General features: G+C 44.1%; 1 protein-coding gene and 1 long non-coding RNA gene across 8 annotated transcripts in view; both read right to left on the bottom strand.

Annotated features, from left to right (window-relative positions):
- The window catches only part of LOC136308672 (uncharacterized), an 18,592-nt gene extending 7,217 nt beyond the window's left edge, over positions 1-11,375 (bottom strand). Inside the window, exons 1-3 of one of the 2 annotated variants that reach the window (XR_010726145.1) lie at positions 11,161-11,375; positions 5,210-5,781; positions 2,728-3,196 (exon numbers count right to left, since the gene is read on the bottom strand). This is a non-coding gene — a long non-coding RNA (uncharacterized lncRNA). Of the gene's footprint in view, positions 1-2,727; positions 3,197-5,209; positions 5,782-11,160 lie in introns of those variants that run through there. The other variant, XR_010726146.1, reaches the window with a different exon arrangement.
- A 34,765-nt stretch (positions 11,376-46,140) lies between these two features.
- On the bottom strand, positions 46,141-122,744 carry BCAS1 (brain enriched myelin associated protein 1). 6 transcript variants are annotated; one of them, XM_066235165.1, is made up of 14 exons: positions 122,475-122,740; positions 119,239-119,342; positions 112,479-112,555; positions 110,220-110,298; positions 95,900-96,474; positions 79,475-79,621; positions 78,495-78,539; positions 75,697-75,831; positions 71,661-71,831; positions 66,389-66,430; positions 58,949-59,122; positions 52,387-52,452; positions 49,262-49,588; positions 46,141-47,129 (listed from the first exon to the last, which is right to left on the bottom strand). In XM_066235165.1, exons 3-14 carry the CDS (start codon positions 112,548-112,550, stop codon positions 47,055-47,057), a joined length of 1,908 nt encoding a protein of 635 aa, XP_066091262.1. In that variant the 5' UTR covers positions 112,551-112,555; positions 119,239-119,342; positions 122,475-122,740; the 3' UTR covers positions 46,141-47,054. The 6 variants fall into 6 exon arrangements, with proteins under 6 accessions (XP_066091262.1, XP_066091260.1, XP_066091259.1 ...); XM_066235163.1 differs by lacking the exon at positions 119,239-119,342; XM_066235162.1 differs by lacking the exon at positions 119,239-119,342 and having other exon boundaries at positions 112,479-112,558; positions 122,479-122,739.
- Between the last annotated feature and the right edge of the window lie 21,435 nt (positions 122,745-144,179).

The following is a 144,179-nucleotide window of genomic DNA, read 5'->3' as shown; positions in this document are numbered from 1 at the left end:
ATGCATTTCCCTGCATGAGGAAGTCTAGGAGCCAGGTACTATTCTTATCCTATAGTCACAGATGATGACCCAAGGCTTGGAAAGTTGAGTAATGTGGCCCCCCATCAATCAATAACCAACAAATGGCAGACCTGGGTTTTATATCTAGGATTGGGCTGACTCAAGAGCCTGTGCTCTTAATCATCAAGCCACAAAGGTTTTCTTGACCCCAGATTTAAAAGTCTCCTCATCAATGTCCCACCTGTTGATAAAGGCGTTGAACCTAAAGTTCTAATTCTTACCATCCATCTGTAGACAGTCATGTGGGCATTTTTCTGTTGCAGAGGTAACCATCTCTGGCTAATTTGTGCTGACAAAAGTTCAATGGACTGACATGGAGTAACTCACAGATGGGGAACTGAGAATGAAGAAAGAAAGAGGGAGAGGAAGGGAGGGAAGAAAAGGGGGAGAGAGGCACAGAGGGAGAGAGGGTTTCCAACACTGACCTCAGAGTTAAATGGTTCCTCCAGTTCCAACACAGGAGCAGAGGACCTGAGCTCCGCAGTCTACTCCCCTGCGCAACCACGTCTACTCCCTCCTCTGCGAGCACACTAGCCTATTCTCCTCAAATTTACCTGCCAGACAGAGCAAGCGCTCCTCTCCTGGAGTGGAGTAGGTAAAGAGCAGAGGGAGGCCAGAAACTTTAGGAGTTGGGCTTTCTCCATATGAAGAGAAGCCCCAGGATGGAGAGAAGTTCCAGGTTAGGGAGAAGCCCCAGGTTAGGGAGAAGCCCCAGGGTGGGGAGAAGCACCAGGTTGGGGAGAAGCCCCAGGGTGGGGAGAAGCCCCAGGTTAGGGAGAAGCCCCAGGTAAGGAAGAAGCCCCAGGGTGGGGAGAAGCCCTCCCTCCCAGCTTCCTGACCAGGCGCCGTTCAGGTCTGGGGAAGGTGCATAGGGGGTGTTGACCCTGAGTTGATAATAATCTCCTCTGCAGTCCTGTTCATATTCTTTGTGGCTATCTACTGATTATGTTTTCACAGCTTGTGACTAGAAAAATTTCCATCACCCCGACACATGACATCTAAACACCTGGTTTTGAAAAGTGGAAAATTTTGTCAAAGAGCTGTGAAAATTCTCTTAAAATAGAAACATTAAGAGGCCCAGAAAGGAGGGTGTAATAATAATAACTATTATCATTACCTTGGTGACAGCCAAGGCCAGTCTGCCCAGGGCTGCGGCTGAATTGTCTGACAGGCCCTAAGCACGGGGGCTAAGCTTCTGCGTCTTGAGCTTCTGTTCTGTTTCTTATTAGATGGGTAAACTGAGGCTTGCTAATGCTTCAGCACCCCGTTTCTTTGACTACAAAATCGGGATGATAAAGCTTCCAGGCCATAGGATTTTGGGTGAAGATCTATTGAGCTAATGCATTTCAAATGCACAGACCAGTACCCAGCACATAGTAAGCTCTTAATAAATGCTGTTGTTATGATTATTGTCATTGGCAGTAATGGTTGGGGTCCTTGTGTTGCCATGAAACATAATCTATTTACTTTGTATTTTCCTCTGATTGTCTGTTTGCTAGTGTCCAGTCAAAAAAAAACTGGGAGAAAAGTCTGGGGACTCAAGTTCAAGTCCAAGTTCCGGTACTTTCTAGATGGAAGGCAATTGACAAAAATCATTGAACCTCTTTAAGTTTCATTTTTTTTTCATCAGTTATGGTGACAAGGAATACAAGAAAAACTTAAGCTGAACTTGGAATGTGGATTTTTCTTTCTTTGGAACATTCCTGATCCTTTCCATTCGTTAACAGGTGTTCTACCAGGGGTCTCAGTTCAAATGCCTCCTCTGCCAGGCAGCCCTCCGTCTCCTTCAGTGTACATATCCATTTGTTCCAGACATTTTAATGAGCAGCTGTCTTGCCTGCCAGACAATGGTCTAGAGCAGGCGTGGCCAACAGTTTTTGCCCCTGGGCCAGATGAGAAAGAAAACTTTTTTTCACAGGCCGGATGAAATATTAAAATTAAAAAATGTTAAATACAAAACCAATTCGTTTAAGTAAACAAAATTTTATTATGTAACTTGTTTATGAATAAATGTGAGTAAATTTTAATAAAAATATAATTACATACCATATAAATATCCAAACTATCACAATCAATCGAAACAATATATAATTAATAGAATGAGCTTGAAGGGGTTATATTGCAAATAAAACAATTATTTCGTTTCACAAACAGCCTGACTCGTTTTCAGTTATCAACTGCAGCTATTTTCTATGCTTCAATGCCACTTGATTCAGCACACTTGATCACAGAAGTAACAAATTGTTTGACCTTGGGTGCACACAGGCAAACTGCCTAAAGGAATGGGGGTTTCACATTGCCGCTAAATGTCAAACAGTTCATATCAAGTACAGAAGAGTACAAAAGTTGTAAATCTTTATAATGGACATTTATTTATTTATTTATTTATTTATTTATTTATTTATTTATTTATTTATTTTTTGTACTTTTCTGAAGCTGGAAACAGGGAGACAGACACCCACACGAGCCCGACCGGGATCCACCCGGCATGCCCACCAGGGGGCGATGCTCTGCCCATCTGGGGCGTCGCTCTGTCGCGACCAGAGCCACTCTAGCACCTGGGGCAGAGGCCAAGAAGCCATCCCCAGCGCCTGGGCCATCTTTGCTCCAATGGAGCCTTGGCTGCGGGAGGGGAGACAGAGAGGAAGGAGAGGGGGAGGGGTGGAGAAGCAGATGGGCACTTCTCCTGTGTGCCCTGGCCGGGAATCGAATCCCGGGACTTCTGCACGCCAGGCTGACGCTCTACCACTGAGCCAACCGGCCAGGGCCTGGAATTTTTAAAAAAAAATAAAGAAGTATCGTGAATCCATTCGACCAATTATTGGAAGTTAACACTAGATTAGTCACACGTGGAATTCTTTTCCATGTATCACTATCTTATTAAATATCTCGATTTCCAATAATCAAAGACGCTTCTGCTTCTGAGTAGCTGAGATTTTTAAAGTAGCGAAGAATATTAAAAATTTAATCACGGGTCTGATCTGTGGTGGCGCAGTGGATAAAGCGTCGACCTGGAAATGCTGAGGTCACCGGTTCGAAACCCTGGGCTTGCCTGGTCAAGGCACATATGGGAGTTGATGCTTCCAGTTCTTCTCCCCTTCTCTCTCTGTCTCGCTCTCCTCTCTCTCTCTCCCCTCTAAAAATGAATAAATAAAAAATAAATAAATAAAAAGTAAAAAAAAAAAAATTTAATCACGGGCTGCATAAACTCATTACACGGGCCAGATTTGGCCCGCGGGCCGTATGTTGGCCATGCCTGGTCTAGAGTCAGAGTTAAGAATAAGCAAAACATGGTCTTGGGCTTTCAGAATTGGGAATCCCAAATGGAAAAGTCAAGAGACTTTTCTATTATATTGTGTCCCCTGGGAGTGACCCCTTCTCTCCAGACAGGTCTGCTCCCAGCTGTGGACATGACCCAGACCTAGAAAAACACACACACACACACACACACACACACACACACACACACATACACACTCACTTCTTCCCTGGATCGGAGGCCTTATAAATCTACTTATTGGATAATTCATTAATTTTACCCAACAAAGTGCTCCCCACCTCACCTCCTCTTCACCCCAGAGTAAGATTATTCAGAAGCATTCACAAGCCTCATTCTCAGAGTTCCCTTCAAGGTACTGACTCAATCTATTAATACCAAATGGTGGGGATGACCGAGGGGCCTCACCCTAGGTGGACACGTGCAGAAAACCAAACCAAACCAACCAGAGGCGGGTAGGTCACATCCTTTGTCACTGTTCCTGTCTGGGACACCCTTGATGAGCTTTACTGGGAAGGGAGCTTGAATAGCAAGTGCCTGGGCAGCCCCTACTGTACATCACACCAGTGTGGCCTCGAGCAAGCAATTCATTCCCTTTAGGCCTCATTTGCCTCACCTGTAAAATGGGGATGATGGCATTTGCTTCCCAAGATCATCATGAACATGAATGGAGGTGAAGTATTAGAAGCATTTAGTGTCATGCTTGGGGCATAATTGCTCAATAAATATTAACTATCATGGCTATCAGGATGCGTGTCATTATTTTCATGCAGGAAGAGACCTAAGTGGTTTGGTAAAAACACGTCACTGCTGTTTATTTTCAAGGTCATTGTGGATTTATTATCCTCTGAGAGAAACTTGCCCTTTGAGGTAGCTCTTTTCCCTCTTTCTTTCATATATATAAAATCTATTTATTGATTTTAGAGAAAGAGAGCAAGCAAGACAGAAACATTGATCTGTTCCTGTATGTGCCCTGACCAGGGATTGAACCCACAACCTTTGCGTATGTGTATGATGCTCCAACCAACCAAGCCATCTGGCCAGGGCTGAGGCAGCTCTTTCCAACCTTGGCTGCCCATGGGAAGTGCCTGGGGAGCTTCTGCACCTGTGGGTGCCTGTCCCGCCCCCAGAGGTTCTGATTTAACCAAGTGCTCCCTGGATGGGGGTGATTTTTAAATATTCCCAGGAAACTCTAGTGTTGAGAATCTCTGCTTTTGAGAGAGAGTGCAGCATGGTAACTGAAAGTTCAGACCCCAGAGCCAGGCTGCTGGGGTTTGAACCTTGGTTTCTGTGATTCACTAGCTGAGTGACTTTGCAAGTTATCAAAACTGTTAGTGCCTCACTCTTCTCATCTATAAAATGGGTATCATAATAATAACAGTGTCTATTTCATGGTGTTGTAAAGAGTAAATGGATCAATATATAATAGTATGATTCTGTCAGGCTCTGTACTAAGTGTAATGTTTTGTTACAGTTCCTTTTTTATTTTTTATTTATTGTGGTAAAATGTACACAAAATCGACCAGTTAAACCACTACTAAAGATATAATTCAGTGACACTCAGTTTATTTCCAATGTTGTGCAACCATCACCACTATCAATTCCTAAAAAATTTTCATCACTCCAAACAAAAACTATACCCACTAATAACTCTTCATTCCCCCTACCTCCCAGCCCTTCTCTTTTGAACATTAGTTTCTTTGAATTTTCCTATTCTAGGTTCTTCATACAAACAGAATCACACGCTATTTATCCCTTTGTGTCTGGCTTACTTCATTTAATGTAATGCTTTCAAGTTTCATCCACATTGTAGCATGTGGCAGAATTTCATTCTTTTTCATGTCCGAATAATATTCCATTATATGTACACACCTGTTTGTTTATTCATTCATCTGTTGACAGGCATCTGGGTTGCTTCTCCTTTTCAGCTAGTGTGAACAGTGCTGCTATGAGCATCGGCGTGGACACATCTGAGTCTGGGCTTTTGTTCTTTGGGTAGGTACCTCGAAGTAGAATTGCTCAATCACATGGTAATTCTCTGTTTAACTTTTCATTGTCTTCCACAGTGGCTGCACCATCTTTACACTCCCACCAGCAGTGCACAAAGGTTCCAATTTCTCCACTTCTTCACCAACACTTGTTCTTTGCTTTGATAGAAATAATAGCCATCCTAATGGGTGTGAAGTGGTCTCTCATTGTGGTTTAGCTATAATTCCTTTTGATCTCCCCCAAAGTAGATTATCCACCGCCTATTATTCTCTCAGCCACAGAACACAGCTCTTTACTTTCCCGCTGTTATCACAGCGTGTCCTCCTGTTTGTTGAATGTTTGTCTTGCTGAGTTGCCCAGGATTTGGCAAGCTCTGGTCGGAGGCTGCCGGTCAAATCTGGCTGCTGTTTGTTTTCGTATCGCCCACAAGCTAAAAATGACTTTTACATTTATATCTGGCAAAAAAAATAAAAAAATAAATAAAAATAAATAAAAAATCAAAAGAAGAATAATATTTTCTGAAATGTAAAAATTATATGAAATTTAAATGTCACTTTCCATAAATAGTTTTGTTGGCCCATAGCCATGCCCTTGTGTTTATAGATTATCTGTGGTTGCTTTCACATTACAAAGGCAAAGTTATGTGGACCATATGCCCGGAATATTCACTATCTGGCCCTATCTGTTTATATGTAAAGAAAAAGTAGAATCCAGAAGTAGACCCTGATCTTAGGGCCAATCGTGCTCATATCTCCCAGGTACTGGCTGTGGAATTTGTTGGTTCATTCTCCTACACTAACTCCAAACACAAAAATAAACCTGAGATGGACGAGAGACCTAAATATAACAGAACAAGACATCTTCGAGAAGAAAACAATGAAGAATACCTTTGAAAACTTGGGCTAGGCAAAGATTTCTTGGGGCACACAAAGCAGGAACTGTAAAACGAATACACTGGACAACATTAAGTTTCTGCTCATCCAAAGACATGATTAAGAAATGGATGCGCCTCAGGTTGAGAGAGAATTTTTGCTACACATCTATGTGATAAGAACTTGTACCCCGAGTATACAAAGGTGTCCTAGAGATAATAATAAAAAAGGCAAACGCGCACACTTGTAAAATGGGTAGAAGACTAGGACACTTCATAAAAGAAAATGTAGGAATGGCCAACAAGCACATGAAAAGGTGCTTATCATCTTTAGTCACCAGGGAAATGCAATTTAGAACCACAATGAAATATATAATAAATTCATAGAATTGCCCAATAACTGAAACCCAAAAAACACAGTAGGGAACGTTGGTGACAGAACAAGCAATGCGAACGTTTACTATGGTTATTTAATGGCTGAAGGAAGTACATTGGCTTTGGAGAATTGTATGACTGTTTCTTATACACTCTATTTTCTCTTGGGTATAACCCAAGAGAAATGAAAACAAATAAGTCCACACAGAGACTTATAGGAGAATGTTTATAGCAGTTTCATTTGTAACAGCCACAAACTGGCAACATCTCAACCACAAAACAGACTTTTTTTTTCCCCTTTGCAACATTATTCTGTGTTGGTTTCAGGTGACAGCATAGCTGTTAGAGACAATCCTATACTTTACAAAGTGGTCTCCCAATGGTTTCAGTACCACCCGGCACCATACATGGTTGTTACAATATTGCTGACTGTCTTTCCTAGGCTGTACTTTACATCCTGTGACTATTTTTATTACCACCAATCTGTCCTTCTCAATCCCTTCACACCCATCCTGGAACCCTCACCCCTCTGGCAACGGTCAGTCTGTTCTGTCTATGAGTCTGATAAAAGACTTGTAGAAGTAGGTACGCCCACAGAATAGAATACTGTTTGGTAATAAAATGGAATGAACTAGTGATATGTGCAACAGCATGGATGAATCTCAAAATTATGCCAAGTGAAAAAATAAAATACAGACGCTGCCTTGGCTGGGTGGTTCAATAGGTAGAATGTTGTCCCTGCATGCTGAGGTTATGAGTTTGATCCTCAGTCAGGGCACAGAAGAGAAGCAACCAATGAGTGTATAACTAAGTGGAACAATGAGTTGGTGCTTCTTTCTCTCTCTCTCTAAAATCAATGGAAAGAAACACACACACACACACACAAAGGAGCACATGCCATTTATATAAGATTCTAGAAAGACTAATCTTATCTACAGCAACAGAAAGCAGATCAGTAGTTGCTCTGGCGGGGGTGGATGGTGGCGTTGATGCTGCCTAGAAAAGGGTGAGGAGAGGAGAATGTCTGGTGTAAGAAACACATTCTATAATTTGTTTTGGGGGGACATTAATTCTAGAGTTGTATATAATTGTACACTGAGAACAAAACCCCGAAGACCTGGGCATTGTATGTATGTTATACTGCCCTTTAAACGATGGGAGCGGAACAGCTGACCCAAAAAAGGCGAGGAAATACCCGTTTATAGCAGGACCAGACTCGGAGAGTCTGCCTCTTCTTCCGCCCTTGATGAGCCCCGCCAGACTCGCAAAGGAAAAGGAGAAACATTGGTGCCCTGATGTCTGTCAGCTGCAATTGGCCCGACACCTCGTTTCCTGTTTTAACCAGAGCTCTTCTCTGAAGGAAATAACAGCAATCACTCCTCTGAGCCCTGGAACTTGGAGACTAGAAAGCCACTTCCTGGCCTTGCAAAAAAACGTCAGCACCCCCAGCTCAGCTGGGAATGACTTCCACCTGCTACCTCCTGGAACCTGCTGGTGGCTGGGGCCCACCTAACGGCCATCACGCGTCTGTCTCTGGCCAGAAGCCCGCTCCTCCCAGTGGGCCGCAGAGACCCCCCTGCCCCGGAGCGAGCACATGGTCCCCACATGCAGGGGAGGCGGAGGAGCCGAAGCAGTGACTGTCTCTTAAGTTTTATGTTCAGAGGGCGAGTGCGACAAAGCTGCCTCCATGAGGCAAGTTGTCAAGACCTCTGACTTCTTTACAAATCTGAGGCCAGGGTCCAGCTCTTCGCTGGAGATACGAGTTTCCTACGGCTGGTGCAACAGATTGCCTCAAATGGATTATCTTAAAACAATAGACGCTTATTAACTTGCAGTTCTGGAGGTCAGACGTCTAACACAGGCCTCCTTGGGCTGAAATCACGGTGTTGGCAGGGCTCGCTCCTTCTGGAGCTTCTAGGGGAGCAGCCGTTGCCTGGCCTTGTCCATTTCCAGCCTCAGAGGCCGCTGGCATTCCTTAGCTTGTGGCCCCTTCCTCCAGCTTCAAAGCCAGCAACACTCTGGGTCTCTGTGCCTTTCTTCTACGGTCACATTTCCCCTGACTCTTTTGTCTTTCTTCTCCAACTTTAAGACCCCTTGTGATTGATTACATTGGGCCCACCTGGATAATCCGAGATTGTCTTTCTAGGTTACATCAGCTGCTGGGAAACCTTGATTCTATCTGCAACTGTAATTCCCCTTTGCCCTTCTAGGTTCTGGAGATTAGGCTATAGACCTCTTTGGGGAGCCATTATTCTGCCAATTCTAGTCCTTGATGTTCAAGTACAACTTCAGCTCACACCCTCCTCACTCTCTTAAAGTGGAGCTGGATTGATAGTTTGGTTCTGAGACTTATAACTTTTATGGATGATGACAGCAACAAGAAAAATGATCACACATTGAGAACATGGCGTAAAGCAGGCACAGGGGACACAGGGTCTCACCGGATCCTTCTAGGGCCTCTGTGGAGTAGATATCATCATCCCCATTACAGATGGGGAAACTGAGGCCCAGGCAGTATAAAAAACCAGCCCAAGGCTACTCAGCTTCTAAATGGCAGATCCAAGATGGGAATCCTAGTCTGTCTGACTTTAGAGTCGTTGGTCTTAACACCTAATGTCTTAATAAACCTCTAGTACATTGGCAATCACCCTTTCTCTAAACAGAGACTTTATCTGAAGATGAAAAATAATGTGTGTGCAATGCTTAGCTCACACACTAATAGAAGAACCTAAGAGCTGGAACTTATATAGGTGCCTCAAAGGTAGTCTGGCTGCCTCTTTATGCCTCTCCTGTTCCTCCTTTCTTTCCCTCCCTCCCTCCCTCCCTTCCTCCCTCCCCCCTCCTTCTCTCCCTCCCTCCCTCCCTCCCTCCCTCCCTCCCTCCCTCCCTTTCTCCCTCCCTTTCCCCTTCCTTCCTTCCTTCCTTCCTTCCTTCCTTCCTTCCTTCCTTCCTTCCTTCCTTCCTTCCTTTCTTCCTTCCTTCCATTCATCTATCCAAGATACTTTTTTAAAAGTGGATGCAATGAGTGTAATAGTTAAGACCTAGGCTTGAAGTTCGGGTTACCTGGGTTCAACTGGCACTTGGGCTTACATCATTTTTATAAGCCTCAATATCTACCTTACCAAGCCGTTGGGAGGACTAGAAACACTCAGGCATACACATAACACATGGGAAACTGGTGATTAAGCCTCTTCTGTGTGTCCGTTACTGAAGCAGGTAGTGTGAATAAGGAAAGGAAGTATAAGCTTTGTTCACAAGAATCTATATCTTACACAAACACACACACACACACACACACACACACACACACACACACATACCACACCACAGGTAATGGCATGCATGGGATATTAGGAAGGACTGAAAACTGGAGCCCAAGAGTTGACAACGTAGTTCTAACTTGTGGTTAGGAAACCCACGAAGGACGAGGTCAGCATGTTCTCAGAGAGAGGAAGGCTTCACGAAGAAGGAACGCAGGGGAATCACACAAACTGCCACCGTGTGCAGCCCTCGCAGGGGCCCCTTGACCGTCTTGCTGGGCTATTTTAATCACAAGATGTGGTCCACCACAGCGCCTCTCACACTCAGCGCTTCGCATCTGAGCTTCACGATTTCCGCTGTATCTGTCCCTGCCTTGTCTAGTATTTACTCCACATTTTTCTTTACATCAACCCACTACTTAGACTTAACAACATTTACAATAAAAAACAAACGAACAAAAAACCCACTTAACGTCACTATAGTAAATGATAGACTGCTTTGCTTGTCACAGATAGAAGCTGTGGAAATAAGTACATGACTATTAAAAGTAAGAAATAATTTTGTCCATATCACAACTGATGCCACTCCGGCCCCACCAGCGGTCGGCACAGCATACGTAGGAGGCCCCGTTCTCGTGGAAAGGACTGAGGATTCTGCACTGTTAGGACCTCGGTGCCCGACCTGTGTGCTGCTCAGTTCCTTGTCATTAGAGATGTTCATAAAAATAGCCACCATTGCTGAGAAATCACTGAGCCGAACAGTTTACAGACCACAACTCTTTCAGTTCTAACAAAGGCTCCAGAATGATGTATGACTATCGAGGTTGTATCTACGAGGAAACCGAGGCACAGAGAACTAAAGTTGTTTAGCCTCGCCACGCAGTGCATGATGGGAAGAGCAGGAAAGAGATCCCTAAAGTCTTGAGACTATTGGGCACAATAGCGGGCCATTTTATGGGGGGGCTGAGAAGAATCAAATTAGCTAACGCTTCAGAAGAAGTGCTGAGGGACAAGCGGGGAGGATGTGTAACGGGTGCTTAGCACAGGCCAAACCCTCTGCATAGCAGCCCGTGATGGAGGTCTTGTCATTATTCCCATTTTACAAACGAGAGGTTTGAGACGCAGAACCTTTAACTCACAGCTGGTAAGGGGCAAACCTGGGTTGGAAGCGAAGGAGTCTGGCTGCAGAGCCCACTCTTCCCCACCGCCGATAAAGGCACCGTGCAGATGGCGCCCCTGTGTGTGTCATCGCCGGGGACAGTTGCAGCTCTATAATCGAACACTCGTCAGTCGGCCCCAGGCCTTATCTCGCCCCTGCCAAGCCCTACCTTGCTTTATTTCCTGTTTAAGGTGGAATTCAGACGACCTTGGTCTTCTCAGAAATTAACTTCATGCCAGGGAGGGTGCACATCCATTCATTCATCTAACTGACATCGGGGATATCTACTCCATGCCAGCCGCTGTGCTGTGTCCCTGCAACAAGACAGCAGTTCCGTGTGACAGCTCAGATGGGAGACATGGCAGTCACACGGACCCGAGACCCATGCCCGGCACCAGCATGCGCAGGCCGTGCGACTCTTGGCTCGAAACTCTCTGAACACCTGTTCCCTCAGCTTTAAAGTGAGCTGACTACAACAGCCCATAAGTTCCTCCCCCACCCCCCCACACCCCGCAAATTTACTTTTTGGAGAGAATTTTTGGGTGAGTGCTTACTTACAAATACTGCCTCATTTCATTTTATTCTGTTGAGTAAAGGAGTTTCATGATGCTTGCCATATGTTTTTATTTGTTTTGCTGATTGTAACAGTAATACAGGCTCACAGTCCTTTATCCCCAAACCTAGAGGCCAGATGTATTTTGTAAGCCGGATATTTTTAGATTTTAGATGCATTTTGTTTACACTGGCTATCAAATAACACGTTAATATTTCTTCAGGAGAGATGTATAAATAGTCACACTACCTGAGATCATTAAAGCCTTCATGTAAACTCTGAGGAGCCTAGATTTGCTGTCAAATGAGGTGTGTGTGGATTTTGGAGTTGCGCGTGAAGGATTATGAACAGGACCTGCACATGGTTATGGTGGAACATTATTAAAACTACAGTAACATATTAAAAAGAAAAGAATCATACAAACAAGAGACAACTACTGACATTTCCATCTATCTTCTCTAATTCATTCAAGAATTCACCAATGTTATCCAACACCTACTATGTGTTCTCAGCCAGTGGTGCTGAACCAGGGGCGATTTTGCCCCAAGAGACATTTGGCGACATCTGGAGATATTTGGTTTTCACAGCTGAGTGGGGGGATGGGTACTCCTGACATCTAGTGAGTAGAGACCATGGATGCTACTAAACATCCTACAATGCACAGGACAGTCCCCCACCACCAAAAATTACCCAGCCCCAAATGTCAACTGAGTCATGCTTCAGAGAAACTCAGGTGGAGGTCCTGGGCAGATAGCAACGAACAAATCAATAAAACATAATCTCTTTGTTACACGCTATATATGAGTCTGGGAAACTGTTCCTTCCACTAGTGCGAGCTCCTGACATTCAAGGACCACATCTACATTAACAAGTGTCCTGGTGCCTGTTTCTTGGCATGTAGCTGTGGTTTTCTCGTAGAGTGTCTACAAGCAGAGTCGGGTTGGAGAGCTGGTTTACTCCGGAGAGGTGGCCAGGAGAAGAACCAGCAGGAGGAGCTGATCACAGTTTTTCTCCAGGGAGCCTAGCTCCAGCCTGATCTCCTGGGGCCTCTGCAGCACCAGAACCCCCTGGAGGCAGAGGGCTGGCCTTTCATACCCTGGGATGGTCAGTTATCGGGCGGCCGTGGGCTGTCTCCATTAAGGGTGAAGTTCAAACTCCCAGGTGAATTGGCTCCTGCTGGGTTGGAGGCAGCTCTAAGAACTGACAGCTGGGAGCTGTCAGCTGTCGGCATCAGTGGCACAGCAGCCCGAGAGAGTGCCCTGCCCTGAAGGCCATCTGGGGGGACACAGACGGCCTTCCCTGCAGTGCCGACTGCTGCTGGTTACATAAAAGCCTGTGTTCTGAGGTTATGCTCTAAGCCACCCATGACACACAGCTGGCTGCTAGCGAAGGGAGAAGAGCAAAGCTAGGGTGACTAAGTCATCACCTGTCACTCCAAAGATAAATTGTTTAGCTTAGGGGCTGATCCCAGGGATGGTAAGGACCTTGGTAGTGATGCTCTCATTCTCTAGGGACAGGAAGTGGCTTCTTTCCCAGTGGCCCGTGACATTTCCTTTGCCCAGAGGAGCGAGGCATATCACCCAGATGACACAATACTGTTTGGCACAGCGGCAATGAGGTCACAGTTCACACTTGCCTGGGGTTCTGACGTCTGGTGGGGGTGGAGTCAAATCCTAGCACTGTGACCCTGAGACAATTACTTAGCATTACTAAGCCTCGGTTTCCTCATCTGTAAAATGGGAGTAACAATACTTCCTAATTCACTTTTCTTTATTTTTTTTTAGTGTGCAGTGCTAGGCACTTAATTAAGGATTAATAATACATGGTAGTTTCTTTCTCTCTCTTTTTATTTTCTTTATTGAGGTAGTATTTTTGTTTTTTTTTGTCTCAAAAAAAGACAAAAAGGAAAAAAGGAGAAATGGTATCGTCTAGCACAGTTTTCTCAATTGTCATTTGCATATCGCTTTGAGTGTTTGCCGTATCTGTTACCGCATGTGCTAATATTTATTTAATATACATTAACTGATTCTAAAAAGAAGAACCTTAAACACTATAAACTTGCAAATGAGATGAGTGCACTCACAGGGCTGGCGCGTGGGTGTCTGGTACAGGGAAGTTTGCGGAACCTGAGCTCTGGTCACCGTCGGCGCTGACACTGAATGACGGTCAGGTTCGTATTCTACCTGCGCACTTGCCTTGGTCCATTTCATTCCTTCCATTTTGGATCAAGTCTCTTGCGTCCCCTCCCCGAGTGAGGTCACCTTTTTTTTTGCTCTTGCATGAGGTCATTGATGTCTTTTTGCTTGGCTAGAAATTTTATGTATAATATCAGGGGATTTTTTTTTTCTTCATTAAAGAACTCAGGCTCTGACAAACTACAAGGGAAGTGGTTAGTCAGAGTGTAGTGCTCACGACAGATGACAGGGAGCCATGGAAATTCCCCTTCCTTGCCTAAAATAGCTGGCACTGAAACATGACAATATGAGCTTTGTCCGGGCCTGAAACAATATCCTTTCCGAGTGAATTCTGTACGGAAATACTTACCAATACAGGGTGGTAGTCCTCGCTGACAGGCTAGAAAAGGGTTAGTCATTCTGAGCTCCGCCGTTGAAAGAGCCATTGTTAGTAACGATGTGTCCCAGAGGAGTGACATTTAAGCATGTGGACGTGGGAATATTGGATTCACCTGACTTCTCCCTGCCCCTTATCCCATTTGATTTCTTTCCTATCGCAAAAAAAAATCTAATTCCGGAAATAGACATGTTCCCCGTGGATTTGATTATTTTTATTGCCAATGTGTTTGTGACAACCTTCCCCTGGACACTCCTGAGCAGGTTCTGAGGAAATCAGAGAAGGAAATGCCCATATCCTTACAGTGGAGCAAAGTTCACAGGGGCTGAGTCAGGATGAATGTCTGTTGAGTCCAGATTCCACGGTAGTTTTCAATCCCGTGCCTTGAGCTGGGTCGGAAGGTCTGTAACTAGAATGAGGCAGGTATCCAGCCTGGCCTGACTCAGGATGAAAGAGCTGGGATTTGGTTTGAATGAATATCCTGATGCTGAAATGTTATTCTGACTATTGGAGACTTGAAAAAAAAATAGATGAGGCAAGATCTCGAGAAGTGCTTTACTCTGCTTAAAAAAAATTTTTTTTTTAATTTGTCATTATTTACAAAAATGTATTCAAGGCTAAGAGGAAAAAAAGAGGGGGGTGAGGCAGCCCTAAAAGTGAGAAGCCATAAACAAACTTTTTTTTAGGCTCCAAAGACTTTTGTCATTGCTGGTCAGATTAGCCAGTGTTAAGATTTTTCTTGAGACCCGCTATCTACTGCGTATGATTTATTAAGACGAAGCACCCACGTCAGGGAAGAACGTTCTTCTAACAGGAAGGAGGCAGAGGGGAAAGGTCATTTTGACTCTCTTTGCCTGGCTGAGGTCTCTCTCCCTCGCACAGATTCAGGAGGGACATGTTCAGGCAGGGTTCCGGTCCATCCAACCCAATGAGGCTCAGTGGGTCTGGCATTTGGCAAAGTGACAGGCAGGCTCCGGAGCTCACTCGAGGCTTCTCCCTGTTTTCTCCCCTCTCACCGCCTTCTCACCAATGCAGAGGAGCTGTATGGTGTCGCCCATTGAATTTACGATATTCCGGCTCCACAGGCGTGACCAGGGGTAGGAACAGGAGCGAGAGAATAAGATAATAACATGCACGACGCTGGGAACGGTGCCTGCCAGTCCTTGTGGGGGACTGAGCTGGGAGGACATTCTTGCTCACCCCTTAGGGAGGGACAGACTTCTTGCTCTTTAGGGCATAAAGATGGTTAACAAATTTGTATTGTTTTCCTGAGACCGTGGTACCTAAGGGTAAGCCAACTGCTGCATCTGATATTTCAAGAAATAGTCACCTCTGGACTCCAGAGTAACTTTCCATGAGTTCCCATGGAAACCTGTAAAAGAGTCATCGTGTGTGGGGGGGGCTGGTTTGTGATAGTAAACAACCGAAAATGCATGAAATGGCTAACAAAGAGAGAATGTATTCTGGATTGGGTATGTACACCAGGTATTGTCAGTTAGATTTTTTTTTTTTAATTTTACTTATTCATTCTTAGAGAGAGGAGAGAGAGAAAGAAAGAGAGAAGGAGGAGCAGGAAGCACCAACTTCCATATGTGCCTTGACAAGACAAGCCCAGGGTTTCAAACCGGTGACCTCAGAGTTCCAGGTTGATGCTTTATCCACTGCGCCACCACAGGTCAGGTGTCAGTTAGATTCTCATCTGGGGCTTTCATTAGAGCTATTGGGAAAAAAGTATGTGTGTGTGTGTTGTGTGTGTGTGTGTGTGTGTGTCTCCTTTGGACTCGCAATCCATGAAGATCAGCGAGGCCCGAAGCTATAGATGGTTGCTTTACCATCACACGGAGAGGGTCTACATGAAAGTAATGCCAACATCAAGAAAAAGGGAGCCCAGAAATGAAAAATGACATGCCCCTGCTAATTGTATCTGACCTCTGGATCCAGCTATGAGTGAACTCAGAAGTAAATATGGATACTTCACTTAGTTAAGATGATCAATTCCTTTTTATTTTTAAGCCAGATTGAGTGATATTGCTGTCACTTGCCACTAAAGTAGTCCTGGCTATTACATCCTCCTCCTTCTGATCTGAACTCTAAATAAATAGGTAACTACACATTTCAGTTAATGATCAAACTTTGCAAGACAGAAAATCCACTAAACCAAGGATCAAGTACTTAGGCTCCTCTGTGCCCAAGGCTGGAAGTTGATTTTAAGGATATGGCCTGTTTCAATTGCAATCAATTTATCCAAGGGGAAACAGACAGGTGCTCTAATTGCTATTGAGTAGCCATTTATGCATAAATTGTAAAAGGAAAATTTTGTAAGCCGGTTGTGTAACCCTCAGCTCCTGTTCAAGCTTGTGCCTGAGAAGACTGTCTTCTCTCTACCTTCCAAAGAGCTGTGTGCCCACAGGGAGCGAGTGTGATGGGGAGCTATCTTGACAAATGTGGACAGGTAACCGGCTCGGGACCACACAGAGGCTGGGAGAGGCCCAGGCTGTGCCCATTCCACAAGGCTTCCTGGCATCTCAAGAAATAAATATGAAGAATTGAAGCCAGCATTACCAAAAATTATGGAATATTTTTAATGTTTACATTGAACAAAGTAAGAGCATGAATATACACAAACTATTGTTGACTGTAGGGACATCGCGCTGTATATGGGGCTATAGGTTTATAAGACGTATTATGTTAAAATGAAGGACAGACCACAGATCTGCAAGCAGGAAAATGTAATGTTGTCTTATTCCTGCTTCCCCTGAGGGCCTGTGGTCTTTCTGAAGATGACCTTGAAAGTTTAATAAGAGGCCAAGGATCTCTAGACTTCTCCCTGCCAGCCCCACTCCATGACATTAAAATTCATTTGAAAAAATTAAGGTGAAAAATGATTAAGTTGTATCTCGTACCTCCTGCCTTCTTAGACCTGGAAGTGAGGGGCCATGTGAAGCAGCAGAACCATGACTTGACAGGGACCCAAAGGGATTTAAGGTTTGCTCTGTGGCTCTGCCCCTACCAGCTCTGTGACCTCGGGGAAGTCACTTAATCTCTCCGGATTTCCCCATCTATAAAAATGTAAGTGTTGTATGATCATGGCCTTGTAAGTTTCTTCTAAAACTTTATGATCACATGCGAATGGTCTGGGTACGAAGGATATACAGTGGTGGGGAAAGAAAACACAGCACAACACTCCTCACAGGTCCAGTTCCTGCCTAGACAGAGCTTACATTCTATGTGGGGGTTGAGGTATGGGAATAGAGAAGTGTGTGTGTGTGTTGACAGTCAGCAAAAATAATAGCTGTACAATGTCAGAGAAGGCAAATGCCATGAAGAACAATAGAGAAAGAGAATGGCCAGGGAAGGGCTCTCTGGAGACATGACCATTGATTCTTCCTAACTTATGTGATGCAGTTTAAATAAGATTCCAACAAAGGATGTGCCATAGAGATGGGTGGAGGACTCAGTGGGCAGAAGGGCCATTGGAGGATCTGATGGATACAGGAAATGACTCCCTGGTGAGTCAAGAATAGGAGAGGAGAAAGAAGAGAAAGGAGAGAGCAGGGATGATCAGAATGGGATTTCTTGAACACTTTTGAGTATGCATGAATTAGGCAGGTCTGGATTTGAATCCCAGCTCTAAGTACTGTACTTAACAGCTGTGCAATGTCGCTTCCCCCACCAGTCTGATCCTTAGGCTTGATTAATGCAAGAGTGGATTAAGAAACCCTGCCTTGTGAGGGCGGAATTGAAGAATGTCTCCAAAGACAAAGCACAAGGCCGGGTGCATTTAAAAAATGCCCAACCTGTAATTAGTGTAGTGCTTGCTAACACTTACTGAGCATCAGCCAAAGCTATCTTATCGGTACTCCTTCCTCTCACCCTCCCCCAGACAAGCCCAGGAGGCAGGCACTACTATGATCCCATTTTACAGAGGAGGCTGGGATGAGTGTTTGAGTCAAGGCATGAATGTTAGCCATCATCATTATTATTTGTCCTCTGGCCACACCAGAGGGAGGATGATGACCTAACAACTTAATAAGAATGTCAGCGTAGACAGGCAATAATAGCTCAGGGGCTGGCGCTTTTGCTGAGGGTGGAAAATGAAGAAACACCAACTTTGTCAGAAATGTACTTTTCCATCCAACATGTCTGGCTTTTATTGAGGTATAATTTCCATACGACACAATTCAGCAATGTTCTGTCTTATTGTGAATTCTGACAAATACATACAGCCATGTAATCCTCACTGCCCTCATTGGAATCACTGATTTGCTTTCTGTCTCTAAAGTTTTGCCTCTTCTAGAAGTTTGTATGAGTGAAGTTGTACACTCTTTCACTGACTATGTTGGGGCTGCCATAAGTAATTGAGTACAAGTTTTTGTGTAGACACATGCTTTTTCATTTCTCATGGATAATACCCTGAGGTGGGATTGCTGGGTTGTACATTACATGTATGTCTCACTTGATAAAGATACCAGCTGACCCTGTGGTGGCTGCACCATTTTGTTTCCCCACCAACAATGTATGGAAGTTTCAATTGCTCCACATCCTTGCCAACAGCTGGTATTATCAATCTTTTAAATTTTAGCTATTTCAGTGGGAGTGTGGTAATAGCTCATTGTGTTTTCATTGTTATTTTACTAATGACTGATGATATTGAACACCTATATAGGTGCTTATTTGATATTCTTGTATTTTTTTCTTGAAGGTATCTGTTTATATATTTTGTCCATTAAAAATTTATTTGTCTTCTTGTTACTGAGTTTTAAGGAGTTCTTTATATATATATTCTGGACTTTTATCTGATTCATATATGCCTCATAAATATTTTCCCCATTTGTGACTTGCTTTTTCATTTGCTTAATTAGTATCTTTAAAGATCATAGGTTTTTAACTTTAATGAAGACTAATTTATCCATTAAAAAATATGAGTGATCATAAAAAAGGAGAAGTATGGAAGCTCTTATAGCCTAAGACATCTTTACTTAGCCCAAGGCCACAAAAATTATTCTCCTATGTTTTTTTGGAGTTTTATAAATTTATCTCTCACATTTAGGTTGATTAGCTCTATGGTCCATTTTTTTTTGTTTTTGTTTTTTATTTTATATTTTTCTAAAGTGAAAAGTATATGTGTGGGGCAGGGGGAGGCAGACAAACAGACTCCTGCATGCACCTGACCGGGACCCAACCGGCATGCCCACCAGGAGGCAATGCTCTGCCCATCTGGGGCATTGCTCCATTGCAATGGGAGCCATTCTAGCGCCTGAGGCAGAGGCCATGGAGCCATCCTCGGCGCCAGGACCAACTTTGCTCCAATGGAGCCTTGGCTGTGGGAGGGGAAGAGAGAGATAGAGAGAAAGGAGAGGGGGAGGGGTAGAGAAGCAGATGGGTGCTTCTCCTGTGTGCCTTGGCCGGGAATTGAACCTGGGACTTTCATACTCCAGGCCAATGCTCTACCACTGAGCCAACTGGCCAGGGCCTCTGTGGTCCACTTTAAATTAGCATTTAATGTAGACTGTGAGGAAATGGTCAAAGTTTATCCCTCCTGCATGTGAATATTCAATTGTTTCAGCATTGTTGTGGAGAGGACTACTGTTTTCCCATTAAATTATCTTGGTACCTTTTTATGAACCAAACTGATCATATTTGTGTGGGTATATTTCTGGATGTTCCATGGAGATATATCTATCTATCTATCTATCTATCTATCTATCTATCTATATATATAAGTTATATATATATATATATATATAACTTATCCTTACACTAACAACACTGCCTTGGTTGCAGTAGATTCATAATAAGTCTTGAACTCAGGTTGTTAGAGTCTTCTAATTTTGTTCTTGTCAATGTTCATTTATGGAATGCCAACTATGTGTCCAGTCCGGCTCATTTGTTCACTGATTCATTCAAGAAATATTCTGGAGCATCAATTACATGCCAGGCTTGGCTTTTGGTGCTGGGATACAGTGATGATAAAAATATACAAGCTCCCTGCCCTCACGGAGTTCACAATCTATTGGGGATGGGGGGTGGGGAGTTGGGACGATAATCAGAAATATATGCTACATTTGTCAGATATACACCGTGTGTGTGCAGTCAGATAATAAGTGCTATGAAGAGAGGTAAAGTGACAACAGGAGGAGAATGGTGAGGGAGGGGCTTTCTGAGGAGTTGAGAGGTGGGGGTGAGCCATGCGAAGTATTATCTTCAGGGAAGAGAGAAGGAGGCACTCAGAACCCGAGCAGGGTGGGGTATGTTCAGGTGAGTGCTTGGCACTGTATTTGTATGGAGGAACCAATCCAAGTTTTAAAAAATTCCACTTAGTGGTCATTACTCTGAATAAAATACAGAAAGAGAGCTGGACAATATTTGAAGTGAGACTTAAATGAGGAGATACAACCAGTTCTGTGAAACACTGGACAAGAGCTTTCCAGGAGAGGGAAAAGCAGGTGCTAAGGCCCAGAGGTAGTAAGAAAGGTGTTCAAGAATCAAAGTGCAGGCTAGTATGAGAGAGTCTTTGTGAGGAAGTGTGGCAGATAAACGGAGACTGAATGCCCACTGGGCTCTGTGAGTCCATGTAAAAATTTGGATTTTATTCCACGGGGCAATGGACACCATTAAGAAGCTACAAGGAGGAGGAGTGACAAGATTGATTTCTGTTTTTAAAAGGCTGTGTGTGCTTCACTGTGACTTAGTGGCCTGTGTTTCAGAAACCTTTTGAGTCCTGAGAAACTGTTGGTGGTGATACCATCTGGTAGATTCCTGTAAATCCCTTAATTTGAGAGAATTTATGAAAACGTTCAGGGTTAGATGCCCTGTCACATTTCACGGCTGAATTGTCATGGGTTCAAATGGACCTCCTGGTTTTATTAGGACGAGGAAAGAGTTTTCATATATGAGGTATGTGTGTGCACGTGTGTTTGAGATTCTAAATCTTAATGAGTCATAAAGTTTATTTCTACATTTCAACTAAATGAACATTGTTATAATCTCTCTATCTCCAGCTTCTAAAAACACCTTTTATATATGAAAATGATTTCAACTTTATCAAAAAAGTTGCAAATAGAGAGATAATAGATAATGAATACCGGTGTACTCTTTATGAGATTTACTTATTAATAATTACTGCATTGGCTTGAAGGTTTGGGTTCTCTCTATCTCTCTTCACACACACACACACACACACACACACACACACACACACACACAAACACTTCCTTTTTCTGAAATAATTGTGGCTGTTATATTTAACATGGCCCTTTACTCCTAAATTCAATTCTCCAAGTGTGTATTTGCTAAAACGCAGCGAATTCTTACATAGATAGCTCCAGTAGATTAACAACTTCATTCACTATGTAGATGCAGACTTTGACCTAATTCATCATCCCTACTCTGACCTCACCAGTTAACCGTACACTGTTCCTTAGAACACTGCCCCCTCCAGTACAGGGTCCAGTCAAGGGGCAGGATTTGCATTGAATTTCTGTGTCTTTTTAATCTTCTTTAACCTGGAACATTTCCACAGCTCTTCTTTGTCCTTTGTGATATTAGCATTTTTGAAAAGTACAGTCCTCCCCCTACCCCCCCCCCCCTTATAATGAAGTGTTTCTTGTTTTATGTTTGTCTGATGTTTCCTCGTGATTAGATATAGGCTAAGCATTCTTGGCTGGAATGTGGGGCTCAGAGGACGTTGTATACTTCTCAGGATATCACCCCGAGAGGCACAGGATGCCCATCTGTCTGTCATTAGTGATGTGACACACCTACAACCTTTTGTCCAATGTTGGTGGATGACATGAGGTGGGGGAGGGAGAAGGGAGGTAAAAAAGGACTGGAAGGCATATGACTCAGCACTAGTTAAGTTCCTGAGTCATCTGTGTTGCTGATTTAACCACCCAAAGCAATGTTTCGGATAATCATAAGGGGTGGGAGAACAGTGCACACACATGTGCACACACAAGCTCACTCTTTTTTAAAGCTATCACTAAAGCCCTGTTTTTAGCACATGAGGCACAGGGAAAAGCATTTGGAGAGATTTTCAAATTCTGCATTAAGGCTTCACTTGCAGTTTTTCCTTCCTAATAATTCTTTGGCTCTTAAAGGATTTGGTGCTATGGTTAGGAGGTTTGTGGGCACCAACTGAGCGAGCACACGCACTTAGAGCTGTGGTTCTCAGCCGTGGCAGCACATTACATCATTCTGGGTGCAGCTCAGAGGCCGGGCTTCGCAGCCCCAACCCCAGATCAACCGAATCAGAACCTCTGAGGGCAGGGCTAGGGGGATGGAAGAGGTTGGAAATCTGCAAAAATTTCTAGTGCCCTGCCAAAGTAAAGAACCACCAGCTGAAGGGTATGATTCGAGAACTTCAAGGATCCCAAAGCGATCCTTTACTTTTGGTCAATAGATGAAGTATATTGAGCACCTTCTGTGTGTTGTAGACGTCATAGATTTTGTTTTCACAGCGTCCACTTTCTCTTCTCTAGGTAAAACACTCCCTGCTGTTCCTCTGGGTAATTACCCCCCCCCACCTCATACAGCTCAGCTCATGTGGTTTTTTTTTTGGGGGGGGGGGCTGACGCTGACTCCTGACTTCAGGGATGGGCATTAATTCCTAGGCTTGATAAATTAGTCAGTTTGTGAATGGTCTAACTTGTTCAGATGAGATTTGAACCAAGGCTTTTATTGGCATCATTGACAAAGAGGTGTTTTATTTCTGCTGGTAGAACTGAGAGTTACCAGGGGCTACTACTGAAAGGGGACCCATCCAGGAGTGAAGTCAACAGAGAAGAAAGCAGAAAAAGAGAATGAACTCAGTGGCTGCGGTTTCAGTGCCAGTGCCTGGATCCAGCCATGCCTGAAGCTATCAATTCCTAGATATTTTAAGGGATATGAACCACTAAATTTCTTAATTAAAACTAAATCGCTTGTGTCAGTGTGAGTTGAGATTTAAGGAGCAGGTGAGACAAATCTTACCAAAATACCTGATAGCTAAGGCGGGAAGTTATCCAAGGCAGGACAGCCCTATGGAAGGAGGAGGATTCAAACACTGGTAAACTGGCCTGTGGCCACGGGATACCATTATCGTTCAGTTTCCCTGGGCTCCAGCCTGCCATTTTTAACAGCCTGTGTAAAATTCAAGTAGACATTTGGGAAGCTGGTAGAGCAGGAGAGAAGGATGTTTCTAAAATCAAAGCCGTGCCTCCACTGGCCACGGCTGCGTCCGCTTCGTTTGGGACGCACGTGAGCAGGACGCAGCCGGAGGTCTGGGCTCTTATTCAAAAGGCCCTTTTCTGTGCTCGCTGTCCACCTACTTCTCTCCTGTCCCCCGACTCCTCTCCTGTCCCCCAACTGAGGCAGGAGCCATCATCACTCTATCACCTTTGCCTTCCCCCCAGCCCGGCCCCTCCTGGCCTGCTGTGTGGTTGTCACTTTAGGTGACATATAATCGAAGAGTGGAAGGCAGGCTGAGCAATAACAATATGCAAGGCCATCTGAGTGGCCTTCGGGTACCAGTGGGGTCTACTCCTAAGCCCCAAATGAGGTTCAAAAGAAGAAAGTATTTAAGCATAAAATAGAAAGTCTTTTTTTTTTTTTTAAATGACACACAAGATTATATGCTGCAGCTAAGTTATTTTCTTTGGAGATGGTCTTTCTTTCTTGGGGAGGGGAGCCCCTTCTTCGCTGGGGCCGCCATTGTGCTCCTAGTCGATTGCCTGTGCGAAGCCCTGCACTGACTGCGCACCGAGCACCTGCCGTTTAGCCAGCGCAACGGCCCCCGCCGGACCAGGGAACTCAGGGTCCCCGTTTGCCAGATGGAGTGGAGGGGCAGAGAAGTGAGGGGGTTTGTCCGTGGTCATGTGCCTAGTCATCCCTGGGGTGGGATTTGATGCCAAGTCTTAATCTCCCCTCTCTTTCCCCCTCCTTCTTATCTATCTATCTATCTATCTATCTATCTATCTATCTATTTACTACCATCTCTCTATGTGCCTTTGTCTCTTATCCCTGACTTTGAACTTGTCCAGGTCTGGTGTTATGTTTTCCTTAGAGTGACCTTATTTATTGTCCAATCTTTTGGGGACTGAAAGGCGGCATGGTAGGTAGTAGGCACACACTGGCGCTGCCCCAGGATGTGTGAAATGGGGGTGGCCAAGCATTTATTTCTCCCCAGTCCTGAGCCCATCACAGGGCTCCTTAAAGCTGTGTTGAGTGTTTTATCCACAGTCTCAGAAGACGTGGTCAGCAAAGCTCCTTGGCTTTATTCAGAGAGAAACTGAATCACAAAACCATGATTTACAAAATCCCAGAGAGGAAGTCACAGGTAACTTGGGGCCAGTCCTCTCCTCGGCAGGCTCAGGTAATACAGAGCTCCCTCCATAGAGCATCTGCGAGCAGAAGCTAAGCTCCAGGCCTCCTGGGGGGAGCTTGTGGTAAAGAAATAATAAAAGAGCAATATCCAGCGTTCACTGAACCCATACCATGTGCCTGCCCTAAGTCTTTTACTTGTAGTCTTATTTTTTTTCCTTAAGGAAGGTGCAATTGTTACAGAAACAAAGGTTCAGCAGACACATCTTCCTCTGCAGCACAGTGGCTGGAGCCCAGCGGACCAGACACCTGCCGTCCTGCTCCCAAAGGTGTGGTGTGGTAACACTGGGTGTTCGCCATTTAGAAGTTTTCTGGCAATCTTCAAAAAAGCAGTGAACATCCATCACCTCCCAAGTATGTTCCATGCACCAAAACAGGCAAACCAAAGAACCCACACCCTCAGCTTGCCTCAGCACCTCACCCCTTAGATACATACAGACTAATCACTAATTGTGCAGGAGAATGAATGAGCCACAGGGAGGCTGAGGGCCAGAGTCAAGTCAGCTGGGACTTCAGCGCCCCCCCCCCCGTGGGGGGAGGGGAAGACTCCTGCAGATGGTACAGCAGGGAGAATGGGCAGGGAGAGGGAGAGAGAGAGGGAGAGAGAGAGAAAGACAGAGAGAGGGAAGGAAGTGGGAGAAGGGAGAGGAGAGAGAATGAAACAGGCATTGATGGAGAAGTGTAGAGGGGGATAAGAGAGAGAAGCAGGAAGAGAAATAGAGAGGAGGGAGGGGGGAGAGAGAGTGGAGGAGAAAGAGAAACAGATTGAGAAAGAGATTGAGGAAGAGAAAGAGATTGAGAGAAAAAAAGAAAGGGTGACATAGATAGATCTATATAGGCAGATAGATGATAGAGCGAGGCAGCCAAACAGGTTGAACAAAAGTCCCCCTCTGGTCCCTGCCCACCCCTGTCCGGCCACCACCATTTTGTTGCCTGGCCCGAGTGTGAGGTGCTGGCCATTCCGGAGCCCCTCAGAGAGTGGCGCCTGTCCCTGGGGTCTAGCTGGGGGACAGCCCCCAGCGCCCCAAGCCTGACTCGCTAGGCTGCACAGACTGCATCTCACTCAGTTTAGACCTCGTTTCCTAAGAGTTCTGCAAAATGGTGTCTGCCGGTGTTTACACTGAGGCTGCTGCGTCCCGGAGCTGAGCAGGTCAGAGCCAGCGTGCGTCCCTACGAGCTGGCTGCTGCCCGAGAGGCTCTTATCTCCACCTTCTCATGCATGTCCTTCAGGTGACCTATGCTATCTGGTGTCTCCGGTTGCTACTCACATTAAACGTATCATTGGAAGAAAAAAAAATCCCTAATGATTGTGTAAATACTCTTTACCGTAAATATTAAACTCAGATGCCCTCTGCTGGGCGAGATAGGGAGGGGCATCAGCCAGCGAGGGATGGCGCTGGTGGCTGGGGCCGTGAGCGAAGGTGTCCTGGAAGAGAGGCTGTGTGTCTGGGGACTCAGAAGAAAAGCCACCGTACTGGGCAAAAGGGGCAATCGGAGCTCTTTGAAGTGAGGGGAAATAAGAAAACAAAACTGAAATCGCTTACAAGTAAGATCATTCATTTTAGGAAAACGGAAAATTCCTTCAGCTGGATTAATTTTTTCCTACTGTTACTAACATTGTTAAGTTTGGCAGGTGGGAGACAATCAGGAAAAACAACAGAGGCACTTCCAACTTTTTTATCAAGACAAAAGGTTTTGGGTCTCAGGGAAGTCTTGGCAAAGACTGGTGGCTCTGGGGGCTGCTTAGAGCCGATGGCCAAGTTCATTTTTATTACTAAATTATATTTCCCGACCAGAACCTGATGAGAGTGAAAGGGGCTGCTATTAATGATTATACCAGGTCAATAGGTGTAATCCAGGAATGTCCCAGGCAAGTCAGACAGTCTAGTCAGATTGTCCCAAAATAATTTTCCACGATGATAAAAATGTTCTAGATCTGTGCCAACCAATATGGCAACTGCTAGCCATGTGTAGGTGTTGAGCATTGAGATGTGGCTAATGAAACTGAGATGAATTTGTAGCATCCTTTCATTTTTGTTCATCTAAATTTATATTCAAATATTTGCATGTGTCCAGTGGCCAGTGTGAGACAGTAGGGCTCTCTAGTCATATGATTTATAGGAAAAGACCAGAACCCTGGATTGACAGCAACTAAGGCCCCAGACGTAGGACTTGCTGAGCAAAACCCTCAAAAAAATTTTTTTTGAATTAAAAACTCAGTAATCAAAAGTCACCGTGATCTGTTTCCATAGTGCCAGGAATTCAGACCACTTCCCAGAGACTTCCAAGAACTCTGAGAAACACCGTTTTGTCTGGGGAGAGCCAAGAACCCAGTGACATTTTTTATCAAATGCTTAAGCCTAACCCCAGGATTTGAGCGTTATGACACGGGGCACTGGGACCAGCAGTTGGAAAGAGTAGTTGCCATTCATTTTCCAGTCCTTTCCTGGTGGTGTCCTGAAGGCCAGGAGAGTTTCCATCTGGTCAGGAGGGACCGCTTTCATTGACAATTTCTCTAAATTTCTCCTGGTGTTAGAGATTTGGAAAGAGGTGTTTTTGTTTCTAATTATATATTCCTGGGTAATGTCATTCAGTCCCCAAACACCCAGTGGGACTATATTGAATCGGGAGAGACAATATGCTAACAAGTTATCTTGAAGTGTCAGAAAGAAATGATGAAAAACAGTACAGTTTGGGGAAATGTTTTCCAGCCTGAGTTCTGGTTTTAGCAACTGCATTGGAAGAGATAAGATACACATGGCTTTTATTGAGGCAGTGGGATCTCCAGGGGACATGAGGCAGGAGAAAAGAATCGAGCTGAAAACATCCAATCATCACATATTCACTGAGAAACAGATTACAATATGGCAAAGGAAGCTCTTTAAGGATGGGCTCCTACAGGGACCGCTGGAAGGAGCAAAGATTCAGAGGGCTCTGGGACAACTTGACTTCAACTCAATGGTATTTGAATAATCTGCCAGAGAGAGAAAACAGATATAGCCCACACTGTCACATTTAGCGCCGAAACTCTCAGTTTGATTATGAGTAATGTTCAGCCATGCCCGGAGGTCAGGCCTACACTCACTCAGAAACAAGTGGGGAATTGAAGCAATTATTCAGATATCCACAGACATAGCTACTGGCCAGGGCTGCATCCCCAATTTAGCCCCCAAACAGTAATATGATTACAAACCATTTGCAATTTGTGGAGCTATCTTGAATTGATTCGGGAAGGGCGATTACAGAAAAATCCAGAATGTCAGTGGGAACGCATTCAGGTTGAGTCAGACAATCAGAGTAAAGCGAGAGATTGAAAGCTTTTCACTGCCATCTTGCTTTCAGTCAAAATGGAACTAAAGATTTGGGTTTAAATTTTTCAGATGGTTCAGGTCTCTACATCACTGTTTATGATACGCACAGTTGGTAAATTTCATGATTGCATTTGGGCCAAAAGGCAGAAAATGGTGAAATAGCACATTAAGATTTTTGAGATATAATGAATAAAGTAATAATATTTACAGCTGTCCCTTAATTAATCTTTCCCTACAATTTCTGGTGGGTTAGACAAGGGTGGGGACAAGTATCCCCCCCAACCCTGTGGTTTAAAAAGTAGCTTGGAATAGAATATACTTTATCTGCCTGTAAGAGAAAACCCAAATACCAGCAGCTTAAATAAGAGCTATTTTTACCATTCAGTAAGAATCCAGAGGTAGGTGGTTGCTGGTGTTGGTGTGGTGTGGACTTTAATTAATGGCAGACTTTTTGGCCTATTTCGTACAGTCACAGAGCAGAACAGGAGAAAGGGAAAAGGGATCACCTGAGGGTTCACCTGCTCCCCTCACCCCCGTGAGCTTTTTGGGAAGCCCACCCAACGACTTCTGCCAGCTCATTGACCAGAACCATGTTAAATGACCGTGCCTGGTTGCAAAGGATTCTGGGGAATGTAGTTTTCAAAGCTGACAGTCTTAAAGCTACACCCTGCCCCCCATTAAGGTTTTTGTTCTGTTAGTAAGCATTGAGTAGATTCTACCACTTTAAAGAATTTTAAAACAAAACAAAAAGTTTTAATGTAGTTTTTACAAAAGTAAACTTAACTCAATAGTCCTTATGAACAACTTTTGTTTATAACTAATTGCCATAGAATAAAACAATGATCATTCATATTATCAAATATGTTAAGAAAGAAAACCAGTTAGTTACGGGGTGTGTTGTCAATGTGTGTTCTTCATGAAAGTGGGTTGCGTTCTTACTGGAGGGTCTTCAGTATATTTTTCCTGGGGGTTTAAATAAATTAGGTATGACTTTGTCTATTAGTAGCTCAGCCTCTGTCTGTTCAAATCTGAGCTGTGGAGAATAGTCCTCGGAACTAAATAAAGCGCTTCAGCAGGACTTTCTTCAGCCTGAAAGGCACTGTCAAGAGCAAGTTCAACTTCATTAATGATTTCAAGATAGATTTATTGAGCCAAAGGGAAGACCTCTCTTAACAGAGTGTGTCTACCTTGATTTAAGTAACTAAAACAGTCATGGCATTTGAGTGGTGGTTAGGTCAAGTCTGAAACAATTTCTTTGTGAGTCAGCCATTATTAGTGAAGAAGAAAGGAAGGGGGTGAGGGCAGGTGGTGTGGGTGGGGAGGGGGCTGTGTCACACAGGGTCCTGAGTGGACATGAGCAGATTGGATTTTAGCCTGTGGTTCAGAGGTTGCAAACTCTTTCAGGACCAGGCAGCAACATGGTGCATGAGGCTGGCTGGGGTAAGGAATAGGGAAGGGAGCAAAGTGCCTAGCTCCTCAAAGCCCTGGTCATGACTGGGCTTGAGCCAGTTGATTCCATGTAACAACTTTTTTTTTTTAATCACTAATTACCATGTAATAAAACAATGACCATGCATATTATCAAATATGCAGACCGAGGGCTGTCAGCCTGTCAGATCTTTCAAGAAATATCTGAATCCAATATCTGAATGTTCATATAAAATCTGATTTGATTATGTTGGATCAAATTTTATATTGCTGGGCCAAGCGCTGATCAGATGGTGTCCACCATTGGCAATTTTGTTTTATGGGCAATACGGCACCAGTAAGGCTGTTTGACGAGGGTCCCTGCTCCTCCTCCTCCTCCTCCTTTGTTCTCCTCATCAGCCATAGTGAGTATGGTCTAGAATGGAGAGGAGGGTAGAGCATTGGTGGGGGTGAGGGAGAGCAGGGAGGTACCACCTGGTGGCAGGGAAGCCAGTTAGGATGCTTGAGGAGCAGCCAGGGTGTGACTTGGCAAGCGCTGGAGTGAAAGCAATGGCAGTGAGGACAGGAGGGTGCTGAATTCAGGAACAATTTCTGAGTTGTGGATTTCTGTCAGGTGGAATCAGAGGCCTAGTGACTGATTGGATAAGGGGCAGGGCCACTTGAGGAAAAGGGGAGTTTGAGGAAGCGAGTGACTTTGTTTGGAATAGATTCTCCCACCTGACATATTGGCAATAGAATCAGCCTCATAGGTGTGTTGTATGGACCACATGGGATTAAAATTCTTTTAAAATGTATTCTCTTTTTAATTGAGTTTATTGGGGTCATACTGGTTACCATTATTACAGAGCGTCCATACACTGTATTGTGCGTGCACCCCCCCAAGTCAAGTCCATCTGTTTATCCCCCCCACCCTCCTCCCCCTCCCCCACCCCACCCGGCAGCCACCGCACTGTTATCTGTGCCCATGAGTTTTCTTTCTTTCTTTCTTTCTTTCTTTCTTTCTTTCTTTCTTTCTTTCTTTCTTTCTTTCTTTCTTTCTTTCTTTCTAAAATTGATTGTCAACTCTTAAAAACTATGTGCATTTACACACAAGTTTAGATTTCTAGCTCCTTTTGTAAAAAAAACCCTGTGAGTATTAGGCACAGATTCCAGAAAGGCAAGGACGGCTGAAGGTGGGGCTGGGTGGGGCTGGGTGGTGGGGGAGAGGGAGTTGCGTGGACTCGCAGGACTTTTTTTTTTACCCACTGGGCTCCTGTAAGTATTTGAGTCTGTGACCCCCAAGGGAGCCCTTGTACCAACCATAGGAGTATATGAGATGACTCAGAGTAAGACGTGAGGGATTCCAGGCTACAACCACATTTCAGGACAGAGGTGGGGAACATTGCAAAGGGGGGTTAGAAGAGATAGGCTGGGAGGATGGGAAAGCTAGAGGAAGAAGCGGAGCAAGGATAGAAGCGGCTGCCCGCTGCCCGAGCCGCTGGAGAGCTCAGTAGTCGAAGGATTGAAACAGGCTGTTCATGCGGATTTGTGCGGTCCCGTTGGAGGCGTGATTCAGCAGTATTTATTAACAATAAGAGAAAAAAGTGTACCCTCGATGGCTTGGTGGTCCAATGCTCTGGAGCCACCCTGGAGAAGTGAAATTCCCGCAGACGTGCTCAGAGAGACAGGTAGAGTACTCCTTGACATTATAGTGACAAATTAGAAACGCTGTAAGTGTCCACCAGTAGATCCAGGCAAATAAAAAAAAAAAATCCATGGTATATCTGTGCTGTGGAGACCAAAGGATTACTTAAAAAGTTAAGCTACACAGAAAAACTTCCAAACAAAGCAAAGACTACATAGCAGTATAGCAGTAGTCTTATATTTCTCTTCTCCCTCCCTCCCTTTCTCTTTCCATAGGCCCTGAGGATCCCTCACCACACTGAAAAACACCAGATGCGCTTGCTGAAGGAGAAAAATTTCCAGATCAGGAATATAAGTGGTGAAAAGGGAATCTACCTTTATCCTTAAGTTGTAAATTATTTTAACTGGGATATGCATTTCTGTAATATTTGTGCAGGTGACAATTAATTGAGAGCATAGGACACCATGTTTGGCAGTTTACAGGGTCTGTCTCAGCAGAGCAGTGGCAGTGAAGAAAGGGTTACAAGAAGAGCCTGTGTAAATGAGAGGTGAAGAGTGGGAATCCAGAAAGAAAAATCTCCAGAAAGAGGAACACCAGGTGGCAGGCAGGGTGGTGGGTGGGGAGAGAGTCAGGGAACATTCTCTGTTGGTTTGCTTTTTAACTGGGTGACTGAAAAGCTCAGTGTAAGGGCGTTTTGGCTTCTCCTACAGCTCATTGTTTATACAGTAGAGCATGGGGTTTGCTTCTGAGCTGAGAACACACCTATAGTTTGCATCTCAACTCTTCTAATGTAGAAAAAGCCAGATGGATATTGATGGGAAATTAAAAGGGTTTGATTGATGGGATAGGACTAATGATTATTTAAAGGTGAAACATTCATATGGGGGAAATGTCTTTTGAAATAGGATACAAAGGAATGTCCACCAATGGAAATATGATTCAATATGTTTTAATGACCACCAGGGCAGACCATTAGGTAGTTATTAAAAAATCATGATTTTTCCCTGGCTGGGTAGTTCAGTTGGTTAGAGCATTGTCTCCATACACCAAGGTTATAGATTCAATCTCCAGTCAGGGCACACACAAAAAACAACCAATAAGTGCATAAATAAGTGGAACAGCAGATCAATGTTTCTTTCCCTCTCTCTAAAATCAATTAAAAAAAATTTTAAATGATGTTCTCCAAGTATTTTTAAAATTTTTTTATTTTTAGGTGAGAGGAGGGGAGATAGTGAGGCAGACTCCCCCATGTGCCCTGGCTAGGATCCACCCAGCAACTCCATCAGGGACCGATGCTTGAGTACCAAGCTATTTTTAGCACCTGAGGCCGATGCACTTCAATGGAGCTATCCTCAGCATCTGGGACCATGCTCAAACCAATTGAGCCACTGGTTATGGGAGGGGAAGAAAGAGAGAAGAGGTGAGGAGAAGCAGATGGTCACTTCTCCTGTGTGCCCTGACTAGGAATCGAACCTGGGATGTCTATAAGCTAGGCCGATGCTCTATCCACTGAGCCACTGGCTAGGGCCCCAACTTTTATGGTTCAAAACACAGGAAAATGCTAATAATACAAGATTTCATCTAAAAATGCATGCTACAAGACTTTTTATGCAGTTGAGTCCAATAGCACTAACAAAAATAAGTATCTTTGCATAAAGAAAAAAGAAAGACAAGCACTCAATTATTAACAGTGCTTCTCTCTGGGTGATGGGGAAATTGGTTATTTTATTTTTCATGCATTTCTGTTGACACAACAATTTTCTACCAAAAACATAATTGCTTTTATAATTCCCCAAAGGAACCATTTTTAAAACTGTAGTTTGAAAATAATTTATAAGCAAAGACAGCCAAGGAAGGATTCCTGTTTGGCAAGGAATCAGGGAGCCAGGCCCCAAGCAGCCTTTTGGAGACTTTCTTTGCCTTTTACCCAAATGTCAAATGTCAGACTTTGATACAGTTAAAAGGGCCTACAACTATAATCAACTTCCCAAACACTGGGTCACAAATGTTAACATCTCCTGCCTCCCAACCTAAGAGCTGCTGCATGTTCTTAAGTTGACAAGAGAAAACACAGAACTCAAGTGGGCTGGAGCCACATGCTTGCAACAGAGGTGTGGTCCTGTCTCCTGGCTGACCCCGACGGTGTTCTGTGATACGCAGAGAAAAGATGTCACCTCCGCTTCCCGGATCCCCCTCCTTCCCACCAATATGGCAGGGAGCGACGCAGCCTCATGATTAAGCCTAGAAACCTTGGAATCAAACCAACCCGGTGGAATCTTTGCCCTTTTACTTCGTAGTTCTGTGGCTTCCGGCAAATTCTGAGACTTCTTTGTACTTGAGTTTTCTCCTGTGTAAAAAGGGGATGAAGCCCTGGCCGGTTGGCTCAGTGGTAGAGCGTCGGCCTGGCGTGCGGGGGACCCGGGTTCGATTCCCGGCCAGGGCACATAGGAGAAGCGCCCATTTGCTTCTCCACCCCCACCCCCTCCTTCCTCTCTGTCTCTCTCTTCCCCTCCCGCAGCCAAGGCTCCATTGGAGCAAAGATGGCCCGGGCGCTGGGGATGGCTCCTTGGCCTCTGCCCCAGGCGCTAGAGTGGCTCTGGTCGCGGCAGAGCGACGCCCCGGAGGGGCAGAGCATCTCCCCCTGGTGGGCAGAGCGTCACCCCCTGGTGGGCGTGCCGGGTGGATCCTGGTTGGGCGCATGCGGGAGTCTGTCTGACTGTCTCTCCCGGTTTCCAGCTTCAGAAAACTACAAAAAAAAAAAAAAAAAAAAAGGGGGGGGGGATGAAGATCCCCACTGCACTGGGTCCCTTTGAAGATGAAATGAAGTAAAATACGTAGAGTGGACACATAGCAGTCATTGAATCGGCGGTCTTATTCTCAGGTCACCTAAGGTTATTTCTTCTCACCCCATCTTGTGGCCATCATTCATGGAATAAAATAAGAAAGGACAGTTTGGAGAGGAAGATATTCCTGTTAACCTGCAGATTTTTTCTGTTGAAAGCAAAGTTACCCAATTCTATGTTGTAATCCATTGGGAGCCAATGACTCAATTTGTGGGGCACTGTGACCTTCTGGGCAGTGTGCGTAAGCCCCCTTCAGGTGCATGGGTCAGTTTCACATCGATTATATTATTCTGTCATGTCTTATTCTAAGCTGTCCTGAAAAAAGGCACTTTCTGCCACCTCTTGAGCATCCACACTAATCTAAGCTACCATCTTCTCTCAAGAAGTGGCCGGGATAGCTTTCTCATTGACTGTTCTTCCCAATGCGCTTTGGAATCAACCTGAACAAGAGAAGAACCAGTCTAGACAGAGTAGCATTATGGGTGGGAGCCCAGGAGGTTTGGGACTGAACCCTGCCTTGGTCAGTCTCTAATTTACCGATGGTTACAAGGTAGCAAGTGGCAAAGTCACTTTTCACACCTACAACTGATGGAGTCTGGAGACCCCACTCTGGACCACCAGGCTTGCAGACCCCATCATTGCTGGGAGAAGTTAGCATCGGTGTGCAGCGGGCTATCTCACTCACGTGCACTGCTGACTCAGCTTCCTCTCTGCCTTCCCAGAACCGTGCAGGAAGAGTATCCACCCAGCTCATCATAAGATTTCGGGGCTGCTGCTTCAGGAAGCATAATAGGTAGCTGAAAAAAAATCCTTCTCTACAGCTTTTAGAAGCCAATCTTTGAATTAACCAGAGGTCTGATGACAACTTTCCTTACTAAGGGTGAATTTGTTGGGTTTTGTTTATGAATACATCAAAATACTCATATCTTTTATTGATCTGTGTTGGGTGATTTGTGAGTTTTAATACATTTTTTTTGAAAGAGTGAAAAGCAAAGCTTCAAATGAAAACAGGATCACCCCATAATCTCATCACCCTGTGGAGTTCATTTTATTACAACCCAGTCCTGTGGAAAGGACCCCATTTCACTTTCATGCTTTTGGGCCTCCTTCCTTCCAGCCTACTTAATGGGAAGAGAGAAGTGGCTTAGTCAGGGCTCGCGCAATGACACATGAGATATACCGGGGTCATAAAAACGATAATCATTCAGCTTATACAAAAAGAAGGGGGGGTACATATGATATAACTATAATATAGCATTATCTCATATACAATATAGTTATAACTAAGGAACACAAAACATAAAATAAAGCAGTTTGCTTTGGGTTGGACAGTCAGGATACATTTTTATCAAGCACCTACTATATCTTTCATAACTATGAAATGATCATTATGAAAAACATTTGAAGGGACAGTTTAAAATAAGATTGAGTCAGGGAGATGGGATTATGACGGACTGCTTTACTTTTATTCTCCCCTCAGGTTAAAAATATTATGGTTGCATAATTTAAAAAGAACCCAAATGTTTGAAAGAGCAGAATGATAAAAGTTGCAACTGCTAATTTTGTGCTGACTTGCCCCGGAACACTGCCCTGAGCAGTCTGTGTAAATTACCTGATTTACATCTATAACGGTGGTAGTATCAATAGCGCCAGTCCTGTTTCACTCTGAAGAAACTGAGACATGGTATTTCTAATCAAGCTCAATGTCTTAGAACTAGTTTATAGACCTCAGTTCCAGAATGTTCTTAGTTACGACTCCAAACATATCACACAAAGGTACATGACCCAACTATGCCAGTGGGATTTCCTACGATGTTGCCTTGTTATTTGCCTTTGGAGTGGGGGCTTCTTTCTCTATTTGTCACCTCCCAGGCCCAGACCCAGACCCACAGCTGATACTCAGTCGGTTGATGAATAAACTGATCCCAATCTGATAAAAGAGGCCAGGGATTGGGTTGACACTTTATTTCTTCAGAAGTGTCTGTCAACTTTGTGGGACTTGCATAGAGTGTTTTTTTTTCCCCTGTGTCCACCATTCCAAATGAAAACAGAGGATGCCAGCCCAGTTCATGAGACAAGCAGACACTTAAACTGAGAAGTCACTGATTAAAACAGGAAATTATTTCACTCTGGGAATATTCTGGAAACCAAATTTGAATAACTGCTTCATGTTCAGTTGGACACAGGTTCACTCCCAGATTGACTCACACATGTAAATATCCCTGACTACCTTGTGACTTTCACACGCACACACGTACACACACACACACATCTTTCCAAAAAGCTAACTGTGCATCATGAATCAGTCACTCTTGACTTCAGAGCAAATCGTTCATCATCAGCCTTGACTCCTCTTTCTCTCATACCAGCATCCACTCCAACAGGAAACCCTGCCTGTCCCCTCTTCTAAAATTGAGACCCATTCTATCAGCTAGCACATGTCAACTTTGGTGAATGTCCCCTGAGAAGGAATATATATATATTCTGCAGTTTTGGGTTGCTTTGTTCTATAAATGTCAATTAGGTCAAGTGTGTTGGTCAAAAACTTTCTATTCCTACTGATGTATCTTTGGGTTTTTTTTTTCTAGTTACTGATTAGAAGAATGTTAAAGCCTACATAATTGTGGGATTTCTGTATTTCTCCTTTTAGATCTGGTGGTTTCTACTTTACATATATGGTACCATAGTAGCAGGTGTTAGCAGACTTAGAATTTTTCTGTCTTTCTGGTGGAACTGGCTCTTTTTTGTATTATAAAATATCTCCCTGTACTATATATTGCTTCTTAGCTTGCAATTGCTTCATCTGGTACTAGAATAACTAATAAACTTTCTATCCTTTTCTTTTCACCCTTTTCGTATGCTTATATTTAAGATTTGCCTCTTGTAAGCAGAATATAGTTAGATTTTTGTTTTTTTTCATTGAGTATGACAATACCTTTTAGTTGGAGAATTCAGCCCACTTAATGCAATTATGAACATTGCTAACACAATATTAATATATTATTAGCTGTTTTCAGTTAGCTCCATCTGTTATGCATTTCCCTTTCTCTCTTTTATGATCTTTTACATTAAAGTGGTCTTATTTTATTTTAGACCATTCCATTTTTCCTCCTATTAGCTTGTTACTTCCATATTTTTTTCTTCTTTTTTTTTAAACACCCTACAGAGCACAATTGTGGTCCTTAATAGAGTCTAATAAAATTAGTGCTGTTACTACTTCTCAGGCAATGAACTTAGGACATGTTTAATTCCCTGTTCTTTCTTGCCTACCTTTTGTGCTCTTGCTATCATATACTCTAATTCTACATATATTTTAAACCCCATGAGACATTATTATAGTTTTCATATAGTCACTATTTGTTTAGACTTGCTAATATGTGTATCCTCCTGCTGCTCTTTATTTTTTCCTTAATTTTTATTCTTGCATCTGAGACCATATTTTTCTCTCTAAAGAAATTTCTTCAGTCTTTGGTTTAGTTAGAGTCTGTTGGTAATGTATTCACTCAGTTTTTGTTTGCCTGAAAATGTATTTCTTTCATCTTATAATTTGATGGATACTTTTGACTGGGTGTAGAATAATAGGTTGGCTGTTATTTTTTTTCAGCTCCTCCCCTTTTTTTCCTAAAGAGTTTTAGCTTCTAGCTTCTATCAGTTTCTTCTGAAAAGTCAACTGCTAGTCTCCTTGTTGCTCTTCAGGAGGTGGGGCAACACCTAGAACAGAACTGTGTCTCTGTTCTAGGATGCCTTCTGAACAATTTTTTTGTATAGCCTTTCTAGTTCTTGGTAGGTGAGATGCAACTAGCTACTTGACCAACTTTCCAGAGAGAAGTTTTATATATTCAATGGCTTGGATTTTCCCCAAAAGATTAGCAGTAGTCTAGAGGCAAAGGAAAGATATGGGGGACAGAATGGCACTTTCTGAAAATGAATGACCCCAGAACCTCAAAAATGGTGATATCCAATATCACATTGTATGTTTCTTTTTATTGTTTATACTTCCCTGACATAACTGCGAACCAGACAGGTAAATCAACTCATCCAATGTCACACAGCTAGTATACTTACTGAGATTCAAACCCATGCCAATAGACTCCAGGGCCACACTTTTAACCACAGAACTATACTAAGGGCCAGGTCCTTTTAAACTTTTCTGATTGGCCCTGGCCGGTTGGCTCAGTGGTAGAGCGTCGGCCTGGCGTGCAGAAGTCCCGGGTTCGATTCCCGGCCAGGGCACACAGGAGAAGCGCCCATCTGCTTCTCCACCCCTCCCCCTCTCCTTCCTCTCTGTCTCTCTCTTCCCCTCCCACAGCCGAGGCTCCATTGGAGCAAAGATGGCCCGAGCGCTGGGGATGGCTCCTTGGCCACTGCCCCAGGTGCTAGAGTGGCTCTGTTCGCAACAGAGTGACGCCCTGGAGGGGCAGAGCATCGCCCCCTGGTGGGCAGAGCGTCGCCCCCTGGTGGGCGTGCTGGGTGGATCCCGGTCGGGCGCATGCGGGAGTCTGACTGTCTCTCCCCATTTCCAGCTTCAGAAAAATACACACAAAATAATAATAATAATAAACAAACTTTTCTGATTATACACCATAGTATAAAATATACATTGACTCTATAGGTACATAATTATAATCAGAACCTAACCTTTCACTATTCACTGTTACCTATAGTGCCTGTAATATAGTGCCCTTCTATTCTATTCTATTCTATTCTATTCTATTCTATTCTATTCTATTCTATTCTATTCTATTCTATTCTATTCTATGCCATCACACCCCACCACATATGCTGGCTCAACATTAATTGAGAGCCAGCATATGGCTCTGAAACTGGTCCCAGTTTCAGATAAGAATCACTGCTAAAGACAAGGACTTACCTTAAGGATTAGTAAAGTACATAGCTCTGATTTGCCAGGGAAAACTCAGAAAGTGAGAAAAAGCACACACAAAAAAAGTAAATAAAAATAAAATAAATAAATAAATGAGAAAAAGAAGCCTCTTATGATTGTTGTTCAGGGATTTTTAACGACAAAATCGTTTCGGGTTGCCCACTTCATACTTCGGCAGTAGGCAGCCTCCAGGAGCTGCTTTAACTTTCAGCTGGCACTGAGCCAGAGGAATTCCTTCTGCCTGTTTGGGAGCCCGTCGTTGTCCACTCCACACAGTGCAGGGACAGCATGAGCACTCAACAGACGTCTGCTGCCCGAGTCAAAGGAAGGGCTGGATAGAGTCTTGGCGGCTCTAATACTGTCTGTTAAGCTCCTGAGTGAAGAAGGCGACCCACTTCCCTCTGGGTCAGCGTCTACAGGAATAGAATATGCTAGAATGGCCATTTTGTCCAGAGTTGCTATCTTAGGCTACTGTGGCACTCACTGAGGGATTAAAGAAAAAAATGTCCCTTCCATTCCAGAATTTCCTGCCCTGTCTTGTGGTTGACTTAAAAACATTTTTCAACTCCCGCCTCCCTCTTTCTCACCATCTCTTTTTCAGGGTTGAAGATGTTGCACATTTGCAAAGGAAATGATTAAGCAAACCCAGAGATCTTGGCGAGGGGACCTGATTTTTCAAGGCCCTGGATTCCTAGAGCTGAAAGAAATCTGCCCGATGAAGGGGTTTGCACAGGAGATTTTCGCCTTAGTCAGGACTGGCGCATAATTTCCTGTTTTTGTATCCTGAAAACTGCTAAGCTACTTGTGAACAACTGGCCGGCAGAGAGGGAGGGGGTGGGGTGGCCGAGAGAGGGCTGGGATCCAAGAAAGGAGGAGAGGGCTGTTTCTCCCTCAGTCCTGGCAGAACTTCTGTGAAAGCGGAAAGGTTTCTTTTAAAGGCAATGAAGTAGAGACTAGAGGCCGTTTCTAGACATTGACGTTGGGGGTTTGACTGGTAAAGAGAAGAAACAAGTTTGAACAGGAGTTTTAATGGGCTGCCAGATACCTAGAGAGCAGTTGAATCTCCACATGTCCCGATGAGCACGAGCATTTATTAGGCATTTACTGTGTGCTAGGCACAGTGCTAACTGCTTTGCCTGGAATATACCATAAATCCCCATGGCAACCCCATGATGTGAGTCCCACTACACCTCCATCCAATGGAGTGAAGTGTGAAGAAGTAAGTGACTTGGGATTCCAACCAGGGCCGTTAGGACCCACAACCTGGGTGGTTAACCACTACTCCATTCCAAGGGTAAAGGAAGTGACAGGGCTGTCACCTGGACCCTAATCTACACATTTATTTATTTAAGATCAGGGTCGGGAATGGGGGGTGGTGGAGCTCACCAAAGTGTCTCCCCGAGTTTTGTTTTCTCTCCAAGCAGGACTTCAGAATGTGCTACCCTTCCCCACCCTACATGATGTTAGGCTCCCTGGCCCCCATAACTGCCCGGCCCTAACGGTAGTTGCTGCTTCCTTCTGTGTCTAACGTCTGGTGGCCTCCTGGTCACGTGCTTGCCTGTCTGCTGTTCTAGCACCTTTAAGAGTGGTGCCCAGATTAACTTCCCTCCATGGAACTGCTTGGCACCAGCTGGGTTTTTCCGACAGGACCCTACGTGAGACACAGACCCTGAGACGAGAATGTGGATGCAGACAGTTTATTTGGGAAGCGACCCCAGGAAGTACATGTGAAGGGTGGGGTATTCATGAGTATGTTACTACTGGGGCCAGCTAGGGTTCCGTCTGGGTGGGGACCCCTGTGGGCACGTGGATAAGACACCTCGACATTGTCCTACTGAGAAACGGGGAAGCTGAGATAGTTATCTGCCATCTTCCATCCTTCATTGGTTGAGGGATGCCCCAGGGACATAAATTTTCAGGCATTTCCAGAATGCCCTTCTTATGGGCTGAGCAAATCCTCATGACCCCTGGAGAAGGCCACCAAGAAGGAAAGCAATTAACAGAGGGGTCTCTGAGGTGGGAAGCTGTCACTGCTGCAGGTGAACTCCCAGGTGGGCCCAAGAGATGTGGTGAGGCATTCACAGCATCTGCTACCATGGCAACCTGGCTCATATAGGTACCCGCATCCAAGGAAAGGCAAAGGCTGTCCCCTTCCCAGAAATGGGACTTGACTTTAGAATGGGATGGACACCAAAGAAAATCAACATTTCTCCCTTTTTTCCTCCCTCTTTTCTCTTACTTTGGATAAGTCGACCAGCCAACTGGTTACCTGGATGGGAAGGGACTGGGGCACAGTCTACGGATGTCCCCAAAACTGGGTGGTCTTTCAGCCTGAGAGAACACACGCATTCTACCTTGGGCTGCCGTCACCTGCATCCGACCAATAATGCTTAGTGAGCACTTATTACGGCTAGGCACCGCACATACGTGCTCTAAACACACTGCCTCATGACTCTTCTCAGCCACTCTCTAAGTACCAGGGTTATTCCCATTCTACAGAGGAACAAACTAAGGCTCTGAAAAGGGATATAACTTGCTCAACAGCTCACAGCCTTGGGTCATAGGTGTGAAACATCTGAGCCGATGAAGCCAAATTCTAAACTCACATTTATAAGCTTTAGTAATAAGCATTCGGGTATCCACAAAAAGGCCAAAGCCATTTAGAGGTTTTAAGTAAGTGAGCATTGCTTATACTCTTCAAAGCTCCTTAAAAAGAACATGATTACACATTATTTCTAATAGATTTTTCAGGTCATCCAATGAAAATTAGTTGAATTGAGTTTATATTAGATCCTAACTGCAGCTAAAATACAAATCTGAATATGTCACTCTCTCACTCAGATCTCTCCCATGGCTCCCTTGGGATATTGCCCTTGGGAGAAAGTTTAAACTTACTCTGAGCTCCTTTCCACGTGTCCTTGATGATCCAGTCCGCGCCTCCTCTCCAGCCTTTGCAGTTTTTCTGTCCTCCTGCAGCCTCACTCCAGCCACACTGAACTACTTGCTCCACTTGCTCTGATGTTCCTCTTCTGCTGGGAACCCCTCGCTCTGCTCTGTGCTTTCCTGAGTTCCACAACACTCTGCATTTCTCTCTCAGACATTATGTCAGTCCTGTCTTTCTGCTTGCCTCTCTCTCCCACAAACACGAAAACATGCCTTTAAGCCCTTAGGTTGAGTTTCATCCATGGCTCCGTGGGGTGTGTCTTTGGGCAAAGTTACTTTTCCTTTTTAAGCTTTAGTTTCTTCATCTGTAAAATGGGCAGAAAACAAGGTAATTCATGTGACGCGCAGTATCTGGCAGAGGCTCAGGTCCAGTTAGCTGTTACCTTTGCATCTTCAGGGCTGTCTTTCTTTTGTTTGTTTGTTTTTTCTTTTTAAGTTGATGTCCATGAAATGGCAGCTCTACCCAGATCAGTGGTTTTCAAATTTTCTTGCGCGTCAGAACCACTTGAGTCCCAAACCCAGCGTTTTTGATCTAGTAAGTCTGGAGTGGGGCCCAATAATTTGCAATTTTACCTAGTTCTCAGGTGATTCTGATCATTTACGGGATCCCATTATAAAAGGCACCTGGCCACCCGGGGAAGGTGGGTGTCTGATTCGAGTCATCAAACACTTGGAGTAAAATGAACTCATACTAGAGGCACCTTAATTCCCAGTGAATGTGGCCATAGAATACTGATGTATCAATTTATCTATTCAGCTGGCATTTACTGAAAATCTATTATGTCCAGGTCTTCTGTGAGGCCCAGCCCACCCCTAACAAAGATCAAGTTGATGCGTTTGTTTTTCCATTCTTATTAGCTTAGTCTTGGTAGCAGCTTAAAGAAGGGGAGTGTGATTGCAGAAATTTAAGTTGGTGTCCTTGCAAAGCCTTTCAGTCATCCTTGTCAGCTTTAACCCTCACATCTCCACACTCACCCAGAGGGCAAGAGGCTTCACCTCCCATTCCCTTCCTGAACAATGGGATAACCATAGTGCCAACTTGATGGAGTTGCTGTGAGCACGGAGGGAGATGGAACATGCCCAGTTTGGCCCTCTTGTTTTAGTTCTCTTCATTAAATTTGACAGCTTTCTACAAGTCAATCAACAAACATATTCCTAAGAGCTGCGTCAGCCCAACCTCCCATTTAGGCAATGAGGGAAAAGGGCCCAGCCAGAGGTGATAGGACCCCTGGTCCTGGAACTCCCCGATGTGGCCAGATTTAAATGACAAACGTCCTACTTGAGAGTTAATTGATTAAGCAATATGTTCCTTCAATGGACATCACTGGCAGAATTGTGGCGGGGTGCTATTTTATCAAGAAGTGATCTTTTGGGGGAGAAAAGCCATACAGGTGCACGCCAGTCCCCTCATTATGAAATGTAACAAAGGGAGCAATTAAGTTTAGTTAGGGAGATACAGCTGTAAATTAGATAATGCATTCAAAAATATTCTATACACTGGGAAGTGTGATAATCTAAGGTGTTATTACTATATATAACCCTTATTTCAGTGAAATTGCATGGGTTGCTCTGTCTGCTAGGGCTAGTTAAAGGGCCAGGGAATGGAGAGGCTCCAATGAGTACCTTTCTGGGGAAAGGAAACAGAGGTGAAAGGGTTAAACTCCTCAGAAAACCAATTTATGCAAAGGGCAGGATCCTGACTGCATTCAGGCCAGCACTAAAGATCTGAATGACAAATGTACTGAATTTGCTGCACTATAAGTGACTTCTTTTCTTCCTAATGAAGCCCATACTTTTCCAGTGGGCCAGGCCACTTTATTTGCACTGAGGGCATGAACAAGATTCTAGATCACAGGGGAGCCTAACTCTGCTCACCGTGGGAACTGCCTTTAAAAAAGGCTTAACAAGGGACACTGGGAGGATGGCTAAAGCCAACCCTTCCCTTCCTATGTCTCTGCAGAGCGCAGTCTCTGCGCTTGCTCCTTGGGTGAGTGAATCATTGAAATCACTTTCCTGCTCTTTAAGGAAGGTAGGCTAGCCAATTGCATTTTTTTAAGCTGAAGATCAATTTGGGACTATTTGACATAAGAAATGGCATTTGTCAGGCTCAGTGTGTGAAAACCTGCTCCCTTCCAGGCTCTCTGAACCGGAGCCAGCAGGACTGGTTTAAAGAGCCAGCAGATTTTAGCCTCTTGGAATCTAATTTAAATCTGGGCTGTTTGCAAACAAACAGGGACCAGCCAGCTAGTGTGTTGTGTGTGTGTGTGTGTGTGTGTGTGTGTATGTGTGTGTGTGTTCCTTGAAGAGGGAAGTGGTGGGGTTTACAACGAAAACCCAAGAACTTCACTTTCTTTCTCTTTTTCCTCCCTTTTGGGCATTTTTTTGGGGGGTATTTGTCTCTTTCCCCAAAATGATGACTTCATGAGGGACCTCGGGGCTGCCGAGAACAACTGTGCTTTTGAACGAATTCTTATATGGATATCAATCAACGAGTCACCTTCAGCTGCAACTGGGAAGTGGAGTTTTTGTTTTTTGTTTTTTTGTTTTTCCCCTAATGGCGGCCATTTCAGCTCAATAGCTCAATTCTTGGGAAAGGCCACTTCTTCTTGACGTTGGAGAGGACACTGTTCCCTGCGCACCTAAAAATAAACCAGTAAACAAGTAAATGAGAACACACACTTTAAAAAGGCACCTTTGCCCCCTTCCCCCAGGTCTCAATTTCTGTTTCAGTTTCAGGGTGATTTTAACGCTTTTGCTAAAAGAACTTCAGCCCCTCTGTGAATCCTGTCCTGAGCTCACTCGAGGGAGTCTGTTTGTTGTCATCTAGTTCAGCACGAGGCATGGAAATGCGTTTTTATTGTAAATGCTCAGAAATAGGCTCTCGACTGAAACAAACAAAAAACCGTAAAACGAAAATCACACAAAACTCAAAAAATGGAGTTTTAACCTGCTTCTTAGGCTACAATTGGATAGAGTTCCCCCCTAGCCCCCCAAGTCGACTCTGGCTTAAATGTTCATGCTTTAGAGAAAACCAAACAAGTGATTTCATTAAAAGATCGCTCTCCTTTTTGGCCAAGGAGATGGGAAACCAGTTATAGAAGCTGTTGGCATGCTTTGCAGGGTAATTCTCAGCAAAGTACCTCTTATAAAAAAATTAAAAAAATTTTTTTTTCTGGGGAGATAGGGGATGGGCAGGTTCCTTCTGTATTAGTGACTCAGTTCCTCCTGGGTGTATTCAGAAAGCCCAGAGCCCAATGAGGTGAAACTTGTCAACGATGCTATCACCTTTCTTAATGGACTGGGGTGGCCCAGGCAACCCCCCTGGTGTTTTGAGACAAAGGAATAACCAGCTGCCTGGTCCCCTTGAATTTTCCCGTGGAGGGCTGAGGGAAAGTCACCTCGACCAAGGGCTTCCCCAAAGGGTTTCCCCCAACCCCCGATTTGCGCTACATTAAACATTTGGACACGAAGTGGCATGAGGTCATTCTCAACTGGCTGAGTCGCAGGTGCTGAGTAATCTCCAGGTTTGGGCAGAAGATCTGAAGAAGCTATCTCCGCTGCAAGGGTCTTTGTTGGAAACCTCGCATCCAGGAGGCCGCAGCGGCAAAGGGCCCCTAACAAGGATTTTTAGAGATAACTTCCCCACCCCAAACACATTTTCTAAATGCCTTCTTGCCAGAACCATGGTTTTATTTGCCTAAAGTGCAGACTTAGGAGAATATATTAAATTTATTTCCGATCAAGGTGTGATGGCTCGGTCACACGTGATGGATTTGTATGAGCCAGTATGTGTGTATCTGTTAGTTACATGCATCTATTTGTATGTATGAATATGAATGCGCGCATGTGTTTATCCATTTCTGTATGCATATATGTGTGTATGTTCATACGCATGAACACATATGCAATCCTGCTTGTAGGTATGAATGTGTGTACCTGTAGTGGACCTTGCCCACGCAGACAGCCTCTAGTTGCTAAGGGATCCCAGCTTCTCAGCACAATGGAAGCTGCTTGCCCTTCTCACCCCCTCCCAAGGTGGCCCATGACTCACCAATAAGGGTACAAAGGCCGCCCCCCCTTGGTTCAAGGTAGCACCAGCTGCGTGGTGCAAGTCATACTGTAGTGCCCCCTGGGGATCATGCAACTCAACTGCAGCTGAGCCCAATGGGCTCAGCTCCTTCCCAGTCCTGTTCTATTCCTCCCTCTCCACCCGAGCCCTCCCTCTCTATATCACATGCACGGGAATGAATCCCTGTCTCAGGCTCTGCTCTAGGCAGCCTGGCCCAGGACAGTGCCTTTATATATGTGCCTGTGTATGTGCGAATGTATGTGCACCCACATACCAGGAAATCTAGGGGATCTGGGAGAGCAGGCAAGCTGAGAGAATAGCATTGATTTTTTTTTTTAACTGGGGAAGATAAAGGCATCTCAGACATAGGATATGAGAGACCTGCTTTAAAAGTGGAAAATTAAAAGATGCTTTAGATGTAAATGTATTTTTTTTATTAAATCAAAGAAAGATACAGTGTACATGATATCCGTCAATCATATGCTACTTTTAAATTACATTTTAATAGATTCACGGTCCTATTTACTCCTCTGTACAAGTATTAAAAAAATCCTCAGGTATTTGAATAAACTTCTGTAAATTTTTATTAACTGGGGTTATGGGAAGGGTTTTATCAGAGCACATCCTGAGAATATTAGGAAATTACAGACAGACTTGAGATAAGTGTCAGAAAGAACAGATGAAGCAAGCCCCTCGGCCATCTGAGAAACATTAATAATGTAAGATCCAAGAGACCACATCTTTGTTAGGGACACAGGATGCACGATTTAATATGGAGCCCCGGGTGCCCCCTTGTGTTGCAAAATAAAGTTGCAACTTCATTTATTCGCTTTTTTTTTTTTAAGTTGTAATCCTTGCCCTTTTCACTGAGCCTCAAAACAGCAATTGTTTTCCCAAATCGTTTCAAGCCCTCTCCAGTCAATCTTGCCCCTCTCGTCAATCACTTTCAAGGACCCTATTTGAAAAACAACTCTTATTCATTCCTTTTTTTCCGTTCCCCACACATTCCATTCCAGGAAATTGGCAACCCCCCAACACAGAGCCCGTGTCCTTTCTCCTTGAAATGTGAACTTAAACAAATGAATTTTCCTCTCTCCTCTTCAAGCTTAGGATGAGCTTGTGTTTACTACAAAGCTAAATTCCTTCCAGTAGCCATTTCTTCCCTGCAACTTACTCATCACTGCCATTTTTCATAACCAGAAAGCATTCCTCCAACCCACCCCCAACCATCGACTCTTCTGACCTGACTAGTGAACCTGCTAAACCATCCTTACAATTATTTACCAGGAAAGATTGGACTAGAGTCGTAAATAATACACCTCGATATACAACAGCTCAGGCTTAGTTTTAAGTAGGCAGAATTTCATTTGATGGCCATCAGAAGAAAAAAATATATACATGGAGTGGATCTGGGGAGGAGATGGGTAGGGAGGAGGCATCTTGGTGGCAGGAGGACTTGGTGGGAACTGTGGCGATTTGTTTACTTGGATTTGCCAACTGGTCCAATGGATACGGGGTCTGTTTGCACCTGAGCATCCAACATCCGCTTTGGTCCCTGGAGAATAAGATAAAGAAGTATTTCCCAATGAAGAGCTGCTATATCAATAACAACAACCACCATTTATTTAGCACTTACTCTGTGCCAAGTGCTGTGCTCAATAAATCCACTTTACTCGCCATCAGATGCCCAAGTTCAATGCCCAGTTATGTGACTTTCTAGCTCTGTGAAATCCTGGACAAATAACTCATTGTGCTTCAGCATCTTTGTCTTTTAAAATGGGGGTGACATGACTCACCTCAGAGAGCTGTTCTAAGGTAGAGTTTGTACTTGTAATGTGCTTAAGAACAGTGCCTGTGGTGTAGAAAACCCTCCACAATCATATCTCACATCAGTCACCCTCTCTCATCACTTTCTAACCACACTGCCCAGTTTAATTTTCTTATAAAATGTATCACATATGAAACAATGTTATGTATCTAACGTCTGTCTCCATCAGAATGGAAGCTCTGTGACTTCAGAGTAATATGATGACATCAATCATAAAACTTTGCACTTGGGGTCTGAGAGTCCTCTTTCGAATAGGATCCTCAGAGATGCTGTTCTGAAGACCAAACCTGGGCCAAGGGAACCATTGCCCTCACTTTCTTCTACCCGTTAGAGGTCACCAATCCCTAAGATACTCCTGGGACAGAGTGATTATGAATGACTAGGTAGGTTTAGGGCAATGTGCTTCATGTAACTGTCCCGCTTTTGTTGCAACATGAAGATTAACCCCAGCTCACGACTAGCATCAGTGTTATTTCCTTGCCTTGTCCTCCTGGCTCAACCCAGATTCCCCTGTGTCCTAGGTCTGATTTCACTTGCTTCTCCTCCTGGTTTATGACTGATCACCTTATCACCTTAGTAATGACCCTTTAGACACTCCTTGTTTGCCAGGATTTACAGTCTCTCAAATATAATGAAACATTTCCGAGTGTCCTATTTTATTCTACCTATATCCATCCGTCCATCCATCCATCCATCCATCCATGCATTCATGTATCCATCAGTCCATGCATGCATGCATCTGTCCGTTTATCTATCCCTCCATCTAGCAAAAACTTATGGAGTTTCTACTAGGTTCTAGCCACCATCTTGGGGAGGACATCACATTTTCCCATGACAGATATAGTCACTGTCCTCCAAAAACCAATAGCCTAGGGGAGGAAACAAAGAACCAAATATAAAGAAATAAAGGACACAAAAGGTTAATTATTTAATGTCTGGCCTCCATTCATCTCCAACTGGGCTTCCCTGAAGGGAAGGAGCAAAGTGTTAGTCACCTCTGTATACCGAGTTCCCAGGTTCAGGTTTAGAGCAATCTCCCTAATTTAAATTCTTCAAGACTCCCTTAGGCCAGTGGTCCCCAACCCCCGGGCTGCAAACCGGTACCAGTCCGTAGGCCATTTGCTACCAGTCCACAGAGAAAGAATAAATAACTTACATTATTTCTGTTTTATTTATATTTAAGTCTGAATGATGTTTTATTTTTAAAAATGACCAGATTCCCTCTGTTACATCCGTCTAAGACTCACTCTTGACGCTTGTCTCGGTCACGTGATACATTTATCCGTCCCACCCTACAGGCCGGTCCGTGAAAATATTTTCTGACATTAAACTGGTCTGTGGCCCAAAAAAGGTTGGGGACCACTGCCTTAGGCCACAGATAAACAGAGATGCTTCTTGTCCCTGTCCCTGTCCCTGCCAGCATCTCCCTGCCCTTGCTTTCTGTCTACCAGTCAGACTACACTTCAGGTCTCTGCTGACTCCCCTGCACACCTGGGTACTGTTCGTCCCACTGCCTGGAACACATTCTGCCTTCGAACCTCCTTCTGTTTCCTCTGTCCACCCTTCCTCTGAGACGGCCTCCCTGACACTCCTCTCAAACTCAAGTCCAGGCCACGTCCTCACCCCCAGGCTGCCCTTACCTGCGTGCCTTCTACCTCCTAGATCTTCCCAGCCCATCAATCCCTCCCTGACTGTCGCCTCTAGGCAGCAAGGCCTACAGCACCTGGCACACAGCAGGTGCTGAATAAATATTGTTTGTCCAATGCCCGGCCAGCTCCTAGCCAATCGACCCCCTCTAGAGGTGGGAAGCACACCCCTGGCAGGAGATCCCAGAAAGAAATGCTGAAAGATCCACCTACCAGGCCCTTGAAGAAGCCCCCGAGGGACTGCCGCCGCTTCTCTGGTCTCTTTTGGGGTTTGTCCCCGTTCTGCAGCGCATTGGCCTCCACCACCACGGGCTCCGCGCCGGCGGCCACTCCTGCGCCTGCACCTGCACCTGCACCTGCGCCCGCACGCGCACATGCGCATGGGGCCGGCTCTTTGGCTTCCTGCTTGTTGTTGCTTCTCTGCTTGTTGGTCTCGGCCGTGGCCTTCTTGTCCTTGGAGGAGCCCTCCTTGCCCTTCTGGCCAGCTCCTACCGGCTCCGGCTCTGGTGGCGGGATGGCCTTCTCCGGGGAGTTCGAGGTCTACAGCGAGTTCAAACACAAGGCATCTTAGTGGCTGCAAGACAACTCTCAATAGCAGGTGAATGAATATGTTAAAACAGAAATGTTCAAATGCTGGACGGTACCTACATTTTCATGAGCCCTGAGTGTAATGAAGGAATAAAAGAAAAAGAAAAATGTGCCAATATTTATTATGGTGCAAGATCACAGTAGGGAACACTTATTTATTCATCTAATAATTCGTTAATTAATTTCATGCTTTCCCAGCAAACATTTTCCTCCTCCTTCTGGAACCAGAACTGGGGTTTTCCTTGGGGAACTGATATCTCTCCTCTCCATCTATTCCTTGGGGTTTAGTTGAACTAATTACACCTCTGGACGGAGCATGTGACTCAGGCCCGACCAATCAGATCATTGAATGAGACTGGTTCAGGACAGCCAAAGACTGCTAAAAACTGAGCTCATCTCAGAGCTTTGCTACAACCACCAGAGAAAGTCTTGCTCCTTTTCTGTTGGATTTATTATTATATATTGATTGATTTGAGACAGAGAGAGAGAAAGAGGAACAGACATTTGTTGTTCCACTTATTTATGTATTAATTGGTTGCTTCCTGAATGTGCAAACCTGCAACATTTGTGAATGGGGATAGCAGTCTAATCAGCTAAGCTACTTGGCCAGGTTCCTTTTATGTTGAATTTAAAGATAAAAACCTGAAGTTTCCAAAGCCAACACCATGTCCAGAAAAAAATCTGCTTGAAAATTAGCTAATAAAGAAGAAAGCTGAGAGATGAAGAGAGAAAGAGAGAACCCATGCACTTGATGGCACTGTGTGTGCCCCTGGATCAAGCTGTTCCTGAAGCCCTCTCATGCTTACTTCTGTTTTGAGAGAGTTTCTGTACTTGCAACCACACGTGACTCTTTTCTTGGGGATACCTGCTCTTTATGTCTATCTTGATTTCTGGTGTGAAACTGTCCTCTTGCTTCTCCAAACAGTGATAAAGAAGATGACTGTTTTATTTATAATTTAGAATGTTCATACTTTCATGCTAAAGTGAAATGTTTACAATCCTACTTGGTTACTACAATTTGGAGGGATGAGGCTGTAAAATCCAAAATTCTAAAAAAAAAAATTCTGGGTAAATTACAGATAACAGAAAAATCCATTAGGAAGTAAAAGGCTTTTTCCACAATTTACTTGAACTGAAACACCTGTAGGGCCAGACAGATTAAAATAAAACCATGACCGAGGCTAGGGGTAAGAATAATTGCATGCAGAACTTATTTCCCCAGCTGCGAAACTGACATAAGGCTAAAGAAATAGTTCTCCAGTGTAAGAAATGCACCAGTCCAAGCAACACTGTCTTTAATGTTAGGGAGACAGTTTGGAGTAGGACAGTTAGGGAGACAGTAAGTAACATTGGAGTAGGGAGACTATGGTGAACTGAATGTCACATGCCCTGTGTAAACAGCTGCCCAGACCTAGTCAAGAGATGCTATGTGGGATTACAGATTTGTTTTTTTCAATGGAAACTTAAAATTGAAAATTTTAAATGCAAAATACAGTATGTCCATTTTTAAATGGTGACATCTAAAGTTTTAAAGCCCTATTCATAGCAAACAACCACAGTACAAGGACCCCTGTGGTCCACATTTGATGTACTGGATATATATTTACAACCTCTGATTCATAAATTTATATACTGTCCCTAGGTCCAGGAATTCTATGACAGAGTGACAGTTTGATAAGACAGAGACCAGAGAACTGTAATTCACATCCATGGATTAAACACACCAATGAGAAAGAAGTGAGAAGGTAGAAAAAAGATTCCCCAGGTTGCTGCCCTCTGAGGGGCAGAATCCTTTGTAGGAAGCAGCATCAGACATCCAGTGAAGCCGAGAAGCCGTTCCACAACCACATGTCCTGAATATTTCTTTTGGTTGCCTAAGTTGTAGCAGATGCTAAGATACAGATGTCCAAATACAACAGCCAGCCAGCCCCAAGTAGACACTCGCCTTCGAATGAGCCAAAGACTCCCACCACCACGCTGCTCAGAAAGGCCAGAAACCAGTGACCCCATTCAGACAGCTCATTAACTATTTTGGTTGCACGGAAGATTGTAAAACACAGTGAGTAGCTAAAAGCTTCGTGTCTGGAGTAAAAGGGACTTGGTTCTAGTGCCGCCACGTCCTTGCTCTGTGGTTTGAAATAAACTGTTCGCTCTCTCAGCTTCCTCATCTGTGTGGGGATACTTAAAGAAATCACACCTCATGGTGCTGGGGGTACTATGTAAATTACCTAGTAACAGAGAGCCTATATGGAATGCCAAACATAAGGGGACCAATCGTCTTGATCTGTCTGGGAGTGAGGGGGTTGCCAGGACATAAAATTTACAGTTTTGAAATCAGGAATGTCCTGGGAAAACTGATCATCCTGGTTTAACATCACCAGAGGTAACTCTTCCGGAGAGACTGTGTAGACCTGAGTGCCGGGTACAGATGAGACATTCAGGAAATACTTGTTGAATCGAGTTTTCCTGTTACATTTAAGTCAAGACCTAAAGGACCGGGAGGAATTTTTCCACATGGAGAAGAGGGAAGAGTATGTGTGAAGCTTTGTAATGAGAAATAGCTAGGGAAGTCTGGCTTGTTCATACTTGTATCTGCGGAGCCCAAGTCAGTGCCTGGTAGCCAGCAGGCGCTTAACTCAGAGATGTTTGAATGAGTGGGCATGGTTGAGGATTGCCCGGAAATGAAGCTGGAGAGAACCAAGAGCATGCCAGCTAAACCCACCACCAAACCGAGTTTACAGGTCACTTACTTGGTAGCTGGAGTCTTTCCCATTTACTTCTTCTGAGTGGGTGATCCCTCCATCCCCTTTCACTGACTAAAATAACAAACAAACAATGGCCTTTCAGCTACCATTAGCACAGCAAGATGGAGAACGCAAAGAAAGTTCTGATATAGGTGGCCATAGTCATTCGTTGTTGAGACTGAGATCAACACAAATGGAAGACCAAATGGAAATGGATTACTTGTGAGTTACACAATTTCCATGTGGTTGGTCTACATCCAGAGTCTAAATTCAAGTGTTGGCCTCCAAAAATAACAACAACAACAAAAGTCTTAAACTCTGGGGTTAGGAATTCTGGGATAAATAAGTGATGATGAAAATACCAATTGAACATATTGAATGAATGACTCAATGAGCGAACAGGTGGTCAAAAGGTACAAACGTCCAGTCATTAGATAAATAAGTACTAGGGATGTAATGTATACCATAATGACGATAGTTACCACTGCTGTATGATACATAGGAAAGTTGTTAAGACAGTAAGTCCTAAGAATTCTCGTTGTAAGAAGAAACATTTTTTTGGCTTCTATTTCTTTTTATTGTACCTTTATGAGATGATGGATGTTAACCAAACTTATTGAAGTAATCATTTCACAATATATGTAAGTCAAACCTTTATTCTGTACACCTGCAACTCATACAGTGATATATGTCAGTTAGATCTCAGTAACATTGGAAAAATAAAAATAGATGAATAAAAAATCAAACCATTGGTAGCCTCCACTGGTGACATTTAGTGGTCCTTCCTTCCTTCCTTCCTTCCTTCCTTCCTTCCTTCCTTCCTTCCTTCCTTCCTTCCTTCTTAATTTCCTTCCTTCCTTCCTCCCTCCCTCCTTCCCTTCTTCCTTCCCTCTATACCTCCCTCCTTCATTTTTCTCTCTATCTCCTTCCTTCCTCTGGGCATAACTCTCTTTCAGAGCCAAATTAGAATAGTTCATGTTGGGTTCTGTATTAAAAGAACCATAACCACAGAAACTTATTTTTTCCAGCTGTCAAAAATAGCAGTGTTCCTGTTTAAAGAGACTAAAATTCTTTCAGAGACTAATACTTTAAAGAACAGTCTGAAGCCTGTTAAGCAATTTCAGAGATTTTCCAGTGTGACACTGAGCAACTCTCTTCATGGAGTTTATTTCTGTTCATGAGTGTCAAAGGGGAAGCATGTCAGGATGTCCAGCCTGCAGTGTGCAGACAGGACCTGGTTGTGACATACAAGCCTGGCAATATTAATAAAGTCATTTTCTATTTCTTTTATTGTGTCATGCATTCCTATAGCTTGATACTCTGAGGAATGTCTGAACCACATCAGACATTTATATATCTTAGATATTCAGGATTCTAGTGGAGATGTTTGGTGGTCAGTTCACATTTCCTTGAAAGGAATGAAAATATGTTTTGATGGAGATCTAGTCCAACCCAAGTTGAAATCCATAAGAAGAATTGAGATGCCCTTTAAATTTAGTGTGAGTATATCAGCAACACTGTTTACCAAATTGGCCTTATTACAACAAATCCAAGGACCCAGGACCTGATAGAAATTTCCAGGATAAACAAGGGTTATGAGTCCAAACTCTGCGCCAAACCAAAAAACACATTTGAAATGAAATTGGACAGTTCAGACAAAATTACACAGTTAGAGGTAAATCTCATTTTTGTGACAAGGATATTCAGAAGACTATGTCCAAGCTTTATGTCAGTGACGTGTTCATTTCTTCCTTTTGCCTTGTCATTTCAATTAAGTGTAATTTTAGGGAATGACAGGTAAGCCCAAGACATAAAAATGATGTTTGCACAGAAAACATTACTAAGAGAGTCACCAACACAGAGTATTGGTTGTTCTATCCCCATTTATCTCCCTAGTATTTGCCAGGGGCACAGGAAGCAGAAAGAACATGAATACAAGGGTGAACTTTAGAATCAACAAAAACTTGAATTTGAGTTCTGGCTTTGCCCATTAGCAGGGCTGTGACTTTGGGCAGATCGCTTAAACCCGGAGTCTCTATGCCCTCATCTGCATAGTGGGGCAGGAGGAGTGTTTGTTTCACAAGGTTTTTATATTAATAAGTGAGTTGATACGTGCGAGGTGCTTCTAGCACAGTGCCAGTCACGCCGTTGGCATGCAATAAACAGACGCCAGCTATTATTATTATTACTATTAATAACTGTGAAGTACAGAATCCCCTTTAAGGGTAGAAAGGAATGCAAAACATTGAAGACAGAAACTGCTCACGCAAATGCTGCTTCCAGAAACCCTTCCTTAAAGAGCAGCTCTATGTTCATATCTAATACTCAGGGAAGAATATGAGATAAAAAAGTTTGGCTAGAAAATGTCTGGTTTAAAAATATATATATCATTGTAAACCACCATCTTTTTCCCCCTCCAGATAGTACATTTCAACAGGTTTTCTTAGACTATTGGATGAAATAAAATCAACAAAGAAACCCCTCTGATTTCATGACTGTCTCCTCATGTGGGTCTTAATTTGCCCAGTATTGAAGCTCACCATCTTTCTTACCTAAGCCTGAGAACATTATTCTAACAAAGCGTTTCTAACAAAACCAATAGTCTAAGGAGACTGGAGGAGGATTAAACGAAAGAATGCATGTGACTTAGTTTGGAGGAGGAATGTACTTTTCAAGTACAAGGTGTTATTAATATTGACAAATGTTAAATCTGTAGCTCTGTATTTCTATCTACCATCTTTATGGCTTCATCTGCCTACCTGGTTTGCAGGTAGATGAATACAGTTCTCTACCCACTCACTTTATAAAAATATACTAATGCTTCAACTACCCAATTACTTGACATACAGTTAAATTAATGCATCTTTTTTTATTTAGAGCATGACAGATGTCTTAGCTGTTCCTTGCAATTATTTTGAAAATCTGTAGGAGCCCAGAGGGCTTTTGTGAAGTGGGATATCTACCTATGCTGAATGTAACATAAGAACTTATGTGGCTCTGTATTTTCTTTTCCTGGAAATAAAGTTATTTGAAATAAAAAAGATATTCTGTCTATTTTTACTTTTAGAAGGTTAATTTCTAGAAAGAGAAAGATCTCTTTAGAAATGAACTGGGCAATGCGTTTATTAAAAATAAAAACTCAGCCAAGAGTTACTTTGTCATGGGATAGTAAATCTATCTGAAGTAAAATTAAGGAAAACAAAAACTAGAAGGTAGAAAATTAATGATCTGATGAATGGACTCAGATTACAAAACAAGGGGGATGCATTTGAAGTAGAGTTTTCTCCTTTCTCTCTCTCTCTATTTTTTGTATTTTTCTGAAATGATAAGCGGGGAGGCAGAGAGACAGACTCCCGCATGCACCCGACCAGGATCCACCCAGCATGCCCACCAGGGGACGATGCTCTGCCCATCTGGGGTGTTGCTTCGTTGCAACTGGAGCCATTCTAGCGCGTGTGGTGGAGGCCATGGAACTATCCTCAGCGCCCGGGCCAACTTTGCCCCAATGGAGCCTTGGCTGCGGGAGGGGAAGAGAGAGACAGAGAGGAAGGAGAGGGGGAGGGGTGGAGAAGCAGATGGGCACTTCTCCTGTGTGCCCTGGCCAGTAATGAAACCTGGGACATTCCACACGCTGGGCTGATGCTCTACCACTGAGCCAGCTGGCCAGGGCTTCTCCTCTATTAAATCAATTATTTTTAAAAACCTATGTTTTGTATAAAAATATCTAAAATCAGTTAAAATATTCTTTTTTTCTCAAAAAAAGAAAAAGAAAAAGAAAAGAAAAATCTATAGCGATGAACCACATACTGTCTCTATTTTCAAGCAGCTTCTTTTTCTTCCTGCATAAATGCAAAGACTTTATTTTGGAAGCCATAAAATGTAACCTAAACGTGTTTCCTCAAAATAATTGCTGAAGCTGTGTCCAGAAGTCTGCACTCAGGGGATATTAACACAGCTGCATAAAGCCAGGTACGATGGTGTTCACACAGGTTAGTGGAGCATGTGTTGTAAGATCCATGGTGTGTGCTCACTGATCATGGCAGACAGTTAAAAATAAACATTTGTTTTGCTAGTTAGTCTTGATTCTCTGTGAGGACAAGAACCACGCCTATTTATGCTCACTGTTGTATCCCTTAGTGCCTCGGATAAAGTGGGTGCTCAGTAATTATTTGTTCAATAAATGAGTAAATGAAATGCAACAAGTTGGAAACAAACCAATCGTTCATCAATAGAGCAATGGCTAATGTGTATGACACACCCAGACAATGTGATTCAATGAAGTTGTCATAATGAGCGAGGTGGCTCTCTGTCAGGGGTTGCAAACTCAAATACCCACAGGGATAGGACCAGGAACATACATGAGTGAGCTGGACTGGGTGTGACAATAGGGAGTCGCGGGGATTGTGGTTAAAGGGGAAAACTCAAGTCTTTCGTGGATTTGAATTAATTGCAACAGTAATAGAATGTTACAATGAAAACAAAACAGAATGCAAGATAAGGATCACTAGGATATCTGAAGTTTTAGGGGAAATTCCAACAGTCACAAAGCTTTGGAGTTTAAACATTAAAAGGAACAATGTCCAAGCTCCCAGGTACCACCCTTTTATTGGGCAACAGGTAAGAACAGGGACATTGTGGGATCTGACAGTATGGGCCCACTGACGTGTGCTTTGAAAAATGTGTCCTCTCCTACCTCTACTGCTATGCTATGGAAAAATCAATTTCAAAGGACTTTTGTTTCCAATTCTGTTCCCTTAACAGTTCAGATTTACCCAGTTTCTACTGCTAGAAAGTATCACCGAGCAATGGGTAGCTCTGGAGGATGAACTTAAGTAATGTGGGACCTCATTAGAATTTAAGAATTGTTTATTTTTATTTTTATTTTATTTTATTGTTTTTTTGAATGGATGGTTTTGACGTCTTTCACGCTTTATTTGGAGGCCCTTGTATTTTCCTCTCTCTTAAAGATTCAATTTATTGATATTTAGAGAGAGGACAGAGAGCAAGAGAGAACGGCAGGAAAGGGGAGGAGTGGGAAGCATCAATAGTAGTTGCTTGTCATATGTGCCTTCACCGGGCAAGCCCAGGGCTTCGAACCGGCGACCTCAGCATTCCAGGTCGATGCTTTATCCACTGTGCCACCGCGGGTCAGGCATTTCCTCTCTTTTAAATGAAGAAGTATCAGATTGGCTATTTCAAAGAGAAAATCATTCTGTTTGTGTGTGTGTGTGTGTGTGTGTGTGTTTATTTATTTATTTTTGTATCTCTCCACTACATGCAGAGATGAGAAAGCGGGGTCACACCCAGAGCTACAATGAGCTCTTCTGGGGATCCCACCTTCAATGTAGATGTGTTGCTAGAAACAGGCCACATGTTCTTTCCTTTCCTAACATCATGTAAAAATTGGTTTCAAAGTCTCAAATCTTGCTCTCCATGTTCAGTGCCAAGCTGCAGAAAAACTGGCCAGGAATATAGATGGTGTTCCAGCCACCGGGCTGCCCACGCCTTACCCTACGCATCTCACTCCGCTGAACCCGGCATAAAAGGAAATGATGCCTGTCAACAATTCTTAACAGTTATTTCTATTTGCTCCCACTCCCACTGACAAGGGTTTTTGTTCTGTTTTGTTTTATTTTGAGGACTAGAAAGAATTCCTGAACAGGTTGGGCCTGTGAAATTAGAGTGGCTTTCTCAAAGGATTCAATTCCCAAATGCTCCTGAAAATAAAGGCACACTCTAATGAAATTCTTGTTTTTCATTAAAAGAGAATTAAACCAATGACCTTCTACGTGTATTTTTTTTTTCTTTTTTTGGTCTTCCGACTGATTTGAGTTTTAGTTCATTACATTATTTAAGTTCTTGGATCTTTATATAGTAGTGTGCTTGAGTCTTATCAACACCGTAGGATGTCTGCCAACATTCTTTCCGTTTTATAGAAACTAAAAGTGTGGTGAAGTCACCAACTCAGTTATACATATTCATTATTAGAAAATTATGTTGTCGTTCCCTTATCTGAGTTTTATCTACAAGTCAGCTTTGTCCAAGCGTGTGGCACCCACATGTCACCTTCAGAATTCTTCCAATGTCAACATGTAACTTTGACTATTTATTACTGAGTCCTTTAACAATGCCAATGTTCTTTCCGTCAACCAGGGCATTCTCAAGGGAAACTGCCTGTTACCGCCACAATAAGAAAAGCACTATCATTTGCCATAAAGAGGAGGAGGACCTTTTAAAAATAAATACAACTAAAAGTACACAATAATAGTAAGTTCTCGGGGGCACAGATTGTCATTTGCCAACACTCAGGACCCAAGGCTAGCTCTTCCTTTGTTAAAAAGGGAGTTAAGTTAGCAGAGGTTAATGAAAGGTTACAAAATATTAGCAATAAACGAAGACTTTCTATAGGATGAAACTCAAAGCCTAAAAGAGAGTGTTCTCACTTGCACAACTCATATGCCATCTACACCAGCGACAGCTGTGTCTCCCGTGCTCGTGACACAGGTCTTTATTCTCAGAAGCTGTCCTAGGGTCTGCCGTTTTTCTGTACCGGGAACACGTGGCTTACCATTTGTCTGAGAAACGCCATCAGGGAGGTTCTTGGTGGTTTGCGTTCTTCTCTTTTGAGCTTTGCTTCTGCGGGTTCGGGTGGGGTGTCTCCCTCGTCGCTGAGATCCACTGTTTGTAAGGCCGAGTCTACCTCCTCAGACTTTACAACCTCTACTGGTGATTCACACACCACCTGGATTATTTCGCCAGGTAATAAGACAGTGAAACAAACAAACAAACACCCCACATTTTCCCCCCAAACATGTTTTTTGAAGCAGGATCTTGGTTGCCCCTTTGTCTGCCTAGTGGCTACAGGTGTAAATCTATGACCGTTTCTACACAGGCACATCTTCAAGAAGGAACACTCATATCACAGAAGGTGCTCTTGTGGCTGATTTCTGAACAGCTGCCAAAAGACTGCCTTGGAGGCAAAATACCTATCCCATGAAGGCACAGGCTTGGACAGGAAGTCCCTTTTGGGGACTGCCCCTCAAAATCTGCTCAGGCCCTGGCCAGTTGGCTCAGTGGTAGAGCATCGGGCCGTGTGGAAGTCCCAGGTTCAATTCCCGGCCAGGGCACTCAGGCGAAGCATCCATCTGCTTCTCCACCCTTCCCCTTCTCCTTTTTTTCTATTTTTCTCTTCCCCTGCTGCAGCCAAGGCTCTTTTGGAGCAAAGTTGGCCCAGGCACTGAGGATGGCTCCATGGCCTCTTTCTCAGGTGCTAGAATGGCTCCGGTTGCAGCAAAGCAACACCCCAGATGGGCAGAGCATCGCCTCCTGGTGGGCCTGCTGGGTGGATCCCGGTCAGGCGTAAGTGGGAGTCTCCCTCAGAAAAAAATAAAAACAAACAAACAAACAAACAAAAAACCTGCTCAAAATCCCTTCCATTCTAGAAGGCCCACCTCTCTGTTCTGCCATAAAGGTAAATTACACCTGGCCTCATGCAAAAATGAGGAGTCATTCCCTTAAGAGTCCAGCTTGACAGATGGTGACCAGGACAACTTTCATTCAACATCCTAGTTCCCTGCAACTGCTGACAGCTGTCTTCTGTGCAGAAAGGATAATGTGAAAGCCACTCCACGAAGGGACTCCACCTCCTCAGTCACCCACTTCCCACCACACCCCAGACCAGTCGTGCGCCATTGTTGTTTAACTGAAGTTCATGCTTTCAGAAGAGAAATGAACTTGGCAATAGAATGCTGGCTAAGCTGCTTACGGCCCCCAGCAAGGTGCCCAGTGACCTCACCGTCCCTTGAACATCTGTTGTGGGAAAGGCTGGCCGGCGATGAATGGAGAGCCCGGGGTCTGATTCACCTGCACTCTGACCTCAACACGTGCTCTCTCACGTGGCCTGCTACCTCTGTGCTGTGCCCCAGTCACCTCTGGGACAGTCCTGCATTCGCTTTGTTTCCTGCAACAGGACAGGGGTAACCGGCCTGGAGATAGTTTTATAATTTTGTTTGTTTGCTCAGGCAGGGATTGGCAAACCACTACCAAACCCACCCTGAGTCTCCACTCAGGGATGGCCTCCAAGCTAAGAATGGATTTTACATTCTTAAAGGGTTGTAAGCATTTTTGTTTTTAAAGATGAAAAGTATCTAAAAGAGACTGTCTGTGGCCTGTGAAGTCTAAACTAATGACTATCTGGCCCCTGACACACAGGTTTGCCGTCCCCGCCTCAGAAAGAAGCACTCCTTGTACGGGTTCTTCCTGGGGCCAGACCCCAGCCACTGCAGGATCTCATTTTGCTGTCAGCGAGCAGGGGAAGGGACCTGACTGACTTATTTCCAGAAGTACAGGAGGCTTGTGGAGAAACCACTCACCTGGCCTGCGGGGCAGAATACACTGCTGGGTTGCAAACAACCCAGATGATCCAATAGAGCAGGGGTCCCCAACCTTTTTTGGGCCACGGACCGGTTTATTGTCAGAAAATATTTTCACGGACCGACCTTTAGGGTGGGACGGATAGGATAAATGTATCACGTGACCGAGACAAGCGTCAAGAGTGAGTCTTAGACGGATGTAACAGAGGGAATCTGGTCATTTAAAAAAAATAAAACATTGTTCAGACTTAAATATAAATAAAACGGAAATAATATAAGTGATTTACTCTTTCCCTGCGGACTGGTACCAAATGGCCCACGGACCGGTACCAGTCCATGGCCCGGGGGTTGGGGACCACTGCAATAGAGGACACTTGGTCTCTGCACTATCCACAGGAGGAGGAAGGTGCCTGACCATTCACAAATGGGAATTAAAGAACACCCCGCAATACGACCTCTCTCCACCTTTTGCTCTTAAACTATTGGACTGACTTCTAGCATTTTTACTCTGTAAGCAACGATCTAGGTGGGGAGTAACAAACTCAAAGTCCCCAGGAGCCATGGAGTTGGCTTTCAGCAGGTGATCTCAGCATGGACTGGCCAGAGAGACGGCTGAAAGGAGGGCGGGGACTCCTGGGAACAAAAGCCCAGTTGTCCCATGTGATGGATGGTATTCCAAGACTACAGCACTGGATCAGTCAAATACAGCATGTTTGTGAGGAGGCTTCACTGCAGGGTCTGTGACCCGGTTCCGGCTCTAGGAAACCAGGCTCAGACCCGAGCCAAAGGAGAGACTGGGATTTGCAGTCAAACGTGGTCATGGATATCCACGACTGGGCTTGATTTAATTCAATTGTGTTTCTGAGAGATAAGCTTCAGCTACAGGAGCCCTGGGGTCAGCCTGACCTGCAGGCAGCTGACACAGTGATTAGGAGCGTAGCCTCTAGCACCAGCCTTGCCTGAGTCTAGATCTCGACTCTGCCTCTCACAGGGGGTCTAAATAAACCAAGGTCCCCATTCAACATTTTTTGTGCCCGTCTTTTCTCATTTTTCAATGGGAACAGCATATACATCACAAAGTTGTTTTCAGAACCAAGTCAGGCAATGCATACAAAGTTCCTGAAACAGTGCCTGGTATACAGTAAGCCCTCAGTTATTACTACTGTGTGTTACTTGTGTTATGATGAGAGCTCTTTACTGGAATCACTCACCATGTGCAGAGATGATACAGATAACTACCTGTGATTGTGTCTGTCATTGTGCAAGGTAGTTTTAGTATATAGTACCTCAGAAATAGTTTCAGAGGCAGCTCATAGCAGATAACGTTATCGCTATCAACAGAGGAAGTATCTGAATGGCTGACTGACTTAGCCAAAGCCACACCACACAGGTAAGTAGCCATTTCAACGAGGGTAAAATTTTCTACCAATAACAGAATATCTAAAGATGACTTAATCAATAGTGATATGGAGCAAAATGTTTGAGAGTCAGAGGCTCTGTGATTGGTTTAGTGGCTCCATAATGTCTCTGAGAGCCGGGGCTCTTTCTATACTTTGTCCCTCTGCCATCCTTGCCATGCTGGACTTTCATCCTTTTATGTGCTACCTCATGGATATATAATAGCTGCCACAGGTCCAGGCATCACATCCTCCACCCAATGTCCTAAGAAGGAAGGAAGATCACAGCTAAAGATTTCCTTCTCATGAACTTCATGTTCCAATCTCCTACCTCAGGTCACATTTCATTGGCCAAAAAGTAGGTCACATTTTTTTTAACACTGAGGCTAATTACTTGTGAAGAAAATGGGATTAGTGGTTTAGGCTAATCACGATGAAATATTTCGGGGTGCAGTAGTTGCCAACCTTGCCTAAGATCAAAGGGAGAAAGGTGTAGCAATGAGAAATGGCCCAGGGGTAAGTAATGAACAGTCTGACTCACTGTCTCTGGGTTCAGAAGTACTCTGTCTCTGAAGAAGCACATTCTTTTGTGTGTGTGCAAGGGCCCGGAGGGAAAATTACTCACAAACTAAACTGATCAGACTGTATGGCAATTCCCTTATAAATCAACTTTATCTGATTGCCACTGGTTCTCTTGCTGTGCCTTAAGGTTGACAGGTAGCAACTCATAAATTGTAGGCCAGAATCCATTCTTAAAAAAAAAAAAAAAAAAAAGAACTCCCAAGAAGTTGGCTTTCAGCAGCCAAGGAAACTCCAGAGGTAAATCAGAGGCACTTAAGCTAAATTAGGAGCCTATTTGCATATAGAGACATAAGAACTTCATTTTTATTTGTGATAGTTTTCCAATTTCCTTGTAGGCCATGGCTTTGGAAAAACTTGTTCCTCATTTAGAATATATGATTGCAGCTGCACATTTTAATGGACATAATGAAAATCAGATTTCTGGTGTGATTTAGAATGAAACCTCCCTTGCTTGGTGTCAGTAGGGGATATTCGATGTTGCACGAAGATACGCACTTTGGCAAAATAGAGCTGCACTTTTTGCCTCAAATATTATACCATGCTTACTCTTAAAATGCGGTTTATCCAGTTTTTACTAGAGCTGTGAGTTTGGAGAACTGACTTATAGCCAGATCGATTTCCTCCACTTAAACTTCATGTGCAACATCATAACATTGGTATTATAAGTTTTTATTTTAGAATCTGTTTTAGATTCTTTTTGACTTGACTTATAACATGATTATAGGATTACAAAGACATTGTAGAGGTTTTATTTTTTTACCCAGTAACTATTCTCCCTCATTCTGCTCACCGTACCCAGTTTTACTTTGGGGAGTTGGTGGGGGACTAGCCCTCCCTAACTTTAAGACTACATGATTTGAATGAAGCCAGCTGAGCTGGTCTAAGTCAGTTAACATGGCCTAGCTCCTTGACCATGTGAGCCCAGGGATGGCAGTATATGACAAATTGCCTTACTTTCCTGATTACATACTCCCCCTTCCAATAAGAGAATTGTACATCTGCACCATTGCTACGTGACTTGCTTTGGCAAATGGAAGGTGAGCAGACCTGATGGAAACCTTGATTGAATGAAAGTTTTGGGCGCTGTTTCCAGGTTCAGACAGGGCACTATTTTCTCTCTGCCATTACAGCTGTATGTCCTCGTCAAAGGGGCTGCTTCTTCATTCTAGATTTCAGTAGGAAGAGGCCAGGAGGATCACCCACAGCCGACTGACAGCTGACGTGCAGCATGAGATAAAAAGAACCTTTGCTGATGATGACTATGAGTGGGGCAGCTCCGTTCTCCGCAAAGGGCTTTGTCACACCTACACAGCCCTGCAGGGGCAGCACGAACCCAGCCATAGGCCACATGCAAAGGAACGTATGTGGCTGTATTTTAATAAAACTTTACTCATAAACACTGAAATGTGAATTTTGTATTATTTTCAAATGTCATGAGATACTATTTTTCTTTTGATTTTTTTTTCAAAATGTCACAACCATTCTTCTCTCAGGAGCTTCATGAACACCAGTGATGGGTTGGAACTGGTCCATGGGCTCTAGTTTGCCAACCCTTAAACTACTGAGTTCTTTCTTCCCACGCTTCGGGCACTGAAGTATGGACAGTACGTGCATTATTCATTTAATTTGCACAAGGACCCTAAGGGGTAGGTAAAGTTATTATGGCCATTGAAGAGGTGGGTAAACTGAAGTCTAATAGATGATACAGCCTGAGGATAACGGAATCAAAATCACAGCTTTTTAAGCTAATGATTAATGATCCCCCCCCCCCAGCTAATAAAAGGCTATTAGAAGATAAAATGTTGAAGCTTAAAAAACAGAAACATTTCTAGGGCTAAGCAATTTAAAGCCATTTTTATAATGCTTCTTTATTTTCTTGAGAAAATATTTTGCTTTATTTCTTGTTGTAAAGTGCCTGGGCCGAGCAAGACCAGGGTTTCGAACCAGCAACCTCAGCGGTCCAGCTCAATGTTCTATCCACTGCACCACCACAGGCCAGGCTTGCTTTATTTCTCTACCAGCTTCTGTGTTTATCTTTGGTACCACTAATTTAATTAATGTTTCTAGTCTGGTTTATATTTCACATGAGAAGGTGAACTACTTCCTGTCTGCCCGCTAGCGACGAACACCACAGCGCAGCGTGCGTGAGACCCGGGTTCTCAGACAGCCTGCTACCCACTGACGTCCCAGGAAGCTTCTCTGCCAGAAATTCGGGGCCACCAAGCTAACTGGTGCTCCAGAGCAAACCCGTGGCTTTCAACGTAAAGGTCGTGGGAAGAAGACTCATGGGGCTCCTTTCAGGTTACCAAATAGTCCCTCTCTAGACGTAGCCAGTAAACTTATGAGAATTTTTAGGAATCATGAGAGATCTGAGCTTTGCTGATGTATGGAGTTTGGAGGGAGGGGGAGATGCAGGGATTGAGGGGGAGGGAAAAAGGGAGAGGAAGGAAAGAAGGAAGAAAGGAAAGAAGGAAGGAAGGAAGGAAGAGAGGGAGGGAGGGAGGGAGGGAGGAAGGGAGGGAGGGAGGGAAGTGGGAAGGGAGGGGGGAAAGGAGGGAGGGAGGGAGGGAGAAAAGAAAAAAGGGAGGGAGGGACGGGAAAAAGTAGGGTGGAGGGAGGGAAGAAGGGATGAAAAAAGAAAAACCCAACAACAACAAAGCAGATTTTGGTGACCTTCTTCCTAACCGGATTATAACTTAGCATTCTCATCTCATTCCACATCGCAGACAACATTTCTGGAACACATTTGGATTTTCAACATCTGTTCAGTTTAAGCAACTAAATGAAAATGGAAACACAAGCCCTGTCCGTGGCATATGAACAGGAGACGCCAAGAAAGAGTGGAACATATTTTGCTTTGGCAAAAATGATAGCGATCAGTTTCTATCTTGAGGAACTGTGGATTCACGCATGCCCACTAATAAAATTTCCCAAAGACTGCCACTTTTTTCAGACTAGACTAGAGAGCCGCCTTTTGGGTCTGAAACACATAAGGTCAACTGATTCATTCCCTGGAAGATGTTTTAGAAAGATACATTCTCACGGTGTCTCATAGGGAGCCAGCACCTTCAGACATGAGTGTACCGTCTTGAAAACTGAGACCATCCCTTTGGAGGACAAAGGCCCCAAAGAGAGTGAGGCTCAACCTGTGTCTCCCAGGTGTAGACCCATGAAGTTGGCTCTCCTACCTGAGACCAACAGTCTCAGCATCTTTCGCAGCATGATGCTCCCGTGCCTGGGGCAACTACCTGTTCTTGGTACCACCCACAGTTAGTCGAGAACCTGGGTCGCCATGCAAATAAAGATGAAAGAAGCAATCAGAGCAGAATGAAGTCAGGGTGCAGTGTCCTTGTCCCTGAAGGAAGTGAAAAGATGTTCTTGTGTTTAGTAGACTCTTTCAGCCCCTAAAGGGTAACACATTATAAAAGCCTGTGCTCTGATTTTGCATTTAGTTTGCACCAATTTAATGGGCATTACAACGATGAATCCAAAGTTATTCCTGTGTGGTCCTTATTCCCGGGAAAGGGTGAAAGAGTCTACTGCAGATGAATGATACTGGGAGCATGCAAGGACAGAGGACTCCAGAGCTGAGATGCCCCTGACCCAACATGCAGCAAATGAGAATGGAATGAGCCCATCATTTCATGCGTCACTTACATTCTCCTCTGCACTTGTGGGGACCGAATCCTCTTTAACTGACTAAAGGGGAGATAAAAACAAAAGCAAGAGTCAGAATGTTACAGAGACTGAGGTTAACAGCCTCCTGGTACAATTCCTGGACACGGCTCATGTGTACCTTGTTCCAAAAAGAATTTGAAGGAAGCTCACACAAATGTAAACAGTATCGCAGGATAATACACATTTTGTGTTTTTCAAAGCGACACAGGGGAAATAAACATCCAGACGCAGCCAGGATACACGTGGAGCGTGGAGAGTGGGCTCTACGGAAGACACAAAGCACAGTCTTTGCTGTGAGTAAGGAACACATGTATCGTGATGTTTTCTGGCAGCGATGGAAAGAGGGAAATACGAGCAGCTGTGCAATCCACGGGCACTGTTAGGTGAAAACAAAGGAGCTTCTCAGGAAGATTCTGGTAGTAGGACCAGAGACGTTCATCCTGTGGTCCTCAGGGAGCAAGCAGACACAATGTGATGAGGTCCTCAGCCTTGTCCTGACCACAGCCCAGGGTCAGCATTAGAAGCTGCTTCCTACCTCAGCCCTCAACAGGGGCCAAGTTCACCACGTCAATGCTCAATTTAGTTAAAACATTTCTATGGAGGGTTAGAGGGCTGGGGACCAACACATCCAAGTTCAAACACTGTTACTCCCTGTCCTGCCCCAAATAGGAGAAGAATGATCCCAATTCCATCAAGAGCCAATGCCACAATTATGACAGTTTAGCAAGCTGTAACTTTGGAGCCCAATTTTGCATTGATCCTGCGGTCATTCTCAAACTTTTTTTGGGGGGGTGGTGTTTACAGATCACTTGGAGGTTCACTTGACAGATCTGGACTGTCTTCCCCCCAAAATAAAGGTGAACGCAATATCTTGCAAATTATTTCAGGGTGTTCATAGACTCACATCTCTTCTCTTGGATTCTATGTTAAGAATCTCTTCCCTTTATCTATTTAGTTCCAAGTCCTGCTTTTATTTGTACCTTTAAAACATCCAACGGAGAGGAAGAAGGGAACTGACACTTTACAAATACATCTTTTGCACTCTGTGCCTTGCCCACATCATCTCACTTAAAGTCCCCCCAAGTGGTAAGTGTGGTGAGCCTCACAGGGCAGTGAAGTCACTGAGCCGAGGTGGTACGGCTAAAGAGTGGTGGAAATGGTTCTCAGGACCACGTTTGCCATCTACATGATGACTTCCAGGGTCAGAAACACATTTTGTCTTTTTTGGGAAGGGGGGGAATGACCGTGTAAGCTTCTTTCTCCATGACTAGATGCGCCTTCTCTCTAGATGAGCTCTTCGGTTTGGCTCGCTGACTTCTACTTCTCCTCCTCTTACACCGAAGCTTACTTGGGCACAAACATGTCCCTGTAAAGAATGCTGGGTTTTCTGGAAGCTTCTAATTGTCCAGAAATCATAGAACATTCAGAAGTGTAGTTTGCTTGGAATTATACCCATTCTCCTCGAGACTGGGTGCATACTATTTAGTATCATGAACAGGTGAAGAAATGAACAATATTTTGAAGGCCAGGCCTCCTCAAACTTGACCCGTTAGAGTTGCAAGGGTCAGTGTACAGTCTTCTTGAGGCTGAGACACCCCACTCCCCATCATTTCAGAAGAGCAGTTTTTAGTTTGTCAGACCTCTTGCCTGTCCCAGCGGGTTGTAACGAGACTCCTTTGTGTCTTTGGTTTCCTGGGTCTGGAATGTTCCTGGCCATCGGCTGCTCACTGCATGCCAGACGAACTGGAATCTGACGGAGGTGACAACGGTGAGGAGCAGACGGAGCTGCTTCCAGGCACTGATGGCTCGGTGATCTTCCAGATCCTCGGTTTCTGACTTCCAGATCTTTCCGATGGTTCAAAAACTGGCATTATAGACATTGTCTGTTCTAAGAGAACTTGCTATTTTATATTTTAAAATGATAATACCTGGAGAAACATTCCTTATTTGGGGAATTAGTTCAAGCGAGCATTGTTTAAACTTTGACAATTTTCACAATTTTTACCTGCCCATGCACTATCTGTATTTACTTGATATTTTTCTTTAAATTGACTACTTTTTTATTTAAATAAATATATTTTAAAGGAAAACATCATTATAATGAATGTAATATCGACATCCTTGCTATAAGTAGAAGTACGTATAGAACAAGTCCAATGAATGAAACAAAAACACTCATTGAATTCTGTTATTGTAAAGTCTTTGTTAGAAAGAGAGATTGGCAAGTATTAGCCCAGTGAGAGGAGCCTGTTACTGTCAAGGAGAGACTTTCCCCTTAATGTCACCAGAGGAAATGGAGTCGCACAGAAAAGGAGATAACTTTGTACCATGTGTCCGATTGCATTTCAGGATGGTGTCTAAGAACCACACAAAATCATTGTGCACATTTTTTTTTTTTTGGTATTTTTCTGAAGCTGGAAACGGGGAAACAGTCAGACAGACTCCCTCATGCGCCCGACCGGGATCCACCCGGCATGCCCACCAGGGGGCAATGCTCTGCCCATCTGGGGCGTCACTCTGTTGTAACCAGAGCCATTCTAGTACCTGAGGCGGAGGCCATGGAGCCACCCTCAGTGCCCGGGCCAACTTTGCTCCAATGGAGCCTTGGCTGCGGGAGGGGAAGAAAGAGACAGAGAAGAAGGAGAGGGGAAGGGGTGGAGAAGCAGATGGGTGCCTCTCCTGTGTGCCCTGGCTGGGAATCGAACCCAGGACTCCTGCACGCCAGGCCAGCGCTCTACCACTGAACCAACCGGCCAGGGCCTCATTGTACACATTTTTGTTCATTTGCACACTGGCCTATGTGTGTAGCCTTTATGTCAGCTGTGGCTGAAATATCCAGTTAGAATAAGGAACCCCAAAATGGACAGAGGTGGCCAAGTTCCTGGCCCCCTTCAGTGTTTGGCCCAGGTCAGAGTAACCTGCTCAGAGCCCAAGTCTAGAGTATCCTGGACGGTGCTTTAATATCTGGAAATATCAGAATTTTCTCATGCTTCTCTCTATTTTTCAAAAATTTTACAAGAGTGATTTTATAACTAAAATTTATTTTCAAATTTAAAAGAATACTAAGGTTGCCACTTTGTTTTTTACTAGAACAGAATGCTAAGTGTTCCTGCCTTTTATCTTCAATGGGAAAAGCTTGGATTTCAAAGAAAACCCAACACACCTCTGACACATCCCAAAGGTAAGAGAAGATAAAATACTTGAGGCTCAGTAGATAAGAAGTTTCCCGAAAATGGATGGTACAGAAAGATAAACAAGTGGATGTGGTTAGTGCACCCTCCTGAGCACACAGGAAATAAGTGACATCGGGAACAGCGACCGTGTTCACCGGCCGCTTCTGCACCAGGCACGGTGTCTGAGTTTTCCTGGAATTATTTCACTTAACTCTTGCTTCATTACCATGATGTCAGTGCTATTATGATGTGCATTTTGCACATTGGAAAACTGAGGCTCATCCGAGCAGACTGAGACTCAAAGTCAGATCTATCTGACACCAAACTTTTAACCCTTCCCTAAGTGTTCCTCCAACATCCATCACTTGAGGACCTCCCACACAGTTTCTGCCATGTTGTATGTGCCATCTGTGACAGCCATGGGAGCGTCGCACTCAGATCTCCCTGCAAGGACAACCTCAGACTGTTATGGCTTCAGTGTCCGAGACAGCTTGGTAAGAGCACTTGGGGTGCTGGGCCATTTCTGCCCAACATAGGGCTCCCGGGAAAGGGCATGCCTGCTCTGGGAGCCCCCGGCTCAGACCCACCCTCAGGCTGAGGGACCTTTTTCCCCTTCTGTCCCTCCCTCCGCCACAGGTGTCAGACGCTCACTGTGGTGGGCAGGCTCACTCATTTTCCTCCAACAAGTCTGAACATCAATTCTGTCTTGATGTCAGCATCTTGGAGGACCCAGATTTACCATTATTTACTTAATATCAGTACTATTATTTATGTAACATTTTCCTTTTAATTGTGTTACTTTTTTAAACATATAGTCTCACCTAGAACGCAAGATACGTTAAATCAAGTTTAACGTGCCGGTTCTATTTTTCCTAATATTTGAATATGGGTCAACTAACTTATCTCCCTTGCCAACCATATATGTATGTCACTCACTTGAAAATTGTCCCCTACATTATATTGCTGATAAAAGATTTTAAAGAGTAAGTACTCGGTGGTTGGTGAGGGAAGAGGCTTTGAACCGAATGCCAAATGACATCATGCAAAGTTTTCGTTAAGTATCAGAGTTTGTTGCTAGGCAGAACCTAGGAGGAAGAATCCCATACAAGAGGAGAACACGCAGGGAAGCCTTTCAGAAATCCAGCTGGATTCTGAACAGGAGAATATAACAAACGCCATAGTGGCACCTGTATGTATCACCCGCCTGGCCTTGTGTGCCAAACGGCATGGATTTTGATGACATTACTAAATTAGATTTCTCCAGCTCCACAAATTACACCTCACAGCCTCACCCACCACTTCTTGCTCATCTTTGGCCACATCTGAAGCAGGCAAGAGTTGGGACCATGCATGGCAGCTGAGGTTTACTCAGCAACGATGATGAAGGAATAGCTCTCAGAATTACTCAGCCCCACCCAAGGCATTTCCCTGCCCTCCTCCTTAATTCTAGAGAGGAAAAAAAACAACAGACCTGTGGTTTGAATTTTCCTATTACAGAGTATGCTGTGAGCTTGCCCTCGTGAGAAACTGGTGGGCACCCTGGTGTTTCCAAACGACAGTGAAACTTGGTGCTTCTGTTGACTGATTCAGTGTGTGTGTGTGTGTGTGTGTGTGTGTGTGTGTGTGTGTGAGAGAGAGAGAGAGAGAGAGAGAGTGTGTGTGTGAGTGTGCGTATGTATGTGAGTGTATGTGTGTGTGTGTAGACCGAGCCCCACAGTGGTTCATCTCGCCAGGGTGAGAGTGCTCAGGAAAAACCAGGAGGAATAAATAATGAATGATTTTCGAAAGAAAATAAAATCATGAAATACCATAAGCCTCTGTCATGAACCGGAGTCATTCCAAGAACGAAAAACTCTAGTTGTTCATTTCCTTGCCTTTCCCACGAAACACATGTTTATACTGTGATGGACATTTCATTCTTTCCAGGAGTAAATCAGTATGCCTTCAACTCAATGACTCATTTTGGAGAAGGAAAAGAGACTCCAGACGTTGCTGAGTTCCCTGATTGGCTCCAAAGAAACCATTTCTCAGGTCCTCCCAGCACCCAGAGTTCTCTGCATCATGACAACGGGACTTACCTTTTTCCAGAACAGTTTGCTCAGAGGCAGAGAGGGGGGTGCCCCCTTGGGCTTGCCACCTTCACCTTCCTTTGCTGTGTCTGTGCTTGCAGGATTCTTGGCTTCCCCTTGGGTCTCCCGGGAGACAAAGTTGGCTTTGTCTGCTGAAGTGGCGGGTGACTTTTCAGCACCCTGTAGAGTTATAAAAAAAAAAAAAATCAAAATGATCTCCAGACTTCAAAAGTAACAGATCTCCCTGGCATAACCATGGGCTTAAGTTATGCATGTTCATTTTCTTCTCTGTAATTTTCTATATTTTCCAAATATTCTATTACATAGGTTTGTCTTCAGGTCTTGAAAACAGTCAAGATATTTTTCTTTAAAAAAAAAATCTATAGAATCGTTATCATGTTTATGTCAGTACCTCGTTAGGAATCCAGGTGACCATAGGGAGCGCTTTGCTGTTAGAATGTTAATTAGTAACGAGGCCACTGGTCTTCAGCTGATTCTGATTATGTTCTCATCAGTGAAAGCATTTTGAACATGCACCTCCAATCCATGCACATCTGTTTACATTCTAGAGATGTGCCGTTTTACTAATCCAAGTTCAAAATTAAAGAAGAGTTAACATAAATATAATTTAAAACAGAAGTTCTCAAATTTTCCTCTCCCACTCCACTTTGGAGATCACTGGTCTAGACTATGAATAAGTTCAAGACAGCCAGACTGGGGCTCAAGCATCCTGCGTGGGAAAACTACCCACAAACTCTACTTCTTCACGTTTCGATGTAGCCTCTCCATCTAAATTAGATGTAATTGAATAGATTGTCATTGATTTAAGCTTATTCATGTGACCCCTATTTTCTCTCTCCCTTTCTCTCTTTCCTTCCTTCTCTCTTTCTCTCCCACTCTCTGCTCCCCTACCCTACCTCCCCCATCTGAGTGGCCATGCCAGGGTCCAATTCCAGGACATGTGACTTCCTCAGTGACAGGGCTATTATTCCCCACAGTCTGCCTTCTCCTGAGTCATGGGATAAAGGCAGGTTTAGAAGAACAACAGTCTCCATGTGTCTTGACATGAGTGAATAACACATTTTTAAAATTCAATTTTACAATTAAAATGACAAATTTTAATACTCAGTTCACCTGACCTAACCTCTTTATCGCAAGCACTTTCGTTGTATAATTTTGGCTCCAAAGGCTGGTGACACAGGTCCTTTCAATTCGAGAAAGGCCAGATCTTGGACTACATTTTCTGATTAAAAGAAAAAAGAATCTAGCCATAAAAATGGAGTGTGGGAAATTCAGGGAGTTTTGTGGTATTTTTGATATAGGAAAGAGTCTTAGAGACCATCTGGTGCAATGCCCACGCTTTCACAGACAGGGAAACTGAGGCCCGTGATCTGCCTAGCATTAATCAAGGGCCGCGGCATTAATCAATGTCCTCACATGTGGACTTCGGCTCCTAGCTGGTATTCCACACATCACATCCCCCTCCCCCCAAGGGTGTTTGCAAACACCATGGATTTGACTGTCTGAAGCCATGTTCCCCCCCATGTGACTTGGGTTGAATGGGCTGAGCACAGTGACCAGGCAGCCATGAGCTGACAGATACCACTGGACTGAAAGTGTAAGTAGCCAGGCAACAGATCTGAGATCAGAACAGCACGGGGGCCAGCGAGCAGTCCAGCATCTACTGTAAGGACATTAGCAGGATTGCTGATTGACTTAAACCAACTCCCTTTCTTAGAAGTGGAAGTGAGGCCGGCCCCTCAGGCACCTATGAGCGGGGAGAGGGGTATTTCTGGGCATGGCAGAGACATCTTAACACAATGCCTGGCCTTGTGTGCATGCTATCACATCCGGTGTTTGGAGGATGTGTGAAAAAGTTTGATTCTGAGGCCTTACATGCGATAAAACCAAGAAGACAAGGATTCAGAGTCAGCCAAGGAAAGCTGACACCCTTACTCTTTATAACAACAAACGTATTTCACTTATTAATTCTAGGCTTCTTCATGGTTTTAAATTAAAAAAAAATTCTTTTTATAGGAAGGAAGATTGAGACATGCAGAAACGAACGTGGGCATTAACCAGAATTGATAACCATCAGATTGGTTTTATTTTTTTTAGAGCAAAACTAGAAGATAATATCCTCGAATTTGCTTGGATTTCTTCTTTTCTGTCCTAGGTTACATACAATAAAGTCAAGAAGAATGTGAGTCACATTTCTTATAATCACACTGCAAGATTATTCATTGATAGAATCTGGTTGGTCAGTTTCAATGGCCCTATTTTACGTTTCTTTTTCTTTTTCTTTTTCTTTTTTTTTTTGGACAGCAGGATATTCAAATGAAGAAATCAATAAACTGTCCTGGCATGGCAGTAAGAGCCAGCGAGACCTACCAAACTGCTGCATAAACAGGAAAGAAGAACATTTGGGAATCGTCCCCTAATTCAACGTTACTTAAAAACAGACTGAGTGTAACAGAGGCAAAACCCAAAAGTCCTTGTACCTGTACTACAGAATCCCAGAAAGGGACAAGTCTTTTCCACCCTCAGTAGTTTCAGAATCCTGTCCTACCCTTAGCGTGCAACTCACTGGCAGGATGTGTGGCCTATGCTTTGGGGAAGTCCTAGGAATATTGAACTTGGGTGGTTCACAGAAGGTGGAATAGATTTTGGGTATGCAATGGATGTCGTCAGGAAATGCAGATCTGGGGCTTGGGGGAGTCATCTTACACCTCTGGGTTCCTCTGTATGAGGTCTATGACGGTTCCCTAGTCTATTACCTAGTTGTCTCCCACACACGGTATCACTCACTCCTTAAACTTTCCCTCTTCCGTTGCATTACCTATCACTTACCCTTTTGTCTCTTTACAGAGCAAAAGACATCTGTATGGAAATGAAAGGGTGCCTGCCTAACACGTTTATGCAAATATTGATTCACCCTTGAGGATTTTCGGTGGGGTTTTTATTTGCATCCACAATCCTGGGACTGTCACATCCAGCCGGGGGAATTTTTTTTAATAAGTTCATTCAACTTAATGGAGAATGTTTGATATTTTAGAAAAATGTCCAAGCCTGTTTGCACAATTCAAGGGTCCTTTTAATTGATGGTTTCAGACAGACCCTGGCACCTTCTTAGACATTAGAAGAGTGAAATCTCCCCAAAAAATGGTTCCTAAGGGCATGGAGATAAAACCTGTTCTGCCCATTTCTTATTTTGTTCTGCCTGGGTTTTTAATTGTTCAGTATAAGCTTCGTTAATATTGGCAACGGACGGGAACAGGCCACAGAAAGATAAAATTGTTATCTTGAGGTTAGGAGAGTATTTCCCAAAGTGCAGAAAGCATACTGTTGATAGTATCAGAGAAGATTCTACATTGTACAGAAATAATGATGTGAAAGACATTCAAATAGTGAAAATACTTTTCCTTTTTCAACTCTCATTTAAGCCTTCCAAGAACATTTGGGGGAAATTCTTGGTCTGTGGCTGGTACAACTTTAACATTTCTCCACAGCCGGCTAATTGCCTTTCAATAAGGGGAGAAAGGGTATTATATCCAGAGCTTACCAAATAAGGTAACTAGAATGTAATATCTTTTTTTATTAGCCATATTAATAGTTACCTTCCTCTTAAAATAATCCCGGCTTTCTGTGTATTAAGGAATATGAAGTCTCTTTTAAAGATACCTTTCAGTCAGAAATGGGGCAATGTCAATATAAAAATATCAAATAAATAACAGTGTACGTGATTAAAAAATGATGAAGATGGCGTGCATACTTTCAACATTTGGGAAACACTGGGTTAGAAGAAGAATGTCAGAATCCTGGTCCACACTAGGAAGGAAGTAGTCTGAGATGCTCAGAACTAGGAAGATTTTAAAAAAAATTTATTGAAATTTGATTTGCAGACTTTAATCCCCCTTTAATGATCCCAACCACCCAAGGCTCTGTCTTCACTCAAGCGGAGCTGGGTGGATACGGAATGGCATGTGTACCATGTGGTGAAGACCAGGGTTCTCTTTTCCCCTTTTCATTTTAACAAAATACAGACCTTATGCCTAAAGAATTTTCTAAAGGTGAGTCCTAGCCTGGGGCTATGCAGGTGCTTTTTCTTGGCGCCCTTCGCCTGGCTGTCGGATGTCTTCGGCCCGGCTGGTCCATCACAGACATGTTCTGCTTTGGATGCCTTTCGGGCAACAGCAGTCACAGCTTAGAACTTCATTTTTAAACAAAATCCATTTCCCCATTGTTTTTAAGTACATTAAGACACTTTGACAATTAACCGCTGGTCTATCATCTCCACCCCCCCAGCCACAAGACGTCATGTGAATGCTTCTCTTTTTTTTAAACTCTCAGAGACAGTTTTCTAAAGAGCCTGTGCCCAGTCCACATGGATGTTCAACAGGGTGACCTAGTTAAATGACACAGATTAACACTGCCCCGTTTGCTAAAGACAATGACAGGACATTTAAACTCTATCTACATGACAAAAAAATATCCAGATAAAAAAAATCTAAAAAATCAAAAACGATAATAACAGTCCCTACTTGATAGTTTTAAATCTCTAAATGGTACTGTCACATGGGAAAGAACAAACTATTTGAAGACAAATGATTTATTTTTGCATCCTGGCATCAAGGCAAATCCTGCTGCTAAGTGACTTCCATTCCTACAGGAATTTACCTTATTCAGTGTTAGAAACTTCAGAGAAGCAGTCATCACCCACAAAAATTTCAGCTGACTTTGCGATGGGTGGCTCTCCCCGGGAAAAAGAAGTTTTCAGTATGAGCCAGTCCACTGAGCCAAAGTAGGGGGAGACTGGAACTGAAGTAGCCCAGCTACCACCATTTAGAATTGTTGACTCAAGTTACAAATGGTGGGGGATTTTGTATGGGGCATCTGGTGTGCTAAAAACTTCCCAGGGCCAAATTGAAAAACGGACAAATGGTATAGCCGTTTCAAAAATGCAATTCCAAGACCTTCCGTAGAAAAGATGTGTTAAAAAGGTAAGGTATGAGAACCAGGGCTGAAGAAAGAGGTCGGTTCGTGGGTGTCACGGATAACCTACATTCATCAAACCCTCTTTTGAGGCCTAGCTTCCCTAGCATTGACCCCACCGCTCTCTGGGCAACACAGTGAGATTTTCATCAGCTAGATCTGTTCAGCGGGGACCAGGTTCTAGATCCGTGATGGCGAACCTTTTTATAAAAACCGCCCACTTTTGCAGCGCTGGTCAACCTGGTCCCTCCCGCCCACTAGTGGGTGTTCCAGCTTTCACGGTGGGCCAATCACAGCGCTGTTTGGTTGCTCCGCTACCACCCACCATGAAAGCTGGAACACCCACTAGTGGGCAGGAGGGACCAGGTTGACCAGCACTGCAAAAGTGGGCGGTTTTTATAAAAAGGTTCGCCATCAAGGTTCTAGGTGGAGGAAGAGTCTTGGTGTATGAACAGCTGAAGAGAGTGAGGGCGTCAGGCCACTAGGGAAGCTACAAAAACACACCCACAGACCCCACTATTTATAGTCTGTTGTGCAGCGTGACATCAAACAATACAAAACACAGACCTAAAAGAGAAACCCCAAACATTCACTGAATTTGACCCTGACTGCCTTGAAGCAAATAAATACTTTTTATAGGAAAACACACCTAGATGCCTCAGGTATCTATTTTTTTTTTTTTCAATGAAAGAAAAAAGTTCTAGAGGAGCCAGTCAATGCCAGACAAATGTCATCATGGTGTTGTCGGTCTTGCTGTGGTTATGGAAATAGGAGTCACCTGCATTTGAAGAGCGCTTTGTGGTTGACCAGGCATTGTCAAACTTTCATTCCATCCTGGGTTAGGGAGACAGCATGTTTACTGTCCCCATATTATGGATGTGGAGATCTGGGTTCAGACAGGTTTGGATTACACAGCTAGCAAGTAGCAGGACCAGAGCGCAAACGCAGGTCTTTGGAGACAAATTCTAGGATCCTTGTCACAACTTAGCCCCTTTAACTATGGGTAGCAGATGTATCAGGCTGGCCAAGCCATTTATTGGTCCCAGTGTCTTTCAAAGCACTTTTGGTTTTCAAAAGAAGGATGCAAGTCACTTAGCTGTCACCAGGCTGAACTTTCCTTAGGAGTCCCGTGAACTTGAAACCACGTGACCCACTAGAGCTAATCAGTTCTGTCAAGTGTAAAGGGAAAACATCTCTAGAGGGTAGTCATTCCAAACAATTTATTTTGAGAGGAAGGGACTGAATTTCCAGGATGACAAAATACCCAGGCCTCTCTAGGCTCACCCAGACTCCTCTACGTGTCCCTTCTTTGGTGCCACCACTGCTGACTGTGCCATTTCATCAAATAATTTGCCTTAGCAGTGGAGATTTATTATTTTCAAATGACATGAAAATCAAAGAACTTATTTTTAAAAAACCAAAAATACAGCAGCCTTTACTTCTACTTTAAATCGAGTCTCAACTCTTTCTCACGTCCAAAAGCAAATATTAACTATTTTCTCTAAGTCTCTCTACACACAACTAAAAAGACCAAGATGGTATATATATATATATATATAATTATTAGTATTCTGCTCTTATTCTATACAAGAAATTGGTTATTGTGACATTATTTGGTCAGAATTGGCATATATTTCAGGCTTCCCTCTAAAATTTTGTTATTAAAATACCATTAACCTACAGGAAACATTTTAAAGAAGATCTAACAGCACTATTAAATTGCTAAATACGTGTATATGTGCATATACATATATACACACACACAAAAGTTCCAGAAACAATGAAGCAGACACCAATTCAAATCCAATTCTATACACAAACTCAAACAAAAACACGCTTCAAACTACCTACCCTGTCTTCCAGATCTTTTTTGGTTTCAGCTTTGTTAGGTGAAACCTGAAAAGTTTGAGAAAATCAAATGTTAAAATTATAGCTCTTTAAAGCAATTTTATTTCACACAGATACATAGTTCTTAGGTTAGTCCAATTCACTATTCAGGTAAAGAATGTCATCAGAAGTCCTATTAGTATAGTAGAAACCCACAGACTTCCAGTATACCTAAGTATACAAAAGTTAACAAAAAATGTTTTATAATGAAATGCATCAGATCTCATACATTCATCAAGAGTTGAACTACATTCAAAAATTGACTCCTGGAAGGCCACAGACTTTCCATTGATTTTGCCACTAATCCAAACAAATTCATAGCTCTTTGGTGTTTGTGGTGATTCTATTGTCTTTTTTTGGGGGTTTTCTTCTGAAGTTAGTCTTGGCTTTTGGAAATAGCCCAAACACACCTGGAGCTGTCTGTTTAATGCTGACTTTGTTCACCAGCTCTTTCCTGAGTGTCTGGCATGTGCCAGGCCATGGGCTCTGCCCTGAGTCAGAGGTGAGCAAGCACTGTGAGACGTGGATCCCTGCTTCCATCCAACTCAAATAGTAGATTGAGCTGGAACAAGATAGAAAGTGGTTTCTACAGTTTTATTTGCCACCTGAGTGGCAAAACCACTTTGATAGGATAATAACTCAAGGAACTACTCTCCGACTATTTTCACGATCAATGACCATCCAATGGCAATAAGGTTTCATTACAACACAGCTCATGTTACTGAGTTTGGGCACCTGTGGCTCCCATTTCTGAAGCCTCCCTCATTGAAAGACTGGTATAACACAATTTCCTTGCAAAACACATCTTGTCGCTGTTCTCCAATGTTCCAGCTGCACCATGATGATAGCCCATTCGGAACAATGACACTCAAGTGTGCATTATTCTCAGGATAACAAAACTTCTGAGCAATAGAATTGAGAGGAAAAGGAAGGAAATGACTTACCAGTGTTTTAAAGAAGCTCATGACGGAATTATTATTCTCAGTTATATCTGTTGTCTGGGGGTTCTCTTTAGCAATCTCTAGTTCTTCAGGGAGAGAGCAACTTGCAGCTGTAATTTCTTGTCCCTTTTCTTTGCCTTCAACTATGTCCTAGGAGCAAAACGGAGTTTTCACAGTTGCAACTTGTTGAATGTGGACTCTCCAAGTAATATTTTTGCTTCACACCCCTAATTCTCCCTTGCCCCCTAATTCCAGCCATACTTCATCTGCCCACGGGTGTGCAGAACAATCAGGAGCTTATGAGAGTCACTCTTCCTCCCCCTCCCTCTCTTTCTAACATATTCAGCATTTGCAGTTAGTTGGAGGGACATTGTGTGGAGCCTGAGGGTAACAAACACAGCCATGCACGTTGCGTTTCAAACAAAAACCCTTTTCTCTTAATTCTGCAAAGAGGTTGTGTATGGTGCCAACGGTCTCCGTCTTTGTGATCTCCTAGTCCAATGTCCCCAGAGATCTGAGTTCTCACAATCTACCCAATGGAGAATCATATCAACTAAAAAAAAATCCTTATTTATTAAAATAATAATTATGTTCTCAGGATCTAGTTGTTTATTGGTGCCAGGAAGACATTATAGGGACTGACCTTTTCTTTTAACTCACCCGGCGGGTAGGATGCATTCTGAATCTGTCCCATCCTATGACCTTGGATCAAACTATGGCCATCCCTCCACCCCATGACTGCAAAACTCCCCCACCCCCATCTGCTTGGGCTCTTGGCCCCTCTAATCCATTATTGACTCAGCAGACCACACCCTCCTACTCCTTACCACCCTCTTACTCCTTACCATCCTCCCGGCAGGCATCCCCAAACTACGGCCCGTGGGCCGCATGTGGCCCCCTGAGGCCATTTATCCAGCCCCCCGCCACACTTCCAGAAGGGGCACCTCTTTCATTGGTGGTCAGTGAGAGGAGCACTGTATGTGGCGGCCCTCCAACCATCTGAGGGACAGTGAACTGGCCCCTTGTGTAAAAAGTTTGGGGACCCCTCCAAAGGCTTCCTATGGCTCATGGAATCAGGGTCTCTCATGCCTTACATGGTCTGGCCCATGTCAACATCTCCAGCCTCTGTGTGGCACTCTCTCCTTCACTCCATTCTCTCTGACCACCTTTCTTTGAGTTTCTCAAACACACTGCAAGTTACTTCCAACCTCAAGCCTTTCTGTCTGGAACATTCTTCCCTTCCGTCTGCCCGTGGGTAATTTCCATTCACCCTTTAAGTCTTCAGTCTCACCCAACCTCCCCTCACTGTCCCCTCTAAGATGGTCCCTTGCACTTTTCCATCTTAGCTATTTCAACATTTTTCTTTATTTGCCCGGTATCTGCTCCTTTCTTCCTACCCCGACTAGGCCAGAAGCTGGACAAAGACAGGGATTGCATTGACTTTACTCACTGCTGCTTCTTTAATATCGAAGGCAGGGAGGCCCACAGCAGGCATTCAACAAATACGTACCTTTTGACTACTTAGGAGAAGAATGAATGTAAATAAATCTTATATAAACGGGATGGTGCTATCTGTATCAATTCATCCACCGAGCCACCTGGCCAGGGCCTCGTTTTTAATTCATTTTAAAATTACTTCACTGAAATTTCAGTTTTACTGATCAGTCAGTTGATGCATGAGAAGAATAATGAACTTGCCCATGGTCACAGAGTGAAGCTGGGATTTGACCCCATCTCCAAATGATTTGCGGCAAAATGTTGTATTAAAGTCCTATACTGCATTACCTAACCCAGCTCCCTTCCTTCAGATGTGTATTTAAATATACCTTTTCACTAAGGCACTTCCTATTTTAATTTCTTTTCTCTCTATTCCTTTTCCCTGCTATCTATTTCCCATTTTTGTCACCATTCATATACGACACATCTCACCCAAAGACATATGGAAAGTTGGTGTATAAAAAAGATGACGCCTCATATCTATCAAAAGGGAGAAGAATTTTTAAATACATAATGTAGGGACAACAGGGTGGCCACCAGAAAAAAAATTACTTCTTGTTTTAATTCAACCCTATACCAGGATAAAATGCAAATGAATAGCAATAGTAAAAGAAAACATGGGGGAAAATCTTTTATAATTTTGAATTGAGAAGGCTTTTGTAACTTTGACTCAAAATTCAGAAGTTATAAAAAGAAAGACTGAAAAGAAGACATCCCCATGTTTGGACACATTCAATTGGGGGGCTGGGGTGAGAGACAGTCACTCACTCAGTCAACACTGATCAGAGTGCAAGTTAAGTCAGTGCTGATAAAGTCATTTTGGCATTATTGACCAAAATATAAGAAAAGAATACATTTGCCTGACCAGGTAGTGGCACAGTAGATAGAACATTGGCCTGGGATGCAGAAGACCCAGGTTAAAACCCCTGAGGGCACCTGCTTAAGTGTGGGCTCACCAGCTTGAGAGTGGGGTCGTTGGCTTGAGCATGGGATCATAGATATGACCCCATGGTTTCGGGCTTGAGCCCAAAGGTCGCTGGCTTGGAGCTCAAGGTCACTAACTTGAGCCTAAGTTCACTGGCTTGAACCCAAAGTTTGATGGCTTGGAGCCCAAGGTCACTGGCTTGGGCCTAAGGTCACTGGCTTAGCAAGGGGCCACTGGCTCAGCTGGTGTCCCCCAATCAAAGCACATATGAGAAAGCAATCAATGAACAACTAAGGTACAGCAATGAAGAATTGATGCTTCTCATCTCTGTCCCTTCCTGTCTTTCCCTGTCTGTTCTCTCTCTCTCTCTCTCTCTCTCTCTCTCTCTCTCTCTCTCTCTCTCTCACACACACACACACACACACACAAAGATAAAAGAATACATTCTTTTACCCAGCAATTTTACTTTTAAGAGCTAATGATAAACCTCAATTCACACATGTGTGGAATGACAAATACACGAGGCTATTCATTGCAGTGAAGCAATAGCAAATGTTTGGAAACTAGCCACATGTCATTAACAAGGCCCTGGTAAACTATAAACCATTGTTAAGGGAAATCAAAAAAGATATAATGAGATGGAAGAATATACCTTGTTCTTGGCTAGGAAGAATAAATATAATCAAGATGGCTATATTACCCAAAGCAATATACAAATTTAATGCAATTCCCATCAAACTTCCAATGACGTTTTTTAAAGAAATAGAGCAAAAAATCATCAGATTTATATGGAACTATAAAAAACCCCGAATAGCCAAAGCAATCCTAAAGAAAAAGAATGAAGCTGGGGGCATAACAATACCTGACTTCAAACTCTATTATAGGGCCACGACAATCAAAACAGCATGGTATTGGCAGAAAAATAGACACTCAGACCAATGGAACAGAATAGAAAGTCCAGAAATAAAACCACATATATATAGTCAAATAATTTTTGATAAAGGGGCCAACAACACACAATGGAGAAAAGAAAGCCTCTTCAATAAATGGTGCTGGGAAAACTGGAAAGCCACATGCAAAAGAATGAAACTGGACTACAGTCTCTCCCCCTGTACAAAAGTTAACTCAAAATGGATCAAAGATCTAAACATAAGACCTGAAACAATTAAGTACATAGAAGAAGACATAGGTACTCAACTCATGGACCTGGGTTTTAAAGAGCATTTTATGAATTTGACTCCAATGGCAAGAGAAGTGAAGGCAAAAATTAATGAATGGGACTACATCAGACTAAGAAGTTTTTGCTCAGCAAGAGAAACTGATAACAAAATAAACAGAAAGCCAACTAAATGGGAAATGATATTTTCAAACAACAGCTCAGATAAGGGCCTAATATCCAAAATATACAAAGAACTCATAAAACTCAACAACAAACAAACAAACAATCCAATAAAAAAATGGGAAGAGGATATGAATAGACACTTCTCCCAGGAAGAAATACAAATGGCCAACAGATATATGAAAAGATGCTCATCTTCTTTAGCTATTAGAGAAATGCAAATCAAAACGGCAATGAGATACCACCTCACACCTGTTCGATTAGCTGTTATTAGCAAGTCAGGTAATAGCAAATGTTGGAGAGGCTGTGGAGAAAAAGGAACCCTCATACACTGTTGGTGGGAATGTAAAGTAGCACAACCATTATGGAAGAAAGTATGGTGGTTCCTCAAAAAACTGAAAATAGAACTACCTTATGACCCAGCAATCCCTCTACTGGGTATATATCCCCAAAACTCAGAAACATTGATACGTAAAGACACATGCAGCCCCATGTTTATTGCAGCATTGTTCACAGTGGCCAGGACATGGAAACAACCAAAAAGCCCATCAACAGATGACTGGATAAAGAAGATGTGGCACATATACACTATGGAATACTACTCAGCCATAAGAAATGATGACATCGGAACATTTACAGCAAAATGGTGGGATCTTGATAACATGATACGAAGCGAAATAAGTAAATCAGAAAAAACTAGGAACTGTATTATTCCATACGTAGGTGGGACATAATACTGAAACTAAGAGACATTGACAAGAGTGTGGTGGTTACAGGGGGGAGGGGGGAATGGGAGAGGGATAGGGGGTGGGGAGGGGCACAAAGAAAACAAGATAGAAGGTGACAGAGGACAATCTGACTTTGGGTGGTGGGTATGCAACATAATTGAACGACAAGATAACCTGGACTTGTTATCTTTGAATATATGTATCCTGATTTATTGATGTCACCCCATTAAAAAAATAAAATTATAAAAAAAAAAACAAACAAAAAACAAAAAACAAAAAAACAAGGCCCTGGTTAAATAAACGATGGTACATCCATTCAGTAGAAAACTATGCAAGTGTTGCAGATAAGGAAGCCGCACAGCTATAGAAACTAGTGCTCTCTCTGTACAGAACATGGAAGGCAGTGTTATCTAAAACAAAGCACAAAATAGAACAGAGTATGTTATAGGACCTTCTGTGTAAAAAGAAAAAAAAAAGAAAGAACTTCAGCTTGTATTTACTTGTGAATGCCCAAAGAGACCCTCGAAGGACACATTTAAAAATACAAACAATATCTATTGGGGTGGCCTTGGTAGACAAGCCTACCATTTTATAATTTTTAAAAATTTTTATTAAAAATTACAATCCCAACAAAATGTGGGCAACTAATTCCAAATTTTAAAAAGTATCCCGAGGGCCAGGCCACGCATGGTTGGGAAGATGACCCAGCCGAAGGCCCACAGTCCGTGGCCTGTGCCTCAAACCCTGATTTGTTTGTGGGATCTTTGTCTGAACTGCAAATATGGTTTTGTGATTCTCATCAGGCCTCCAGATCATTCTTAGCAAACAGAAATTTTAGATGGATGCACATACGTTCCCCAGGAAATGTCTGGAAACTTCTTTGAAGCCTACAGGTGTTCACAGTGTCAGCTTGTTTTTTTTTTTATCTGTGTGGATGAAGCCTGTATTTTCTGTTGGCTTCAAAGGGCAAACAGACAGGAACACTAGTTAAGTGATTACAATTTGTCATGTTGAAAAATAATGCCACCTTATCATAATTTGATTGTCTCTAATGAAACCCACATGGAACTTCTGGCCCCTTCTTTCAATTCTAAATTGTCAACTGGATTTCAGCCCTCCTTTAAGCAAAGTCCGCATTGTCAGAGTGAAAGTATAAGTCAAGACAGGATGATCAAGGCTGGAAAAGCCTTGTCTGGAACAATTGGTGATGAATGTCTATCTACCCCATCTTGAGTTCCCCATTGATTGTACATCGCTGGTTTCATTTTGAATCCTTGTACCAAGAAATCAGCGCCTAACGTATCATTTAATGCAGGAAAATTTGTCTCTGAAAAACGCTGAACGGTATGAAAACCCATTACTACTCCACTCCTTTCCATCTGTTAGAAATTTGAGCCACATGCTGCCCGAAATAAAAGGCAAAGCTCCGCTTCCTCTCCCGCCTGGATGCCCCAACAGCACAGAGGGCACCCTTTGCTAGGCAACAGTGGTCTCCAGACAATCATTACGTCTTTGCTTTTCTTCTTCTGAGAGCACCGTCACCTGCACAGAGCCATTGCCAGATTTAGGAAGAAAAACCACATTTGGTTCATTCTTGAAGATGGATTGCGCCTCCTCCACTTCGCCTCGAAAGGAAAGCAAATGAAAAAAAAACAAGCAGGACCTCCCTCTAAAACCAAAGTCTACCAGAACCATTTTGTGGAACTTAAAAATTTCCTAAGCAGATTGGTATTAATTATTATTATTACTATTATTATTATTCTTTTACTTTGCTTTACTACAAAGCTGAAATTCACCTAAGAAGGGGTCTATCACTGTAGCTAATTCTGTATTTTTATTTTCTCCACTATTCCTGCCCCAGTCACATCAGCTGATGAAAATGTATCCCCATTGTTTAACCCCTGGTAGAAAAAAAGGAATGGACACAAATACGCAACCACAAGAAACGCCGGTTATGAGAGAGCTCCAAGGACTGCCCACCCGCTACGAAATCTCTCTCTTTGATCCTATTGGATATCACTGCCCACTAGCTATGACTGCGTTTTTCAAAGTCAGTCTTTTTTCTGAACAAGGACTTGCCATGCAGGCCCTGGATTGCACAGTTCGGGAATTATTGTAAGCATAAAATAAGCTCGTGTTGAAGCTGTTACTACCTGCCTGTTACAATTTCTAATGAACTCATGATGCCTCCAGTCTCATAGAGCAGGTCAGTGGAGAAATAAGGAAATCACCCAGGTTGTAGTTTTACCCAGGTTTTTTTTTTGTTTGTCTAAAGTTTTATTTTGTTTTATTTTGTTTTTAACACGTTGCTAGGCACTATGCTGTACTTTCTCCTTTTATAAAAAAGACAAAATATAGACGAGCAAAGAGAAAAACTATAAAATTTACCCGTTATCCCACTATTGAAAGAAACTACTACTGACAATTTGCAATTTTTCCTTCTACACTCCTTTGGGTGGAAAGATGAATACGTGTGTAGACAGCGGGGCAGGCATCATTTTTACCCAAAAGGGACCATTCTGTAAATCCTGCTGTGAATCATGCCCTTCCTGATTAACATTATGACTGCCTTCACGTGTCCGTGTTTCATTCCTACGTCACCCTTGTTTCTGATGTCTGGTGGAAGGGTGTACCCTAACCATTAGAAAAGCTGTCCTATTGGAATGTTTATGTCTCTCCAGCTGTTCTCTGGCAAAGCTGGAATTAAAAAAGTCTTGTGCATGACGTTTTTGCTCATTTTCTCAATCAATCCCTAGATGCCAACTTGCTCATTGAAAAAGCATGCGTGTTTTATGACTGGAAGGTGAATGCTGCCCCAGTGCCATGGGTGAAACATGCTTCCTGTTGATCCAGGTAGAAGAGTAAGATTTATCAGCGATTTCAGAGGGCAATAAAAATAACATAAAAATAATGAAACGTGAAACATAGATTTTTTTTGTTGTTGTTGTCTTCTGCCATGTTTTCTGAGAGGGGAATTTAAGCTGCAATGACACATCTAAAAATGCTACTTACCCATTGTTCCTCCTCTTTTTGGAACAAAAGAGGCAACACTGTTCACTTTATCTGCTTATATACTAACTGAATCGAGCTAGGCTGGACCAATGATCTACTATGAAGATTTCAGTGTCTATCATAACATCAACACCTGTTATGATGCTCTGTAGATGTGACCTCAGGATACTAAACACTGGTATCTTGGTAGAAGTCTAACACAGCACCTTTATGGGTGGGCCTCATTAACCTGTGGTGTTTACCGAGACAGAGATGTTATGATGTTATACTCATAAGATTAAATGAACCAGTTGCTCATGGTAGTCATAGATGGAGGGTGGGGAAAAAATCAGTTAAAGAAAGCAATTCATACTGGCTTCCAATAAACAAGGGTTTCTCATTTTCTCCCCCAGGAACTTCTCCACTTGAGCGATAGGTGAAATTCACCAACTTGATTTCCAAAGGCAAGTAAAAGGTGGTTAGAGAATCAAGCGATAAGATATTATTTTCTTCTCTCTTTCTCTTTCTCTCTCTCTCTCTTTTTTTTTTTTTTTTTTTTTTTTTGGCAGCAGTCATTACGTTGGACACCTTCCTAAGGACACGTGTGTTGGCACACTCTTAAACGAAGTTCACTTTGTATGATGTAAAATGGAAACATACATTTACTGTGTGTGCAGAGCATGGAGAATGAGCTCCGGGATAAGTCACAGCGGACAAAAGGGATTTGAGGAAGCATCTTCTGTTCCAAGATTCGTTCTAACATGTAATGATAACTGCATTTCACATTTATTAGAGGAAAAATATCCAATATTAAACAAAAAAAGACTTCAAAATACAAAAGCTAATAACCCAGAACCTAGAATGTATTCATCATCTGTTTAACAAACACTTCCCAACAGTGACAAAACTGTTTGGAATGTTGGCAGAATTAGGTGGCAGACTTTCCAAGAATGGTTTGGCATTGTGCGGAAAAGGGGGGAAAATCACATCCTTTTCCCTGAATGTTCAGATTAGACTAAACTCCTTCCTGAGCTTCCCCCTACCCAATATTATCAGCCTCCTCTCTACATTCTATCTCAAAACTCTGCTTATTTCATTCATAGCCCTTTCTTATACCCTGACACTGTTTGTGTGTTTTTACTAATTTTCTTTTTTGTTGTTGTTTGTTTGTTTGTTTGTTTGTTTTTTGCATTTTTCCGAAGCTGGAAATGGGGAGAGACAGTCAGACAGACTCCCGCATGTGCCCGACCGGGATCCACCCAGCACGCCCACCAGGGGGCGACGCTCTGCCCACCAGGGGGCGATGCTCTGCCCCTCCGGGGCGTCGCTCTGCCGCTACCAGAGCCACTCTAGCGCCTGGGGCAGAGGCCAAGGAGCCATCCCCAGTGCCCGGGCCATCCTTGCTCCAATGGAGCCTTGGCTGCAAGAGGGGAAGAGAGAGACAGAGAGGAAGGAGGGGGTGGGGGTGGAGAAGCAAATGGCGCTTCTCCTATGTGCCCTGGCCGGGAATTGAACCCGGGTCCCCCGCACGCCAGGCCGACGCTCTACCGCTGAGCCAACCGGCCAGGGCCTGTTTTTACTAATTTTCTTGTTTATTGTTTATAGAATAAAAGTTCCCATGAGGTATGTTGTTTTATCATCCCAGAACCTAAAACTATTTCTGGCACAAAGAATGCACTCAGATGTTTGTTGGATGAATAAATAAAAGCGTTGATGTCTCCTATTTATTGTTCAATACCTGCAAACAGATAGACCCTCACGCTGGATTTATAGTTTCTTAACGAGACGGTCATCTTAAGTAGCTTCAAATTGTGATAAGTGCTGTGAAAGAAATAAATATCTGTGAAGTCAATATTTTAATTTACTCTCAACTCTACCACAAGAAAATGACAAGGTAATTGTTATTGTAAGGGACAACTGACATGGCTGCCCCACTGGGAATCAATGGAGGGATGGGGATTCGGTGGAGCAGGAGAGTGAATGCCCCATCTCAAGGGGTAGTCCCAAGTCACATCCTGTCTATGAATATAGGATAACACTTCCCATTTTTCAGAATATGGAATTGTTTCGACATCTCCTAATTTTAAAATACTGTCAACTTTGCCAATGTAAAAGTATGATCAATTAATTAAAATAGTATTTCACGTACTGTATAGATCAAATAAAACTTATCTGTGGTTTGATGCAGCCTACAAGAGGCTATTTTCCAACTTTGGTCTACATGCCTAACTTAGCCTTTCCTGGAAGAGCTGCTCCTAAGAATATATGCCCAACTGGTTGGACAACTAACAGTTACCTGGAGAACTGAGTTTGAGATACAGCCAGCTAAGCATAATGAGGCAGGCATGCTTGCTGCAGGGCTCCTCAGAGCCTTCAGGAGACCCAAGTCCATTGTGAATAAAGCAAGTGGTATTTCCCAAAATTATTTCATGGCAGAGTCCTACTTCCAGGTTGATCTCACTGGACTGATGTTTCACAGAGTATCAGTCTGGTAAGTACTAGCTTCAGAAATTTTAAACATATATATATTAGGTGTCTCAAAAGGTTCAACGTATTCCCTCCCTTTGAACTGGTAGGCACAGAGGCTAAGCATGTGGGCTTTCTAGCCACATGATTCTATGCAAGTTACTTCACTTCTCTGTGAATTAGTAACCACTCAATACATTAGGGCTGTTTTTATAACCTTGGAAGGAGTGAATCAGGCTGGATCACACCAAAGGGACAGTTATCTCAAAACTTATTTTGCAAACTTATTTCAAAATACAGTTCACTTGATATTTCAACTGTGATTAACACAATAACAGGTTAAAAGACTGAATTAAAAGTACCAAATGAAAGGTACAGGTGTATTATCTAAGTGAAAGCACCTATATTTTGAAGTGAAAGACCTATATTTTGAAATCATTTTCTATTTAAAGTTGTGGTAGGCAGAGCTGATAATGAGATTGCAACGATATACTCGAACATCCTTTGAAAAGTTGTAACATGATATATATCATCTTTACCCTTCTTGGGCCAGCTAAGAAATGGTATTTCACGCTAGTGTGTGCTAGGTATGGGGAATACCCCATTGCATAAGAAACAGTCATATCTCTCAAGATCACTGTCTCCATATATGAAAGATAATTAAGGTAGAATAAAAATTTTCAACCTTCAGATGATGTCTCTCAATGGATTGGAAAATAATTTCATGGGTCAAAACTAACATCAAACAAAATAGAATAGGAAATACCAGCTGATGTTTTACAGGCTGTAAGAATAGTATGACTTTGTGAATTTTTTGTTTCATGCAATATATATATGCATATCTGGTCAATATGTAAAATCCATTTCTTACTGCGGGTCATAGTCAAGTTAAAAAATTATTGTGATAAGTGTAAATAAATTATACTGTAGCAGCCTCTACTGGTTCATCACTTAATGATTTCCTGATATAAAGTGGGGTAGAAAAACATGGCCTTCTAATGTTGGAGTTAAGTGATTCTTTTAAAATTGTTTTTAATGTGAGATTAACTTGGTATTTCCAGTTTTCTACTTACAAACATTTCTGAATACCACTTCCTCCAATTAACAGTATTCCATTTTGTCTAGCTGCAGCCTTATTGCGCCTGTTTCAAATACTTGGTAAGAACGTGATGTTGAGCATGTTAAGTATGGCGTTGGAGAATTCTTTTTTAGCTGTAAAACTTGGAATATGTGACTTGGTTTTTCTGAGGCTTTGATTTTGTCATCTCTAAAATGCTACAAAATACAGAAATCCCCATGTAAGTTTTGATGTTTTAATAAGATTATTCTTTCAAAGTAATTTTATCATAGAATTTGACTTATGATTTAACATATAAAAATACTAGAGGGCCTCAGGTTCTCAGAAACCAACCAGGACTGAAGACATCTGGTCAGCTACATGAACTTGGCACTTGAAAGTGAAGTCAATTTTTGATAAACAGAGAGAGGGGGAATATAGGCAGAGAAAATACTGGGAAACAGCAGGCAGCTGCCAAGGTCTTTTGCTGGCCATCCTGATTAAAGAAATATAATAAAATAGTGGAAAATACACTTGGAAAAATAGAGGGAAGGTTTTGGGTTGTGAATACCCTTTAATGTCAGACTAAGAAACTGGGTTTTATGAGTGCAGGCATTTAACTCCACTGTTTTTAAAGTAATTTTACAACTCCTGTACTTTTTAAAACCCAAACTAAAACTTATGTCTTTGGTTAGATAGCTTTCAAATTAGATTTAATTGTGCTACCTGTGTGAGTTTTGGTTGAGGACTATGGGATGGAAGAATAAAAAGACTACAATGTGGAATAACGAGGAGAAAAACCAATATTCTAATAATAGCTAAAGTTTCTTTCTTTTTTTTTTCAAAATGCCATATGTCTATGTTAAGTACTTTACATGATTTGTTTAATTTTCACAAGTGTGAATAATGTGAGAGTGTGCCAGATACTATTATTACCCCCATTTTATAGGCAAGGAAGCTGAGAGGTTCAGTAACTTGGACAAGGTCACACAGACAGTAGGCAACAGAGGCAGAGTTGAAACCCAGGCTCCTTGACTGCGATGCTTGTTTTAATTGACTACTTTATCAAAGATCTTGATTCAATACTAAGTAACAGGGGCAGGACGGAGTTGCCATTCCCTGAGATGAGGAAGCCTGTGGGTTAAACATATAGGCACTTTGTTGCTGTGATTGTTGTCTTGGACACACGGAGGTTGTGATGCTCAGTCAGCGTTCAATTGGAGATGCAGAAATTCAGGTAGACATGTGGAAGGGGCAGCTGGATATTTAAGTCTGGACTTTGGGGGTAGATCTTGGCTGGAGCTATACATTTAGGACTTGTCAGCAGATACTTATGTTTAAATCCTTGGGACTGGGGGTGATTTCCAAGGAAGTAAGGGGAGTTAGAGAAGACGCTAAACGCTCAACTCAGGGGAACACTAAGGTTCAGAAGGTAAGACCTAGCAAAGGCGATATGGGAACAGCAGGCAGGCAGGTGGCAGGACCTGGAAACCAAGTGAGGAGGACAGTTTCAAAAAGGAAGGGGGGGGGCTCGTGGTGTCAGCTGTACCCGGTGAGTCCAGAGGGGAAGGACCAGACGTGTGCACCTGACTTGGTGGCTGTGTGGAGGGGCGGGGGGACGTGCTACACCGCGGCGACTTTGGCAAGAGCATCTTTTTGTGGAGGACAGAAGCCTGCGAGATGTGTGTCCAAGATGGAAAATAAGAGCAGGAAGTGAAACCACTGAGTATTTTTCTTCCTATCTGCTGTCGGAGCGAATGTGCGGATCAATGCACTTGGCACAATCTTCCTTTAAAAAAACGAATCCTCTAACTGAGGGTATATGATTTTTGAAGGACGAGGATGATGATTTATCTTCTAAATGCTTTGCACAAGGATAGCATTTAAATAACAATTGCAGAATTTAATTAAACGTTGAAAAGGAAAAGGACTATTCCTGCTGAAATCTCACCAATCTGTGCTTAGTGACACTTGAGACACCTCCTCCCGTCCCCAACATAGAGACACTTCTGGAAGTCTGGTTGGCAGCAAAAATTTAGCGTGTGTGTGTTTAACCCAGTAAAGGCCACATTTTCATTTTTAATTTTTGTGTGATGAATCTTCAATGCGTATCTTATAGCTCTTGTTCAGTTGTTGAGAGGAGAGAAAAATTAAAAAAAAAAAAAAATCTTATCCCTGCCAGCATGTTGGTTTGTGTGAATCACAGCTCAGTGAAAGCTCTCAGGCATATAATTTATCTTTTCTTTGGCCTACGTAGTAAATGCTTCATTTGTTCATGAATTCTGGCCTTGTTTTAATTATGCTATGCCCTGAATGTAGTTTTATAAAGCACAAAAATCAGACTGTCGTTCTGCAAACACAGAAGATTTGTGTGTCCCCCCCCTCCCAGAATGAAATGGTGGCATCTTTTTCCCCATTCACAGCTCTGTGGGTTTGTGGTTGGCATTCCAATCCAGTAAGGGGCTGGGGGGGGGGTGGCTTGTGTGGGTGGGAGAGAGGGGCAGCTGACATGGCCGAGCCCAAGGCATCATTTACTCCAAGAACTCTGAATCAATACAGTGACTGCCATTGACACATAATATGCTACCCCCACCAAGAAGGCCATTGATCGAAGGGTTTTATTCTGGTTACTTTCTCAGGGCTAGATGCTCTCGTTACGCTTATAGAACAATTGATATTTTTGTTGTTGTTTTTGTTCTACATACACAATTGTGCAGCCAGAAATCAGATGAGAATATTTAGCAATCAGAAGGCTGTTTGTTTTTTTTGTGTGTGTGAATGTGCGTGTGAAAGATCTTTGTAGACATGTGTAGTTGCATATCCACAAGTTCATAGACTAAAGAAAAAAAAATGAATGGCCATTTCATAACGTGTCTGTGTTTTACATGCAGCGTGCAGAATGGGCACTCAGTATTTCAAATTCCAATAAAGAATGGAAATTGGTAGTGTAACAAAAACATGCAAATTCTGTTAGTGGCTCTAAGGGGGCTAACTCATTCAGTAAGAAAGACGAAGTATGATAACAATTTTGGGGTCTTCTGAGAGGTCACTATAACTTCAAAATATTGCCCATAGGCTTGCCTATCTTAGATACCAGCCATGTCTCCAGCATAAGCCCCTACCTCTTGACTCCAATTTCATTTTGAATCTCCTTCCATTCAGACTGAGGTGCTCTCTTTAAGAGTCTTCAAATAAGGAAAAAACCCTGCTGAGTTGATAAGGCACAACTCTAACACTCTCTTGTACTTTTCTTAAAATAGGAATGGGTTGAATGCATTGGTGTTTTATGATATGTGTGGTTATCAGGTAATGAACTGTTCACTTAATTAAGATGGGGATTAAAACGAGTCATTAGACATCTGTCCACTGATAGGTCTTCCCACAAATAACTCCATCTTTTCCTAAGTCAGACAATGGGTTGACTTCAGATGCCCATGTGCAAAAACATGTGACTATTCAATAAGTCACAACTTCAGAATGGCCTTAGAAGCCCATGACCAGTAAGTAATGAGAGCTCAATCAGAGTTTCACCACTCAAAATAGTACATAGAGCCTGGCCTGTGGCGGCTCAGTGGAAAGTGTTGGCCTGGAACACTGAGGTCACTGGTTCGAATCCCTGGGCTTGCCTGGTCAAGGCACATATGGGAGTTGATGCTTCCTGCCTCTTCCCCCCTCCAAAAAAAAAAAATGAATAATTAAAAAATTAAAAAACAACAACAAAAAAACAAAGTAGTACATAATTTTTCAAATATTCATGAATAGTGATGACCAGTATATAGCCCTGAGACAAGTACTTTTCTGCTATAGGTCTATACAGCGATGGTCTCTTCACTGGGCCAGTGAGGCTAATTCTCCCATGCTGGGTATTCCTTTAACACATGGCCTCTCCCAGCAGAACACTTGGCACCTTGCATAATCATTGTGGGTTTTTTGTACCTCTTCTCTGCTCGACTGCATACTTGCTGAGGACAGGGACGCTCTGTCCTGTCCATCACTGTGGCATGGCTTCACCTGTGCCTAGCAGTGTCACAGGCAAAGATTTGATGCCTGGATGCATTCATTGAAAGACATATTTTGAATTCTTCAGAAAGCAATTCAATTGGCTCTTGAACTGGTGCATTTGGGGAAGTGGGCATTTGAAGGGTAATTTTTCAAACCTTTGAAGGAAAATTTAAATATTGAATTTCTTGGAGTCAAATTTTACAGGGACAGCAAGAATGTAAACAGATGAGCCGAATTATCTTTTCCCAGTTTTAACCATTCAGAATATTTAGCCGGTATCTAATATTGACGGTATACTTCTTCACACCACCCTACATGCATTAAAGCCACAGAGTAATAATGTGACACTAACTTTCTTTAAGGAGAAGAATATGTGTACAGTATCTAGAACAGAGCCTGGCACATTGTAAACGCGCAATAAATGGCAGCCAGTGTTATTATTAGCAACTTGGCAGTGCAAGTAGCTGTTATTAAGACAAATATATTGATAGTCACGATAGACTATCATGACTATATCATGATAGACCATATAATAAACAACCCAGCCCATCTAATTTCCTCCTGGTTCTAACCTCAACTAGTGGCATTTGATTTTATCCCAAAGTTTGAATAAGACTGTTATGTAAAAAAATCCATTCACTAAGGAAGCAAGTGCCTGAAGACACAATGTATTCATTTTTATTTACTTCTTCATTCAAGGAGCTCTTTCTCTGTCCTGAACACAAACGAATTTTATCATGGTTAAAAGCAAATGTGCTTTTTAAGATTAAAAGAACTTGCCTCTCTTTGTACAAGCTGAGAGAGTGTCAAGAAAAAAATGAGTTCTTAAAAAAAAAAAATCTGGTTTTTACCAAAGAATTACTCCAGATTGTTGGAAAATAATTAGTACACAAGAGTCTGCCCAAAGCTGTAAAAGCTATTTAAACCCACCCTTTACTGCAAAAGATGTTGAAAGATCAATCCAATAAGAAATAAAATGTGCTCCAAGGAAAGTCCGTAAACACAGCGTGTGTGAGACAAGTGACTGAGACCGGCTGGGGAGGTAAGTCTTTGAGAAACCATTTTATTCCCCTAATGCCTTTCCCTCCTGACTGCATTGATCATAGATGCAACCTGTCCGGCTTCCCCTTTGATAAATGGAAGGACAGATTCATCTATATGTAACTCGCCCCCTCTTGTCTTTTACATAAAACAGATGCCACAGCTGTGATTGTTTTGCCAACAGATGTTTCTGCTTACCAAAACATGGGAGTCACGAGCTACAATGTGCTGTTTGTTCTAGAGGGGTCCAGGGTCTGATACCTTGTCAGGGTCCCTGGGTGACTGCAGAGCAGCCTATGGAGGCTCAGCATCTTACCCCAGTGGGTCCCCCCCCCCCAGCTTGCATAGAGAGCAAAATAGATTGTCCCTCGTCAGTACTTACCCTCTCTGCAGGTACATCATAGGACTGCCTGGGTAATCCAGGAATGTCCTGGGCCTGGTCCTGTTGCTCCCCACTCTTGGCTTCCTGTTGGCTCCCAGCGGGTGCCTTCTCCTGTCCCTTGTCCAGTTTGAAGAGTTTGTCAAGAAAGCTGGGGTCCTTAGGCTTGGACGGGGCTGCTCCCCCTGACTCAGGTGGCAGAGGCGCTAGTCCCCAAGTGGCAGAGGAGCCTTCGTGCTTGAAGGCGAGGGTCTGGCCGGCGGTTTTATCTGGGTCATGCCCCTGTGCAGCTGCCAGCGGAAGGGCCATGCTGTCACTCGGTCCTTTGTTCCCTGGAGCTCCGCTGGAGCTGACAGCAAGCCTCAGTGGGGTGGTGGATGAATCCACGGCTGGGTCTCCGGTACGCCCTGGTACCGGCCGAGAGAGTGTCAGGAAAAAACGCGACTTAGCAGCTGGGGCCTCGGGCTTGGCCTCTTTCCCAAGATTCTGTCGGTCGGCACCCGCGCCAGCGCTGCTCTCCATTGTCTTGGGGGAAGAAGTGGCCACAGTGTCTTCCTTGACCCTTATTCCCAAATCGACTGTAAACACAAACAGAAACAGCAGTTATTCAATCCCGCGAGGAAACTCAAGGATGGATAATGGACTGCAAACGCTGTCTACACAAAGGCCACCGCGCACACTGGGACTCGGCTGCTCTCCCGCCACCCTGCAAAGCAAAAGGTAGTTCTCTGGATATCTCCGGGCCCTACTACTACTCTTCCTGGGAGAGAGGAACCGAAGGTTAGCGAGCAGGAAGGCCAGTTCTCGGCAAGTGCACGCCAGGTGCTGTACTCCTGATGCTCCTGTTCATGGTCCCTGTGAGAAGCAAGTCGTCCTGACTTCTACTGGGAGGCAGGAGCAGGCGGGATCGTGCGCTCTGCGCCTGGAACTAGGTTTCTCAGCCTTGGGACGATTGGCACTTGGATCCTTCTTTACTATGGGGCCCCTCTTGTGCGTTGTAGGGTGTTTAACAGCACCCCGGGGCCTTCACTCGTCAGATGCCAATAGCATCCCCAAGTTGTGACAACCAAAAATGTCTCCAGACATTGCCCAATGTCCCCTGGGAGGCAAAAAAGACTCATATTGGAGCACCACTGAGTGAGGATGTCTGTTTGAATGCAAGTAACTTACCTTTTCTGTGCATCAATGGCCTGGTAAAATGAGGCCTTTTGTTACAAAGATTACATGAGTTAATAATACTCTTAGAGCACGTGGAACAGTGCCTGGAATATAGTAAGTGCTCAGTAAATGTTATGATCGTTAGCTAACGTTAGCTATTGCCATTGCTTACTAGTGTGAAAGCTGACAGCCAGAGAGGCAGGCAGTTCCCACGACTGCCCAGGAAGCTGGTACCTAGCAGAATCTGGTTGTGGGGAGAAATCTGTTGAGAATACTAAAGGATTTTAAAAATTAAGGCTCAGGAAGTTTCTTGGAAGGCTAGAGGAGAAGATGTTCACACAGGAAGGCAAATTGGACCTCAAGTCCTCCTGGAATCAGAAACACAGGGTTCGCTGTCCAAGGCCATGCCTCCTGTAAGGAGGACACTGTCCAGAACCCACCTGTTTCATCTTTGACCTCTGCAGCGACCTTTCAACTGCCTTCTTTGCTAGGTTTCTTTTATAAAGCAGTGCAATATTTAGCAAAAAAAAAAAAAAAAGAAGAAAGAAAGAAAAGAAGTTATACTGTGCATCTTGGAACCACTGTTAAGATTGAGATTTTCGCCTGACCAGGCGGTGGCGCAGTGCATAGAGCATAGGACTGGGCTGCTGAGGACCCAGGTTCAAGACCCCGAGGTTGCCAGCTTGAGCACGGGCTCATCTGGTTTGAGCAAAGCTCACCAGCTTGGACCCAAGGTCGCTGGCTCAAGCAAGGGGTTACTCGGTCTGCTGAAGGCCCGCGGTCAAGGCACATATGAGAAAGCAATCAATGAACAACTAAGGTGTCACAATGTGCAACAAAAAACTAATGATTGATGCTTCTCATCTCTCCGTTCCTATCTGTCTGTCCCTGTCTATTCCTCTCTCTGACTCTCTGTGTCTCTGTAAAAAAAAAAAAAAAAAAAAAAAAAAGATTGAGATTTTTTACTGCTAAGTTGTATGACCTTGGACAAGTCACTAAACATTTTAGAATTTCCTCAGACATCAAATGGGAACAATAGTAGCCCCCTTGCAGGGTCGTTGTGACATTTGAAGGAGAAAAGTCTTGCCAAGGGTCTGGTACACTGCCTGTTCCATAGTAGGTCTGCATCATTGATGGCTACTGGGGTTATTTTTAAGGTTTTTTGCACATATTGCATTCTATTTTATACATGTGTAGACAGCTACTTCTTAATATCTGTTTGCAGGAGGACAGAGAGAAATGAGAAACAGGAGAACTGGGGATCCTTGTGGTCTGCTCATAATGTTCATTAATGTGGAGTGAGAAATACACACACATCCATACATGCACACACATCCTTCTGCCAGCAATTGTTTTTGCCAAACTCTAGTATCTCCCAGTGAACAAACAAACACGACGAGAGAGAGATGGATTTTGTGTAGATTGGCAGTCTCCCCACTAAGCACTGAGGAGCAGGGGAGAAACAGATCAGGAGACCCGTGACAAGCGCCAGGGTTCCCTCATAAACTTGGACCTCAAGGAGACCCGTCTGCAGAAACACTGACTGTATCTTCTAGCTCTTCTTAGCCTTTTTTCTGTAGTCCGGGAATTCATAATCATGGTAAATATTATTCTCAGGGAGCACAGGAGGGAGGGAGGGAGGGAGGGAGGGAGGGAGGGAGGGAGGGAGCAGGAGTAAGGAAGAGATAGAAGAAAATGTCAGGGTGCCAAGTAGCAAGTAAGTGGCTGCAGTGTCAGAGTGAGTGGAAATGAATGGTGGGGATGGTCCCTGCCAGGAGAAGAGGAAACAGTTGACAAAAAGGGGGAGACTAAGATTCAAAACAAGGATGGGCTTTTCAAAATGCCAAGAGCACCAACTGATCTGTTTCGGTCTCTTTCTTCTCCTTTCTCTCTGGCTGGAAACCGCAGAACAGCGGTATGTGCGAGGGTTACGGCCATAGGAAAACGTCTCTGAATAAAAAATATCTTCACATGGACAGATTTTTTTTTTAAAGTGCCAATATATTGCTTTGATAGATGATAAATTTCTTATACCCCAGTATCTAGACAAGATGTCAGTGTAATCTAGAGATTACAGCAGATGCAAACCATAGCCCTTGATATCAGAGAATGGGTGCAGTGTTTTTGATAACTTGTGAGACTTAGGGCTTCTTAGATGGAACATTCTATGACACTGAAGCTCTACCTCACCCAAACATGGGTGAGTGCATACCGACATCCATCACTCCAAACTTCTATTTCCCTTGCTAAAACATTCACCTCCCCATTGGGCACAGGACGTAAGCATGACTAACAGAAAGAAATTCTCTTTGCTGAACCTAGTAGAACAGAGTTTTGCTCTTTGTGTTTGTGTCAGCATATCTGGAGCTGGTAGCCTTGGCCATCACATTTGGGAATGCAGCAGAGTTGAAAGCAGAGCCATAAGATCCAGGGAACAGATGTCCAATGACTTGGACACCTGGATCTAGCTGTGCCTGAAGCTGGCATTTATTTACCATTATAGGGCCAACAATCTCCTGCTCCATCCCACTTATCCCAATTTAAATTAAGTACATACTCAGTGACTTGGAGAGAATATCAGGGACTTGGTCAATATACTTATTCCACTAGTCAATCAGTAGCAATCGATCCTCTCCTTGTTCAAGTTTACCGAGGAGGCATTTAGTATGAAAGGGAGGGGAAAAAAAGAAATGGGAAGAAGTGAGTTATAAGGAGCTGGATAGAAGTAAAAAACACCCACTGACACTTTGTCTTTTCAATAAAAGTGAAGGAAACTAATCTACTGGGAAAAAGAGTCATTTGAGATCTTAGATAAACATTAACAACCAGTATGTTCTAAAACATTAACTTAAACACACACACACACACACACACACACACACACACACACACATCCAATCTGTATGAGTGAGCAGGAAGAAAACCCATTGGAATTGCAGGTTTTATCCTCTTGCAAAGATGGGGCCAGTTTACATGCCTTCCTTATGTTATTCTGGGAACAATAAAGTGTCCCTTCTGGATGACTGGAGCTAAGCTTTCAGTTCCTGCGAAAAAGCTTGGGAAAAGCCCATCGTGAATCTGGTTTCAATAAAAAGTTTTCTCATAAAGCAGGCAAACAGATGACATACCAAAGAGTTTTACTTTCCATGAAAAAAAAGTGTGTAAGAGTTTCAGGAAGATAAAAAGGAATCAAGTAAATGCGAATGGCAGCTCGCAAGTAGTTAGGAGGGTGGAACACTTTGATCCCTTGAGTGCAGGAGAGGTATTTTGTATTGTGTGTGGTTTTCTTTCTTAAGAAAGTCATTTTATCTAGACGGGCGACTGAGAACTTATTTCCCGCTGCAGCCCAGTGTAATTGTTCAAGAACTTAGGCTGCAGATCAGAAGGACCTGGGTTTAACTTTTTACTCCTCATTGATTAAATATGTGACCTGGTCAGGCGACTTTATTATCCTTGTTCCTCAGTTTGATTATAAAACGAACAAGAAAATAACAGTGCCTTCTGCCAAGAGTGACCGTGAGGATTAAATGACATATATCCTGTGTAAGGTGCTTAACACAGCAGCTGGTATGTGGTGGCTATTCAGTAAACATCAATTGTTTTGTAATATTTATATGTTATTACTGCAATTACTAGTTTATATTCCTAAACATCAGTCATAAAACAAGGATTTATCCCAATGGTTTAACTTACAAAGTTGAGTGTTCTGGAAAGACTTTTAAAAGTAGAAATGATATGAATTAATTTATCCTCAGAAATCTATGAATCTGGGCCAGAGAAGTTTCAGGCATATCATTTTCAAGCACCAAGTATTCTTAGTCAAAGCAAGCGGCTTCATCAAAGTTCTGATTATATATTTTAAAAAATACACACACAATTTGTGTTACAATATTCAGAACTTCGGAGGAAAGATTATCTTCTGTTTTAGTTCATGTGTCAAAGCTAAAATTCTCACTTGGCACAACTTTAAAAATAATGCCTTGTGGTCATGGGGGCTTCCCACATGCCAAAACAAACATTATGGTAAGTGCTGTATGTAGGCCAGAGGCATTTTATTTAGGTATGGCGATGCTACAAACTAAGCACTGTTATCACTCCCATTTTATAGGTGGGGAAACTGAGGTTCTGAGCAGACAAGTCCCTTTTTCAGTGTCCTCCAGCTTATAAGTGGTGGAATCAGGATTTGAACACATGTTTGCCTGATCCCAAAACTCAAACCCCTAACATGTTGTAGGAGAAGTGAGAAGTGAGAACAGAAGAGAGGGAGAGAGGAAAGATGAATGAAGTAGACACAGTTTGGTTCACTGAATTCAATTAAAAAAACAATGCACAAGAGGGAAAAAAAAACCCTGTATTTTTTAGATCTGGAAAACATAAATGATTTTTTTTTTTTGTTTTAAATACAAATGTAATCATACCTTTTATCTGCATAAAACTATCCAAAGAGACTCACCACAGTGAAATTAAGTTCAAAGTCTGCCATGGGCCATGGCTCATCCTGTGTTCTTTCTTTCACCTGGCCACAGAACAACCTACCCGAAGCTCTTTGGCCTGGTTGTTCTATACACCTGGTAATGCTTCCCCCAAGATATCCACATGACACCTCATTCAGTCTCAGGTGAGACCTCCTTGAGGAGGCCTAATCCTAACCTAACCCTAAACTTAACACTAACCTCTAAACCTAACCCTAACCCTGAAACTGAAATCGAACAATAACCTGAAACCTAATCCTATCGCTAACCCTAATCCTAACCCTAACCCTGTCCCAACCCTAACCCTGTCCCAACCCTAACCCTAACCCAAACTTAACCTTAACCCTAACCTTAACCAAACCCTAAATTTAACCCCAACCCTAACCCTAACCCGAAACTTAAACCTAACCCAACCCAACCCTAACCATAAACCTAACCCTAACACTAACCCTAACCCAAAGCTAACTTTAACCCTAACCCTAAATCTAAGCATAACCCTAAACCAACCTTAACACTAACAGTAACCCTAACCTCAACCCTAAACCTAACACTAATCTAACCCTAACACTAAACTTACCCCTAACCCCTAACTTTAACACTAACACAGGCCCCTACTCCTACCCCTACCCCTAACCCTAACCCAACCCTAATGCTAACTCTAAACCTAACCCAAACTCTAACCTAACCCTAACCCCTAACCTTAACCCTAATTCCAAACCCTGACCCCAACCCTAACCCACCCTCTGAAGGAACCCACCACTCCCCCCTTCACTCTTTGGGTCTGCAGAGCATGACCCAAACTAACGACACATTAATCCATGGTTTACTTGTTTCCTCCCCACAGGAAGGGAAGCCCCAAGTGGACAGAGACTTGGTCTGTTTGAATTTCAGCAGCTCCGCCAGGCCCCCAGCAGAGATGGGCACATCCAATAGGATTAAGCCAGGAACCTCGGCGGGCGGGCAAGCACTCAGCGACCAGGACTGCACCAGCGGCCGGAATGGCCACACTTGTTCTAAGAGTGGTGGCAGAGATGGAGTTCTAGCCTTCTGAGAATTCTTTGTCCAAATCCGCCCAGGTCATAAGGTTAAAGAGGGAGGCAGACGCTATCATCGTCATTTTTTTTCACAAATGAAATGGCCTCTTAGGGAAATTATTCCCCACTCCAATCTTCCTTCCTCAGCAATATCCTGATCCTCCAGGATGAAGGATAGAGTGGAATCTAGTGCACACTAATTGCAAGGAGAAATCGCAAATCTTGCAAAAGACACAGGGGGTTGTACAGTCCTGTAAAGTGGCTGTTTGGATCGCGCCCATGGCCGTTGCTGGAACAGGAGCTGGCAGAGTTCAAACAGCTCACCAAAGAAGGGAAAATAGCAGCTGAGATCTTCAAAAGAGAATCGTTTTTAAATATCAAAGGATGATGATAGGCCCTTGGGAAAAACTGATAAAGACCTCAAAATGTTTTTTGCAAAAATGACCCTTTTGCGATCATAATCATGCGGTGGAAGTCAAATGACACTTCAAACCACTGTGGCTTTCTGTGTTATGCTAATGCTTTTGTTGAGTTAAAGGTCTGGACATGAGGATTCACGTGGCAGATGCTTATGGCTTGGAGGAAGATGTCAGGTTTGAAAAGTTCACTGAATGATCAGATTTCATGCTTTCCAGCTTGATATCAAAAAGCTACGATGTCTTTGCCACAAAGTTCTAACATAAATAATTAAAAAGGAATGGGTTTGGGGTGGGGGTATAGGGAAAGACTTCTCAACTATGAGCTTGATACAAAGTGTCTAAACATTTAGTGAGGAAAGCGCTGGGCTCCAATGAGGTGCGGGCAGGACGGCTCCTTCATGGTCTCACAGAGTGTGCTGGTGACGCTCTTAATCTCCCCTCTCCTCTTATTCACATATTTCCTATCGTTCGTATGCCTATGGATATCTCGAACAAAGGTAATTCAAATGCAAAATGAGCCTTTGCTCCTACACAAACAGATATTGTCACTCATCTTAGTTAGATGTTTGTGGGTTTTTTTCTCATTTTGGTAATATATACATTGAACATGTGCTTACTACCCCAAAATGATTTATCTTTCATTCCTTCTCTTTCCCTGTCTCTAGCCTCCACCTTCATTGTAATATAACTAATATCATCAACCCAGCGCGGCATTCCAGATGCACGTGCACAGGTTGTAGGCATCCTTGTTGGTTTTTATAAACATCGGATCATATTAGATGTGGTTTTTGATTGCTTTTATGTGTCACTGTTATGGGTTGAATGTTTGTGTTGCCTCAGAATTCACTTGTTGAAATCTTAACCCCCCCACCCCCCCATGATGGTATCAGGAGGCGGGGCTTTTGGCAGGTGCTTAGGTCACGAGGGTGGAGCCTTCATGAATGGGATTAGTGCTCTTATAAAAGAGACCCAGAGAGCTAGCTCACCCTTCCACCAGCTGAGGACATGGTGCAAGATGACTGGGAACTGGGAAGAAGGCCCTTACTACACCAGATCTGCTGGCCCCTTGATCTTGGACATCCCAGCCTCCAGAACTGTGAGAAATAAATGGCTGTTGTTTAAGCCATCCATCTGCTCTATGGTATTTTAGTTATATCAGCCTGAATGAAATAAGACAATTATAGTTATCCCTCCTGGTCAATGCATTCAAGTCTAGCTTGTATTTTTAATTGCTGCATAGTGCTCCTTAGTGTAGATATGCCAATGATATTTAAGCCATTGAGTAATCAATAAATATTCTGATAATTTCTAATTTTTTTTTTTTTTTACATTTCCATTACAAACAATGCTGGATAAACTTTGATGTTCAAAAATCTTAAGTTGGTACTTTAGTTCTGTACAATAGAGGCACAGAGGTACAATTGCTGTGCAATTTTTAAAAACAGACACTGCTAGATCCCTCCCCCTCCCCCCAAGGATCTAGAAATTCACATTTCCAGCAGCAATGGGATGGGAGCCTCTCTCTCGCCCCCAGAGATGGCAGAGACATGAAACGGCAAGGACACTGATCAGAGACACACTGTTAAACACCTTTAAATGGCAAACGACTTACCGGAGAAGGCCATATATCATGCTCTGAGTGCCCTGAGCAGTTGGGACACGAAGGGTAAGCCTTGGAGATGGGAGTGAGGGTAGGTCAGATGCATGCCACATGAAACACTGTTAAGGAGTGATTATTATTAGTTGGGAACTCTGGGGCACTGAGAATAGCTAGCCAGAAAATAATGTGAGGCAAGGGGCTCAGGGGAGGAAGATGGGGAGGAGGACGGGGAGGAAGACAGGGAGGAGGATGCGGAGGAGGATGGGGAGGAGGATGGGGCAGAGAATACAGAGAAGGACAGGGAGGAGGATGCAGAGAAGGACGGGGATAAGGATAGGAAGGAGGATGAAGAGGAGGACGGGGAGGAGGATGGGGCAGAGAATACAGAGAAGGACAGGGAGGAGGATGCAGAGAAGGATGAGGAGGAGGACAGGGAGGAGGACGGGGCAGAGAATACAGAGAAGGACAGGGAAGAGGATGGAGAGAAGGATGAGGAGGAGGACAGGGAGGAGGACGGGGCAGAGGATGCAGAGAAGGACGGGGAGGAGGATGGAGAGAAGGATGGGAATAAAGATGCGGAGGAGGATGGGGAGGAGGACAGGGCGGAGGATGCAGAGAAGGACAGGGGGGGGAGGATGCAGAGAAGGACAGGGGGGAGGATGCAGAGAAGGACGGGGAGGAGGATGCAGAGAAGGACAGGGCGGAGGATGCAGAGAAGGACGGGGATAAGGATAGGAAGGAGGATGAGGAGGAGGACAGGGAGGAGGATGGGGCAGAGGATGCAGAGAAGGACAGGGAGGAGGATGAGGAGGAGGATGAGGAGGAGGACGGGGAGGAGGACAGGGCGGAGGATGCAGAGAAGGACAGGGAGGAGGATGCAGAGAAGGACAGGGAGGAGGATGAGGAGGAGGACGGGGAGGAGGACAGGGAGGAGGATGCAGAGAAGGACAGGGAGGAGGATGCAGAGAAGGACAGGGATAAGGATAGGAAGGAGGATGAGGAGGAGGACAGGGAGGAGGATGGGGCAGAGGATTCAGAGAAGGACAGGGCGGAGGATGCAGAGAAGGACGGGGATAAGGATAGGAAGGAGGATGAGGAGGAGGATGGGGAGGAGGACAGGGCGGAGGATGCAGAGAAGGACAGGGAGGAGGATGCAGAGAAGGACAGGGATAAGGATAGGAAGGAGGATGAGGAGGAGGACGGGGAGGAGGATGGGGCAGAGGATGCAGAGAAGTACGGGGAGGAGGATGGAGAGAAGGACGGGGATAAGGATAGGAAGGAGGATGAGGAGGAGGACAGGGAGGAGGATGGGGCAGAGGATGCAGAGAAGTACGGGGAGGAGGATGGAGAGAAGGACGGGGATAAGGATGGGGAGGAGGATGAGGAGGAGGACGGGGAGGAGGACAGGGCGGAGGATGCAGAGAAGGATGGGGATAAGGATAGGAAGGAGGATGAGGAGGAGGACAGGGAGGAGGATGGGGCAGAGGATGCAGAGAAGTACAGGGAGGAGGATGGAGAGAAGGACGGGGATAAGGATGGGGAGGAGGACAGGGCGGAGGATGCAGAGAAGGATGGGGATAAGGATGGGGAGGAGGATGAGGAGGAGGGTGGGCCAGAGGAGGACAGGAATAAGGATGGGGAGGAGGATGGGGAGGAGGACAGGGAGGAGGACGGGGCAGAGGATGCAGAGAATGATGGGGAGGAGGATGGAGAGAAGGATGGGGATAAGGATGGGGAGGAGGGTGGGGCAGAGGATGCAGAGAATGATGGAGAGGAGGATGGAGAGAAGGATGGGGATAAAAATGGGGAGGAGGATGGGAGGAGGACAGGGTGGAAGATGCAGAGGAGGATGGGGATATGGATGGGGAAGAGGATGGAGAGAAGGATGGGGATAAGGATGGGGAGGAGGATGGGAGGAGGGTGGGGAAGAGGCGGTCAGGAGGAGGATGGGGAAGAAGATGTGGAGGAGGAGAGAGAGGAGGACGGAGAGGAGGATGCAGAGGAGGATGCGAAGGAGGATGGGGATAAGGATGGGGAGGAGGATGAGGAAGAGGAGGTCAGGAGGAGGATGGGGAAGAGGATGTGGAGGAGGAGGGAGAGGAGGATGGGGAGGAAGAGGGGAAGAGGATAGGAAAAGGAGGTAAGGAGGACAATGGGGAAGAGGATGAGGAGAAAGATGGGGTCAAGGATGAGCGGAGGATGGGGAGAAGCAGCCAAATCAAGAAGACATTACATTCCCCAGAGTAGATGCACAAATGGCCAATGAGCACGTAGCAGGAGGCTCAACATCATCAGTTGTTAGGGAAGGCGATCAAACCACAACACCATACCACTCCACGCCCACCAGCAAGGCCACAAACAGGCAGACAATAACCAGTGTTGGCGAGGAAGTGGAGAAATGGGAACCCTCAGATGTTGCTGGTGGGAATGCAAAATGGTGCAGTTACTTTGGAAAGCAGTCTAGCAGTTCCCCCAAAACAGAAACATGGACTTACTCCATGATCCAGTCATTCCCATTCCTGGATACAGAGCGAAGAGAGTGAAAACATATGTCCATGAAAAGACCTGTACATAAATGTTTAAGCTGCATTATTTATAATAGCCCCAAATGGAAACAACCCAAATGCTCATCAACAGATGACTGGATAAACAAAATGTGGTCTATCCATACAATGGACTATTATTTAGCCATAAAAAAGAAGTATCGACTCATGCCACAACATGATGAACCTTAAAAGCACGATGCTCAAAGAATCCAGGTACAACAGGTCACATATTGTATGTTGTTTATACAAAATGTCCAACATTGGCAAGTCCGCGGAAACAGAAAGCAGATTAGAGGTGGAATCAGGAGTGACCGCTCAAGGGACTTCCTTTGGAGGAGCTGAATGTGTCCTGGAATTAGATACTGGAATTGTTGCCTTACCTCATGACTACCCTAACCAGCACGAACGGCGCACGTTATAAGGATGACGTTTTTGGTATAGAAATTATGTCTCAATTTTGAAAAAGAAGAGATACGAAGAAAAGTCAGGGGTGGAGGGACAGTGAGCACTAGACATGAACAGCTCATGGGAAAAGCAACAAGGATGGCTTTCAAGCGGATGAAAACATGACCAACCTCATAAACAGTAAAATACCAGCAAAATCACTAGATGTCACTCTCCACCTGTCAGGTTGGTAAACGGAGCGATTTGGTGACTTAGTGGGGAGAGGGTGTGAAAAACAGCACATATATCTTCAGTGGGAGCCTTATTTGATGTATGTAGGGAGGATGATTTTTTTTTTTTTTTGAAAATTAAATTGAGTGGGGTGACATTGATCAAAAAGAGTACCTAGATTTCAGGTACACATTTCTATAGCATTTGAACTGTTGATTGTATTGTGTACCCATCACCCAAACGGAGAATAAGCTAGAGATAAAGGTGAATATTTAAGAATTCACAAACTCTGTAAGCTCTAATTTCTGCTTCTAGAATGTCACCCTCTACGTATGGTCACACAGAGGCACAGTTCTCGCAGGACTGCCGTTACTGTGGCAAAAGTCTGGGAACAACCAACCTAACCTCTTATCAACAGGGACTTGGTTAAGTGAGTGATCACTTGTCCACACCGCAAAATATTCCACAGACATCAACACTCTCTGAGACACTCCAGGCAGTGATAAAAAAGCTCCGTCTAACTGTATGCACAGAGTATCCCATGCGTTATTAAAAAGTACCGAGTGCCAGAGGAGAGGATCTGAAAGCGCCTGATACTTGGAATCCCTCTGGCCACAAGGCACTGTAAGGCATGCTCCTCCCTAAAGAGGGGAATTTGGGGATGCAGTGGGGGAGCAGTCAGAGCCAGGGTGGGTCAGTTCCCTGCCACTCATTATGGATGCATGGGCACTAAAGTCTCACCCCACCCCATGTCACTTAAAAATGTACACATAATGAAAAGAAAAAAATTGAAGGAAAGGAATGGTCTAGAAATGAGAAGTAGGATTTAAGGGACATTTGACCTAGTTCCTGATTTGCCTGGGGCTGGCCCCCCGATGGTGACAGGCTCTGTAACTAACGAGCCTGCAGCTCCTGGTGGTGGGGGCTCAGGGTGGTCCAGTGAGCCCAGCATCCTGGAGTGAGCACACCACCTCCCGGGCGTCTTCGCATCCCAGAGCCCGACCCTCTGCTCAGCGAACTCAAAAATTTGAATTTTTTTAAGTCACCAGGAGTCCATGTACATCTCAGAGGTCATTTTAAAAAGAATTCATGAATCAGCCCCAGGGCCTGTTTATTCGTTTAAGTCAGAGAAGAAAACAGATCTGGAGAGGGAACGAGCCACTGGTGACCTCCCACCCACGTGGTAACCTCCCTGTGGGAAAACACACGGGAACAGTGGGCAGGATGCCTGGTGAGCCCAGAAGCCAAGCGAGTGGACTTAGAGTTGGCCATAGGACTTAAGTGTTGAATGCTTCAAGCTGTGATAACCTAGCGGTGGTGAGGATAAGGCAAAGAAAGCGACTTTTGGGAAGAGATGGGAAGTAGGGAGAAAACTTGTCAATAACTGAGGTTGCCTCTGTGAGATCTGCTCATGGGGCTGGCTTGGTGTTGGCCCATGGAATGTTCAGATTTTTCTTTTTAATTGGAAATTTCATTTGAAACTTAAAAACTGGGCTTTCATTGAAATATCTTATCTGCTGAGGGATTCCCCCAGGGCAGCCAGACCTGGAGCTGAGTGGATCCTCACAGACAGGGAACGTTTCCAAGTCTCTATGCCGCCTAGAGCCTCCAGCCGGGTCTCAGATGCCGGGGTTCATGGGAGTCTCCCGGAGGACTTGGGAGAACAGATGTGAGGTCACCACCCCCAGCATTTCTGATTCAGGAGGTCTGGCTGGGGCCCCAGAACCTGTAGACTCAGTAGTTCCCAGTGACGGGATGCCACTGATCCAGGGCCCCTCTGAGAGTCACAGATACACACCACAGATTTTGCAGCCACAAACGGAGCCTGGCCCCACTTATGTGTAAGCACAGAGCAGAGATTTTAGTCCGTCTGATTCCGAATGCCAAACTCTGAGTGCTCTTACTCAATCGCTTCCGTCGTGTCTGCTGTGACCCTGTGGCCCCGTCCAGCTGTCTCATGCATCAGGAGAGATGAGAGCTCTTAAGAGCTGAACTGTGGCCCCGCAGAAGATGAAATCCTAACCCCCAGTACCTGTGGCCTCATTTGCAGATGACCAAGTAAAGATGAGGTCAATTAGGGTGAGCCTCAATCCAGTGTTACCGTGCCCTGTTCAAAGGGGAAATTTGGACGCGGAGACAGAGAAGGAAGATGCTATAGGGACAGAGAAGTCCATCTAGAAGCCCAGGAATGCCTAAGGCTACCGGAAGCAGGAACAAAAACAGAGAACAGATCCCCCCCTCATCGACCTCAGAAGGCACCAACCCTCCTGACACTTTGACTCGGACTTCCGGCCTCCAGCATGGTGAGAGAATAGATTTCTGTTGCTTGCGCCACCCAGTTTGTGACACTTTAGAGAAGCCCAGGAGACCGACACAAGTGTTTTCAAGGTGAACCCGTGGCTTCGATCCTTCCACTTCATTTCACCATAAGCAGGACCAACAGTCCTGTCCCCAAGAGGAACATCCATGTGACACTAACCTTCGTCGTAGAGTTGAACGCTGTGGGTTGACACCATCACTGCCCTCCCGTTTTGAGCACAATCACACTTAGGTGCTTCCTGGAACACAACACGTGATCATGTTAGTCAAGTCTCCTGGGAAAATCAGAAGGAACTCAAGGTCACGAGGATGCATCCCCAAATTAAACTTAGGTGCAAGGCTGTGCTTCCGGAAGTTCCCCAGCATTCCCTCAGAGACACTCAGTCCCACACTAAAGACTGGCTCCTGGGATCACAGGAACACTCCCAGGTGCATGTCTCATCTCGGGAGCCCCACAGGTGCGGGTAGGATGAACCCTGCACGGGCGGTGAGATGCCCAGGTTAACCGGGGTGCTTGTCTGATCAGCGGGGAACAGACATGTAGCACGCTGACTCTGAAGCCTGTGGGTTAACCTGCGCACACAGGCACGGGCCCCAGCCTGGCCCTTAGTCCACAAACCTGTCAAACACAGGAAGTTCCCTGCGGCTGTTTCCTGCCCCACACCCTCCCCCTCCCTCTCATGGTGCAGCCTCTTTCCAGTGTCAGGCCGCTACCCTGGTTTTCTTCTCCTCTGTTATTTGTTGCAGATATTTAAAAAAGAACAAAAAGATCTTGTATTTGTATGTGTGGAAGTCACGAAAAAAGAGAAAAGTCACGAAAGCTAAACATCAAACCCATGGACCCATTTGGCCCTGAAGTTATGATTGGCCCTCCTGGGCCAATACTTGATGTGTAAAGTTGATTTATTTGTCTCACAGAATTTTTAAAAGAATTTTGGAACCATTTGCCAATATTTAAAGATCAGGAGATGTCATCAACACTATTTCCCAACCTCTAATGAAAATAAGAGTTTGGGGACCTGTTGAATGTATATGTTGGCGAGAGCCAGCAGCTTTTGAATGGGCCCCGCCACACTGCTTTGCCCATTTTTGTGACTGCCTCGTCCCTGGAGGCCAGAGGTCCCAGCCCTGTAATTTCTTGGAATCCTGTGGGGAGCTTAAGAAACTACTGATGCTCGGGCCCACACCCAGAGGTTGTGTTTTAACTAGTCTTGGGAGCTAGCCATCGGGAGTTGCAGAAGTGCCCCAGGTAATTCTAGTATGGGTTTGACACCTGCTATGAGTTTTCAGCTTATTTCTTCAAATCCAGCCTTCCATTTTCAGCAGGAATGCCTCCTGTGATACGATCAATATTAGTTCACAGGTGTTATCTTCCTCCTATAGGGATTCCATGTTTAACTGGATTTCAAGTCTTAAACTGAATTGATCTCCAAAACAGGGATGGTGGAGATTTAGGCTTTCTGCTACATGGTCATAGACCTAAGGAGAAGCATTTAGGTATCTCTGACCTCAGCCTTCCAGAGTAGTCTTTTCAAAGATGAATTCTTAAACTAGTCGTCCACCCCCTTGGCTGCACATGCAGCAGGTAAGGTGCTCTGAATATTTGGAAACCTGCCTTTATTCCCACACACATTCTGATATAACTGATCTAGGGTGCTACTCTGGTTCCCAGATGATTCTAGCATGCAACCAAGGCTGTGAACTACTGATCCAAAGCTGGATTTCTCATCTTTGGTACACTAATATCTGGGGCCAGATCATTCTCTACTGTGGGGCTGTTCTGTGCATTGTAGGATGTTTAGCAACATGCCTGGTTTCTACCCACTAGACCAGGCGTCCCCAAACTATGGCCTGCGGGCCACATGCGGCCCCCTGAGGCCATTTATCCAGCTCCCGCTGCACTTCCGGAAGGGGCACCTCTTTCATTGGTGGTCAGTGAGAGGAGCACTGTATGTGGCGGCCCTCCCACGGTCTGAGGGACAGTGAACTGGCCCCCTGTGTAAAAAGTTTGGGGACCCCTGTGACTAGACCAATGGCACTATCTGAGTTGTGACAGCCAGAAATGTCTCCAGACATTGCTAAGTGTTCCCTAGTGGGGACAGGCCAAATCACCAATGGTCCAAACCCACCTGAGAGTAGGTATCAAATTGGCTCCATAGCAATCACCTTGGAGGTCCTTAAAGACACAGGGTCCTTAGGCTCTGAGCCCTGTAATTTCTGACTCAGTGAGTCTTGGTTGGGACCCTACAGCCTGCATTTTTGCCAGGCTCTGAGATGGGCTCTACAGGTCTGAGCACAACAGAAAAAACCACGGGAGGAGTGGGTCTACATGATGAACACTGAGAATGTCATTCATTCGGCTGTCGTCCCCAACTCCGCCTGGTAGCAGTGAATGAGGCAATGACTGCAACCACGCTACCTTGTAAGTGTCTGTTTCTGAATCGTTCTCTTGGTCTTCAACCCTTTGTGGAGTGCTCATTTGGTTACCCATTGTTCCTGCAATAAAGAGGGAAGAGAGAGAAATTAAAATTCAAGACAAACAAAAGTCTACTAACTCCTGCCCGCGAAACTAAGGTGTAGACCCAACAAGTTACTGTGATATATTGTCACATTGGCTTATTCTTATTTTGGGGAGAAATTTTAGACCATTATTCAACAAAGCTGAAGTCAAACACAGCCTCAATTTTCAATTGCATTTCACTTCTGGGGTAAATATTTTTCATTATGAAAAGTGTACTTACTCAGTGTAGGTAATCCTTTCTTCCCTCTCAGCCCATCACAGTTTTAATATTGAGGACATTTGAAGTTGAAGATAATCAAAATAATACTTACAATTTTAGTATTCTCTGGTCCTCAAACTAAATTAGGTCCCCTGTTGAACCTGCCACAGCACTGGAATTTTTTTTCTCATAGCACTCAGCACAACTTGTAATTATATATTTATTTGGCCATATTTTCACTCATTCATTGATTTAACCAATATACACTGAGCACCAACTCTACACTTATGCTATACCAGGCACTAGGGTTACAACTGTCAATTAAAGAGACGAGGCCCCTTGACCTCCCAGCGTGGTAGTCTGGGGTGGGAGGTGGGATAGACAAAATAAACAAACAGACAAGAAATTTACTAGGGCATTTCTGATGATGAGACAACGTGGTGCAGTGGTTATGAGCATAGAGCGTGGAGCAAGACAACCTGGGCTTGAACCCTCTCTCTGCCCCTCATTTCTGTGTGTCCTTGGATGAGTGAATTAGCCTCTTTGTGCCTCACAGGAATCCTACACACTCAATGAATTAATGCTTGCAAAGTGGGTAAAATAATGTCTAGTTCTGTAATAAGCAATAGATATGTGTTTGTCAAACAAAAGAGATAGGGTGAAATGCCATGAATAAAGTGAATTGGTAACATAACAAGAGGGACCATCGTAGAGGACAAGAGGCAGAGGGTAGTTCTGGAATAAAATAACGATTGACCCAGACTTGGAGGGCAAAAGAGAACATTTAATTTCTGTCCCCCTTCACCAAAATGTCGTTAGTCCCGTCCTCCTGGTGCTTGTCTGTCTTAACCATCTTTATGTTGTATCTCCTATTCTCAGCACTGCATTTGCATTAATCAGATGCTAACTATTACTTATTGGTTAAATGGAGGGACTCATCATTGGTAACTACTCCTCAGCTGGCATGCACAGGTGGGCTAGGCAAACCCACATCACCATAAGCCTCTGAGAGCCTTGTTATAATCATAGTGATCACAGTCAACAATTAGCACGCTCTCCAAGCTCTATTTTCCAAGTGCATTTCCCATATTCGCTCATTTGGCTCTGCAACACCTGTGAGATGGGCGTCATCATCACCTCATTCCAGAAGCCAAGTCACAGGAGGTTCCATTCCTTTCCAAAGGTCAGCCAGTTACTGACGGCAGAGGGGAGAATCAGACACAGGCTGCCGTGCTCCTAACCGCTGGGGCGCTCCACGTATTATCACCTCCCCTGGGAGAGGAGGGAACTGAGTCTCCCAGACTCACCCAGGACACAAATCCAACAAATGGCCGAGTGAGGATCTGACCCACAGTCTGTCTGGTTCCAGAACTGGGGCTCTTCTAGCTACTCCAAGACCTTACTACCTAAACATGCCTATTTCACATATGCCAACGATTCCAGTGCAGCCCCACATCCATACACCTGGCCACTGACTCATCTGCTTGGGTGGCTTTCAGAATAAAAGCCAGGACTTTTGATTTCTGGCTGAGAGCAGCCAGTGCATCTCCAAGGGTTTCCATGGGCCTCTCGCCTGTGTCGTGAGTTTTCATGCCCTGGTAATTGACACACTGAGTAATCAAAAATTACGGGAGCTGAAAAGGGTCATAGATCTCACTTGTTCTTTTGGAGAATTTGGTAGATAACAGAATCTGGGTATTTTACATGTTTTCTAATCACACCATGTAATAAAGCTTAGTGGTGTGGAAACATACAGGACAAAAATTATTTTGTAGTGTTTTCTATTTGTCAAATCCATGATGTGCATACTCACAATAGACCATCACTTCATCTACAAGTGGGACATTATGAATATACTATTGAATCCTCAAGACCAGGTTCAACAAAATGACAGGTGTGGGACAAAGCCAACCCATGGCCTATTTTGGTACTACCAGTGAGCTAAGCATGGCTTTTCATTTATTAGTGGTTTGAAAAAAGTCAGGAGAATCATTGATTGTGACCCATCATAATCATATAAAATTCAAAGGCTGGTTTTATCGGAAGAAGTCATACCCATTTCTTTATGTATTGTCGACGTCTGACTGCTGGCATGCTGCTAGGGCAGAGACCGTATAGCGTGCAAAGTCTAAGATATTTACACTCTGTCCCTTTCCAGAGTTTATCAATCCCTGCTCAAGATCATTGCTGGGGAATATATACCCATTTTGCAAATGAGGGGACTGAGGCAACTGAGCAATTATACGTTGTCCATAGTAAGACTGACAAAGATTTAAATTTACTGTGTATAAAAATAATGACAACTCAAACAACCATATTAATAAAAGAGTAACAACAACATTTGGTGAGTGCTTACCATGTGCTAAGAAACCGAGCTTTACTTGAAGTAAACTAATTCACTCTTCACAGCAAATCAAAAAGGCAATGGCATCATCATTCCAATTTTACAGATGGGAAAACTGAGGCTCAGAGGTTAAATGTCTTGACCAAGGCCGCATGCATGAATAGACATACATTGAACTACGTCTCCCTCTAAATCTAGCTTTTTACACAATTCAAAAAAATTATTTACCAGTGGTTTACAAACTTTTAAAGCCCCTATTATTCTATTGAAATTCTGTCCATGTTGGAGACCACTTTCAAAAAAAAAAATGTTTGAGATTATAAAAGATCTTCAGGAAAAGAAATCTTTGGGCCGGGAGAAGTGTGACATGTGCAGACAGGAGAGAAACTTGGTCACCCACAGAGCTGGGGTCACACAGTCCTGTCATTGCACATTTTAAGTAGCTTCTCTGGACTTCAGGGCCAAGTGGCCTGAAAGAAGGAAAAGCCGTTTGAACATCTTTGGGAGTGACAACCTGGATTCAGATAATAATTGCTTTCCGCCACAGTGACAATGTGCTGTGACATCGCTCCTGCCCTTCAATTTTTGTGAAGAGCAGATTTAGGGACAAAAACAAAAGGTTACTGCCACCTACTGTCCAATGTCAGTTTCAGCAGAAATGAATATCTTCAGCCTACAGGGTGAGGTCAGAATGAATGTCTAGGGAGGGCAAAGGAAATGCTTTGCAATTAAACCTTCACGGTAGAAATGGCAGTTAACCCTTTGAGTACTGGGTTTTTTCATGCTTGCTGACCCCCCGGTAGTGAGTTGTTGTTTTCAAAAACTGAAATTAGTTCCAGTTGCAGTTTTATTAACTTAAAATCATGTTTGTTTGATAACTAATTTATGGAAGAAAGAACATACATTTACCTTTTTTTTTAATGTTGCCTTACACATTTTTAAAGTAAAAATGTTTGTACGATTGTACTCTGGATGGTCAGGAGGCACGAGGATGTACATGAATGTTCGTACTACTCAAAGGGTTAAAAGTGTAGCAGTTAAGGCCCTGGCTAGGTTGCTCAATGGACAGAGCATGGTCCCACCACACTGAGGTCGCGGGTTCGATACCTGGTCGGGGCACCCATGAGAAGCAATCAATATGTGCACTACTATGTGGAACAAGTTGATGCTTCTTTCTCTTTCTCCCTTCTCCTTCCCTTCTCACCCCTTTTCCTCACTCCCTCCTTCCTTCTCTCTCAAATCAATGGGGGAAAAAAAGTTTAGCAATTAAAAGTTGGCAACGGAATGGCAAGTTTTTAATACCCCATGGATAGCACAACGAATAAGACAATAATGACAAGCACAGCTGACAGGTAGGAAGAGCCTGCTGTGTGTTGGCCCAGTGCTGGATGCTCAGGGCGGAGAGCACTTAGGGTGAGAATGTGGGCTCTGGAGATGAACCCCGAGTTCAGAATCCCCGCTCAGCTGAATTCTGAGTCCAGGACCCTGGGCAGGTTACTGAGTCTCGCTGGGCCTCAGTGTTCTAATCTGTAATATGGGGATAATCACAGCACCGACTTTAAGAGGTTGTTGTGAGAATTAAACAAATTAATATGTGCAAGGTGCCCTGGTCAGGGCCTGGCACACGAGAAGCACCATGTAGGTGTCAGCCATGCTTAGGATTATCATCATTATTATTGCTGATATTTTCATTCAGTGTCCCCTGAAGTTGCTGCTGGTGAGAATCAACTGAGGAACCAGCCAGCACTTCTGAGTCTCACCGGAAAGTCAGGCTAGGACCCTGGAGCTGCAGTTCTAGCAAATACACAGGTGGGTCTCATGCTCAGACACGTGCGGAGAACCCGGTGATGGTGACCACCTGTCCAGTCAGTGAGGGTGTCCTGGGAGGCGGGACTTTCATGTCAAAACTAGGGAAGTCCTGCGTAAACCTGGATGGGCTGACCACCCTGTTAGCTGTGCAAGGACTCTGTGAGGTTAAGGACTCTTTTTATCCCCAATTAACAAATGGCAAAACTGAGGTTCAAGGCGGTTCAGACAAACAATTCCTGTGAAGTTTTCTCCAGTCTCCAACAAATGAGAAAAATAAATCAGAACGAGGGTTTTCATTCAGAAAAACCTATTCATTCCAAAGAGCTAGCTTTTTATTTTGAAAAAGGACAAAGTTTGAAGGTGATGTCAAAATGCCCTTTCTTTCCTAAGCCGAGGGTGGCAGGTGCTTTGATGACCGTATCTGACATGAAACACAAGCTGCCATATGGCAGAGGGTTTTGTTTCTGAAATGGGACTCATGTCGGAAGGCCTAGCATTATGAGAATGTGGGATAAATCTTCCTCTGGGTGGGAGCCATTCAGGTGAGAAAGTCCCCTTATTTCTTCTCCACTTCCCAGCTGTGTCCTTGAGGCCAGTCCTCCAACTGGGCTGCACTTTAGAATCACAGGTGGAGGTTCCCTGTGCTCGGGCCCCAGCCTGCCCGATTCCATCAGTATATTTTCTTTTTTTAGAAAAAGTTTTTTAAAAGATTCTCCCCCCCCATTGATTGAGAGAGAGAAAGGGGGGAGAGAGAAGTATCAACTTATTGTTCCACTTAGCTGTATACTCATTGATTGCTTCTCGTACGTGCCCTGACCAGGGATGAAACCTGTGACCTTGGTATGCTGGGACAATGCTCAATTCATGGAGCCACCTGGCCAGGACCCTTTCTGTATATTTTCCAGCTCTCTAGTGAGTTCCATGATAGGCAGGGCTGAGAGCCACTGTTTTGAATATTTCAGGGTGAACAAGTGTCCCCCTGGGGACCTTGTGGGCACTGCCTTCCCTGACAGATCGAGGCCCGGGATTCCCAGGACCCATCGCCGCCAGCCTGGACATTGGAGAATGTTCCCACCCCTTTCCAGCTCTCCTTCACGGGCCCTCTGCCTTGTCAGCTTTCCTAAGCACGAGGGTGCAGGTCACACTTGCTCCTGGGCAGCCTCACCTTTCCGCTCGGCTGTGAGAAGTGAGGTGCGCATGTCCCGGGGGAGGATGGCGAAAGGGCTGCCTGAGTCGGGAGCACTCACCCTCCCCTCCTTGTCTGGGCACCCTCTCCTCCTCTGAGAATGAAAGCTATGGAGTGAGACCAGCCTCTGTCAATCTCACAATGCTGAGGCTTTGAGCCAGGCGCTGAGCCTTCTGGATACACTTTCTTGTGGGAATGGCTGTAGCCATGATGAGGGCCGTGTTAAACACTGTTGAGGGTTTTCTGTGTGCTGTGCACTTCTGACTTGTGTGCATTGATTTCCCAACAGCCCTCTGGGTTAAATGCTATTATTTGCTGAATTTTCTGGTGAGAAACTGAGGCACAGAGAGGTTGTGGCGCTAACCCAGCAGGCCTTATACATCATAGTGTTGCGGGGACAGTTAAAGGAGGTGGGCACATGTCTGGCATGTATGAGCATCTCGCAAGTGGCCGTGAGATATAGACAAGGCATATCTCTGTGTATATTATTATATTAAAAAGCTCTCTTTGGAGCTATGCTGCTCTCTATTTACGAATCACAATAATTTAAGCAGTATTTCTCAAAATGGGGACAATCCCCCCCCCCGGAACATTTTTGATTGTCATGACTCAGAGTGGGGGGTGGCTACAGGCACCGAGTGCATAGAGAACAGAGTTGCTGCTGAACATCCCATAATGCTCAGGGCGGCCCCACAGCAGAGAATGATCTGGCCCCAGATGTCCCCAGTGCAGAGATTGAGGGACTTAGTGATTGTTCTCCTCACATAACGGCTCAGTATACCCTACGGGCCTATGTTTCTGGAGAGCTGGTTAGAGAACCAGTCCACATGGTCAGGCTGGCACATCCAGCAAAACAAGCCCTCTGTCCCCCTACTCCAAACAGCAAACGCTCCCGCCTGGGTTCAGACCCTGCCTCGCGCCAGCTGTGGGCAGAAGCCTCCGCTCAGGGTCTATATATAGGATGAGGGGTAGACAAGGGACCATCGCAGATCTAACCTCATCCGTCTCCTGTGAGGATGACCAAGGTGAGCCCATGTGGCGTGCAGCCCATTGGCTTTCCCACACCAATGATTCGTGTTCATGTTGCCTCATTTTAGATCCAGGTTAAAAATAAGCCTACCTTCTAGGAACCGATCAAACACCAACCCTGGTCCCAGCCACCCCGGAGAAAGAGCAGTCTGCAGCTCTGGCAATAAAATGACTGTCAAATGGCAAGGGGAGGTCCTGGATGGGTGGAATGGTGACAGAATTAGTCACCGAGTAAACAGAAACACCTTTGATCAATGTAATGGTATGTAGGCAAACTGTGAGCCCTCCTCACCACCCAGTTGAAGACAATGCCAACATGGTCAGGCTGGCACACCCAGCAAAACAAGCCCTCTGCCCCCCTACTCCAAAGGCAAAGTCAATGGGAGTAAAGAGAACAGACTTGCTCGGCCAGTTCCGTGGTCCTGCATCTCCCTGTGTTCCCCAGCACGCGGTAGACACTATGAGGACTACCAGGTGCAGTGGTGCCAGCTGCCTCCTCCACAAGGGGGCGCATGAAGACTCACCTCCATGCCTGTGTGCTACCCCAGCCCTCTGTCCTGTCCTGATACGGAACTGCCAGGGCCCAGGGGAAGGGGTGCCGTCATCAGCTCCATCTGGGTGTTTTCAGAATGCTCGGTATTTGATACCACTGTTGGAACACTTGATTATGTTTGTATAAATGGTTGATGTTCCCAGAAGGCTTTGAGCTCACTATCTGATTCTCAGCGTTGCTGCAAACATCGTCAAGCTAATGATAGTGGGGTACATTAACTGAAGCCTTACTACTTACTACGAGCCAGGCAGGACCAGGATTAGGGGGAGGCAAGAGAGGCCCCCAGGAGCAAAGTGCAAACAGGCACTGTCTCAAGTTGAGCAGGCAGAGAACTGGCACTGGCCAGCGAGTGCCTCCCTACATTCTGCCCCCAAGGTGCCTGACTTGCTTCACTCTAGTCCCGGTCCCAGGGCCTGGCATTTTACTTCCGACGTCTGCATTTTCCTACTGCAGCTCCTCAGTCCCCCATTACACAGATGAAGAAACTGAGGCTGTGATGCAACCCCTTGAGCCCTAGAATGTAAACTGTGAGGCAGGACCTTGCTTGTCCTGCCTGCACATGGGGAGCCCTCAGTTCACATTAATGTGATTAAATGAAATAACTGTCCCCAGATCAGAAAGCCTGGAGGAGGCACAGTGAGGGTTGAACCTGTTTCTACTTGATTCAGGAGGTCAAATCCTTAACCTTTCCCAGCCCACCTCTGAGCAGAGGCGAGAGAAACTGCTGACATGGTGACAGTCAACAGTTTCACGCTGGAGCAGGACAGATGAGCCTGCATGGGCCGGGGTTCCTGGGCCTCCCAAGGCCTTCCCATCATCTCCCCATGCAACTTCTGATGTTAGCAACCAGCCTCCATGGTTGCTCTTCTGGGCCCATTGCTCTCCCAAAGTGCATGCAGTTTTCCTAAAAAGATCACCCTTCCCAAGTTTCAGAACTGTTCAGAAAAAGAATCTTCCATGATTTGGGACATTGGCCTGTTGCCCCCTTTTTCTCAAATTGAAAACTACCTTAGGTCCTGGCCGGTTTGCTCAGTGGTAGAGCATTGGCCTGGCATGTGGATGTCCTGGGTTTGATTCCTAGTCAGGGCACACAGGAGAAGTGACCATCTGCTTCTTTACTCCTCCCCCTCCCCTTTCTCTCTCTCTCTCTTCTCCTCCCACAGCCATGGCTTGATTGGTTTGAGGGAGTTGGCCCTGGGCACTGAGGACAGCTCCATGAAGCCTCTGCCTCAGGCACTAAAAATAGTTCAGTTGCAAGCATTGGCCCCAGTCCGGGGTTGCCAGGTGGATCCCCATGGGGGCGCATGTGGGAGTCTGTCTCTCGCCCCTTCTCACTTGGAAAAAAACCCAGAAAACTACCTTAGCATGCCCCCACTTTTGGCTTTTATTTATGGAGAGAGCGAGCAGGACATAGACACCCCAGGCCTAAAGCCAGGCTATTACAGCAGGGCATGGGTGAGGGTGGGGTGAGTGAGGCATTGACCCCTGCTATGAAATTAAAGGAGGAGCCAGAAAACTCAGCCATGAAGATGAGGAATACATGTTGACTTGGGGTGGTGAACACACAATAAAATATACAGATGATGGACTAAAGAATTGTACACTTGAAACCTATATAATTTTATTAACCAATGTTACCTCAATAAAAAAATAAAATAAAAATTAAAAGCAAATGATGAATATACTTTTATACAACCTTAAAAAAACCCAGAATGAATGCTGTTACTGATCCTGCCTTTAATTAACATGTTATTTTGTTCATCATCGATCTCTTGGCATTATTTAAAAAACTTTTTTAAATACTGCCTTAAAATATAATTTATTTTTATGACTGAGGTTTTTTTTTTTTTTGGCATCTCTTAAATTCTGCACCCGAGTTGAGTGCCTCACTCATGTCACTCAAGTCTTGGCCTTTAATTAAACCCCAGTTCTCAACCTCCTCTCTGTGAGACCTAGAAGGTGTCCCTCCAACCTGCCCCCAGCCTCATGTTCCTACTTGTAAAATGGAGATGACAATAACAGCAACGAAAATAACAGCTAACACCAATTACGTGCATAGGCGTTCATGGGCATTGATCCTTTCGGCCCTTGCGGACTTCACTTTGAATGCTACACTATTATTATATCCATTTTACAGATTAGGAACCTGAAGCCCCAGGGCACCCACCCTCTAATCATCATGACTCTTCGAGGCAGAAAACGAAGTTGCAGAGAGCAATGGCAATCCAAGTTTCTGGAGCTGTGCAGCTGGGATCTGACCCCGGCGCTCCCTAAGATGGTAGTCCTGAGTGTTAACTAAGATGATTTGTAGAAGGGACAGATTCACAAAAGGCATTCGAGGCTTTCTTTTCCCTGTCTTCTCCACATCTCAGACACTGCCCCGAGGTGCCCTCGAAGTTAGCTTTACCATGGGGCATTCTTGTCCTGACAGTAGCCTCTAAATCGCATACCTGACCCTCCATCTGCTGATTTCCCCCCAAGTTTACATTTCAAATGAGCTTCAATGGCTCCATGAGAATAGGAGCTATTTCTGTTGCTTTGTACCTGGCACCAACCCACATTATCCTTTCATCCTATAAAATCATTTAAGGTAAGGCTATCTTTGGGTCCATCTCACAGATGGTAAAACTGAGGCTCACAGATGCCCAAGGCCACACAGTGAATCAATGGCAGGCTGGAGTCAAACAACCCTCTCTGACTCCCTGCTTCTACACATCACTGCCTGCCCCAAAACAACAAGCCCTCTCATGCTGAAAGGATCTGGAAGAGGTTACCTGTTGAGTCCCTGGTGGGAGTGTCTTCAGTCCCCTGGTGTCACTTGGAGCTGCTCGTGTGCAGGATGTCTTGTCTCCTGCTGTTACAGCCCAGTAGCAGCTGTCAACTGAGCCCCGCTCTCTGCCCTTTGCTTCCTCACCCGGAGCTTGCTGGCTGAATACACAAGGCAGGGCCAACGCGGGGCTAGGTGGGGCTGTCCTGTCCCCTGACTGCCCTATGGAAGCAGCTTCTCTTCCTGGCTGTCCTCGTCTCTCCAATAAAAACCAACCAGCTGATTTCTTGCACTAATGCCTCCCTGGCACTCCAAGCATCCTGTCTGGTGCCCCTCACCCACCGCAGCCGCTCAGGTTGACCTGGGTAGCTAATTCCCTTCCCCAGTAACTGTGAGTCATGGTCACAACAGGGAAAACCCGTTCTGTAAGGTTTTTGCAGTTCTGTCTGCCTTTTACCTTTATTTATTCCAGAACACCGCCTCTACTACCACCTAACCAAACCACCCAATTGGAAGGAAATAGCATCTCACCCGCTGCGCTGCCCCCACTCATGTAAACATCATTCACAAAGGGCTTAGGGCACTGGCAAGCAGGTAACCTAACTGTGGCTCGTTGCTCTGGAGACAGAGCATGGCATTGGAAGAGGCATTCTTTCCCTCTGCAGGCCAGAAATTCAGGACAGGCTGTTTAATTTATTTAATTCCATCAAGGGTATTTTCTAAAGTGTCTCCCAAGGACATATGCAATGCCATCTGAGAGCACAAATTAACAATAGCAAAAAGAGATAGGAAAACAAGAGTGGGTACATCAATGGGACCAGCATCAGTGAAAATGTGCATGTTGATTTACAAAGTTGTTATGAAGATATGGCATTGAGCTTCCTACCAGCCACTGCAAAAAGGGAAACACGGAAAATCATACTCTTCCGTGTTCTTGAGTAAACATTTAGGAGAAATGCAAACTAGTAATTATTGTGGTTTTATTCATTAATATGCTCATGCAAGCATCCATCATGAATACCTGTCGAGTACCAGGCTATGAATAGACCCCAATTTAGAGAGGTGAGGAACAGAGGCCCTGTCTCTACCCTCCCAACCCTCTCTGGGTTCATTGTAATTGAGCACAGACCTACAAATAAACTCAGAACCACAAGACGTAATCCTCGTTACGAAACAAAAGCCAAGGCTGCTAAGAGAGAGAGAAACGGGAAGACAGAGAAGTCCCCTTTCAAAAAGCAACACCACTGAAAGGACAAAAATAGTATTTAAATAAACACGGAATTCATAATTGGATGTGCCACAATTAGGGCTGTAAACTCGATTCCAGCCCGGTGCTGTATCCTTAAATCTGGAATGCAATCGACACAATTACTAAGTAACAGTCATGCACGCAGACTGCGCCTACATGAGCACAGAGGCAGTCTGGCCCGTAGGGTCCGGAGCTTGGGCTCTGGCCCTGGGCTCAGGCTGTGACTGTAACCGACCAGCTGTGCGACTGAGAGCCAGGTGCTTTGCCTCCCTAAGTCTCCATCGCCCCCCGGGCCGTGAGCATCTTTGTGTTGATTTTGTGCTTGTTTGTGTATCCCTGGCTCCAAGCACGCTGCAGACCAAGGTGCAGAGCGGGGGTTGGGGGGGGGGGGGGCTCGGACTACTGCTTCCGACCGGACTGGCTCACTCTGAATTATTTGTGACGACGACTGCCATGTGGACAGTGTTTTTACTTTTTGCAAGGCACTTTGCATCAGTCCCTCTCAGTTACATCCATGTGGTAATTAGGATTTTTGCACCAATTTTATAGAAGAAGAATACACAGGTTTGGGGATCTGAGTGACTTAGGTCAGTAAGAAGCATCACTCAGGTGGTGCACCTGGCAGGGTGTCGGGCATATTGTAGACTCTCATCAAGTGTTAACTTGGTAGTAGTGGCAGAGAGGCAGGGCCGGCAACATAGTTGACAGGACCTAGTGCAGAAATAAATAAATAAGCAAAAATAAAAAGCAGGGCCTCTTGCACAAGCAGGTGAAGAAGGCACTAAGATGTGTATAGAGTGCTTCCTTTCTTCCATGGTATCTCTCTACTTGCCATGCTTTTTCCTTGCTATTCAAAGTCATTCTAAGTGAGGAAAATTAACACGTTCAGTTATTAGCACGGATTCCATCACTCACGGTGGGCTGCGCAATGCCATTTGTAACGCCACAAGCTCGTGTGCCGACCCATGCGATCACTTACGCAGTTCGCGCCTGTTCTCGCTAAGGCACAGGGAGCACCCCACAAACCAATTCCGTGGTCTTTGTTCCGCCTCTTCACGCTTTCTGCCAACACTGTCTACTGCCAGTTCTCTGGTGAGTAAGGGGGCGGGGGTCAAAGGAAAAGAAACTATGGGTCCCCCTGTCTTTCTCTCTCTGTGTCACGGTTCTCAGCGCAGGGGGAGTAACATGTGTGGGAGGGATAGGAGAAGGTTCTTTGGTTCCTTGTTTCTTAGAAGGCTCTGCCTTCTTTCTGCATTTGAGACGGTTTCTGATTTGGATGGAAAGTGTGGCTTCTCAGCTCTGTCAGGGCCCCTGCGGACTCAGTTGTACCCATAACACCAGGGGTCCCCAAACTTTTTACACAAGGGGCCAGTTCACTGTCCCTCAGACCGTTGGAGGGCCGCCACATACAGTGCTCCTCTCACTGACCACCAATGAAAGAGGTGGCCCTTCTGGAAGTGTGGCGGGGGGGGGGGTAAATGGCCTCAGGGGGCCACATGCGGCCCGCGGGCTGTAGTTTGGGGATGCCTGCCACAATTATGTGGCTTTGAGGCTCGCTGAAAGGGTGCCCCCCCCGGCTCCTCTGCCCGTGGGGCATCAGGAATGCCACACGCAAACAAGGCACAACAGACAGTGGACACGCATACTGCATGTATCTCCTCTATCCACGTGCCTCATTGTCTGTGGATTCGACGCCCTTTACCTAATTCACCATCTCCCCCCACCCCCTTGCGTAACCGCCCATTAATCTTTTAAATGTCTCCACAGTGTTGTCTTTTCCAGAAGATAATGTAGTCGGGATCATACAGCATGTTGCCCTTTCAGATCCGCTTCCTTCACTTAGTCATAGGTGTTCAAGGTTTCTCCACGTCTTTTCATGGCCTGACAGCTCATTTATTTTTAGCATTAACTTATATTCCATTGTCTAGATGTACCAGTTGAGTTATCCATTCATCTACTGAAAAATGTCTTGGTTCCTTTTAAGTTTCAGCAACTATGAACAAAGCTGCTATAGACATCCATGTACAGGTGTTCCTGTGGAGATAAGCTTTCAACTCCTTTGGGTCAGTGTCAAGGGGGGCACGATTGCTGGATCATATGGTAAGAGTGTGTTCAGTCTTATGAGAAACTACCAAACTGTCTTCCAAGGTGGCCACATCATCGTGCATTCCCGCCAGCAGGGGGCGAGATTTCCTATTGCTCCATGTCCCCGTCAGCATTTGGTGTTGTCAGGGTTTTGCATTTGGGCATTGTATGTAATAGGTTTTCCCATTAGATTTTACTTCCACACAAGTTCAAAGATAAAATTGTTAAGAATCTCGACCACAAAGCATTAAGCCAAGCTCACAGCCCTGGCTGGAGTCACCAGCAGTTTGAAGCATAAACTTCACGGGGAAAGAACTGACTCCCCAATGCCCACCCAGCTGCCCCCTGAGAAGAGACCGCCCCCCGCTGTGCCTCCTTTAGGTGGTGCTCGGCATCACGTCTCCTGACTTGGTTTGCCTCTTAATCTTCCAGCTTTACCATCTCCACCCCTCTTCAAATATTGACGAACTCATGAGGCTGTCTGCTCCTGGTATGAGCCTGCTTTCCTGGAACCTGGGACGGGAGCCGGTCGCTGTGGCAAAGCGAGTCATTCGGAATCTGAAGTCTCTCCAGACCCTCTCCAGGCCTCCCCACACCCCCCTGCCTCCACCCTGTGCACACCAGCCTTGCAGACACTCCTTCCTCTTACACGCAGGCCTCTCACTCACTTTGTTTCTGATCTCTGAGCCAGAGGCGGGCACGATTCAGACGTGACAGTGTGGTCACGTGTGCTCACCTAGCTTCAACTGAGACAGTAAGTCTGATGTGTACCTTTGTCTTGTGTGCACTTAGTGTTCTTCAGATCACTTTCTTGCACATTACAATGGGCTCCTTAATCTAACCCTATGAACTAAGAAGTATCTATTTGGGAAAGGAGGAAACATAGGTTTAGAGAAGACAGATATCTTGCCCCAACTCAAACTATATACTGGTGCTTGAGTCAGGGCCCAGCCACTGTTAGGAATGCAGGCTGTGGAGTCAGACAGTCTGAAAAAGAATCTTGGCTTCAGCAGCTGGTTATCTGTGTGACCTTGGGCAGGTGGCTTGCCCTTTCTGTGTTTCAGTTTTATCATCTGTAGAATGGGGATATTGGCAGCACCAAAGTCATGGAGTTTTTGTGGGAATTAAGTGAGTTCATTCACAGACAATACTTAGCACAGTGCTCAACACAGAACATGATTAATAAAACGACAGCCACTCAGGGGTAGGGTTGGGGTTTCAATGAATACTATCCAACTTCACAATCTGTTGTCAACAAAATTTTCAGTATTTATATCTAAAAATATAATATATATATGCATGCACGAATAAACCAAAAAACACAAATACATGTAATTCAAGGGAAAGAAAAAACAGTAACAAAGCCCACATGTGATCTAGAAGTCACATGCAGACTTCACTGAATGTTAATCACTTGACTAGGCTTATCTGTTTGAAATCTCTGATTCTTTAAGTCACCTTTTTAACTGAAGCAGAACTTTGGGAACTACACTGTCTGCATTCTCATGGCCCAGTGAGACAGTCTAACCCTCTGACTCCTGCATGAGTGGAAGACTCCCTTGCTAAGCACCAGCCAAGGAGACACAACTTCAGAGAAGTTTCTTATTCACCACAGTCTGTGTCCCTTGTAGATACACTGCTGTCACCTGGAAAGGCCCAGTCTGCCATTCCCCTAATCTAAAACCATGGCTTCCGTTATTTAATGGTATTTATTTATTGGCTTCTACAAGGGGGCTGGCCACGAGAAGAACGTCTGAGATCAGGGCCCTGGGTGAAATCCCAGTTTGGTCTTGGGCTTGAGTTGTGTTGAGGTCAATGTGGTATAAGCCTTACTTAGCTTTTGGCCTGGTGCTTCCTCCGAGTAGCCCTGGGAACGTGGGGAAGTTTCTTTAACTCCCTGGGACAAAGGGTCTTCATTGTCACATTGGGGCCAAAGCCTAATGTGTATAAAATATTTAGCAAAGTTCCTGGCACACAGGTGTGATAGAGGCCAGCAGAGGGTAGGTCCTGTTTATTTTAACTGTGAAAAGGAGAAGCCACCTATGTTGGGTGAGGTAGAGCAGGGTTTTACAATGTTGGCACTGTTGACATTTGGGGCTGGGGCTCCTTTAGGTGTGACTGTCCTGTGTACTGTAGAATGTTTAGAAGCATCCCTGGTCTCACTGGATGCCAGTAGCACCTCCCTCTCCCAGTTGTGACAACCCCGAATGTCCCTGGACATTGCCAGATGTCCCTTTGGGGCAAAATTGCCCCCACTGAGAACCGCTGGGGTAGAGAGATGGGTGAGAGGCGTGTACTGCCTTGACAAGCTGAAGATTGAAGACAAGAGGCTCGGAGGGTGGAGGACTGAAATTCCCAGGGTGGGGGGGAAGAGGAGGAGAGGGTTGTATGGTGGGCTCTGGGCTTACCAGGTTGCTCCATGGGAACACAGGACATGATGACTCTAGTTATTATTATCACTATTCACACCAAGAATAAGGCTGGGAATGTGACTGGGGCCAGACTCGGAAAGTGTTTGCTTGTCACACTAGCAGTCTGGGCTTTGTCCTGAGGGGCCACCCAAGGTGTTTACACTGCGGGGGAATTTGTGGTACTGATGGCAGATGAAATAGAGAAATTCTGACACATGCTACAACACTCACGAATCCTGAAGACATGATGCTAAGTGGAATAAGTCAGACACAAAAGGACAAACAGTGTATGAGTCTATTTATATGAGATAACCCAGAATCGTCAAATCTATAGAGCAGAAAGTAGAATGGTGGTGGCCAGGAACTGGGGGGAGGTGAGGGGAGTCACTGTTTAATGGGGACAGAATTAAATTAGGAAGATAAGACACTTCTGGAGATGGATGGTGGGTGATGGTTGCATAGCAATTTGAAAGTCTTTAATACCACTGAACTGTACACTTAAAAATGGTTAAAGTGAAAAATTCCATGTTCTGTACATACAATCGCAATAAGAAAGCACAGGATACCTATTCAATATGAATTTCAGATAAACCAATGAGTAATTTTTTTTTTAGTATCACCCTGTCCCAAAGCTTTGCACAGGCATAGCAGGAGTTACATCCCATGCTCTGCTGTGGAATACTTACATTAAACAAGATTTGTTGTTTATCTGAAATTAAAATTAACCTGTGTGTCCTGTGCTTTTATTTGCTAAATCTGGCAGTGGTATTTTGGGGTTACTCCTCAAAGAGAATGTGCTGGAGGGGAAGCGAATGGTGGCAGGCAAGCCAGTGAGGATGCGTTTAGCCACAAGGAACAGGAAACGTGACCTACCAACAGCGGTCCTGATGTAAGGCCTACGCCTGTGTGATTACGGGAGGGCTGTGGGAAGGTGCTGCTGGCTGGCCCAGCAGCTCACAGTGTCTTCAGACTCTGAAAGAAAAGAGTCTCAGTCCATGTTAGATATTTTTATTAGGTGTGGCTCACTTCTATGTGATTCAACACTTTTTGGAGATAGAATTCCTGCCACTTTGGGTCCTGGGTTTGGAAAGAGAGGGACCGCGTCTGCTTCTATATGACAGTGCCCAGGAGAAAGATCTTGGCCTCATAGATCCTAGTCTAGATTTAGGGGTACAGCCTTTTTTTAGTGTATTGGACAGGGTAAGGGAGCTCACCCAATCTAATCCCCTGATTTTGCTAAACCAGGCTCCCAACACCAGCTTCATGGTGGTCTCCTACCTTCTTGCTTATGCAGAGCCTGCAGGGAGGTCAAAGCTATAGGAGAGAGAGCACCTAGGGGGAGGCACCCAGGAAGTGGACAGATCTACACGGACCAGTGTGGAAACCAAACACCATGTTCCATTCCCACAGCTCTCACCATCTGGCTCTTGCTTCTAATCACAAGAAGCAATGGCTTCCCTGCTAAACTGTTCTCAGGCATGGCAAAGGGAGAGGAATCTATTTTCTGCCATTTCCCCAGCTTGTCCTGGACTTCATTATGGTGAACACAGGGTCCAATAAAATTGTATAAATATCACGATGTTGGCAATGTTCTTTGCCACAGGGAGGCATTAGTTAGAAAGCTGTTTTAAATGAGCCTCTGTAAAAACTTCTGCAAATGGAGTTGGAAATAAGGCATTTTGAGCTGCTAATAATCTCCCCTTATCTAATGTGACCCCTCCCGGGGTTTTCTTTCTTATGTGAATGAAATAAGAGGACACACACACACACACACACACACACACTCAAGGCAGGCAGGGGTTTGTTTTGTTTCCTCTTCTGTTTTCAGGAAGGTGGATGGGGCTTCCTGATAGCCCCATCCACCTGGTAGCAGGAGGATGACGCTCATGGTAGCAGGAGCGTCAGAAAACCACCTCAGTTCTTCCTCTTGGGGTCAGAGCAAGCAGGAGCTCAAGACGGAGGCCAACTCGAGAGCTCTTAGCGTGGGTGCTCCCAGAATGGAGAAAAGGTTACGGTGTCAGAGCGACACAAGCAGCACTGTACTCACGATGGTGCTGTGGGGGGAAGAGCATTCGTATCCCCTGTTGTAGCCCCTGTCGCTGCCCCTCCCCCATCCTGCACGATAATCATGGATGCTTCAAAGTCAGATATTTCACTTTATTAATATTAGCACTTCAGAATCAAGACTATATATTTTTTTTGAGGCACGGTTTCTACCCTTGCCTTCCCCCTTGCTGGTCCACTAGCTCGTTGCCATCAACAGCGGGGGGCAGGGGGGGGGGAAGTGGGTAAATCTTTGGGAGAAGTCCTCCCCTTTCCCAGAATGCATCCTGCGAGAGCTCAGAGTGAATTACTCACGCACCTGATGATTATATTTGCATATGACACACGGAACTGATCCTCTCAGCCAGAGGAGCGGAGAGCACAGTGCCCACTGCGTTCATGCACGACCGAGGTGTGCAGACCCCCTTTCTTCTTGATGCCGTTAACTCAGGATTGGTCGGTGTGCTGATCGCACCCCCCCAACCCCAACCCCGTCTTGAGGAATAGAGACTGCAGGAATGAGGCAGTGTTCAGGGGGTCCCTTCCCAGAAGCCCCAGCATCAGATGAAAGGACAGGGTTTCTAACCCTAGGTCTGGAATTGACTAACCCGGGCTGGAGTGGAAGCCATGGTGGGTGGCCCTGATCAGTCCCCCATCACAGAAGGCTCAGGCTCCAGCTTCTGGAAGGGGTGGGTGGCTGTGGGTGGCTCCTCTCTCCAGCACTTTTCATCTCCCCAGATCAGGCTCCTTCCCTGGGCAGTCAGTGTGCCACAACTGCTGGGTCCGGAAACAGAAAGATTTGGCCACCTTGCTTTATGCGAACAGCTTGGGAGGGTGCCCCAGCTTGAGAGCTCCCTGTCCAGGACTGAAGCCTTGGTTGAGACTGTATGGCAGCGCCCACCTTCTCCCCTCCCCCAGTCTTGCTCCTGTCCCTCCCTCCAAAGGTGACTTACAAGATCCCACCTGTTAAACTCCCTACAGGCGAATCTCCACCGCAGAGGCTGCTGCTCATAGAACCAAATCATGACAGTGGCCTTAGGAAAGTTGATTTTAAAAATCAAAATGCATGTGTCAAAAAGCACAATGAACATTTTAAAAGGTTATTCAAACACATGCAAACCAAATAAGTGGACCTGTCACTCCAGCTCTGAGAGCCACACACTTTCCTGTGTGTAGTTTAAGGCAAGCATTCTTGATGTGGTCCAGGAATCCAGGGGTGTCCCTGACCCTCTCGGGGCATCCAAGAGGTCATACTATGTTCACAATAATACTGACAAGCTATTTGACTTTTTCTCTCATCAGGTACAGGTAGTATGAAACGTATATTGATAGTTGCAGAATTCACACTACAACTCACTTCAAGAAACTCTATCACCTGTCAAGTTTTGGTGTGGTATCACGGTACTCATTATTACTGGAATAAGGGATTAAAATGCTTTTTTCTTTTCAATCACATAACTGGGTGGGGTTGGATTTTCTTCATCTATTTCAACCAAAACATTCATCCACCCATCCATCCATCTATCCACCCACGCATCCATGCGCCCACCCACCCGTCTACCCACCTATCCATGCATTCATCTATGTATCCAGCTATCCACGCATCCATCCATCTATACCAGTGGTTCTCAACCTTTCTAATGCCGTGACCCCGCAATACAGTTCCTCATGTTGCGGTGACCCCAAACCAAAAAATAATTTTGGTGGCTACTTCATAACTGTAATTTTGTTACAGTTATGATTCGGAATGTAAATACCTGATATGCGTTATGTATTTTCCAATGGCTTTAGGCGACCCCGCTGGGGTCGCGACCCACAGGTTGAGAACCGCTGATCTATACCTTTATCCTTCCACCTACCCTCCCATGCATCCATCCATGTGCATCGGTCTATTTGTCCTTCCATCCATGCAGCAGCCATCCCGCCATCCATTCACTCATCCACTCCTCCTTTTCTCCTTTCTTTTTTTTTTTTTTAATAAATTTTTATTAATGGTAATGGGATGACATTAATAAATCAGGGTACATATATTCAAAGAAAACATGTCTAGGTTATTTTGTCATCAAATTATGTTGCAAACCCCTCGCCCAAAGTCAGATTGTCCTCCGTCACCCTCTATCTAGTTCTCTGTGCCCCTCCCCCTCCCCCTAACTCTCTCCCTCCCTCCCTCCCATGTCCTCCCTCCCCCCCCACCCTTGGTAACCACCACACTCTTGTCCATGTCTCTTAGTCTCATTTTTATGTTCCACCAATGTATGGAATCATGTAGTTCTTGTTTTTTTCTGATTTGCTTATTTCACTCCTTATAATGTTATCAAGATCCCACCATTTTGCTGTAAATGATCTGATGTCATCATTTCTTATGGCTGAGTAGTATTCCATAGTGTATATGTGCCACATCTTCTTTATCCAGTCTTCTATTGAAGGGCTTTTTGGTTGTTTCCATGTCTTGGCCACTGTGAACAGTGCTGCAATGAACATGGGGCTACATGTGTCTTCACGTATCAATGTTTCTGAGGTTTTGGGGTATATACCCAGTAGAGGGATTGCTGGGTCATAAGGTAGTTCTATTTGCAGTTTTTTGAGGAACCACCATACTTTCCTCCATAATGGTTGTACTACTTTACAGTCCCACCAACAGTGAATGAGGGTTCCTTTTTCTCCACAGCCTCTCCAACATTTGCTATTACCTGTCTTGTTGATAATAGCTAATCTAACAGGAGTGAGGTGGTATCTCATTGTAGTTTTGATTTGCATTTCTCTAATAACTAATGAAGCTGAGCATCTTTTCATATATCTGTTGGCCATTTGTATCTCTTCCTGGGAGAAGTGTCTGTTCATGTCCTCTTCCCATTTTTTTATTGGATTGTTTGTTTGTTTGTTATTGAGTTTTATGAGTTCTTTGTAAATTTTGGATATTAGGCCCTTATCTGAGCTGTCGTTTGAAAATATCAGTTCTCATATAGTTGGCTGTCTGTTTATTTTGATATCAGTTTCTCTTGCTGAGCAAAAACTTTTAATTCTGATGTAGTCCCATTCATTTATCTTTGCCTTCACTTCTCTTGCCATTGGAGTCAAGTTCATAAAATGTTCTTTAAAACCCAGGTCCATGATTTTAGTACCTATGTCTTCTTCTATGTACTTTATTGTTTCAGGTCTTATATTTAGGTCTTTGATCCATTTTGAATTAATTTTAGTACACGGGGACAGGCTGTAGTCGAGTTTCATTCTTTTGCATGTGGCTTTCCAGTTTTCCCAACACCATTTGTTGAAGAGGCTTTCTTTTCTCCATTGTGTGTTGTTGGCCCCTTTATCAAAGATTATTTGACCATATATATGTGGTTTTATTTCTGGGCTTTCTATTCTGTTCCATTGGTCTGAGTGTCTATTTTTTTTTGCCAATACCATGCTGTTTTGATTATCGTGGCCCTATAATATAGTTTAAAGTCAGGTATTGTAATGCCCCCAGCTTCATTCTTTTTCCTTAGGATTGTTTTGGCTATTCGGGGTTTTTTATAGTTCCATATAAATCTGATGATTTTTTGTTCCATTTCTTTAAAAAATCTCATAGGGATTTTGATGGGAATTGCATTAAATTTGTATATTGCTTTGGGTAATATGGCCATTTTGATTATATTTATTCTTCCTATCCAAGAACAAGGAATATTTTTCCATCTCATTGTATCTTTTTCGATTTCCCTTAACAATGCTTTGTAATTTTCATTATATAGGTCCTTTACATTCTTTGTTATGTTTATTCCTAGGTATTTTTTTGTTGTTGTTGCAATCGTGAAGGGGATTATTTTTTTGAGTTCGTTTTCTAATATTTCATTGTTGGCATATAGAAAGGCTATGGACTTTTGTATGTTAATTTTGTATCCTGCGACCTTACTGTATTGGTTTATTATTTCTAATAATCTTTTTGTGGAGTCCTTCGGGTTTTCGATGTATAGGATCATATCATCAGCAAAAAGTGATAGCTTTACTTCTTCTTTTCCGATATGGATGCCTTTTATTTCTTTGTCTTGTCTGATTGCTCTGGCCAGAACTTCTAGCACCACGTTGAATAAGAGTGGAGAGAGTGGACAACTCTGTCTTGTTCCTGATTTAAGGTAGAAAGTCCTCAGTTTTATGCCGTTTAATAGGATGTTGGCTGATGGTTTATCATATATGGCCTTTATCATGTTGAGATATTTTCCTTCTATACCCATTTTGTTGAGAGTCTTAAACATAAAATTGTGTTGTATTTTATCAAAAGCCTTTTCTGCATCTATTGATAAGATCATGTGGTTTTTGTTCTTTGTTTTGTTGATATGGTGTATTACGTTAACCGTTTTGCGTATGTTGAACCATCCTTGAGATTCTGGGATGAATCCCACTTGATCATGATGTATTATTTTTTTAATATGTTGTTGTATTCGGTTTGCCAGTATTTTGTTTAGTATTTTAGCATCTGTATTCATTAGAGATATTGGTCTGTAGTTTTCTTTCTTTGTGCCATCCTTGCCAGGTTTTGGTATGAGGGTTATGTTGGCCTCATAAAATGTGTTTGGAAGTATTGCTTCTTCTCCAATTTTTTGGAAGACTTTGAGTAGAATAGGAACCAAGTCTTCTTTGAATGTTTGATAGAATTCACTAGTATAACCGTCTGGGCCTGGACTTTTATTTTTGGGGAGATTTTTAATAGTTTTTTCTATTTCCTCCCTGCTGATTGGTCTGTTTAGGCTTTCTGCTTCTTCATGACTCAGTCTAGGAAGGTTGTATTTTTCTAGGAATTTATCCATTTCTTCTAGATTGTTGTATTTGGTGGCATATAATTTTTCATAGTATTCTACAATAATTCTTTGTATTTCTATGATGTCTGTGGTGATCTCTCCTCTTTCATTTTGGATTTTATTTATTTGAGTCCTGTGTCTTTTTTCCTTGGTGAGTCTTGCCAAGGGTTTGTCAATTTTGTTGATCTTTTCAAAGAACCAGCTCCTTGTTTTATTGATTTTTTCTATAGTTTTTCTGTTCTCTATTTCATTTATTTCTGCTCTGATTTTTATTATCTCCTTTCTTCGGCTGGTTTTGGGTTGTCTTTGTTCTTCTTTTTCTAGTTCCTTAAGGTGTGAAGTTAAGTGGTTTACTTCGGCTCTCTCTTGTTTGTTCATATAGGCCTGAAGTGATATGAACTTTCCTCTTATTACTGCTTTTGCTGCATCCCAGAGATTCTGATATGTCGTATTTTCATTTTCATTTGTCTGTATATATCTTTTGATCTCTGCGCTTATTTCTTCTTTGACCCATTCATTTTTTAGAAGTATGTTGTTTAGTTTCCACATTTTTGTGGGTTTTTCCCCCTCTTTTTTGCAGTTGAATTCTAGTTTCAAGGCTTTATGATCAGAAAATATGCTTGGTACAATTTCAATTTTTCTAAATTTGCTGATATTGTCTTTGTGGCCCAACATATGGTCAATTCTTGAGAATGTTCCATGTACACTAGAGAAAAATGTATACTCTGTCGCTTTGGGATGAAGTGTCCTGTAGATGTCTATCATATCCAGGTGTTCTAGTATTTCGTTTAAGGCCACTATATCTTTATTGATTCTCTGTTTGGATGACCGATCTAGAGCCGTCAGCGGTGTATTGAGGTCTCCAAGTATGATTGTATTTTTGTTAGTTTTTGTTTTAAGGTCAATAAGTAGCTGTCTTATATATTTTGGTGCTCCTTGGTTTGGTGCATATATATTAAGGATTGTTATGTCTTCTTGATTCAACTTCCCCTTAATCATTATGAAATGACCATTTTTGTCTCTGAGTACTTTTTCTGTCTTGTAGTCAGCATTATTAGATATGAGTTTTGCTACACCTGCTTTTTTTTGGGTGTTGTTTGCTTGGAGTATTGTTTTCCAGCCTTTCACTTTGAATTTGTTTTTATCCTTGTTGCTTAGATGTGTTTCTTGTAGGCAGCATATAGTTGGATTTTCTTTTTTAATCCATTCTGCTACTCTGTGTCTTTTTATTGGTAAGTTTAATCCATTTACATTTAGTGTAATTATTGACACTTGTGGGTTCCCTACTGCCATTTTATAAATTGCTTTCTGTTAGTTTTGTATCTAGTTTGATTCTTCTCTTTTGTTTTTCTATCATTTGTTTTTGTTTGTTTGTGTTCCATACTTCTTTCCTCTGTTGCTACCTTTTTTAAGTCAAGTGTTTTTGTGGTGGTTTTTTTAAGGGTGGTTACCATTAAGTAATGAAAAGGGTACCTACCATATTCATTGTAGTACCCTATCTTATAAGTATTTCTGCACTTCATCATCCTTTGCTACTGTTAATCTCCATCCTCTCCCCCCTTTTTTTCCTTTGTTGTCACAGTTTAAGTTTGGTTTTATTGTGTTCTTGGTGGAGCTGTTACTTGTGGTGTTGTTTTCTTTTGTTCTTTGAATCTGGTTGGAAAACCCCCCTTAGTATTTCCTGGAGTGGGGGCTTTCTGTTGATAAATTCTCTCATCTTTTCTGTATTTGTGAATGTTTTTATATCTCCTTCATACTTGAAGGATAGCTTTGATGGGTATAGTATTCTTGGCTGAAAGTTCCTCTCTTTCAGGGCTTTAAATATTGGGGTCCACTCTCTTCTAGCTTGTAGAGTTTCTGCTGAGAAATCTGATGATAATCTAATAGGCCTTCCTTTATATGTTGTACTCTTCTTTTCCCTGGCTGCCTTGAGAATTTTTTCTTTGTCATTGGTTTGTGTCATCTTTATTATGATGTGCCTTGGAGTGGGTTTGTTGGGGTTAAGAAAACTTGGTGTTCTGTTTGCTTCTTGAATTTGAGGCTTTAGTTCCTTCCACAGGCTTGGGAAGTTCTCATCTATTATTTGTTTGAGTATATTCTCCATTCCATTTTCTTTCTCTTCTCCCTCTGATATACCTATTATTCTTATGTTATTCTTTCTGATGGAGTCAGACAATTCCTGTAGGGCTTTCTCATTTTTTATTATTTTTGAGTCTCTTTCTTCTTCTCTCTGTTGTGCCTCAAGTTGTTTGTCTTCTATTTCACTAATCCTATCTTCAATCTGGGCTGTTCTGTTAGCTAAGCTTGTTACCTCGTTTTTCAGCTCGTGAATTGAGTTTTTCATTTCTGTTTGATTTGTTTTTATAGTTTCAATTTCCTTGGTAATATATTCTTTGTGTTCATTGAGTTGTTTTCTGATCTCCCTATATTGCCTTTCTGTGTTTTCTTGTATATCTCTGAGTATTTTTAAGATTTCTAGTTTAAATTCTCTGTCATTTAGCTCCAAGGCTTCCAATATGTTAAGTCTTTTCTCCATAGATTTTTCCACATCTATTTGTGTTACCTCTCTTTCTTTTGTATCCATAATATTCGATTTCCTCTTTCTTATCGGCATCTGAGGGTGGTCTTATTGATAGCACTAATTAGAATTAATAAAGAGTAAAAAGAAAAAAAAAAAAAGGGTAAAACACCCCACAAAAAAAGACAGTAATAATTTATTATTTCCCCCTTTTTTTCTCTCTTCTCTTTCCCTCCTCTCCCCTCCTCAGGGAAATATCGTGCCTATAATGGAGGGCCTGATTTGGGGTGAAGAGTTCAAGGGGCAAAAAAAAAAGGGAGTAGGGACCTACTAAATGCAAAAAAAAAAAAAAAGGGAAGAAAATCTTAGACAAGCATAAGATGATTTGCTTGTAAGTGATGGTCAACTAAGAGATATAATGAGAGGGATAAGAGGGAATCAGAAAAAAGGACCAAAAAAGAATAATAAAGAAGAAAAAATAAAAATAATAAGTAAAAATCTGTTGTATTAAGTGGAGCGAAGACTAAATACAATGGAGACCTTGGGTTGGGAGGACCCAAAATGCCACAAAAATAAACAAACAAGAGAAAAAAAAAAACAAAAGCAAAAAAGAGAAATAAAGCCAAAAAAAAGCCTTGAGTCCCAAATTAACTAATTTGTTTGTGATTGAGGATTATATGGGAGGAAAGTAAAATGAGAAAAGAAAAAACGAATAGAAAGGAAAAAATAAGAAAAAGAGAAAAAGGAAGGAAGAAATAAAATAGGAGGAGAAAAAAACAAAATAAAGCAAGACAAAAAACAAACAAACAAAAAAAAAAAACAAAAGAGGAGAGAGTGAGAGTTAAGTGTTTTGGAGTATAACCTTAAAGGAGGGTGAGGATGAAGAAGAAAAATAAAATGCAACACTCATGGGTAGTGTAGTTCAAGAAAGGGGAAGCATAAGATGGGCAGAGAATAGAAGGACCGAGGTGGAGGAAATAAAGGCAAAAAGAAGAAACAAACAACAACAACAACAAAAAAAAAATTAGTGGATCAAGTTGTAAAGTCTGTGGGTTTTTCTTGATTTTGAGAGGTTAACTTCTTCCTTTTTCTTTTCTCTCCCTCTTCCTGGTCGGTGACTCTGTACCCCAGGCTCTGCCCCTGTGTCACTCTTAGGTAGGGATTTGCAGTTGATGGGATTCTATGGCAATGTCATATAATTGGCTTTAGTCTTGCTGGAAGTAAAGGCTTGTTGGCGTTTGCAGGGTCCAACGATGAGAGAGTTTGCTTTCCTGGATTCTCTCTCCTAGTCCCCCCTTTCTGAATTAGCAGCCTGGTGATCCGGCTATAAGGCTGCAACTGCTTCTGCCTGGGGAGTAAGAGGCTCAAAGAGCTGGGAAATCCCCACTCTATCCCCACTCAGTGCAAGGCTTTGGGAAAGGCTCTGAGAGTCAGGGCCTCCAGTGTAATCAGGCGGGGGTGGGAGTCAATTGTTGTCAAGGTGACTGTTCAGCGCCTATCATTTAGTTGGACCTCTCAACCCAGGCTTTCCACACTTTGTAGCCTGTTTTTGCAGGGAAGAAGAGGCACTAGTCTCTGCTTACGACTAGTGTAGTATAGACCTTATTATCTGCCAAGTCCTTCTTGTTAGCGTTTATCCCTGAATATGGAGGCTCTATCAATCAGAAGTTGCCCCCGCCCCTTTAGCGAGAGGCACTAAAAAATATCACGCCTCTTGTCTTGGATCGCTGAACTGAGAGAGATCTTATCAATTAGAACCGAGGGTGCGCAGATTTTATGGGTTAAGCTAATTTCAGTGATTGGGTGCAGCTGTGCTTCCGAAGGTATTTTTAGGCTGCCTGCACGCGCCCCTCCCCCAACGCTTGATTGTTAGCTTGAATGGCTGGGTGAGGTGCCCCGCCCACGGAGAGAATCTCCCAAGCCTCTCCCGCTCCACCGGCCGCTGGCGGCTGGACCGCACCAGGCGCAGGATAATGGAGCCCCCTGGGTGTGCGGGCCAGCAGGGCGCCCTGGGCGCGTGGAATGCCCAAGGCACGCGCGCGAATGGGGCGCTCCAGGCACCGGTGGCCGGCGACCCCCACTCGCAGTGTGCGGGCCGCTGGGAACGTCAGCGGTGCTCAACCGGATCGGGCGCGCGCGGCGGCTCGTGGCGGCCACTCGCGGTGGCGGCTCGCGTCGGCCGCTCGCAGCGGCTTGCGGTTCCCAAGTATATGGGCTGACTCACCGCAGGCGCACTCCCTCGCGGCTTGAATGAGCGTAGCTGCTGCGGTAGCTTCCTCCACACCCTCGTCTCTCAGATTCAAGTGATAACAGTCCTTTTGCTTTCAGTTTGTGTGGAACTCCGGAATGCTCCGAGGATAAATTTTTCTGTTTCTAGTTGATAAATTTGTTGTGATTTAGGGGAGAGCTGTCGGACGCGCTTCTCACGGCGCCATTTCCGTGACGTCACTTTTCCTTTTCTCCTTTCAACATTTATCAAGCACTTACATGCCAGGCACTGTATTAAGTGCTAAGATCACAAAAGGAATCAAAGATAAAAGATTATAATTCCCGTCTGTGCCTCAGACTAACAGGGGCAAAGACATAAACAGAAAAACAAAAGTGTCCAAACAGCAGTCAGCAAAGGGGCATATGAGGCTTGAGCAGGAGATGTCCTATCTCAGCCTAAGATGGGCAGAAAGATTTCCTAAAAGAAGCAGCTGATGCATGAGAATGGAATAGAAAAGTGGCATCAGTCAGGTGAAAGTCAGGTCTGGCAGGGTGGAGAAAGTTGTTTCTAGCACAGAGAGCCACACGTGCAAAGGCCCGTCACACAATGCTCCTCGCAGGACAGTGCTGGCATAGAAGCCCCCGGTGGCAGGTTCGGAGGGCAGTGCTTCCCCCTCAGCTGACCTCCTGGATATTCCGATTCTTGCTTGGACTCTCTCTGCCTGAGGACTTGGGTTTCCGTGTGTGTTTGCTTCTGATGTTGGCTGAGTCTTGGTCAATATTATCTCAGCTCATTTGGCACCAGGATGAAGTGCCAAAATATTACTCAGAGCAATTAACCTTTAGTACTCAGCCCAGTGCATCCGTTGTCTCCCTGCTAAACGAGGGATCGGGTTCCTCCCTCTCATTTCTCCTGGCCCAGCGCTGTCTGTTGATAGACATTTAATCTAGAATTATTTTACCTACAGACAGCTGGGGTGGAGTTCTCTTGGACGCCTGAGGTCAAACCAGCACAGGGCTTGCTTTCCCCATCTTTGTGGCATTCCCACTGAGACCATCATCCACCCCAGCTGTTTTATGGTGATGCTGACCGTTGAAAATCAATGTCTGTTTTCTTCACCCTTTTGCAAACAACACAATTCTATAGCATGACAATACATATCAGAAAGTCTGTGGGCAACTCAAACCTGTTGCTTCCCCAAACCCTTGCACTTGTTTCATTGGTAAGCTTAAGAAAAAGTGGCTTTGGAATGGGAAAGGCTGTGCAATCTTAGGCAAGTTACCTAACTTCTCTGGGCTTCGGTTTTCTCCACCAATAAAAATGAGGATGGTCATAGCATCTCATTGTGTATGTGATCCAGGGCAGTGGTTAAGAACAAAGGTGCAGGATCTAGGCAGATTTGGGTTCTAATGTGAGTTCTGCCACTTCCTAGCTGGGTCCCTTTGGGCAAGTTATTTAATCTCTCTGGTACCCGGTTTAGTCACTGCTAAAATGAGGATAATAATAATGTCTCCCTTTTGGGATTGTGTAGGGTTGGAATGAGATAGCGCACACAGCACTGTTGGCACGACAGTGGCATATAATAAACGATGCTTGTTTTGTTTAATGTTATCATTATCCCTCAATGCTAGCCCTGAGTCGGCCAAAGTAAAGAATCACAAAGTTAGATGTGTAAAAGCCAAAGAGAACTTCCCTGCCCTTGCAGTTCCAACCTGCACACCCTTGAACATCTACCATGTGACAGGGATCTCTGTAGGCATAGAGGGGACCCTGATCAATCTCGACAACAGTACTAGGCCACATGTAATACTAGTCTTATTTGATAAATGTACGAACTCTGAGTCTTGGTGACCTGCCCAAGGTGACCCAAACACTTAAGTGACAAACACAGCATTTAAACCCAGTCTGCATTTTGTCCAACTGTTACCATGACGCTGACAGTTCAGGAATCAGACAGACTTGGGTTTGAAGACTATCTTTGCCATTTGCCATGTGACTGATTGTGAGTCTTTCTACTTTCTTCAGCCTCAAATCCCAACGCGGTGAACATGAAGAACAGGAGTAACTACTGTCAGGGCTTTGGTGAACTTTGAGTAAGTCAGGGCAGGAAAGACATGCACCCTGGTGCCTGGCACACGGGCTTTGGTGAACTTCAGGTAAGTCAGGGCAGGAAGGACACGCACCCTGGTGCCTGGCACACGGGCTTTGGTGAACTTCAGGTAAGTCAGGGCAGGAAAGACATGCACCCTGGTGCCTGGCACACTGCGCTCAATCAACATTTGCAGTGATTAAATCTGCAACTAGTAATTGCTTCAGCAGAATTTTAACGCTACCTGAAGTTTCCCAAAGAAGAGAAAGAGGGTCTTTTTTGCAGACCAGAGCCCACCTTTTTCTCACCCTGTCACGGCATCCGGGATGACTCATTTATTGCTACCAATTTCCTGGGAGTCACATTTTTTTCTTGCCTAAGTTCCAGCGTGTAAACTTCGCTAAAAAGACACTGCCTTGTCTGAAAGCCAGGACAGCTGTGCAGAGAGCAGGTGTGACAGCAGCTTCTCCAACCCGCTCACGCCCTTGCCGCCACGCTTGTTTTCCAAAGAGCAGCTTTGGGTTCTTGACCGTGTCTACGAAGACCAACGCCTTAGTTTAGTACCTGGGTTTCCCCATCGGCATTCTCCCCCTAGGACTATGTAATTGTAAGACAGTGGCCAGAATCCCAGAGAGCCATCAAGTGTTGTATCAGTCAGGGTCAAAGGAAACAGATGTCACATGCAAAAGAGGACAATTCAAGGAAGATTTATCGCCTGCAAGATTGATTGCCAAGGTGTGGGTGGAGACAGCCTGAAAACCCTAGGACAGCAGCAGGGGACCCAGAGAAAAAGAGAGCGGCTTAAAGCGTGTTGCCATAAGATGAATAGTGACTTTCTGTAAAGGGACCTGGCCAGCCTGAGGTCACCTTGTTCTCCTCCCCGCCTCTAATTTCCTGTCTGGTATCCTCATTGGTCAAACCCAACTGGACGCCTAAGGGCAGAGCACTACCTCCATTGTGTGTTCACACAGTCCACACAGACTGGGCACAGGTGGAAAGCAGATGGGGCTGGGGGCCCACCCTGGAGGGTGAGCTAATGAGCTGCCTAGGTTGGAAGGCGTTGGGACCAATTGTGTTCTTGATCCACTGCTGAGCTAGCAGCTCGGGAGTCGATTCATCTACCGATCTACCTCAGCTATCTAGTCCTTGACATGTGACTTCCACCAAAGCGTTATCTCATTCAATCCTTACAAAACCCCGCAGGCGACAACCCCGCAGAGTCTTTCAAACTTTTCTGATGGTCGCTTGCAATTAAGACATTTTCTGTTATCACCCTGTTCACAGAAACACACACACACACACACACACACACACCCCTGGGGGAAATGCTTATACTTACTTTATGTGAGACATTCTATTTCAATTCTATTCTACTGTATTCTATCTACTGTATTCTGGTCCATGTAAAAACGGTTCCTTGTGAGCCACAATATTGATTTTATGAGTCATTAGGAGATGGCTCTTAACCTCTGTTTGCTGATCACAGTTCAGAGAGGTTCAGGCAGGTTATAGAGAGGTCTGAAGAAATTCAGCCAATCAGAGTCAGGCTGGAACTGGACCCAAGACTCTTCTGGGGCCTGAGCACTCACCGTGATGCCGTGCTGTCCGCACAGTGCCCCCCTCCTGAGGACAGGAGAGCCCAGCTTGCTTGGTGATGGACAGCTGTCCAGGCCCGCCCACCTGTCCGTCAGCCGGCCGTGCAGTCTGTGGCCGGGCTGCACATTGGTGCCCTCCCAGTTGCCCTTCCAGGGATAAATTCCCAGAGGTCCGGGCAGGCCTGGGACCAGGGGTATTGTCTTATTTTAAGACTTCACAGGTCATTCCAATATGCATCTAGGGTGAGAATCCCTGGGGCGGGAGACATGTCAGGCTCACTTCTTCCTACTTTGTTGGCGGCTGAGACTGCAGTCTCGCTAATTTGCTGGGACATTAATAACCAGGGAGGATTATTAAAGAAAGTGTGTGTGCGAAACACAGCATTATAGCTTTCCATTGCAGCGTGCCGTTCGCTCTTCCCCAGCAGGAAACCGAGCTCAGAACTCCACCGCCTAAGCGCGAAGGGAGGAAACGATGGAGGTGCTTTCTGAGTCTGTCCGGATCCGTCTGCGATCTCAGCCTTCCCAGGAGAATGAGACCCCCACTGCACGAGCTTCCTAGCTTGAATCTGAAACTTTGAATCTAACTACGGCTTTTCTGTTTGGGTACAATTACTTAAACACACTGGGTCATAGGCTCCCCTCTAGATTGGAAGGCTGCCTTATTTCCCTATCTATGCCATGAAAAGCCCCCCAAATGCAGTGAGATGGAATTTTCTTCTCCTGAATAGGTTGAAG

This window comes from Saccopteryx bilineata, chromosome 6, assembly GCF_036850765.1.
Source record: "Saccopteryx bilineata isolate mSacBil1 chromosome 6, mSacBil1_pri_phased_curated, whole genome shotgun sequence".
Lineage (NCBI taxonomy): Eukaryota > Metazoa > Chordata > Mammalia > Chiroptera > Emballonuridae > Saccopteryx > Saccopteryx bilineata.
The sequence above is the reverse complement of the archived record's forward strand: the minus strand, read 5'-3'. Positions and strand labels throughout refer to the sequence as shown.

Coding starts and splice junctions, on each gene's coding strand:
- BCAS1 (XM_066235165.1), bottom strand. CDS start 112,550: ATGGGTAACCAAATGAGCACTCCACAAAGGGTTGAAGACCAAGAGAAC. Junction 96,475..110,219: donor CGTTCAACTCTACGACGAAG/GTTAGTGTCACA, acceptor TTGTGTTTACAG/TCGATTTGGGAATAAGGGTC. Junction 52,453..58,948: donor TGGCGTTTCTCAGACAAATG/GTAAGCCACGTG, acceptor TTGTTATTTTAG/TCAGTGAAAGGGGATGGAGG.